At 42.0% G+C, this 144,179-nt stretch overlaps 1 protein-coding gene and 1 pseudogene across 1 annotated transcript; both read right to left on the bottom strand.

The window, feature by feature from the left end:
* Window positions 1-87,264: 87,264 nt before the first annotated feature.
* LOC118649752 lies at window positions 87,265-112,808 on the bottom strand (annotated as a pseudogene).
* A 5,094-nt stretch (window positions 112,809-117,902) lies between these two features.
* KLKB1 (kallikrein B1) lies at window positions 117,903-138,222 on the bottom strand. Its single transcript, XM_036301960.1, has 13 exons — window positions 138,101-138,222; window positions 135,868-135,974; window positions 133,474-133,633; window positions 132,563-132,672; window positions 129,707-129,866; window positions 128,779-128,888; window positions 128,465-128,627; window positions 128,253-128,365; window positions 127,920-128,088; window positions 124,904-125,079; window positions 123,845-123,940; window positions 118,955-119,094; window positions 117,903-118,351 (listed from the first exon to the last, which is right to left on the bottom strand). Exons 1-13 carry the CDS (start codon window positions 138,205-138,207, stop codon window positions 118,211-118,213), a joined length of 1,752 nt encoding a protein of 583 aa, XP_036157853.1. The 5' UTR covers window positions 138,208-138,222; the 3' UTR covers window positions 117,903-118,210.
* Between the last annotated feature and the right edge of the window lie 5,957 nt (window positions 138,223-144,179).

The following is a 144,179-nucleotide window of genomic DNA, read 5'->3' as shown; positions in this document are numbered from 1 at the left end:
CATTTTGAAACTATAAAGGGTTAAAAAAGCAAAGAAGCATTATTATTATTTTTCATTTTTAAACCATTTTTTTTCCTGTTGGACTAAAAATGTTTCGACAGTCTTTTCTGCTAAGAAATGTTTAGAGAAAATATTTCTTCAAGAGATTTTAAAATTTAAATGAACTTGTGTGATACTTTGTTCCTAAAATAAATAGGTCATTATTTTAATTATACAGGCCATTATTTACTTACTCATCACTGCTTAGTCCTTCTAAAGTTCCAGTCGAAGCTCCTTTTTGTCTTTTTGAGGATAAATAGCCTTAAAGATAGGTCATAAAATGGTGATTGTCCCACTTACAGCCATCCAGAGAGGAGCCTCTTTATAGTATGGGCAGAAGTGTCATGAAATACATAAAAGACCCCAAGCCAGAGCATAGGCCTGAGACTCAGAACCAAGTGCAATGCCTTAAAAAGATGCCAGCCATCCCTGAGCACTCAGGCAGTCTTCCACCCCCCTGTTCCTGTGTCGCATCCCTCATCCCTCCTCTATGTCCCAGCCCGTTCCCAGGCTTCATAAAAAGATGACCATGGAGACAAGAAGGAATTGGAGTGGGATGGGAAACAAAGATGGTGAGTCAGGAGATAAGAACTTGTAGAGTGGGGATCCGACCTCATTCATGGTCTCAGGAGCTGATCCTGGGAAAGAGAGTGGGGTGGGCTTCCCTTGGGGATGGATCAAGGAGCAACTGATGCCTGAAGCCCTAGGTTTTAGGGTGGCTCGTGGATTAATGTCCACAGTGAAAGGTCAGTGACAAAATAGGCACTCAATCAATCAAAAAATAGGTCCGACTTGTTGAGTGGCAGGCATTTTTCATACACATCTTAGAAATAGAGTGGTGACTCTTACGTATCTAGAGTTCATTCATTCTCACAATAACCCTATGAGATAGGTACTATTTTTATCCTCATTTTACATGTGAGATCCAGAAAGTTTAAGTAACTTGCTCAGGGTCACACAGCTAGTAAGTGATAGAGCAGGGATGGAAATCAAGCAGTGTCTGCCTTAGTCAACTGTTCTGCAGAGAAAGCAGAGAGCCCAGAACTCTTCCTGAAATTCATAGGACACTCAGGAAGGCATCATTTGATGCCTGATGAATGACCCCTAGACAGCAAAGTGGCTTCTAAGAGCACTGAGCTCTTTTGGACAATTAACCAACTATTGAGTATCCTAAGAAGTAAATACTATATGAAGTCAAATGAAGGATGCATTATTGAATGGAGCAGGGCTGCAGACTGAGTAACATAATTTTATAAATACTGTGTCCAAGTAAAGGAAAGGGTTTTATATTTAAAATGTTAACTAAGCAACTGCTTAAATAAATTAAGTAGAGCTACTATGCTACAGTAAGTTCAATTATCTTGTTACTGATCCATTGAGCCCTTTAAATGTCCCATCATTACACTTTGTTCATTTGACGGTGAATAAGACTCTGCCCCTACCCTCAGAATCTCATAATCTACTAAGGATGGTAAAATTTTAAATAAGTTACAATGCATAGAGATTTTTTTTTTTAATTAAATCTTTATTGTTCAGATTATTACATTTGTTCCTCTTTTTTTTCCCCCCATAACTCCCCTCCTCCCAGCTCCCGCCCCACCCTCGCCCTCACTCCCCACCCACTGTCCTCTTCCATAGGTGCAAGATTTTTGTCCAGTCTCTTCCCGCATCTCCCACACCCCTTTCCCCCCCAAGAATAGTCAGTCCATTCCCTTTCTATGTCCCTGATTCTATTATGATCACCAGATTATTTATTCACTTGATTCTTAGATTCACTTGTTGATAGATGCATATTTGTTGTTCATAATTTGTATCTTTACATTTTTTTTTTCTTCTTCCTCTTCTTAAAGGATACCTTTCAGCATTTCATATAATACTGGTTTGGTGGTGATGAACTCCTTTAGCTTTTCCTTATCTGTGAAGCTCTTTATCTGACCTTCCGTTCTGAATGATAGCTTTGCTGGATAAAGTAATCTTGGTTGTAGGTTCTTGGTATTCATCACTTTGAATATTTCTTGCCATTCCCTTCTGGCCTGCAAAGTTTCTGTTGAGAAATCAGCTGACAGTCATATGGGTATTCCCTTGTAGGTAACTGGGTTTCTTTCTCTTGCTGCTTTTAAGATTCTCTCTTTGTCTTTTGCTCTTGGCATTTTAATTATGATGTGTCTTGGTGTGGTCCTCTTTGGATTCCTTTTGTTTGGGGTTCTCTGCGCTTCCTGGACCTGTAGGTCTATTTCTTTCACCAGGTGGGGGAAGTTTTCTGTCATTATTTCTTTAAATAGGTTTTCAATATCTTGCTCTCTCTCATCCTCTGGCACCCCTATAATTCTGATGTTGGTGCGCTTGAAGCTGTCCCAGAGGCTCCTTACAGTATCTTCGCATTTTTGGATTCTTTTTTCATTTTGCTTTTCTGGTTGGGTGTTTTTTGCTTCTTCGCATTTCGAATCTTTGACTTGATTCTTGCGCTCCTCTGGTCTGCTGTTGGGTGTCTGTATAATATTCTTTATTTCAGTCAGTGTATGCTTAATTTCTAGTTGGTTCTTTATCACAACATCGAGGGTCTCATTAGATTTCTTGAGGATCTCATTACATTTATCGGCGGTCTCACCAGTCTTTTCGAGGGCCTTACTAAGTTTATCGGCAGCTTCTAGACAGTTCTTAAGAGACCTTAAAAGTGTGGTTCTGAACTCAATATCCTCCATTGACAGTTTTGTCCTGTTTCTTTGTCTCCGCATTTTTTATGCTTTCTTGGTTCACCCCCTAGTGGTCTTTGACCGCAGTCTTGTTGCCTTTAAGCCTTGATTGATGTCGGCAATACCGGGGTGATTTGACCTCCAGGCTAACTGGCTATGAGAGTCTGCTGTGTCTGTAGTGGGAGGGCTTCTGTGCTGGATCTCTAGGGCGGTGCTAATCTAGCGTTTGCCTGAGGCTATCCGGCAAATGGCTCTGAGCAGGGCTTGGGCGGGGCGGGTCCCCGGGGATCTACAGGGCGGGCGGAACAAGCAGTAATGGCGACTCTCAGTTCCTTCCCCAGGGGCTCTGCCTCTCAGAGCCCCAGCAATGGCTGCAAACCTCGGAGAGAAAGCTGCCTTCGAGTTCCGACCGAAGCCAGACAGTCCCGTTTCTTCCGTTTGAGTCTCGGTCCCCAGAGACTCGCCCGGATCTGGAGCTCAGAGTCTGAAACTCCCTCCCGATTGAAAACAACAACCGCGCCCTCCGCCGCCAGCCCGCTCCGCGCGCACACTCCGCACCTGAGTATTTCACTTCAGCACTGCGCCTCCTCTGAGTCTGGGTATGATATTCTCTTTCCTCCTAGTTGTAGAATTTCCACTCAGCCAGCCTTCCCGTGGTTCTGGGTGATGTCCGTTCTGTCCTTTAGTTATATCTCTGAAGTGGTTGTTTGAGGCAGCGATCTCCGGCGTTAACCTATGCCGCCATCTTGGTTTCTCCCCCTGCATAGAGATTTTAACTAAAGGCTGTGAAATACTGAAGAATGAATAGGAATTTGCCAGATGGAAACATGGGGGCCAAGTGCAGTGGGAAAAAATCTACTATCAAAATTGTCTTAGCCCCTCACCTAGCTAAATGGCCTTCCCTGTACTCACACCCTATTATGTAAATAATGACATTAAGATTTCGCCCAAAGCATCCTGACCTCAGTTTCCAATGGAAATAAGCAACCCATAGGACAACAACAAACACAAGAAAAAATTGAAGCTTTACTTTAAGAAATTCTTCCTCTATCTAGACTTTGGAATCCCATTTTAAGAGATCACTGTCCTTTGTTTGTTTATTTTTTGGAACATGATAGTATAAAATAACTCCAGAAGTAATTACCGGTGAGTCTTAGTTCACTGCCAAATTTCATTACCCATTGTATACATGCCCATCATAACTGTATGGGCAAGTCCTCCTCCTTAATTCCTGTTTCCTCCAGATGAAGCCCCAGCAGCTATCTGCTCACCATTCTATAATTTCTAACCTAGAGAGTGAGTCATGCTCTCAAGGGGGTCACATTTATATAGAAGAAGAGGCTATTACCAGAGATGACAATGGTTTAAAGAAGTAATTTGGAGACAGTCTCCAACCATTCCTTCGAAAAGCATTGATGCCATTTCCTACTGCTATGTGCTGTCAAGAAAGAAGCATAATGTTTGATCCAGAACATTAAGGCTTTTCATCTTTTTAAGGATCGTACAGATAATCAACAGTTAGGAACCATAGAAAATAGCAAGGTGAAATGTCAAAGTGTAAAGCTATGAATGGGAGCTGTTAGGGGCTAAATTGCGTCCCCTGCCCAGTCCCCAGTACCTCAGAACGTGACTGTTTGGAGGTAGGACCTTTAAAGAAGTAATTAAGTTAAAAGGAGGTCATGGGGAAGGGCATCTAATCCAATATGATTGGTGTCCTTAAGAAGAGATTCAAGCACAGACACTCAGGCGGGGAAGGCCATGTGACGACACTCCCAGAAGGTGGCCAGCCATCTGCAAGCCAAGCACAGAATCCTTGAAATGAAAGCAACCCTGTCAACACTTTGACCTTGAGCTTGCAGCCTCCAGAAGTGTGAGAAAATGAATTTCTGTCGTGTAAACCACCCAGTCTGTGTTGTTAGGGCAGTCCTAGGAAAATAACACAAGAACCCAATGAGTGCTCTGGTCAAGAAGTGATCTTTATGTTAGGAAAGAGAGCACTATGAGTCTGAGAGGTCGGGAAAAGCTCATACAGGAGGTAGGCCTTGAACTAGTCCTTGAAGAATGAGCTGGAATGGGACAGAGTTCAGAAGGGTAAGGCAGTCTAAGAAGACCCAGTTTCATGTTGCCGGGTGAGTGGGTGGGCAGAGCCTGGAGTAAGGCACACAGGAGGGTTGGAAGAAAAGACCAGCTGGAGGAATTGAAGGTTAATTGAGGCCTGCACATATTTCTTAAGAGGAAATGTTAGAAGTATGCCGACTCATAGCCAAATAGTCCTCTTTCTTTCTATGGAAGTCAGTGTATGCCACTCTCTAGAACCCAGCACAGCAATGTCAGCCTGGCTTTCTCTGGGATACAGATCACACAGGACATTTTCTCACAGATAATCAACATGGTTTACTTCCCAGCTGCTCTCAAAGTAAAGCACTTTGTCATACTACTCAGCTAGTTATTTCTGTAGCTAAAATGTCAAGAGGCGTGCCTCTGAGCCCTTTAAGAGCAGAAGTAAATTGATCGTAAATAATCTAACTTAAAAAAGAAAGACAGCTTTTAAAAAAGAACGTTCTAAAATGTCGTTTTTTTCTTGTTACACATGAAGCCTAAGAGACAGGTAAGGCATTGTAGGTTAACAGTGTTCAAATTACTAGCGCTCCCGTATCTGAGCTAGTTTCTTCACGCCTTTGTACCCATTTCGTTCCTTCCCTACTGTTTATGCATTATCAGTATGTTTGTTCCTTCTCTAACTTGTTCCTTATAAGAATTAGAGAGGAGGCGACAAGAAAAACTTCCATAAGCTGATCATTCAAATATTGTCAGGATGGCTACTAACATTATAAAGACTATACACTTCTAATCATTTTTCTTCCTTACACGTTCCAAGTCTTTTACAAATATTATTTGAATTAACTCTCATTATGATCTTTGGAGACTGGTATCATTTTTCTCTTTCATGTGCATGCTGTCAAGTTTTCAGGAAGGGCATTTCTCCTTAAAATCCAAACAACAATAAACAAAATGCCAGTCTTGTAGGCAGTAGGCAGGGCATTTTGCTGCCAGGGAGGGCACCTTCCCAAGGGAACTCCTATAGATTTTAAAGGTTGTTTATGTGGTGCAGACCCTCACCCTCTGGACCCTCCCGTCAGCACCACCACTTCTCAACATTAGTTCAGGAGCTCTTTCTGTCTCCTCAAGGTCATATTGGTGCGCGGCTCTGGCTTGTCCATTAGTGGACAGAGAGAGGCAAGAACGCTTGTTTCATTTCCTGCCGTGTGTGGTTTCCAGAGGCTGGGAGGGGAATGAGGAAGACCTGCCTCGTGGGCATGGAGTTCCTTTGAAGATGATGAAAATGTTCTGGAATTAGACAGTGGTGATAGTTGCTGAACATTGTGAATATATAGGGTGTCCCCCCAAAATGTATATACACTTTAATAGCTGATAACTCACTTAATTTTCATTCCTTTTCAGGTTTAACTGATTTGAAATATTGGGTGAAGGCAGACTAAGCTTTGAACAAAGAAAATTTATCCTAAAGGGCCACTAGACATTTTTTATGGGGACACATAAAAGATAAAGTTTACGGTACAAAACCAGCAACAGTTGACGAATTGAGGGCACACAAATACCGAACGAAATAATTCTTGATGTTTGCGATTCCATTGCTTCGTGTTATCAGCAGCGCCTGGACCAGAACGGTCATCAGTATATGGAAACAGGCACTGACAAAAAAATTATTTATTTATGTAGATTCTTTTAAATTTTGAAAATGAACTGTATGTTAATAAACACTGACTTTATAATCATTCAAAGTGTGTATATGTTTTTGGGGACACCCTGTATTTGCAAATACTGAATTAAGCACTTCGGAATGGTTAGCATAGTGAATTTTATGTTATGTGCATTTTACCTCAATAAAAATGTGTATCCCTTGAGGATTGGATAGGATTATCTCTTTTCTGTATAAGGTACTGGACACTGATATTTGCACTATGGGGGTTTGCCTTACTTTGGGCTGTAACAGTTACCGTAGACTGGGTGGCGTAGGCAAGTAACAGTTCTTTCTCACAGTTCCGGAGGCGGGAAGTGCATGCCAAGTTGCTGGCAGATGTGGCATCTGGTCAGGCCCTCTTCCTGGTTTGCAGGTGGCTGTCTTCTCAATGTGTTCTGATGTGGCCGAGTAGAGAGAAAAGGCACGCTTTCTCATGTCTTTTATAAGGGCGCCAATCTCATTCCGGAGGGCCCCACCTCATGACCTAATTACCTTCCACAGGCCCCACCTCCTCTACCATTGCATTGGGGGGGTTAGGATTTCAACCTAGGAATTTCTAGGGGAAAACAAATATTCAACCGATAGCAAGGGCTCTTAACGAAACTTTCCAAAGTGATATGTTTGAGCCTTTCTATTACTTCTATTTCCCAGAAATTTGGGCCAGTTGCTACATATACCTCACTTTCAGAAAATATACACCTTTCACCTTTGCAGAGTGGTCTGTTTCTTACAGAGTGAACGGAGGTCTGAGGTGTGAATTCTTGTTTTGTATTTTTCTCAATTCAGCCTCATCTTTCTTATGACTACTGTTAACATAGTGCATAGTCTTACATTAGGTAGTCTGCTGTGTTGTGTTTATAACCTCCCCCCCTGATTTTCTTGGTGTTTTAGGTAGAAGTTAAAAAATAATTGATTTGAGTATGCTAGCCTAGAGCCATTCTAACCCATTGTGTTAAGAAAACAGTTTATTCTAATTATAGATTTTAATCTGTGATGATTTTATTGGAATTATTTGAAGGGATGGGAAGATATGCTGATAAAGCATAAAAATGGCAATCTTTATCATATTTGGACACTAACTCTTTAAGAGGCCCACAGGTAGAAATTCTTGTGTCCTGATAAGGAATTCCAGGGTAGGACAGCCCAGAGTGATAGATAAGAATAATGGACAACTGTTGGAAAACTGAGTTATTGAGTTGGAGGAGATATTACCTGACTGGGTTGGTGACAGAATTCTTCTGAAAACAGCAACAACAACAAAAAACCACACATACACACACAACTGAATTCTAGGCAGATAAGGCTTTCTGGTGCTATTGAATGAAATGGTAGGAGGAGCAGATCTAAGCCTTTGACATAATTGTATTCAAAAGGATTACAAATTTGTGCTGTGATGGTTACATGTCCACTTGTCTAGATGGCGATGACTCCATATGTGGTCAAACATTATTCTGTTTGTATGAAGCTATTTTCAAAAAGGACTTACCATTTAAAGGGGTAGATTGAATAAGGTTGATTATCCTCCATCCTGCCCCAAGAAGAGAGGATTCTGCCAGCAGACTACCTTTGGACTTGAATAGCAGCATGATTCTTCCCTGGGTCTCCAGTTTACTGGTTTGCCCTTTAGATTTTGAACTTGCCAACCTCCACAATTGCTTGAGCCAATTTCTTTCTTTTTCTCTCCCACTGAAAAATAGCTACATTTGCCTTGGGTGTAAATACAGTGCGCTAAAATCACATCCAACTTACAGATTTAAAAATTGCCCCTCTGCACATTCAAGTCTTGCAGAATTTCAAATAATTTCTCTAACTGAACGAAGGACTGCGTCCTCATCTCACTCTCACCAAGCTCTGATGAAAATACCTTGGAAAGACCATGTGATGTAAATGCAATAGTAAGTTGTTAATGCAATTCAGCCTTGTGATTGAACTCTGTGAAATTTAAAGTTTTGAGGTTAGAGATTGTTCATGAATAACTATTTTATCCATAGTATAAAGCAACCTCTCACCCAGCCGGCATGGCTCAGTGATTGAGCGTCAACCTATGAACCAGGAGGTCACGGTTCGAATCCAGGTCAGGGCATATGCCTGGGTTGTGGGCTCAATCCCCAGTGCAGGAAGCAGTCGACCAATGATCCTCTCTCATCGTTAATGTTTCTATCTCTCTCTCCATTTCCCTCCCTCTTAGAAACCAATAAAAATATATTTAAAATAATTACAAAGCCAACCTCTCAGAAAAGGAACAGTTGCCTTCAACTTGGCAGTCTTTTGCTTGAGCCAATTTTTTAAAAATCTCTCTCTCTCTCTCTCTCTCTCTCTCTCTCTCTCTCTCTCTCTCTCTCTCTCTCTCTCCCCTTGCTCTCTCATTGTATTAGTCAGAGTCCTCCAGAGAAACAGAAACTATATATATGCGATTTTTTTAAAAAAGAAATTGGCTTGTTCAATTATGGGTGGCCCAGCACGCTGGAGACTGGAGAAGAGCTTCTATTGCAGTTCAGGTTTGAAAGCTGACTGCAGTAAAGCTGCCGAATTTCTTCTTTAGAAAATGTTAGAATTTGTCCTTACAGTCTTCAACGGGTGGGATAAGGCCCACCCACATTATGGAGGGTAATCTGCTTTACTCAAAGTTGGCTGATCTCATGAAAACACCTTCACAAAAACATCCAGACCAAATACCCAAGCACCTTGGCCCAGTCAAGTTGACACACTATTAATCATCACCTGTATCGTATAGGTTCTATGTCTCTGTAGAGCCCTGATAATAGACTAACGGACAGCTTCAATTCCTGGCATTGTTCTTGAGAGGGTGCATAACAAAGTCAATTATCAAGATGTAGTTAGTAAGTTTAGAAAGTTACAGTAGGGTTAATTAAATAACATTATAGGTCCAGAAATAAAGTATATTCTCTTTGTCTTTCAATATTTAAGGACATTGGGCATGTTGGCTTCAATTCTGACTGCATCATTAACTGTACTCACTTCATTTGCTATTTATATACCATCTAACATGTGCCAGGCACTGGGATTACAGCAGAGAACAATGCAAACTCCTGTCTTCATGGAGCTTAAATGTGAATTTCTGTTGTGGTTGTACATCTTGAAACAGATGTTTGTTCTTCTTTCTCTCAAATGTGGTATGAGTTAGACTAGTAGTCCAACCTCTTTGGAGAAAAAAAAAGAATTTCTTCAGTCTCTTAGAAAAAAAAAATCATTTTCAGCATAGCATAGGGAAATTAAAAGCTGTTAGTTGACTGGCTGACTGTATCATAACGAATTGCTTTATCGATTGGGAAATCTGTAGGTTGTGAGCAGGAGATCAAATACTTCTACTTCCTAAAGGCTAGAAAGGCTTATAGATATTTACTTTGAATATGTGGTATTATTTATCTGAGCATAGTTCAATGACAGGCCCTCCCTGCAAAATGTTAGAGACAGGGGGAGAGAGATTACTCATGGAAACAGAGATGTGCCCAAGAGGAATCCTTGTTCTCTGTGCTTAAGAGCCTAAGAATACATTTTCTCTATTAAATGAGAACTCTTCCTGTCCTCGTTTGATGTTCCTTGTTCTTTGTTTTATCTCCTTTGAAAAACAGCTATATGTAAAAGGAATAAATTGGTGGTTGGTGTTAGAGATGAAAGTTATTTTTAGGCTTGTAACTGCATTATTAATTCATTGCCACATAACCCTTTATCCCTAGATTTAGTGACTCAGAACAGCCAACTTTGGTTCATCCCATTCCTATGGGTAGAAATCTGAGAGTGGCTTAGCAGCACCCTCTGGGCCAGGGTCTCTCTTGAGGCCGCCATTGAGATGCAGGCCAGTCCTTCAGTCACCTCAAGGCCGGCCTGGGGGTAGGGAGGGTAGCTTCTAAGCTCACTCATGCAACTGCCCACGGGCCTCAGGTCCTCGCTGGCTGGTCTCCAGGGACATCCTTTCCTCATCTTGTGGGTCTCTCCTCAGAGCTGCCCACAGCATGGCAGTTGGCTCGTCCCAGAACCAGGGCTCTAAGAGGGTGTGTGTGAGAGAGAATGCCCGAGATAGAAGCCACAGGTTTTTGTAATCTAATCTCCAAGGCGACATGCCATTGCTGTTGCCACACTCTTTTCCCTGGAAACCGATCACAGGGTCTAGTCTAGACTGCGGGAGAGAAGACCACATGTGTGTGCCAACATGTGTGTGTCTGCCACGAGAAAGGGATCATTGAGAGCCCTCTTAGAAACTGCTTACCATTTTAAAAAATTTATTTTCAATGTCTAATAAGCCATTGATTCCTGCCAAGAGTTCCATTTGAAATCTCTTCCTTAGTCATCCTTCCCTTTCCATTTCACAGCCAATATCTTCGTCTCTGTCTTCATTACCACGTAAACAGATTATTTAACAGCTCTCTTCACCCTACTTGAACTCCCGCAGATGCCCCATTCATCTCTGCTCATTAATATTCTTGAAACACCGCTGCATTCCTTCACTTTCTTGTTCAAAACCTTCAAGGGCTCAGTGTCTCCTTCCGACTGTGTTCCTTATTCCTTCCAATGTGTAGCCCCCTTCTAGCAGGGCCAGGGACTTCAGTATGTTCTGTACATAACATGCCTTGTGGATGTCTGTCTTTACTTTGACCTTCCTCTCCAAATTGTACCCACTGCCCTGTCAATCAAGCCTGCCCTTGTTACTCCCGCCCTCACCGACCCTCTTGTTCTCAGGTCGTCCAGCACAAGTGGTCTGTGCAGCGTACTTGAGCGTGCACAGGTGTCTGACTGCTGTGTGAATTCTGATTTCTCTGTCTCTCCTTTTCTTCAACCAGCTGGAATCTGTGTAACTTGTTACATTTCTGTGACCCATGCATCTTACAGTGTGGTGCACATCGTAAATTCTCAGGTGCTCGTGGCTTAAGGTGAAAAGGAGAGAGCTCCTCAAGCCAACAAAGAGTTCAGAAAAAAGCTAAGAATGGGAGACCAAATAAAGGAATATATTGAGACACTTCCTAGTAAGTCTATTTCAGAAGGTAAGGAGACATAGCAGGATTATCTTTAGTAACCTCATATTTTTAAAATTATCATTCCTCCTTTTCAGTTACTCTGTTTCAATGACAGAAATGTGTGTGAGTGTGTGAGTGTGTGTGTGTGTGTGTGTGTGTGTGTGTGTAGGGATCGGGGGCAGATTTCAATAAAGGATGATTTTTTCCAATGGGGACATGTGGCCATGTCTGAAAACATTTTTGGCTTTCACAACTGGGGGTGAGGGGGGGGATGCTACAGACACCTAGGAGGCAGGTAGAGAGAGGTCAGGGACACTACAATGCACAGGACAGTCCACTGCAGTAGAGAATGATCCCACCCAAAATGTCCACAGTGTTGAGGTTGAGAAATCTGCTTTATCCTGATTATAGGAGCAGGATAGCAAAGTCATTCAGGACCTGGATTCTCAGTGCCTGAGTTCAAATCCCACCCCTGCCATTGACTAGCAGTGTGACGTCAGGAAAATAACTAACCATCTAGGTTCCTTCATGTTTAAGTGAGCAGAATAAGAGAACTGACTCATCATTAAGTGAGTTTATTGGGCGGGTCAAGTGGGTTAACACTTGTAGAGTACTTAACACAGTGCCCTGAACATAATGTGACCTGTTATAAGTGTTTGTTAAGTAAAACAGTCTTTCCAGGAGTTCCTATCACTTAAGTTGGATGCACTATCCATCCTGATGGTGGTCACTAGTTTCACGGTTGGACAGAAGCCTGAGGAAGGTTTTTCAAGCAGAGGTGAGCCTTAATTGGCTACAACAATCCCAGTGGATAAATGACAGTTCATTGCTTTATGTTTCGTACCTGTGATGATCTGAAAGTTAAAAATCATGGCTAGTTTAATTCAGCTTTAACGTGTCACTGAACAGCCCTAGTCGGTTTGGCTCAGTGAATAGAGCTTTAGCCTGCGGATTGAAGGGTCCTGAGTTTGATTCTGGTCAAGGGCACAGTAACTCTGTTGCAGGCTCCTCCCTCACCTGGGCCATGGTCAGGGTGCATGCAGGAGGCAACCAATCCATGTACTTCTTTCACACTGATGTTTCACTCTGTCTTTCCCTCTCTCTTCCACTCTCTCTAAAAATCAACGGAAAAATATCCTCAAGTGAGGGTTAAATAATAATAATAATTATCTGTATATAAAACCATAATATGCAAATAGTCCAAACCGCAGAACAACCAAACAACCAATCACTATGACGTGCACTGACCACCAGGGGGCACGCACGGAACATGGTGAGTGTTGGCCACGGTGGGATGGTGGAGCAGATGAGCGGGGGCACCAGACCAAGTTGGGGTGCCGGTCACTGTCATCCAGGCGAGCCTCTGGTGGTTACTAAAAATTCTTTGCTCCTGTATACCACGGTCCCGTCAGGCGCTCACACCTACTACCGGTGCTGGCCCTGCTCACACCCACTGCTGGTGCCAGAGCTACTGCTTGCACTGGCTGCCGGCGCCCAGCACTGATCGCCCCTCAGGGCTTCTCTACCTCCCCCTGCTCCTGAGGGGCAATCAGGGCAGCAGCCGCCGCTTGCACCCACTGCTGGCACTGGCCTTAATTGCTCCGCACTGTCGGCAGGTACGAATGGGGCTGGCACTGTCAGTGCATGGAAACAGTGGTGGTGGGAGCGGGGCTGCCAGCAGACTGGGGACCGGGAACCACTGCAGGAGGGACTGGGTGAGGGCGCGACCCACCCCTGTGCCCACAGCAGCCTTGCAGCCCACAGTTCCTTTCAAAGTGCACGAATTTGTGCACTAGGTCCCTAGTGATGATAATAATAAATAATGTGTCACTAAACATTTCAGTGTTTCTCTGAGAGAATCTAATTTTGCTAACTACAACAGGCAGTAGCCAGCTCTTTCAAATAAGAGCTGATGTGCTGGTGACTTTAAAGCCCTCATTAGATTCCATCCAGGGGGAGCCACCCACCCTCAGACTTACAGGTGGCGAGGCCCAGCACAATAAAGAGGACACAGAGGTGCCCAAACCATTAGGGTTATTAGCAGGAACTATTCAGAACAAACACACTCCTTGCTGAAAGGGTCCATGCTCTGTGGATTTTTCCAGATTTTCAATTTACAAAGTAAACTGCAATGTGTGTATGTTTAAATTACTCATCATGTGAATCTGACATCTGAATTGCAAAAACCCAGCAGTTATCTGCAAATAAGTGAATTTCCCCTACACACAACAGAAGTTTCTTGTCACAGGCTTTGCATTCTGAATTTGGGGGAGGGTTGGAATCATAAGAAAGTTAGGAAGATTGGATCTGAAAAGCAATGTAGACAACTTTAATTACCCGACAATACAGACATCTGGGGACATGTTGGTTATTCCTAATTTACCTTAAATATAACACTTCTTAAAGTAACTGCCAACTGAGAGGATAGATAAATTTCAAATAATTGATTTGGTCATTGATATCAGTTTCTCAATGTCCTGTGGAAATATTCAGAAACTCTGGGAGCAGCTGAAATCTTTATTTTTAGGGTCTGATGGTTTCATGATTATGTTAATAGGAGTCACACTGTGCTAAGAATAATCAACAATTAGGCTCTCAGATAACAAAACACATTATAAGCACAAACAACAGTTCTATATTGAAAGACTGTGATATGTACTGTTCTTAAGAAGTGACATTGATTGATTATGAAAGCTCACGTTTGAAACTTCTCAGTTCATGGTATTAATTAAAAACCCCTGGTCCCCTTCATTCCTGTCCAAGAGAAAAAAGCCTCTTTCATAGGCCGTGACTGAAGATTCTAAGAGAAGAAAATATTCTGTTTGCAGCAGTGCAGCAAAAGGAATGCTATGCATGTGATTTTCATAATATTTGCTTCAGATTTAAATGGTAGTTATTATATATTTTATTCATGCTTTTTATGTAGACAAAATAAAATTAATCCACACTAGTTCCAATGTAATTGTATAATTTCTTAGTTGCAGTGAAAGTAATGGCCCCTGTTCAAGAATGAACTCTTAGCGACATTAAACCATAAGGGAGTCTCTCTGGATAGTCTATTTTTCTAGTTAATGATTTTTCTCCATTAAAAAAACAACAACCTTAAAACTGAAAAAAATAATTCAATACTTTTTAATGGAAAACTCCTAAATTCTTATCTAATTAAAAAGGTAAACAAAGGCATACAGGTATGTGATTAAAATTTCAAAAGGAATAGGAGGGTATAAAGTAAAATATCTCTTTTACTCCCAAATGCTCAGTCCCATGCAACTGTGATAGCTATGGACACTTTATTCTGGGTTTTAATACATTTTTATCTGAATATAAGCTCTATCCTTTTTAAAGCATATTAATTAATACTATGAATATCGTTAAATGCCTTACTTGTCACTTGATCCATCTTATAGATCTTTCCCTATCAACATATATAGAACTGTTGTATTCCTCAATGAATAACTACCTTTTCCTCTAATTTTTCCATAATTTTAAACCAATACTTTACAAACAAAAATTTAGATTTTTTTCCTGATTTTTACGCCTTTTACTTTTCTAGTGAAATTTGCTTCCTTTTGATCTGTAAGAGTCCTTAGTACTTCTCCAACATTTTTCTGTCATGTGTTTAGAACGTGAGAAAGGGACTGTGCTTTAATTTGTTTGTAGGCGTTGGTGGCACGTCTGTGGCCCGTACCTCTGGCCTTCACTTGCCTCAATCTTCGTCCTTTCCCTCTGTGTCAGCATCTCAGGCCCTTCCTCACTGTCACCAATTTGCTTTGCAGCTATGAGAATTCTGGTGTTTGCTATTTCTCATTTATTAGCTTTCTGATGACATTTTGTCCTTAATTTGTTTTCCTCACTCTTCAATCTCCCTTTCAACCTAGTTTATCTTTGAATTTTGTTTGTTTGCTCCCATGTTGTTTGATTTCTAGAGTGCAAAATGTATGTTAAATATTTAATTCTCTGCTCCCTGTGTGTTTCCTCTTGAATGTGTTTCTAAACTGTTCTTTGTACATGATATTCCTTCCTACAGTGGTTTTGCATATTTACTACAGACAGTGCATGCCTGGTCCTGCTAGTGCTTTAAACCAGCAACACAGCAGGCTCTCCCGGGAGAGTTTCGAAAATCCCAGTGGCAGGGACCTTTCCAGACCTCATTCCCCAGGCCTGGTCAGCGGCTGAGCCCCCGCCCCCTATCCCGCTGGGGACCGCAGGCCGCCACAACCATGTACGAAGCCTGTTTCATTCATGGGCAGTTGGCCCAGCTTTTTTCTTGTTTTCGGTGTGGGAGCGATGTTTTTTCAAGTTCTCTACATGGATAAGCTGGAACAAGATTTTACATTTTTGGCAATCTGACTTTTAATGTAGAATTGGCTTTTTTCCATGCGTGTTACACGCTCACGGTCTCTGATGGATACTTGTTCTCAAGTTTGTTCTGTTACCTTTGTGTCTGGAGTTAGCCCTTCTGTTTTGTGTCTCTTGTTCGTGGTGATGGCATCCCTCGGTTTGGGTGATTGTTCATAACCTGGGACTCAGTTTATTTGAGAATTTCTGGTCCCTTTTGCGGTTTATCTGAGCCCTCCTGCAGCTGCACTGAGGTTCAGGTGGGCTTCTGGATTTGGTCTCCTTTCAAATAAATGTACGGTATTAAAAATATATATTATTATATTGGCTACAATACAGAATAATACTTAAAAAGCACAAGTAAAACTACTAGAGGCCTGATGCACGAAATTCATGCAAGAGTAGGTGTTCCTTCCCCTGGCTGCTGGCACCGGCTTGCCTCTGGCACCTGGGACCCGGGCTTCCCTTGCAGCCCTGGCTTCATCCAGAAGGTCGTCCAGAAGGATGTCCAGTCTAATTAGCATATTAAACTTTTATTATTATAGATTTAAATAGGACTCTTAGTCTGCTTCATCTGGGCTCCCAGCACCAACCTAGCACCATTTCTGGGAAGAGCACATGCCAGCCCAGAGGAGCACATCCCTTTCCCTAAAATTCTGCCCCCGGCTGGTCTGAGCCTCACTTCCTTTTGGCGGAGGGTGAAGCTGGCTCATCAGCACGTGTGGGGCGCAGCCCTATGGAGGGGACACCCAAACCCAAGGGACACGTCCTGCCCTCTTTCCACAGCTCTTGGCAGTGAGAGCTTTTCCTGCTTTCTTCTTCACCCTACGGAGCATACGGAGCAGTGCTTTGCCTTTCAAAAAAAGATTTTCTCTTTAAATCCTGTTTGTGCTGAAAATAAAAATTGACTTCTAAGAGTGAGCTGCCCTCCTGCCCCCTGCCGAGAGCCCTTGCTCCTCGGGGATGCTATGCACAGGCTGCCCGTGAGTCCTGAGGACGCTCTTTGTTCTGGACGCCCTGCTCTTGTTCAATCAATTCTGGGCCCCATGCTCCTTCCACTCAATCCAGCCCAAACACGTGTTCCTGCAGGGAAGCAGTGGGGAAACAGAGCTGCTCTTTCGTCTGAGGTGTGGGAAGTTTGTTTACGCTTTTGGCAAAAAACAAAACCAAACCAACACACAGTGGCTCATTTGCTTCCTTTGTCTCACACACCTCTGCTCCCAGTTGTTAAATGTCTTGAACAGTTTACTGGTTTCCCTTATATACTTATACCTATACCTATACCTATACCTATACCTATACCTATACCTATACCTTAGCTATACCTATAGCTATAGCTATACCTATAGCCATACCTATACCTATACCTACACCTATGTCTATACCTATACCTACAACTACACATACACATACATATACATATTGATTTTCAAACCATTTATTTTATTTTATTTATTATTGTTTTAAAATATATTTTTATTGATTTCAGAGAGGAAGAGAGAAGGAGAGAGAGACAGTAGGGCACACCTCCTACTGGGGATGGAGCCCGCAACCCAGACATGTGCCCTGACCAGGAATCAAACTGTGGCCAACTGGTTTGCAGGTTGATACTCAATCACTGAGCCACACCGGCTGGGCTACTTCTTTATTTTTAATTGGATTTATTGGGGTGACATTGGTTCATAAAATAATATAGGTTTCATCTACACAATTCTACAATACTTATTTGAAACCGGGGAGGATGCAAAAAGAGTGTATTTCTGAACTCTGTTCTCCTATGTTAGAGTTGAACATCAGGCAAACATCAAAGGACTCCTGATTTTTGGCTTTTTCCTAGAGTGCGGGAGCCTCTGCTTCCCTCACCCCCCATATTGCGATGGGAGGGCGGGGGGCTCCTGGCCATGTCCACTTGGCATTTGAGTCCCAGGCTACCTCGGTGCTTGCTATGCCTTGGCTATATCTTAGCAGGTTGATAGAAAGCCCAGTCCCAGGGCGGGGACCAGAGTTCTGTTCCCACCATGGGGTGCAGTGGACAAAAGGGCGACCGTGATGAGCCACCTGCAGGTCATGCTGCTCACCCACGTGTGGAGGGGCCATGGCTCCTCAAGGCTGGGTGTTACGAAATGGGACTGTTAGTGCCCGGGTAAAGCTGGCTTCCTGGTGACTTGTGTCTAGATGGCATTGCAGTCAATGAAGCAGCAGTGTGCCCAGGGGCCTTAAGGAATAACGTCGATCCATACGGAGCAGCCTGCGGTTCTCACCCAGCAACACAGAAGCGCCTTCCTAAGAGCCTCCGTAGGAAAAGAGCGAGATGCTCTGCTCGAGTGCGTGGCCACATGCTGCCACTCCTTTCCGTAGCCTCCTCCTTAGCAGGCTGTTTTCAGACAGGGTAACACTGATGTTTTAACTTCGATGCTTTCTGAGGGTGCAGGGAGCCTGCGAGCTGGTAGGGAAGCCATGGGAACCACGAGACGACAATGTTGGCATGGCTCAGCCTCCAGGCACTGGGAGAGAGAATTCTGCAGGGAGGACAAGCTTCTGAGAAAATCCACTGCCTCCCAAGTCTCTCTCCTGTCGTCTCATTTCTCTCTTCCCTGCTCCTAACACTGTCACTTCCTCCTGGCCCTGCCCCTGAGTCTTTCTGGAAATGTCTTTGCTGGCTCGATGCTTTTGGCAGTCAGCAGGTGAGATTGGTTTTTGAATCCCTGCTGTGAGTGAAGGCACTGTGGGGAGATGGAAGAGTGATAATAGGAATCGTTATAATAGCTCATGACAGAGGGTGCTGCTTTGGCTTCTACAAAATGTAGGCAAAATGTGTACAGGAGTGTATTCCTCTTTGGACCTCAGAGCCTTCCTGGGACTTGGTCGTGTATCTTGGCTCAACTTCAGCTGAGCAGGAAGATCAGTTCAGGGTGCCTATGAGGTGCTGACTGGGTCTCTGCTGTTCTCCCCTGTCTGCACCCCAAGCCCTGGGCTTCCTTTGCCAATCCCAAGGAAGTGTTAATAGAGGGGGGACGCCCTCATCTCCCCTGGTTGCTAGTGGGGGAGGGGGGTGGATTTCTTGCAACATCCTGAGGAAAAAGACTCACATATTTGTGAATATGCAATATTGCAGAAAGCTTTATTTCCATGGAATTGCCTCCCTGAGTTTTCAAAGTTCCATTTCCCTTTGGATGGTCATTGAAGAAGTGTAGCTGGGTCTTTAGCAGAGGTAAAATCAGAGTTCGTGTCCAGAATTTCCTTTTCATGTCTGCACAGCCCAACAGAGCATCAAGCTGGTTTCATTTGTGCTTCCCCGCTGCCGTCCATCAGTTTCTTGCATGTGGGATCAGCAGGTCCACATGGCTATGGTGGGAACATGGGCGAATGCAAAGAAGCCAAGAGCACGAGAGCCACAAGGGCAACAAGAGAGAGAACTCCTTTGTTTAGGAGACTGCGTATTCCCAAATGTTCATGTGCTTGCAGCAGCCACGCCCATTCAGGCCAATGATCTTTGTTCCCAGATGTGACCGACAGACAAGTACCTCCCGTATGTCACCCTAACTTCACTGGGCATGTGTCTATCCTCTCTTTGTTGTATCTCTTTCCTCAGTGTTTTGCAGGGAATAGGCAGGTGGTTCCCTGGGAAGTGCAAAGTTGCAGCTTCCTGGTGAAGCTGCCCAAACAACATGCCTGCAATGTCTGGCTTCCCCCTTTCCTATTATTAATAACTAGCTCATTACAACCGTATCAGAAGGAGCAGTGTGTCATGGACTGGGAGCAGCAGAGGAAACAACAGCTGCTCAGTGCCTTAGCCTAATCATAAGGGTGACTGCTACACCTGCCCCCTTTTCTGCTCTGCTAACATTCTTGGTTTTATTTTCAGAATCTTTTAACCTCTTGTGGAAAAAAATAATTTCTAGGCCCGAGATGTAGCCCAGGGTGCCATGTCAGCAAACAGAACTTCCATGTTTCTATAAATGCTTTGCTGGGCCAAACAGTAGATCCAACCAGCCAACCCCCAAATGCTAAGCCAACGCTAGACTCTATACTCGCTTCCTTGTTCCTTGGACTTTCTAAATAAGGTCAGATATGCAACCCCAGTCAAGCATGCTCTGTTTTCAACGTGATGCTTCTGACACTGTAAAACCAGCTCTTTCCCCGATCCCTGGGGAACTGTGCTCCATCCACTGCTCCTGAGGCACTCTGTGCCTATGACCCATTGATTGATTGCCTTGAATAAAGGGCATCAGAGCATGTTTAATCTGTACTTTTCTAGGCTCTCATAAAAGAAAATCTTAATTTGCATAACTATTGTGAGAAAACCCAGACTTGATGGCTGAATATGAAAATGTGGCCTATTCCATTAAAATTTGAATGTGCAAAGAAAGAGTGCTAGCAGAAGTGTACATATAAAAAGGCTTCCTACCAAATCATTAGCTTTACTTTTGTGGACTCAATTTCACAGGAAAGGAAAACAACAACATTTTGTATGATATAACACCCATAATCCTGCATGTAAGCAGCAAAATAGGTTATTGGTAACCTACATCTCCAGCTCCATAACTGACAGTCCACTTTCAAAACAGTATTCAACTAAAAGAAAAAGCAATCAGAAAAGCTGGTCTGGATGTGACTCTTCCAAGGTTTAAATTAAAGTTTGGCAAATAAAAGTAATTCAATATGACTAAGTTTTCAGCAACTAATATTTTTGCCTTCTTAAACAAGTTATAAAATGCTTGTTCAATTTTGTTTCTATAGTCTCAAGAAAAATTTAAGTTGAACCTTATGACTCAGTTTTTTAAATATATGTATAGATATATTTGAGCTTTAAGCCCAGAATTCTTTGGTGTGAAAAGGAACTATTTGTGCATAGGATTTTGTCTACTTGGAATTGTAACTGTATTGTTTTAGAGTTATTTATAGTTCCTTAGCTAGTGAGGGGTGCATACTCTCAACTCTGAAAGTATACAGGGCTTGACAAAGACCTTCTTCCCTACCAAACTTTAGTTAGGCTCCCCTAAGTCCCCTCCTCAACTACTAGTAGACCTTGGCCTTGAGCTTGGAAGCATTGTCCATCTCTGTGGAAACCAGTTTAGTAGGAATCCTGTTAAGTCAGTTTAGAGAGAATCCCCAACCCTTGACATCTGATCAAATTCCTCGTCCCTAACTCTTAATATCTGATGATCTGGTCACCATGACCTGCTAATGGATCCTGTTCTGTTGGTTTAGCAAGAATCCCCCTATTCTTAGTAATTTTCCGCCCACTGGAATGCTCACCCTGCTCTTTGATTATGAATTTCCACTTGTATTCAGAATTGAGCTCAGTCAGTTTTTTAAAAAATTTGTATTGATTTCAGTCATAGAAGAAGGGAGAGAGAGATAGAAACATCAATGATGAGAAAGAATCATTGATCGGCTGCCTTCTGCACGCTTCCACTGGGGACCAAGCCCAAAATCTGGGCATGTGCCCTGAGCGGAAATCAAAAGATGACCTCCTGGGTCATAGGTCAATGTTCAACCACTGAGCTCCACTGGCATGGCTGAGCTAAGTTCTTTATATTAGGATCTCTTTTCCTATTGCAATAAATAAATTCTAAATAAAGTCTGTCTTTATTGCTTTAGCTAGTATCCAGATCTGGTTCTCTTTGACAGGCAAGAATGGTAAGTGGGTTTTATCTTGAGTGTCAAGTCTCACTTGGTGGTGGTGGCTGCCTGGAGTGCTATGTTGAGAAAGATCCTGAGGCTATACCCAAACTCAGCAGGAAAGAGAGCTGTGATCTACTAGTGATGCCTGCCAGGGATGCAGGTAGCATCTTCTCTGAAAACAGTGCAGGGCTTGATTCACCCCAGTGCCTTTCTTAAGAAAATAGCTAAAGATCAAGAGACCTGAGGATGGAAGTGTTAGTTGTAGAGTAAAGAAATTACAGAACTGGCCTAGGTACATGTTTTTCTTTTCTGTTCACATCATTAAAAGGGAAGTGTCTTTGGCCTTGAAAGGCAAAAGGAGACCAGGCTAGCACCCTGCATCAAGTGCTCAGGTGAGCCTAGCTTAGGCCTTAAGCTAAAGGGCAAAAATAACCTTAAAGATTCCCAACTTGGTTCAACTCTACTCACTCTTAGAATTAGATGTGGTTATTATGTAGCTATTATTGCCATTGGCGGTTGTTGGATTCCAGGAACTCAGAAGTACTACAGGCTTACAGTGCAATGCTATCCTTCTTCCCCTAGGTTTTTCTGACCAAGAGAGTACATCCATAGAAAAATTAGTAGGATGAGAATTTAAGTATAATTCACTGATATTTGAGCCAACACCTAATAATTGTCAAACCTCTCTAATAAAAGTCTGGATTAGAATACCCAGCATGGAGCTCAAGCAATCTTGAGAAAGAAGAACAAAGTTGGAGACATCATGCTCCCTGATTTCAAACTATCTTACAAAGCTAATGGGGTGAGTTGGAGCCATGTAGTATTTAACATGTTTTACGGAGAAACATTTTCAAATTGTTTTGTATGGCTAAATTTAAAAAGTCTAGATATAAAATAAAGTGCACAATTGAAATAAATGTCTTCTTGCCGATCTTGCCATTAAACATTATTGGGTGATCTGAAATAGTTTTGCAATTATTTTACTTCACTTTGCACATTTAAGCAGAAACACAAATATTGTTTTAAGAGCATTTTTCAAATGTAGAAAAGGTATAGCACATACTGATCAGTAAAGAGCAACACCTACTCCTAACAGATTCCCTAGCACTGTCTCATTGATCACATGTGTGTAGAAGACACTAGAGCAGAAAAGGAAAGGCCACCTTTGAGAGTCCTACTTCAGCTTTACTTATAAGAGACTAAGCTTGGCTTTCCAAAACATTTCACTTTTCCACCTAATGGGCTGAGAAGGAAACATGATATTCATGAGAAAGACCAGCTTTAGTGGTAGTGAAAGAGCCTCAACCTGGAAGCCGAGGTTAGGGCTGCTCACCATTAGCCATCTATGTAACTGCTATAAATCCACTCACCTCTGCAATCTCAGATTCTTAATTTATAAAATTACAAGGTTTAAAGTCCTGTTTAATTCTATCATTTCGGGGTGGATTTGGACTTCGTTATAGGTGAGGAGTTATACTCCCTCTGCTGGTGGATGAGAGTAAAACAGTAATAGAAAGCACACCAACACACACACAGACACATGCAAAACAATTACACTGCCAGGGGTGGGCAAACTTTCTGACTCGAGGGCCACAATGGGTTCTTAAACTGACCGGAGGGCCGGAGCAAAAGCATGGATGGAGTGTTTGTGTGAACTAATATAAATTCAGAGTAAACATCATTACATAAAAGGGTACGGTCTTTTTTTTTTTTAGTTTTATTCATTTCAAACGGGCCGGATCCGGCCCGCGGGCCGTAGTTTGCCCACGGCTGAACTAGACCACCGACTTACACTATACACAAGAATAAACTAAAAATGGATAAAAGATTAAATTTAACGCGTGAAACCATAAAAATCCTATAAGAAGCCATAGGCAGCAAAATCTCTCATAACAATATGTTTACAGATACATCTCCTAGGGCAAAGGAAACTGAGGAGAAAATAATCAAATGGGACTACATCAAAATAAAAAGCTTCTGCACAGCCAAAGAAACCATCAACAAAACAGAAAGGGAGCCCACCGTATGGGAGAACATATTTGGCAAAGATACATCTGATAAGGGGTTAATATCCAAAATATATAAGGAAACTCATACAACAAAAGGAAGACAAACAATACGATAAAAAATGGGCAAAGGACCTAAATAGACACTTCTCCAAAGTGGACACACAGATGGCCAAGAGACATGAAAAAATGCTCAAAGTCACTGATCATCAGAAAGATGCAAATTAAAACGACAATGAGGTAACATCTCACACCTGTCAGAATGGCTACTATCTACAAATCAACAAACGACAAGTGCTGGCGAGGCTGTGGAGAAAAGGGAACCTTAGTGCACTGCTGGTGGGAATGCAGACTGGTGCAGCCACTGTGGAGAACAGCATGGAGTTTCCTCAAAAAAATTAAGTATGGAACTGCCATTTGACCCAGTGATCCCACTTCTAGGAATATATCCTAAGAAACCCGAAGCACCAGTCAGAAAGAAAGTGTGCACCCCTCTGTTCATAGCAGCACAGTTTACAGTAGCTAAGATGTGGAAACAGCCCAACTGCCCCTCAGTAGCCAAGCGGATAAAAAAAGCTGTGGCACATTTATACCGTGGAATACTACGCAGCAGTAAATCGAAGGATCTCTTACCCTTTGAGACAGCACTGAGGGACCTGCAGAGTATTGTGATGAAGGGAGGTATCCAGATACATAGAAGCATGGAAAAGACTGAGGAATCTGAGAGGGAAGGTGTGGGAAGGTGGGTGGGAGGGAAGAGATCAACCAAAGAACTTGTATGCATATATGTATAACCCATGGACACAGACAATAGGCTGGTCAAGGCCTGGGGTGGCGGGGGGGGCGGGGGGGGGTGGCAGGGGCAGGCTGGAGGGAGTCAATGGGGGGAAAGAAGGGAACATAGGTAATACTTTCAACAATAAAGATTTTAAAAAAATGAATGGAAAGTAGCTTTGTTAAATTCAGTGTTATTTTGTGCAAAAAAAGAAGAACCTCTCAAAAAGGCCTAGTGGAATAAGTCACAAAAATAAAAACATTGATAATACATGCAATTTAGGTATATTTAGTGTGATGTCAGAAATATTAGCGTGTTTAATTAGAAGTAGTATTGAATTATTGACTTGGCATTCTTTGGAATCTGTATTTTATTCCGAGTTCTCCTGCTAGCTAGCTAGCTGTGTGACCGTAGACAATGAAACTCTTGATTCCAGTTTAGGTTTTATTGTTGTTTGGTTTTTGTTAGAATGGGAACAGGTTGGACCTAGTTCTTACTTCAAGACCCCCAAATCTTCTCATCACCTGGGTCTCTCTCTGATCAGGCTCTTTAGCTTAGTTAGTATTCAAGAAGCTGCAACTCATTTGTTCTTAAGACCTAATCAGAGTGGCCAAGTTCTAAAGTCAATGTCAATGAGTTATTTATTATTTTTCTAGTGATACAGAGCTGGCTTCACATTGGAAATTTAAAAAATTGTTTCTGGCAGGTTAGGCTGAGCAGCTTGCCCAGTGGTTTCTGTATTTTATAAAATGGGGAGGCAAACAGTATAAGGCTTTTTTTTCCCCAAGAGCAGACAAAAATATTTGTAGAAAATATTTATGTATTTTAATATAATATTATGTAATACTTTTTTGTCCAAGGAAAGATTAATGGTCTTTTTTCTTTCCTCATCCTCCAGGGAAGATAGTCACTTCTCTTCAAAACAAATTTGTTGTGGGTTGTGATTGTTGGGAGGTTCTCCTGTACTAGACAGTTTGATTCTTCCTCCTACAGAAATCACCTCCTTGTCAAAAACTGTCTGACTGCTGGATCCATCAGTAACATGCTCCCAAGACCAGGGGATGAGTCCCTGGAGCCTCTTACTTTTAAGATTTGGAATTCATGCCCCGAATAAGGCTTTGAGAGACCCCAGGCTGGTATCTTGCACGTTGCTTTGAGCCCCTTGAGCTCCTGGAACCGTGAGGTTGGTTTTGAGCTTCTTGTCAGATTATCCACCCAGTAATCTATCAAATAAATGGTCATTTTTAATTGAGCAAATTGAGGAATGCCAAAGATGGGCATTATTTTAACTATATACCAGCCATACACCCAAACTACATTTTCATAGAACAAACAACGGGAGCTGAATTTATTTCTGGAAAAAATCTCTCTTTGTGGCATAATTAAAGATAGAGAGTGTATAGTGCATAAGTTATGGGCTGTTTGCTTTCATGTAAATGGATGCTGGGCATTTAAACCTACTTGAACACAAGTCTTCCTTCCTGGTTGTACCATCAATTTATTTGACATTTCTTCATCACAAGAATTCCAAGAGAACAGTAGCTTTGCCTGGAGTCGAAATGACCATGACTTACAAAATGATGGTTTTAAAAATTATTAAATTGTAAATGTCATCTTAGTGGTTTGAATATGACTGGTAATTTGGGACCAATATGTATACTTATCTTTCTAAAATTTATAAAAGGGTCTAATAAGTTCCCCTCTGGCTTTATCTGCAAAGGTCCTGTGAACTTATTAAACTTACTTCTTTACCAAGTTAACTTTTTTTTTTTTTTTGCCTATTAATCCCATTGCTTCATGTTTCACAAGTAATGTTGGATTAAGAGCACTACTCATATGACTATCTAGAATATGAATTCAAAGAGTTCACAGCAGGACAGAGAATCACATGTGCGTTATTATGATGGCATATGATGTAGATAAATGTAATTAGAACTAGATAAACACATAAGAAAATAATCAGAGAAAATTACATGTCACGGTCATTCTATTAGATTCAAGGCCATTTTTACCTATTAAATTGTCTGAAATTGAAGTAGAAGATCCTCACAGACTGTCTGATTAATTTGGGGGTTATGGGGAGGAGTCAAGCAGTTAAAAGGACTCAAGAAAAACATCTTCCTCTGAAATGGAGAAAAGGAGGATAAAGGAGTATGATGTTTAAGTTCTGTTACCTGATTTTACCTTTTGTACAATAATACACAACCTAGTTGTCCTCAAAGTTTAATGTGCATAAAAGTAAACTAGGAAGCTTTTGTAATGCAAATGTCAGGGTCCTATTTTCAAGCATTTTGATTCAGTATGCATGGGTAGGATCCAGGAATCTCAACTCTCAAAAAGGACACCCCACTTCTCATGCAAGCAATTGTAGGGCTACTTAGAGAAGCACTGACTATAATGATAATTGCCCATTATTATACTCTCCCATTTTTTCAGAAAGCATTGTTATACAAAATTGATATTTGGCTGTATTGAAATATGACTGAGCTAATTTTGTGAGTAAATGTTGAGAAAAGTTTACACTCTTATATACATATTTTCATTTAATAATTTTTGCTAAATTACCATGGGAGCATTTCCTCATCTATACTTATAAAAGGGTAATATGCTAATTAGACCAGGAGACCTTATGGGAGACCTTCTGGACATCCTTCTGGACAAAGCCATGGTGGCAGGGCCGAGGCAGAGGCGGTTAGGGGCAATCAGGCCAGCGGGGTGGTGGGTGGGGGGGAGCAGTTGGGGGTGATCAGGCCAGCATACATAATGGTTAGGGGTGATCAGGCAGGCAGGCAGGTGAGCAGTTAGGAGCCAACAGTCCTGGATTGAGAGAGGGATGTCTGACTGCTGGTTTGGATTGGGCCTAAACCGGCAGTCAGACATCCCCTGAGGGGTCCCAGGGTGCAGGCCGGGCTGAGGGACCCCCCCTCCCTCCATGCATCTAGTCTATACTAATAAAAGGGTAACATGCTAATTAGACCAGGAGAACTTCTGGGAGACCTTCTGGACATCCTTCCAGACAAAGCCATGGTGGCAGGGCCGAAGCAGAGGTGGTTAGGGGTGATCAGGCCAGCAGGGGAGGGCAGTTGGGGGTGATCAGGCCAGCAGGGGAGGGCAGTTGGGGGTGATCAGGCCAGCAGGGAAGGGCAGTTGTGGGTGAGCAGGCTGGGGGGGGGGCGCATTTGGGGGTGAGCAGGCTGGCGGGGGGTCAGTTGGAAGTGATCAGGCCAGTGGGGGGGCATTTGGGGGCAATCAGGCTGGCAGGGGTGCAGTTGGGGGTGAGCAGGCCAGCTTGCAGAGTGGTTAGGGGTGATCAGGCAGGTAGGCAGGTGAGCAGTTATGAGTCAGCGGTCCTGGATTGAGAGAGGGATGTCTGACTGCCGGTTTAGGCCCAATCTCTGGATCAGACATCACCTGAGGGGTCCCAGATTGGAGAGGGTGCAGGCCAGGCTGAGGGACCCTCCCCATGCACGAATTTTGTACACCGGGCCTCTAGTTTGTATATAATTATGAGTGTTCTGTAAATGCTTCATACCATTTTAGGGTGGCATATTGGGTTTCAAACATAACATTAATTATGGTTAATAATTAATTGTTTGTTTTCTACTGCTTCTAAGTGGGCCTTTTTTTGCTTTCAGGGAATACTTTAACAATAGCCAGCCATCGATACTGGAAAAGATAACCAGTAGACCACTGGAAAATTTAAAATTATTTAGGGCAGTATGATTAGCATGCCAAAGAACTTTGCCATTACGTGTGTGATTCATTCTTGACTGCTGAGATCTATGCCACATTCTGATGTGTAATGTGTATCCTAATATATAAAAAGCCAGGGGCTGTCACAACCAAAACAACTGGACAGACGACTGAACAGCAGGCTGCGTGGGGTGACCAGGCCGGCAGGGGGTGGGGCAGTGAGGTATGACCAAATGACTGAACAGCAGGCTGTGTGGGGTGACCAGGCCGGCAGGGGGGGGGGGGGGCAGTGAGGGGTGACCAAGCCAGCGGGGTGGGGGGCAGTTGGGAGTGACCAGGCCGGGGGTGGGGGCAGTTCAGGGCAACCAGGCTGACTGGGGGGCAGTGAGGGGAGACCAAATGACCAATCAGCAGGCTGCGTGGGGTGACCAGGACGGCAAGGGGGTAGTTGGGGGCGATCAGGCAGGCAGGCAGGTGAGCGGTTAGCAGCCAGAGGTCCAGGATTGTGAGAGGAATGTTCGACTGACTGCCGGCTTGGGCCTGATCCCAGGGATCCTAAACCGGCAGTAGGACATTCCCCGTGGGGTCCCGGATTAGAGAGAATGCAGGCTGGGCTGAGGGGGACCCTCCCTGGCCCACCCATGCACAAATTTCAGGCACCAGGCCTCTAGTTTAAAATAACTTCTTGTCTTGGGTTTAATTTAGGATTGCCCCGGGTGCCGATGCAATAACTTCAATTCCCTAACTGGAGATACGAGAAAGTTACCATTGTTTCAAAGATGTTTTACACAACCTTTGAGCAGTGTGAAGCAGACACTCGGGGAGTTTTCTGTGTGTCTGTCTTACCAAGATCTAGTGCCCTTCCAGCACGTCATGTTTGACAGCACTGGTCACACAGCACTCTGCCGTGGTCAGCTCCTATTGGTCAGGCTCCAGGGCTGTGGTTTTGCCTTTCTTAGAAATCCCAAACAGTGAAGTTGGACATTACTGATCAGAGTCAGTGAAAGCCCACCTGTGTTGGAAACTGTCATTTGCCTCTGCCTTCACCCTACCCATGGGGTGCAAACCAACTGAACACACACAACACCCAGGCATTAAACTCCATTGAGGGGGTGGCACAGAGGAAAACCAACCCATGTCTTTGCCCATTCACATGTCTTCCCTGATGCATGTGGAGGTATAGCTTCTTCTTGACCATGACTTCCCTGGGTGGGGCCCTGGATGAATTCTCAGACACGGCGTAGGGGCGTGGTTAGACTGGGAGGGACAAAGCTGGATCTCCAGGCAGAAACACACAGACTGCAATGTGACCTGGCCCAGGATACAGCAGGCATCTCTGTTTTCATAGTTCTGCTCTCACACATTTCCCTTCAGACCAAATAGATTACAGTTAACTAGAACTGTGAATGTCACTTAATTCAGTACGTGGGTAACTAGGCATTGGTTTATTACTTCAGAGCTTTATGCATTGGAAGCCTGGTTGGTTCTGATTTAGTGCTCAAGAAAGCACTAAATCTGATTTTTTAAATTCACATTTCTTGAGAAAGGTAAACATCTTTTTATTTACATAGTTTTATTCTGAGGAGGGAAAATTATGACACTTTTGTTTAGAAAATTTCCCATGCATTCTCTTGAACAGATTGTAACATGACATTTCACCTGGGAAATGTTGAAACCCATTGCTGTCTCGGCCCCATTTTCTTGTAGAGTTTGTCTCCTAGTGAAGTTAGTTGGATCTGACTTCTTTTCCTCAATCTCTCCAGTGGTTCATAGAGAAAGGCTTTCAGGACACTCTTTTCTGTCTATTCAAGTAGTGCCATTTCTACCATTTAAGAGTTTTTCATTGACAGGGGGAGTGAAACGCACAGGAGAGAAGGGAAGAAAATGAATGGCCTGCTAGCACCCGCTTTTATGCCTGCATCTGCCAAGCCCAGGATTCTGAAAAGAGAGGTGTCCATCTAGGGCTGCAGCCAATTCTAGCCTAACACTCAATTGTGTCAGACAAAGAAGCTTCTCAGAGACTCAGACCGCAGGTGCTTCAGAAGCTGAAGAGGTCCCAGTCCAGTGCCTTCAACCTTTTATCAGACCCAGTGAAGCATGAAAACCTCATTCTAGTTTTGCAAAATGCATCAACCCATCTAGACCTATTCGCAGAACTTCATGTTGGTTTAATCAAAAGGCAGGGTGCTACCTCAAAAGCAAAGCTCCACAAATAAGACCAACTATAAAGTTACTATAACTTTATCTAACATGTGCTTCATTTAAATGTGAAAGATGATTACTGTCCAAACACCCTGCTATTATAAAAATATTTCAAGGGGGGAAAATGAGAGATATCTGTAATACTATCAACAATAAAGAATATATTTAAAAATAAAAAATATATTAAATAAAAATACAACTTAAAAATATTTCATGTCAGAAAAAATAATTTTCTGAAATTCCTATATTAAAATGATTATGTAACTATTTGAAAAGGTTATCTCCTATAAACTTCTATGTCTACACTCATAATGTTAATTTTATGTAATGTTTCTAATGTTTAGCTAATTTTAGGACTTTTCTCTGTGTGCCTAAGTTGCAATGTTTAGGATGTCCAAGAGGTAGAATGGAAGAAATATTGGAAAAAATCCAGATAGTACCAATTTTTCTATTGGGTCCTCTTGTGGTCCGTCCATTGGTTCCTTCTGCTTTTCATTTTCATTAAAGCTTTTGTCTACATGTGAGCATTTGACTAAGGAAACATCTAGATAATTCAATCTCCTCAGGCCAAAACCAGAACAAAACAAAAACTTACAAACTTAGGCCATGTAGAAACTCTTATTTTCTATATAAATATATAAACTTAGCTATAGTTCAGGAGAAAATTAAATTAGTTTTCCAGGATATTAAACTAAAAAGCATGAGTAAATAGATTTTTAAAGAAATTCCCATTGACATTCCATAATGAGTTTAAGAAAGTGTTGGATAATTCTGGAAAATGATCTGACCTTCTACTCAAGCAGTGATTTAGCAGAGTAAATGGCAATTCATGAAGGTACTATCTTAAGTAAAGAAGAATAAATTCCATCTTCAAGGAACCACCAATAACTCTCAAATTATTACAGAACACACAAAATGAGAGGGATTTACATTTTAAAACATGAATCATTTTTTGTAGCATAAAGAATAAAATATCTTGGAAAGAAGTGGGTGGAACTAAGATTGAGGTATCTTTAAGAATCAAGTCCTCACCTGATCCCTCCATCTCATCCCCAGTCCATTCATTATAGACCCTCCAGTCAAAGTTAACTTATCTCTTTATCTATCCATCCTCCATCCATCCATCCATCCATCCATCCATCCATCCAAAGCCCCTTCTGCAGGCCAAGTCTTAAACAAGCAGCTCTGAATCTCTTCCATCTCGAACGCTCCCTCCACCCAACTCAAAGTACCATCTGTTTCAGGAAGCTCTTGATTACCTATTTAGAGTTAATTATTCCCTTCTCTGGCTTCCAAGTACAGTATTGTTTTCATATTTATATAAAGATAGGTAATATTGTGTTGCCCTCTTCTACATGTAGGTCTTCCCACCACACTATGACCTACTCAGGGCTATCATCCATCTTTGTAACATCAGAAATTAGCACATTTTCTGGACTAGAACAATATCTAAATGTATATTAAATGAAGAGGTACATAGCTTTGCAACTGGGATACTGAGAATGCATGAATTGTATGTAATCAAAATTCAGCTTTGTTGTTATTTCTTTATTCTTCTCATCTGTTAAACTTCATCCACAAATTACAATTCCTCTGCCACTGGACGAAAATTCATGGCAGACCTTCTGAATTCTCTATTCTAAAGCAATACAAGGTCTCAGGTTAGTAATTCGCAGTTCCAAAGGTTCTAGCTCTTTTATCTGGCGCCAAGGGCAGATAAAAGAAAACTTTAATATTTGAAGAAAATTATAAAGTATCCTCTTGTGTGTTTTTTTAAAATCATAGTACAAGGAAAATTTTTCCCTAAACCATTTGGGAGCAAATTGCTGACTTAATGCACCATCTCCCTGATATTTCAGTCCATATTTCCTACTAAAACAATATTCTCCTGTGAATAATCATTTAGCAATCTTGCCTTCACTCTTTCACTCTGCCTATGCTCTTCAGACACACATACACACACACACACACACACACACACACACTTGCGTAGTATATAAATATATACATACTAGAGGCCTGATGCATGAAATTCCTGTGAGAGCAGGCCTTCCTTCCCCCAGCTGCCAGCACTGGCTTCTCTCTGCCACCCTGGACCTTGGCTTCCCTCGTAGAGGGAGGCCCTACCCACCGGCCACAGCTTGCCGGGTCGTGGGCCTGCGCCTCCCTCTGCAGGGCAATCATGGGGTGATGGATGGGCCCCTGAACAATCACATCACACCTGCCTTGGCTGGCCTGGCACCAGTGGATGTCATAGGATGGTCCCGGATGGTCATCCAGATGGTCGTCCGGATAGTCGTTCTGCCATTTGGCCATTTGGTCTATTTGCATATCATGCTTTTATTATATAGGATATGTATATTATATACTTCTTTTCCATACATGTTTATAAATACACACACACATGCACATATATACTGCTTATTTTCATATGTTTAGGACTTCATCTCACATTCGGTCATAAGTGCCTTCAGAGAAGCAATTCTATAGAATGTTTAGGAAGGATTAGGAAGAAACAACCAAGCTGCCAGTGAAAATAACACCATTTTTAATTTATTCACATTAAAATGACCCAAGGCCATTTGGGATTGGTAGACAGTGGATTTAAAGTTCTAACAGAATAAAGAGAACAGTGGAGCTTATAGGATTCTCATGAGTATAGGCTTTGTTTATAGACAAGGGAAATCATTCAAATTAGCCTATTTCTAAACCCATGTTTCCAATTGCTGGCTTATCTAATAGACAGTGCTAACCCATTTGAGTAGTTATCCTTTATTTACCTTTTTCTAAGTTACACTGACAACATAAAAAAGTCAAGGCTTCTAGAAAGAGTTTATCATTAGGGTGATTTTAGAAGAATTATTAAGCTCTAAATTGGGCAGGAGTAGTAGAGTGGGGGGCAGGGTGTCTGTATCACACACCAGATAGAGGAAATTACAACACACACAGGGAGGAGAGGCATAAACAGCATGTTGGAAGTGTAAGTGGGTAGGAGTGATGGTGTGCATGTGGCCAGGGTCAGAGGGCTAGGCGCACTGAAATAGATCAAGGCCTGGCTGAGAAGATGGTGAGGCTATGCTAAGGAGTTTGAATACCATTCTGAAGACAATCCAGGAAGAATTTAAGCAGGGGAATAACAGAGGAGAATTGAGTTTGAAAAATATAATATTACTAGAGGCCAGGTGCATGAAATTCATGCAGGGGGGGGGGCGTGTCTCTCATCCAGGCCTGCCCCTAACTGCTCTCCCCTCCTTGTCTGATCCCCCTAACTGCCTATCTGCTCTCCTCTCCTGGCCTGATCCCCCTAACTGCCCATCTGCTCTCCCTTCCTCTCCTCGCCTTCAGACCACAGCGCAAGAGTGCTGAGGGCTCTCCGCTGGGAGGCGGGGGGAGAGGGGGGCCACCTGGACACCCCCCTCTGGGCCGGGCAGCACAGTGGGCCTGCGTGTGCCTCCATTGGGGGGGTGTCGTCCCCATCCTGATGTGCCCCTCCAGGCCGGGCGGCATGGCAGGCCTGCGCATGCCTCCACTGGCTGCCTCATGTCCTGGTGGCACAAGTCCCCACCCCTGTCCCCGCCCACCAGCTCCTGTGTGCACGCAGCCTGTTGAACAGTCGTGACTGGGACAGCATTAGGACCAATTAGCATATTACTTCTTTATATATATAGATACCATGTAAATCAAAAAGAAAGTGAAAAGAGCTTATTAAATTGGCAATTCATAAGTAAATGTTCTGAAGCTATGCTTCCAATAACTAGCACAAAGTCAAAATGGGGAATTGTGCAATGTTTTCCTCCTTCCCTTAAACCTCTGGGGCACATGAAATAAAATATTTGAACCAGAGGAGAAACTAAGATGGCGGCATAGATAAACACCAGGAAATTTCTGCTTCCCACAACAATCGATAAATGCATCAGAAACACAAGGTGGACATCATCCAGAGCTACAGGAGGGCTGGCTGAGTGTAAATTCTACAACTAGAAGGAGAGAAAAGCACACTGCGAGCGGGAGGAGCTGCGGAGGTGGCGTGCAGAGGTACGGGGGCTCACGCGTGCGGAAAGGGTCTGGCACCTGAGGACGCGGCTGTCTTTTTGAATCCGGAGGGAGACACAAGCTCCCGACGGCTCTGAAATCCGGTTCCGGGAAGTCTCTGGGGACCCAGGGCTCATACGGGGAGATACTGGACTGTCTGGCAGCGGGCGAGCTTGAGAGCGGCTTTCCCTCAGAGGTGCTTGCAGCCATTGCCGGGACACTGAGACTCGTGACTCCTTAGGGCAGGGCTGAGGCTCCGCCATAGCTGCTTTCTCAGCCCTTTGATTCCTTGAGACCCCGCCCCACCCAGGCTGCAGCAGAGGCTTTTGCATATGAATGCCCCGGCCATTTGCAACCTGTAATTACCTAACCGCAGCCCGGCCAGATAGACTCAGAGCTTCCAAGAGAAGGCCCAGGCCCCACAGCGGCTTGCATTGCTACACAGCTGAGCATCATCAGGGCAGCTGATTCTCGCTGCCAATTGCCCTGGAGGTCAATTCCTCCCAGTGATCCTACAACAACCAAGGCATAGCTACAACAAGACTGTGCACAAAGCCCACGAGGGGGTGCACCAAGAGTGTCCACCTCAGGTAACTGGGGAGGCTGAGCTACTGGGCCCTACAGGACACCTAGCACACAAAGCCACTCTATCAACACAGGGAAGCAACCAAAATGCGGAGACAAAGAAACAGGTCACAAATGGCAGAAATGGAGGAAAGCAAACGATTGGATATAGAGTTTAAGGCCACGGTTATAAGATTTTTCAAGAATTTTATGGAAACCGCCGATAAATTTAATGAATCCCTCAATAAGTATAGGGAGACCATGGAGGACATGAAAAAGGACCAACTAGAAATTAAGCATACACTGACTGAAATAAAGAATAATTTACAGAGATCCAGCAGCAGAAAAGAGGATCCCAAGAATCAAGTCAAAGATTTGAAATACAAAGAAACAAAAAATACCCAACTGAAAAAGAAAAAAGAAAAGAGATTCCAAAAATATGAAGATAGTGTAAGGAACCTCTGGGACAACTTCAAGCGTACCAACATCAGAATTATAGGGGTACCAGAAGGAGAGAGAGGGCAAGATATTGAAAACCTTTTTGAAGAAATAATGACAGAAAACTTCCCCTACCTGGTGAAAGAAATGGACTTACAAGTCCAGGAAGCGCAGAGAACCCCAAACAAAAGGAATCCAAGGAGGACCACACCAAGACACATCATAATTAAAATGCCAAGAGCAAAAGATAAAGAGAGAATCTTAAAAGCAGCAAGAGAAAGACAGTCAGTTACCTACAAGGGAGTACCCATACGACTGTCAGCTGATTTCTCAACAGAAACCATGCAGGCCAGAAGAGAGTGGCAAGAAATATTCAAAGTGATGAATAGCAAGAACCTGCAACCAAGATTACTTTATCCAGCAAAGCTATCATTCAGAATAGAAGGTCAGATAAAGAGCTTCACGGATAAGAAAAAGCTAAAGGAGTTCATCACCACCAAACCAGCATTATATGAAATGCTGAAAGGTATTCTTTAAGAAGAGGAAGAAGAAAAAGGAACTCTTACCATTTGCCACAGCATGGATGGAACTTGAGAGCGGATAAATACCACAGGATCTCACTCATTTGTGGAATATAATGAACAACATAAGCTGATGAACAAGGACTGATCCAGAGACGGAGAGGCATTGATTGGACTGTCGGGACTTGGAGGGAAGGTAGGGGAGGGTGGGGGTAAGGGGGAAAGATCAACCAAAGGACTTATATGCAAGCATATAGGCCTAACCAATGGACATGGACAACGGGGGGGTGAGGGCATGAGCGGGGGTGGGGGGCGTGGGGGGTAGAGGGTAACGTGGGGACAAGGACACATATGTAATATCTTAATCAATAAAAATATATTAAAAAAAAATATTTGAACCATATTATTTTCCATTAGTGTTAGGAAAAATAGGTAAGAAAATGATACAAAAGAAAATGCAATAAAAGAGCAAAAGTTATCTTTGCAATTAGGTTTTGTTTATAATATCTTGGTTCCTGTTATTGCGAAAGCCCATCTGTTGGGGATAACCACTCAATTTAAGTAAAAGCAGAGTCTTGGGAGAGAGATCAAATCAGTTACCGAGAACGGCTCTTAAGGAAATTGTGTTTTTTCGCAATGCAGGATGTTTGGACATGTGCAGTGTTGAATCATTATGTAATTGTCAGAAGGAGAAACTTTTTTATAGGTAATATCTTGGTAGAGTTGTGAGAAGTTGGACTCCAGAAAGTAAAAATTGCAAAACAAACAAACAAACACATGAAAACTAGAATAAAGGGAAAGATACAAAATACCGGCATGAGGAATGGATGCATGAAAGAACTGCATGTCATTCATTCAAATGCTTATCGATCACCCCAAGTGGGCGTATATTGGCTTTGTTTCTCTGGAGATCCCTGACTAATACATTGGCTGAGAGGAGAGAACACATTTGGAAGCCACAGAGGGCAGAGGGGCAGAGCAGTGGCCAGTGTTTCAAGAGCAAGAAAATAGTTTAATCACTTGTCACCAACTTTTTCTTTACTTCAGTAAAGTCTTTTCTTATCTATCTTCTTTCCTAATAGCTTTATTTAATTCAGATAGAAGTATTTATCTCATTTCATTAACAGTTTTTTAAAAGAAGCGACCCTGAATTTTTTCTTGTCAACACCAGTGTCCAAAGCTTTTTTAACATTTAAAAATTCTTTTTATTGAGTCCCTAGTGTAATAAGAAATATAGCTAAAAAATTTTTTTCACAACTATTTCTGATACTGAGTAATGCTATTTTGTAAAATTCTCAAGCACATGATAGGATTTTTCTCTCTCCACTTTTTAAAATTAAACTTACTGGAACAACATTGATTCATGAAATTATCTAGGTTTAAGTGTATAATTCTACAACACATCATCTGTATATTATAAAGCTTTTTGTGCATTTCAATCAGTAAGAATATTTGAGCCTGTACTTTTGATATATTCATATTTATTTACTTGTAAAGTTTTTACAGTACTACTCTACTAATGCACTATTCATTATATAAAACCTGCAAAAATAAATATTTTAAAAGTGTGAGATGAAGGTGAAATTGTATTTAAAATATTAGAGTTATTAAATGATAGCTAACACTTTCTACTTTCACAAAAATATTATTAATAATTTAGAGAAGCACAATATGGTAGAAAATGCCTCATTATTTTTTAAAATCTTGCATTAGTAGTCTGTGCACAGCAATTCAAAGAATTGGACCTAAGTTCAGTTTATTTGCTGAAATCATTACTTGGCTTTCAGAGCCGAGAGAGATATTTTATAGAGCTCTAATGGGAAGCAATCAAACTTGGCCTCTTTACGGAATCCTGACATTCATTTTTTTAATTTCATCCAGTAATTGGAAAAAAGATTTTTGTTGAACAACTTAGAGAAACTTTCCCTGATGTTTATCGATTGTCCTTGCAGACTATTAGGAAGGTGGTGCATTTTTGCATTTCTGAAAATCCACTTCAGGTTTTTATTTGAAAGCTTTTTAAAACAAGCTTATAAATAATGATTTTGATTTTTAAGACAGCAGATATAAGAGTTACAATAGGTAGCATACATTGTAGTCAACGTTCAAAATCACATCACAATAAAACAAAACTCCACTTTTAAAATATCCTCTAGGTAGCACATGCTTTCAGGAAAGAATGAAATATCACCTACTGGAGTGAAATTCTGATACATCCTACATGAGTCTGTATGAATCATGAAAACATTATGCTCAGCGAAGTAAGCCAGACACAAAAGAACAAATACTGGATGACTCCACTTATGTGACATGTTTGAAACAGTCACAGTCATGAAGACAGAAAGTAGAATGGGGCTTCCCAGGGACTGGGGGGAAGGGAGATTGGGGAGTTATTATCGCTATATATCTATCTATCTCTCTCTCTATATATAAAAAAATAGAGAAATATGCTAATTAACCAGGATGCCATCACAGGTCAACTGGACAGGAGGAGGTTGCATGCACAGCGTGGGGGCGGGGCGGCAGGGGCCTCCGGGCCTGCGCTAGGGGAGGGCCTGATCAGCAGCAGCCCTGGCTGCTTCAAGGGCCAGAGAGGGAGGCAGGGCCAGACTGGAGGGTGGGCGGTGCCGCGCGATTTCAAATCACATGCTGGGCTCCTAGTTATTATATAATTAAGACATATGTACTCCTCTATATGCATGCTGTAATATAATTTATAAATTAAACTGCCTGCGTATGTTCTATTTTCTTCTTTATAGGATATAGTACATATCATTGAAATCATACAATGCCATAATAAGTTGTGATTCTCGATTTTTAAAAATTATATCAGCATTTTCTCTTACAGTCATGTTAGTAACAGTCTCTGGATTAAAACCATCTAGCTCTTGAATCCTGTAGCTATAACGTGCTGCTCCTAATTGTCTTTTAAAAAAGAAGTAAGTAGAAAAACTCGTTGTGGGCAATGGAGGAGTTGAAAGCACACTTGAGAAAACAGACGTGACCTGAAGGAAGCGGTGAATGTAAACAGTGAGAAGCAATGCTCCCGGAACAGTGCTCATCACACTCATTCTTCCCTGTACAAAGCGGACAGGGCACCTTAGCAATAGTGTCATTTAGAAAGTCAAGGTCTGACACGGTTTGATTTTTTTTCTAATGAAAAACTTGCTTCCAGGAGCACAATACACCAATAAGAGTTAGATATTTTGAAAATACAGTCTCTCACAACTGGCTTTCTTTCTAAGTCTTATCTGACTAGCAATTCGATAGCGTGAAGCTCCTGTCTAATTTATTTGGTGTTTAAAGGAACTGATTGCATCCTTAAGATTACCAACTCACTAATTAGCGTTATTAGATTTTGTTTTCTACTTATGCAAATGAAACATGACCTTAAATGAAAATAAATGCAAAAAATACAATAAGGACAAATGAGATAGGACTTAACGGAAATTAACGTGATCATAATAATATACCCCAAGGAACAGGAGACACCTTTCTATTTAGATTTTTAAAAACAATTATCAAGCCACGTGTAAGTATTTTTCCCAATAACACACACACACACACACACACACACACACACACACACACACACACCATTTTTCCAAAAAAGTGAACTGGTGGCAATAATGTTGATGCTTTTAATTTGCAGCTAAGCATGACAGCTGAAATGGGGGGAGCTTCTGAAGCCGCCTCGGGTCCTCATCAGTCCACCTGCCCGGATACCGCACAGGTGGCGGTGGCAGCTGTATTGTTCTGGGTCACGTTTGTGCTGTGGCTGCCGCTGCTGCTGATTTTGCTAGTGAGGAGGCTCAGGCTCACCTTTCTTCTGCAGCATCTCTTCTGAGCTAGGGCCTTGCACCCAGTGCTTTGACCTACCCCCAAGGCTACAGTTCTTCTAGGTTCATCTCCAAGGTGTGCACATACTGCTGACACGGTGGATGGGGTGGGTTCTACAACAGCCATGACCATGCTGTCCTTCTGGAAGCCTGGGCACCCCCACCATGCCATTCTCATACTTGTTCTTCCACTGGGGGTAGAGACTCTCCCAGAGCCATGCAGGTCTTCCTTATAATTTACTTTTTGTGGCTCCCCTCCTAGCCCTCCTTTATAAGACTTGCCTGAATATCTGAACCCCAATCTTGCACCTACCATGAAATTTATCCAGAAAGCTTTTGGGTCCATCATTAGATTTAAGCAAACGCCAGGACAGGAGCAGTCAGATAATCCTAGTAAGACATATCTGAACGCCAGCTTCTGCCAACAAAGAATTCCTGCTGTTCCAGTAGTTTGTGTATTTGTAAATTAGAATAGCCAACCACCTAATTTGGGGTCACGAGAGAAAGTTTACAAACTGCAGTATTCTAAAAGTGATCAAGAGTCACGTAACATAAAAATGTCACAGCCAGGAATGCATTAGACGTGCATCTTTTTCTGTAGACCGAAGGAGTATTTGAGTGGAACCATTATTTTCATAAAGATGAAGTGACACTTCACTGATTAGTTTCATCAACTACTCTGTTACAAACAATGAGGACAATGGCAGGTGAATACACTAAACTCATTCTTTCTCTATTAAAGCACATTCTTGCACTCTCTGACATGATAAAAATAACAGAATGAATTTATAAATGTACTTATTACTGCCCTTAAGATAAATTTTAAACATTCTTATTCTAGTTTATAAAAATCTGGTCCAGCTTATCTCTCTGGCTTGATTTTATTCCTCTTGTGATGAGTGATAAAGCCACACGGACTTCTCTCAGCATCTTAAGCATTCCATGATTTTGCTCAATTCCCAGCCTTTGCCCAGAATTTTCTTATCCACCACCATCTTCACCTGGCAAAGCCTTGTCCCTTCTTTAAGACTTAGGTTAGACGTCACATCAATCAAAGCCTCCCACCCACCCCCACCCAGCGACTGCAACCAGATTAAGTCTCCCTTTACAGGCTCCTCAGACCAGCAGTTAACTGGACCACTGCCATTGCCCAGCACTTAACACCATCTTTGGCACATGGCTAAGTGCTCAATTAATAATTATTGAGCTGCAATAAACATTTCTGTAGCATAATATCAATATGGTTCCCTAAGCTTAAAATGAAAAACATATTTATTACCCAATTCAATTATACAACACAAATAATCTTGGATTCCAAATGTTTCCTTCAATCAAAAAATTTGATGGTTGAAAAAAAATATGCCTGTGATGATTTATGTGTCAACATGTTAGTATCCAGTTATTTGGTCAAACGCTAGTCTAGATGTTGCCATACAGGTATTTTGTAAATGTGATTAACTTTTATACACAGTGGACATTAAGTAAAAGAGATTCTCCTCAATACTGTAGGTGAGCCACTTTCAACCAGTTGAAGACCCTCAGAGCAAAACTGAGGTTTTGGAGAAGGAATTCTGCAAGCTTCCCATAGAAATCCTGCCTGAGCTTGCAGTCTGCTGGCCTGCCTCAAGGGTTTCAGATTCAGGACTTCAAGGTCAGCGGTTACCCGAGTGTCTGGTGTTCCAGCTTGCCTAATCACATAGACATAAATAAATGAATGGATACATGCTAAATCCAGGTGAAAACTTATTTATAATTCTTTTTAAATAATTCCATTAGCTTAACATATATCAATATGAATCTATGCTATATATTTTCCTGAGATACCATAGAAAGTAAAAGAGTAGAGGACACACACACACACACACACACACACATATGTATGTATTTATGATCTTTTAGGGTAATACATAACATTGATCAAAGTATAATATGTTAGTTAACTCAGAGTAGCTTCCAAACCTGGAAATATTTTTTGAGTTATAACCCTTTGCATATATTATACAATAAATTTTAAAGCTTTCCTGCACTGTTTTAATATAATTTTATTTGCCATCTTTCTTCTTAATATGTAGGAATTTGTGCACACCTGACAAAAATTATAGTCTTCATTCACTTGAATAAATTTTGGCTGACTTACCACCCTAGAAAACTGATAAAAACAACTTCATTAGCATAGAGTATATAGAATTTCTTAACACTGTTATTAATATTTTCTTTGAAGCTTTTAAAGTTCAGTGGTTCTAAGGGAAATGATACCATATTTCAATCTGAAGGCTCAGTTTTCTGAGATTATGAAAATAATCTGACAACCACAGAATGAAATCTGCTTTGTTCATACAACATAGCAGAGGTCGGGGGTGTCCGGACGGCCCTGAGTCAATTATTTTGTGCAAAGTAAAGCCGGAGAATTTCCAAATTGCTGCTATGGTTGTGGATTTTTAAACTGTTATTAGGAAAAATAGTATTTTTAATAATCATTATTTAAATAACCCTTTACAACTTATGTGAAATGTGACTTAATGACATAATGATCTGCACGCCCTCATCACCCAGCTTCAAAAGTCATCAGCTCACAGGCAGCCTGTTTTCACCCACACTCCCTCACGCACCCCGCACCTTGAGACTAACAACAGTTAATGTTGAAGAGAATGTGGAGGAACTACACTCATACTTGGCTGGGATGTCAATGGTACAACCATTTTCTAAAAATATTTGGTATTATGTACTAAAACTGAATATAAATTTCACACGAAATGATTTTCTTCCTTGTTACATGCCCAACAGAAATGCATAAATATGCACTGATGTACGAGAATATGCGCAGTGGCATTAAATTCAGTTTAATTTGAAAACGAGTTTAATAGCCATCAGCAGTAGAATAGATCAATAAATGTTTGTATATTTATAAAATGAAACACCAATACAACTTGAAAATGAGCTCACCACTGCATGAAGAAATAAACACACCCACACAAAACCCCACAAAAAACAGTGAGATGAGACTGAAAATTTAGTTGATGGTCAGATGGTGCAGGGACTTGGCAGTTGTGATGAGGAGGCAGGGTTTTTGATTTATCTGATGACAAAGATCATGAAAGATTGTACAAAGTAATCTGATACAATTTTCATGTTTTTAAAAGGTGACTCTGGCTGCTGTGTGGAGACTGGTTTGAGTTGTGAATCAAGGGTGGAATCCAGAAGACTTATTAAGATGTTAAAATCATCTAATCAGGGACGCGTGCCTTGAACTAGAAGGTAGAAATGTCTCTGAAAGATTATTGAAAATGACTAGGAATGCACTGTCCTTGTAGCCTGAAATAAATTCCAGGATTTGCTTCTTGATATATCCAACTGAGATTGATAGGATTGTCTGTATATATAAAAGCCTAAGTGACTGTTATGACCGAATGACCAAAATGAACAGAATGACTGGTCGACCAGTCGGTAAGATGCACACCGATCACTAGGGGTCAGATGCTCAATGCAGGAGCTGCCCCCTGGTGGTCAGTGCGTCCCACAGCCAATCTCCCGCAGCCCCTCCCCACTGTCCAGCCAGACCCCCAGATAGGCCCCGATTGGGGGGCTGGCCAGCCAACCTCCTGGGTTCCCTCCCCCTGGCCAGGGCTGGCTCCTGATAGGCCTCAATCGCTGGCCAGCCGAGTGACTCCACCTGTGCACGAATTCATGCACCAGGCCTCTAGTAATTATATAAAAAGGTACCACATGTTATAGTCATCCAAAAACAACTGCAAAGGCATCTTGTTTTCTCACCCAACTCTCAAAGGCCATGCTTTCCGCACAGAGTGGAACTTTCCTTCACCTTGCTTTTTTTTTTTAAACTCATGAATCACTAGACTTTCATCTATCACCCATGGAAGTTCCAAAGATACCACACTTAGTTACAAGTTACAGAGGCCTTCTATTTATTTTGGTGTTTACTTTGTTCTCTCACAGACACAGTGGTAGTTGGCACCATGCTGTCATGTGTCTGCTTATCTGAATGGTGATGTAAGTTATTAGCTGGTGCAGTTTAGTATAAAAGTCAGGTCATGGTAAATGAGAATAGACCTAATAAGTATTATATCCTTTCATTAACAACTCACACATTCTCTCTTTTCAAAAACTACCTCTCCTACATCTCCTAATGAAATCTAGCAATGCAGAAAGACTGTCCATGGACTCAGAATATCAATGAAAATATGAGGCGAGCGCCTGGGAAGCCCACTGGGCATGCTTATGTTATTAGAGAATCTTCCAGGTGTTGATTGATTGTGTTGAGGGTAATGCAAATGAAGAATAGCATGGTGGGTTTTGTTTTGTTTTGTTTTGTTTTGTTTTGTTTTGTTTTGTTGTTTGCTCCTTTACCTCTGAATCCAATGAGATGTGCTGAAGTGAATACCTACATATACCTGGGGCACTTTTCAGGAAATGACAGTAGACCTATTACCTTCCCAAAGAACTCAGATCAGAAGCTTACACAGAGTCACTGACTCATGTTGCTGGTTCTTGCAGTAAACTTTGTGTTCTCAACACAAAGAGAATATTTTAGCCACAATACATACAGGTGGTAAATATGAATATAAGGCTATATAAACAATTCCCCAAACCAGTAATAAGATTTAAAAAAACTAAATGGAAAAATGTCAGGAGAGTCAAATGATGCTGGAACCACTGGGCATCCATGTAGAACAAATGAGTCTAGACACAGACCCCACACCCTTCACAAAAATTAACTCACAATGGAGCATAGACCTAACTATAAAACACACAACTATGAAGCTCCTTCAAGATAACATAGGAGAAAGCCTAGATGACCTTGGGTTTGGCAATGGTTTTTTGGTACAACACCAAAGGCATGATTCATGAAAGAAAAGTTGACAAGCTGGACTTCTTTAAATAAAAAAAAAAGTTCTGCTCTGTGAAAGACACCGTCAGAGAATTAGAAGACAAGCCAAGGACTGGGAGAAAATATTTGCAAAAGGCACATGTGATAAAGGACTGTTATCCAAAATATACACAGAAACTCTTAAAACTCAACAGTAAGAAAACAAACAACTTGGTTAAAAAATGGGACAAAGACTCTCACTGATATCTTGCCAGGAGCCGGTCCATGCTTACTGTTTCAAGGGACCTGGCATATATGGCATACTGTTCTTAATATGTTTGCTCACCTTCTTGGCACTATGTGTTTTAACCAAGGTCTCCTCTCTGAGAAAGGTTGTTTCCCCAGGTAGGGATTTTCCCCTGAAGTTAGGGAGGGAATAAAACCCCTCAACTAAGTGCCAGGCGGGTAATTAATCAGTATAAATACAGATGTAACAAGACAGCAAGACACAGAACTTAGAACACAGAACTTAGAAGACAGAACCTACACAGAACCTAGAGACAGAAGAACTTCACTGGAGAGAACATGGAAAAAGATCCTGGACTGAACCTGACTACAGAAATTGGCAAGAGAACCTGACTAGAACCTGGTGACTGAACCTGGCTGGAGAACCTGGACAGAGCCTGGCTGGAGAACCTAGTGAGGGAATATGGCTACAGAACCTGGCTGGAGAACCTGGAGAACCTAGCAAGAGAACATGGACACGGAACCTGGCTGGAGATCCTGAACAGAACTTTGCTGGAGGTCCTGAACAGAACTTGGCTGGAGATCCTGGCTGGACATCCTGGCTAGGCTGCTGATCAACTGAACGCTGTCTCCGTGTCCTTCCTTCTTCGCCGACTCCGTCTATGCCTTTGGGAACCCCTGGAACAGGATTCCCCTAGGTAAGCCCCCCCCATTGAGAACCCCACACTCAGGACGGATAGGACTCCACCAGGGTGCTACAGACCTCCCTATAGAGGATAAGTAGGGTAAGAAGGTGGATAGTACAGAACTTAGATTGAGAAGATGTGCCATACTGAGTCCAAAGAAAGAAGACTCTGTATTGATCTTTAGATTAAGAAGATGTGCCATACTGAGTCTAAAGAAATAAGACTCTGCATTGATCTTTTAACACATATGCTTGCTAGCAGAGGAATTAAGGTTACTCCCAGTCAGAGAGAACGTTTTATACAAGAAGTACGTCCATGCTTTTCTGAGGAAGGAAAGGTAAATGTAAAGGCATGGGAGGAGGTAGGCCCAAGGAGCCTTATCCTTAACCCCACTGCAGCCTTTCCACCCCAGGAAAGTACAGGATTGGCAAGCTCTCCCTGGGGTGATAGATCAGGACTCAGGTAATAGCAGAAAGTGCCAATCCTACTCTTAAAATGGATACAAGAGAGCATTTTGCGTTTTTCCTTTTTTTTTAAAATATATTTTTATTGATTAAGATATTACATATGTGTCCTTGTCCCCACGTTACCCTCTACCCCCCCCCCCCGCTCATGCCTTCACCCCCCCCCCCCCCGTTGTCCGTGTCCATTGGTTAGGCCTATATGCCTGCATGTAAGTCCTTTGGTTGATCTTTCCCCCTTTCCCCTACCCTCCCCTACCCTCCCTCCAAAGCCCGACAGTCCAATCAATGCCTCTCCGTCTCTGGATCAGTCCTTGTTCATCAGTTTATGTTGTTCATTATATTCCACAAATGAGTGAGATCCTGTGGTATTTATCCGCTCTCAAGTTCCATCCATGCTGTGGCAAATGGTAAGAGTTCCTTTTTCTTCTTCCTCTTCTTAAAGAATACCTTTCAGCATTTCATATAATGCTGGTTTGGTGGTGATGAACTCCTTTAGCTTTTTCTTATCTGTGAAGCTCTTTCTCTGACCTTCTATTCTGAATGATAGCTTTGCTGGATAAAGTAATCTTGGTTGCAGGTTCATGCTATTCGTCGCTTTGAATATTTCTTGCCACTCCCTTCTGGCCTGCATGGTTTCTGTTGAGCAATCAGCTGACAGTTGTATGGGAACTCCCTTGTAGGTAACTGACTGTCTTTGCCTTGCTGCTCTTAGGATTCTCTCTTTGTCTTTTGCTCTTGGCATTTTAATTATGATGTGTCTTGGTGTGGTCCTCTTTGGATTCCTTTTGTTTGGGGTTCTCTGCGCTTCCTGGACTTGGAAGTCTATTTCTTTCACCAGGTGGGGGAAGTTTTCTGTCATTATTTCTTCAAATAGGTTTTCAATATCTTGCCCCCTCTCTTCTTCTGGTACCCCTATAATTCTGATGTTGGTACGCTTGAAGTTGTCCCAGAGGCTCCTTACACTATCTTCATATTTTTGGAATCTCTTTTCTTTTTTCTTTTTCAGTTGGGTATTTTTTGTTTCTTTGTATTTCAAATCTTTGACTTGATTTTTGGGATCCTCTTGTCTGCTGTTGGATCTCCGTAGATTATTCTTTATTTCAGTCAGTGTATGCTTAATTTCTAGTTGGTCCTTTTTCATGTCCTCCATGGTCTCACTATACTTATTGAGGGACTCATTAAATTTATCGGCGATTTCCATAAAATTCTTGAAAAACCTTATAAACGTGGCCTTGAACTCTATATCCAGTCGTTTGCTTTCCTCCATTTCTGCCATTTGTGACCTGTTTCTTTGTCTCCGCATTTTGGCTGCTTCCCTGTGTTGATAGAGTGGCTTTGTGTGCTAGGTGTCCTGTAGGGCCCAGTGGCTCAGCCTCCCCAGTTACCTGAGGTGGACACTCTTGGTGCACCCCCTCGTGGGCTTTGTGCACAGTCTTGTTGTAGCTATGCCTTGGTTGTTGTAGGATCACTGGGAGGAATTGACCTCCAGGGCAATTGGCAGCGAGAATCAGCTGTGTCTGCAGTGGGAGAACTTCTGTGCTGGAGACACCCTTCTGGGGCAAGACTTGCTTCAGTGGGGCTTTGGTGCTCACTGAGACTGCACCCTGAGTGTGTCCCTTATGGATCTGAGGAGTTGTGATCTGGATGGTTCCCCTCTGACCACTGGGTACAGTGGCTCTTGGATCTAAGGAGGTGCTAATTTAGCCTCTGCCTGAGGTTACACAGCAGGAGCTACGATTCCCCTTCCTTTTTTTTGGAGTTTGGAAGTGCCCTGATGATGCTCAGCTGTGTAGCAATGCAAGCCGCTGTGGGGCCTTGGGCCTTCTCTTGGAAGCTCTGGGTCTATCTGGCCCGGCTGCGGTTAGGTAATTACAGGTTGCAAATGGCCGGGGCATTCATATGCAAAAGCCTCTGCCGCAGCCTGGGTGGGGCGGGGTCTCAAGAAATCAAAGAGCGGAGAAAGCAGCTATGGCGGAGCCTCAGCCCTGCCCTAAGGAGTCCCGAGTCCCAGTGTCCCGGCAATGGCTGCAAGCACCTCTGAGGGAAAGCCGCTCTCAAGCTCGCCCGCTGCCAGACAGTCCAGTATCTCCCCGTATGAGTCCTGGGTCCCCAGAGACTTCCCGGAACCGGATTTCAGAGCCATCGGGAGCTTGTGTCTCCCTCCGGATTCAAAAAGACAGCCGCGTCCTCAGGTGCCAGACCCTTTCCGCACGCGTGAGCCCCCGTACCTCTGCACTCCACCTCCGCAGCTCCTCCCGCTCGCAGTGTGCTTTTCTTTCCTTCTAGTTGTAGAATTTACACTCAGCCAGCCCTCCTGTAGTTCTGGATGATGTCCACCTTGTGTTTTTGATGCATTTATCGATTGTTGTGGGAAGCAGCAATTTCCCGGTGTTTATCTATGCCGCCATCTTAGTTTCTCCGCGTTTTTCCTTTTAATGCCTGCTTTTAAAAAATAAAAAAGGGGGAATTTGCCAGGAGCCGGTCCATGCTTGCTGTTTCAAGGGACCTGGCATATATGGCATACTGTTCATAATATGTTTGCTCACCTTCTTGGCACTATGTGTTTTAACCAAGGTCTCCTCTCTGAGAAAGGTTGTTTCCCCAGGTAGGGATTTTCCCCTGAAGTTAGGGAGGGAATAAAACCCCTCAACTAAGTGCCAGGCGGGTAATTAATCACTTTAACTATGAACAATCATGCTTAAGCTACATAATCTTTACTCCCTGGAATGGAGATAAGAAACGCCCTAACCTTTGTAATAGAGATTTATAGTATTGAATCAACTGGTATAAATACAGATGTAACAAGACAGCAAGACACAGAACTTAGAACACAGAACTTAGAACACAGAACTTAGAAGACAGAACTTAGAAGACAGAACCTACACAGAACCTAGAGACAGAATCTAGGGAGAGAACCTGGCTGAAGAACCTAAAGACAGAGCCTGGCTACAGAACCTGGATAGAACATGGCAAGAGAACCTGACTAGAACCTGGTGACTGAACCTGGCTGGAGAACCTGGACAGAACCTGGCTGGAAAACCTAGCGATAGAACATGGCTACAGAACCTGGCTGGAGAACCTGGAGAACCTGGCTGGAGAACCTAGCAAGAGAACATGGACACAGAACCTGGCTGGAGATCCGAAGCAGAACTTCGCTAGAGATCCAGACCAGAACTTGGCTGGAGATCCTGGCTAGAGATCCTGGCTAGGCTGCTGATCAACTGAACGCTGTCTCCGTGTCATTCCTTCTTCGCCGACTCCGTCCACACCTTTGGGGACCCCTGGACCTGCTGGGGCAGGACCCCGGCAATATCTCACACAAAAATACAGAGGGCAAATAAGCATCCGAAAAGATGCTCCACATTTCTGTCACTAGAGAAACACATAGTAGCTGAATGCTCCTGAGCCAGTCACCTAATTATTCCATGCTTCAGTCTCCCACCTGTAAAACGGGCAGGATTACAGTACTTGCCTCAGGGGGTGGTTTGATGGTTAAAGACGTTCATACCTGGGAAGCTTTTCTGCACAGTGCTTGGCTCATAGTAAGTTCTCAAATAATATCCTCTCTCAGGCCTTATCGATTACCATGCTTAGCCTCAGATCTTCCAGTCTAGCAATTCAGTGTTCTTAAAAAAAAAAAAAAAAAATATATATATATATATATATATATATATATATATATATATATATATTTGATAGATTTTTTTACAGAGAGGAAGGGAGAGGGATAGAGAGTTAGAAACATCGATGAGAGAGAAACATCGATCAGCTGCCTCCTGCACACTCCCTACTGGGGATGTGCCTGCAACCAAGGTACATGCCCTTGACTGGAATCAAACCTGGGACCTTTCAGTCCACAGGCTGACACTCTATCCACTGAGCCAAACCGGTTAGGGCAATTCAGTGTTCTTTGAAGTGTCCAACTTTCCTTGCTTACATCCAAGCTATTTCGTGGACATGGAATACTTTGGATCTCCAACACCGAACCCCATGTTGAATGTTGAAAAATTAAACCCATTTATTAAAGAACACACGAATATAAAAACAAACGACTGATGTATCATTCAGGGTTCAACCAGAGAAGCAGAGCCAGTAGGAGACATATACTAAGAGTTTTATTACAAGGAACTGGTTTCTGTGGTTGTAGGGCTTGTTAAGCAAGTCTAAACCCCCTAGGGTAGGACGTCACAAGGCAAGCTGGAATGCTCAGGCATGGGCCAAAGCTGCTGTCCACAGATGGAATTTCTTCTTAAAAGAAGGCTCCACAATCTTTAAGGCCCTTCAACTGATTAAACCTGGCCCACCCCACTTATCTAGGACAGTGGTCGGCAAACTGCGGCTCTCGAGCCACATGCGGCTCTTTGGCCCTTTGAGTGTGGCTCTTCCTAAGCCTTAGGAGTACCCTAATTAAGTTAATAACAATGTACTTACCTATATAGCTTAAGTTTAAAAAATTTGGCTCTCAAAAGAAATTTCAGTCATTGTACTGTTGATATTTGGCTCTGTTGACTTAAAGTCAATGGATTATAAATGTCAATCATATCTACAAAACACCTTCACAGCCACACCTAAATCACTGATTGAATAACTGGGGACTGGCCATCCCAAAATGGTAGGTAAATTCTGCTTATGTGAGGCATACACCAATGAGATGTAACTCGACAGAGTATAGAAGAAGGTCTTACAGAGGGCTAATGTTTCTTGGGGAGATTTCTACAGAGTGTAGTAGCCCCATCTCTAAGAAATCTCAATTTGTTGGCTGTGTTGACCTAATGCAGCTGAATTGTAAGTCTTTAAGGGTGGGGCTATAACCCTTATTTCATGTTTTTAAAAATTCTCTTTTGAGTTTGTTTGTATTTTTTTTAAACAATATCTCCGTTTATAAAAGGTACTTAATGAAATTGCATGGAAAATTGAAAACCCGAAAGAGGATTTATTTATTTGCCATGTCTAATGTGATTCATCACTCCATGTCTGCATAAAATTTAAACATTGCATGAATCTTTGTGGGATTAAATCCTACTGAGAAAATGAGGCAATGTAGGGAATGTGTGAACATAATGAAAATTTCAAGCACAAGATTAACATATTTATTTCACTTGGAAGAGGCAATATTCTATTTTCCAGCACAAATGATTACTAGTAAATGGAAGCATTTTGCTTCTTCTTGCTGCCTTTGACTGAAGTGTAATTCACACCATACAGTCACCAGACAGAGCTTTAGTTTCATAAAAATGGAATAATTCAGATTGAACTATTGTCAAAGAATGCTAAATAGATGGCAGGCATTTTCACTAGCAGGGTGTGAACGAAATCTTCAAATAAACAGGGCAGGCCCACTTCCCGTGAGATACATTGTACATTTCGTCTATGTTTTATCTTCTTTGAAAAAAAATATGTTTTTATTGATTTCAGAGAGGCAGGGGGAGAGAGGGAGAGATAGAAACATCAATAGTGAGAGAGAATTATTGATCAGCTGCCTCCTCTATGCCCCCTACCGGGCATCCAGCCCAAAACTTGGGCATGTGCTCTGACCGGGAATCAAATCAGGACCTCCTGGTTCATAGGTCGATGCTCAGCCACTGAGCCACACCAGCCAGGCAATGCCTTAATTATCTTGACTCAAGCAGTGGAGAGAGGAAAGGTGCTCTTCCTTCATCGTTTAATGTTTAAAGAGATCAGGGCTCACTGCTTGCTGGTGGAACCTGCAGTCTGAGAACCCATGGTGCAGACATGCCTTTGACCAGCTATGTGGTCTGTGGAGCAGCTGGTCTCAGACTGGAGCATGTGGTGAAAAGCAGCTGGGAGCATTCGAAAATTTTTGCTGGGCCCACCAGTGATCGGGGTCCCACGGGCATGGAATGGGAGCCAGGTCATTGTGAGATGCTGAGTTGAGGCTACAGAGAAGAGCTCCCTCCCTTGTCATTGATGTCACTTACATCTGTGATCTGGATCTGCCCTGACTCTCCACCAAAATATTCTTGGTAGCTGTGTCTCCAGTCCTTGGGGCCACCCTGGGGCTCTCCTCCTTGCCTGAAAGTTAATTTGACCCTAAACTGTGATAAGCAAAATGGAACATTTAATTTCAGACCGATCTTAGGAAGAAGGGAGCGAATGGGCTAAAAAATGTCATAAGACATAGAGGAGTGGGAAAACCAGAATTTACTTGCCTTCCCCCAGGAGCTACCCAAAATGGTTCAGAAGACTTCAAGGTCAACTCTTACCTGAGTTCCCGGTGTTCCAGCTTGCCTAATCACACACTATAAATATGTTCATCCCTAGCTCTATCAAATCTAACCAAATGCACTCTCCTGATGGAATGGCCTGATAAAAGGAACTGTACATGATGCAAAAGCTGTTTTAATCCATGGGCTCTTATGGTGATGCTGAGGAGGATTCTTGATTTGCTGAGGATAGAACCTTCCCGTTTCATGAGGCTGTTCCAGGATGGAGCTGAGAGACCGGGGGATGGCTGAGGCTGGGCCAGGACTGATAGTCCCTTCACACAGCAGGTGGTGGTTATTGGTGCTGGCTGCCTGCATCAACCCCAGTGTCCTACCAGCGCCCCCCTGTAGGCCTGGGGATGCTGGAGGGACTGCTCTCTCCAGCTCCATGGAATGTCACTGCTCGAGTCCATATCATTCACTCACAATCATCACCACTTCAATTTTATGCTTCTATCAAGAAGTATAAAGTAACAAAAATGCGTAAGATAAGTGATGCAATCCTAACACATTTTAGAAAAATACCGACTTGGTCCTGGCCTTACTATAAGAAGTCAGGCCCTACCTGGTTTGGCTCAGTGGATAGAACGTCAGCCTGTGTACTGAAGGGTCCCGGGTTCGATTCTGGTCTAGGGCACGTGCCTGGGTTGTGGGCTCGATCCCCAGTGAGGGGCATGCAGGAGGCAGCCGATCAATGATTCTCTCTCATTATTTATGTTTCTCTCTCCCTTCCTCTCTGAAATCAATAATAATAAAAAAGGTCAGCATTTCTTAGGAACCCCCAGTTTTTAAAAATTGGGGTTGAAAAGGTTTGCAATATCTTCCTGTTCTGATATCACTATTGGTGAGCCCAAGGTACCATCCCCAGGACAGCACAAACATTTCTCTCCTGGGGTCTCAGCCTGCCAGCTGCCCCAGCAAACATTTTTAAAGAAATTCTGCACCATGTGGGTTCACACCAATGCATCTTTTGGCATGCCTGGCTAGGGGGTGTGTGTGAGTAAAAATGTTTTGGAAGGAAAGGGTCAAATAATAGAGCAGTCAGTGACAAACCAACTGAAGAAGTCCATAGGGTTCAGGTCTTCTTCTGGATGAAGCCGAAGAACGGGGAGCCCTTCTCCTGTTTCCTGCGGATGGAGTCTGCAGCGAGGGCAAAACACCCATCAGCACATCCACTAACACCTGAGTGACAGGAGTGCCCATTCTCCTCACTCCCAAAGGCACGTGGGCTGTGAAACACAGGGTGCAGAATTCATTTAGAATTTAGGTCAAGTTCGGACTGTATGGGAGTGGTACTTCAAAATAAACCAAGACCATGCCTACTGGTACATTTCTGTAAATAGATACCACGTGGGGCCTCCTGGCGGGGGGGGGGGGGGGGGCCTCCGGTACCCACGGGAGTCAAAAAGGCAGTTAATATCCTGGAACATTCCGGTTAAAATAGTACATTCTTCACCTTAGCAAGGAACCTGTCTATATGTAAATGTTTGAAGAAGCAGTTTAAATCTCTGAGCAATTCAAATCCCTCTGAGGTTAAGGGCACACACGAGTCCGTCTATTTCATGTTTTAATTATTGCAGCCACGCAAGGACACAGCAGCAGGCGAGTACTGGCTACAGGGGCAGTGCCCTGGGAGAGGTGAGTCACTGTCTGAGGCAAAAGCCTGAAGGCCTAAAGCCCCCCGCCGTGAGTGGGAAGCATTTCTGGGACAATCAATGCTTTTCCTCTGCCATCACCTGGTTTGTGAATGGCTTCATCAGCGCTCCCTGGTAACAACATTAAATATGTTGTGTCAGGAGCGGCCCTTACAGAGGCCGCCTGGAGGAGAGCCAGGCCCCCGACTGAGCCTGTGATGAGCCTCCAGTAGCTGGTTGAATGGGGATCAATGACTTGCAGGTTACCAGGCAGAATAAGGACTAGAAGCAGGACAACTGTGTACAAAAACTGGAGCAAGAAAGGAGGACCCAGGGCGAGCAGCCCAAGGCAGGGCAGCGGCGGGAGCTGCGGAGCTGGGCGCCAGACCCGCCCTGCCAGGCACTGCCCAGACAAGGCCCAAAGCATCGTGGGTGCCGGCTGCCTGAGGCCCGGGCTCTGGGACACGACCCACATACTGATCAATCTCGCACAGGCCCATGTAACCTATACTATCTTTTCAATATCATGTTTTGGGGGTGATGCCAGCTTTTTAAAAATTTCCTCCTTTTACTTAAAGTAGAAGAACTAATTAATATAGGATGAAACCCGCAAAAGTAGTTTATTGGTAGAAAAGGGACCCTCTCATCCCCCACTCACCCACATACATACAAATCCAGATAGGAAGCCAGGCTTATTTACAATGAAGGAATGCATGGAAACTCAGGTCCTTCGTAGTTTTCACATGAAAATATAAAACTAGCCCTACCCGCTTTGGCTCAGTGGATAGAGCGTCAGCCTGTGGGCTTAAGGTCCCAGGTTCGATTCCGGTCAAGGGCATGTACCTAGGTTGTGGGCATATCCCCAGTAGGAGGTGTGCAGGACGCAGCTGATAGATGTTTCTCATCGATGTTTCTAACTCTCTATCCCTCTCTGTAAAAAATCAATAAAATATATTAACAAATAAATATATATATATGTATATATATACTAAAAAATATGCTGCACAGTGCCTCTGTTCACAGCACTATTGAGGGGGAAAAAACAGCATTTATTTAGGGACAGATACACCACAAGGTTGAGCATCAGTGAAAGAACTGTACTAGACTATATCCCGGCCAGTGGACAGAGCTGAGGAATTGTTTCGGGGGAGGTCCCATCTCGTAGCTACCCACAGGGAGGTGGTTCTAAGACGTCCTCCGAGGACTCTCAGAACCTCTGCAGACCTAAGGCTGACCCTCAGGGCCGCAAGTCTGCTCTCAGCAGCAGCCTAGGAAAATGTTCAGATGCTAGCGTCCTCCCCGCCTCCTATGCCAGGCATATGTGTGTGTTGCATGTAACACGTATACAGATGAAATGTGATGCTGCACAGTGGTGCAGGGGAGTGTACCTGACGCCAGAAAGCACGACCAGGGAGGGAGGGAACCCGGAGCACAGAGAGGAGGCGAGGATGCTGGAGAAGAAGGTGAGATGCCTGGGCACCGGGCAGAGAGGCCAGAACCGACCAGGCTCCAGAGGCTCTAAGAAGGATTTGGGTCTTCATCCTGAAAGCACTGAGGAGCCTTTAAAGTACTTCAAGCAAGGTCATTCCATATTGAGGTTTTCTTTATGAAAAGACCACAGCGGTGAGTAAATCCGTTGACCAACTAAAGGCTTTCCTGCCTACAAATGCAGCCTAGAGAACCGGTCGCCCTGTGGGGCTGGCGCCCCCTAGCGCACAGCTTGAGGAGCTGTACACAGTGCAGGAAACACAGGGAAAGGTTGAAGGCCAGAGAACATGACTTCTAATAACGGTTTGTTTTCATCCTTCCAACAGCGATAGCTGCTTAGCAGGCGCCCAGTCCCAGAGCTACTCCCACCCTGGTTCTGTTTCCTGAGACAGAAGCTGAGCCGCACCCCCAGCGGGGTAGAGGGCTCATTAACCCAGATTACGGAAAGGAGCTTTTTGTTACAAAAGGCAAAGCATGCCAAGAGCTGAGGGAGACTGTGCTCCATGCGCCTGCACCTGGGAAGCCACCGTGCCTCTCAGTGAACTTGTTTGGATTTTGCTTGTTAGTTGCCAAGGCACAAAGCCCCTTTGTTTATGTTCATGTCAACAATAGCTTGGAAAGTTCCTCCTCTGGCAGCAGCCAGAGTTATGCCTGCCCGGCTGGGGGAAATTCCATTCTTCATGCAGCCCTTTTACAAGTATTCATGGCTGTGAGTAGAACATTTGGGAATCAGAAGGAGCCAGACAGTACTCTGGTGGAATTTATATAGCAAAGCACCCCCTAATTCACTCCTGTGTGGGTCTCCAAGTCCTGATTAAGTACGGCTGTGACAATGGACCAGGTTGCTCTGTCTTTCCTCTCCGCCACCATCACCTGTACTCATTGAACATGCTGTACGCTTAAATCTATTTATTATTTTCGTTCTGAACACCAATATGAAGAGCATCAAACTGCCCCTCTGTTTAGGTAGTAGGCACACTACACTGAGAATCACACAAACCTCGGTTCTACCCGTTGTAATAAAAACAGTTAAAGACACTGCATATGGATACAAACAAACAAAGTTGATATATACACTTTATTTACATTATAGATATAATTTAATTTTAAATTGTTAAGAGTATGACAAGAACAATGCTGTGTTTACAAATCCATTGAACTTCCCTCTTGGGCACCCTGAAGATTAGATTTCCTTACAGGTATGTGGGAGCCATTTACCTAGTTTCCAGTCAATGGAATGAGGACAGAAAAAATCTATAACAATAAAAACTCAATATGCTAATCAGGCCAGATGTCTTTCTGGACGTCCTTCCGGATGAAGCTGGAGCTGCAGCCACAGGATCGAGGAAGCTGCTACAGCTTTGAGGGATCCAGGCAGCCACCGTGACTGCGAAGGCCTACTCTTGCACGAATTTTGTGCATTGGGCCTCTAGTGTATTATAATTCAAGACTTGGACACGAACACCCCTATGGAAGATTTCATGCTCCCCCTTTCCCTTCACATAGCGAACATGGAGGTGATATAGAGAGGGTCATGCAAAACGGAAAAGGCCTAGATTCCTGAGTCACCGCATGGAGGAGAGGGGCACATGAGGGCTGCCATTCAGGGTTGGCAACATTGCACTTTGTATGAGTGAGAGATGAAGTTCTGTTGTGCTGAGATTTTAGAGGTGCCACAGAGGATAGCCTGTCCCAGTACAAGATATTGACATTGTTAGATCAAATCTAAACCTCACTAAAAGAAAAACAATTTGTTACAGTCTATGGCAGTGCGGGGGTACTGCTTTGATTATGAGTTACAAATATCCAGGATAAAAAGCTTTTATACAACCAAGATGTCCTTCTGTGGTACATCCAAACAGCACTGAAAATAAATGAGCTGTGAAGCCATGAAAGACATGGCAAAAACTTAAAGGGATATTATTGAGAGACAGAAGCTAACCTGAAAAGGCTACCTACTATATGACTTCAACCATATGACATACTGGAAAAAGCAAAACTATGGAGACAGTAAAAATATTAGTGGTTGCCAGGGGTTAGGGGCAAAGCAGGGAGGAGGGATGAGTGGACAGAGCAGAGGATTTGAGGGGCATTGAAACTATTCTGTATGATACTATAATGATGAACACATGTCATTATATATTTGTCCAAATCCAGAACATGTACAGCACCAAGAGTGAACCCTAATGTAAACTGTGGACTTTGGAAGATAATGATGTGTCAGTTTAGGTTAATCAGTTGTAACAAATGTACCACCCTGATGGGAGATGTTGCTAATGGGGTGGGGCTGTGTATGTGTGGGGCAGAGAGTATAGGGGAAATCTCTGTACCTCCCCTTCAGCTTTTCTGTGAACCTAAAATTACTCTAAAAGTAAAGTCTTAATTTAAAAAATGTTTTTGTAAGAAATAACACACTAAGAAGATGTTTATATGAGCAATCGTGTTTAGCTAGTTTCAATACAAGGCTATCTAGCAGATACTGCCAATTATGCATTTGTAACTCCTGCTAAAATGCTATTTAATTGACTACAATTAAAGCTTACATGACTAGGATCAAAACAGAACCCATTGAGAAGCATGAAGAATCTGGAGGGTGAGTTAGTTATTAATGAAAGATTATTATTTCTGCTTAGAAGCACTTTTATCTCAGTTAAATATCTAGAACTCCTTTAGCTGAAATAATGGTAAATGTTATTAATGACATTTAATGTTATAGTAGTATTAAAACACAGTTGCTGTATTTTTCTTACAAACTGACAAAAATGGATAAGGATATTGAGACACATTTCTGTTTCCCATTTAATTGTACTCCTGTACTCACACCAGCATGCCAAATCCTATAGAATAAAGAGGCAAAATGCAAATTAACCCTCACGCCCTCACAAGATGGCTGCCTACAAACAGGCAGGCAGGGGAGTTATTCAGGGATGACCAAATGACTGAACAGCAGGCTGCATGGGGCAACCAGGCCAGTAGGGGGAGTAGTTGAGGATGACCAGGTAAGCGGGGGGAGGGGCGGGGGGGGGTCAGTTAGGGGCAACCAGGCTGGTGGGGGGCGGGGGGGAGCAGTTAGGAGCAACCAAGTTGGCAGAGGGATAGTTAGGGGCGACCAGGCAGGCAGGCAGGTGAGTGATTAGGAGCCAGTGGTCCAGGATTGTGAGAGGGATGTCAGACTGCTGGTTTAAACCAGGCTGGGCTGAGGGGACCCACCCACCCCCATGCATGAATTTTGTGCACTGGGCCTCTAATATAAGATAAGATTAAACACAGCTGTGTATTACTGAGTTGGGTGCTATACTGATATTTATTAATCAAATTTTACTCATACAGAAATAGGTAATAAAATAATAATGTTTTATGCCATTTGTCCAGATGATTTTGGAGTGGAAGATAAGATTTTTTTGAAAAGTAAATTGTAAGCTCCTTTACTGAAGTTGCTGTTTATACTTCTTTGCATGTCCTCATATAAAATGCATGCAAGGCAGGCCAGGAGGAGACAAGGAGGAGACAGGAGCGAAGGAAGGTGCCTGGGAAACACAACCTAATGCAATCCCTGCCCCCAACTATAGCATCCCAGTGATTCACTGTACAAAAGGCAAGCTTAGCCCTGGTTGAAGCTATTTTTGATATCTAAGGGTGTCCAGCTGTTAAATAGGGCAGGGATACAAAAGAAAGGCATTGTGTCAACTCATAGTCAAAAACAAGTGGGCATCAGGCATCATTTTGACTATTTAATTCATGGCAAAAACACAGCCAATGGACTAGGGGTTGGGGAGGAAGGAGGAGGTAATGTATGAGTGGGAAGAGTGAAAAGGAAGTAGGGTCTGGCCTCTGGGAAGGAAGCTTCAGGCAGATAACCAGAGATTTGGGGTGGGGTTCAAGTTAAGGTTGGCAGGAGAGGTCTGGAAATCTTAATCAGGGGGAACTGAGGCATAATATCACTGAGATGAACTGCCCAAGTGAACTTCTATTATTATCAATAAACATAAAAGGAATAACAGCTGACAAATATTGGATACTTCGTGGGTGCTGGTATATTATACATCATCTCATTGGAATGTAATGCTTACAGCAGCCCAATGATATTGTTACCAGTGTCTCCATTTTTAGAGATTAGGAAAGTGAAATATGGAAAGACTTACTAGTATCAATGGGGCAAAGTCATACAGTTAGTAACAAGCAGAGGTGGAATTACAGTGCAGGCTTTCTAACTCCCCGCACCCAAGGAGCTTGGCTGGTACCAAGCACCATAGGGGTCAAGGTCTCAGAAAAACTCTGTCCTACATAGGACCCAATAAAGAACTAGATTGTGTGAATCAACTGCTGGAGGAGTCAGAGCCTTTAAGGGATATTCTCTTTCACCCCCCACCTAACCACAGGGACTTCCATCCAGTTGGTGAATGGTCATTGTTCACTTGTGGGTTGCTTTTGCATCCAAGTTAGAGAGACTCGGGATAGAACAGCAACAATGGAACCGTCTCCTCTGCTAACCCAGGATGGAGGTCTAGCTGCCTGGGAGAAAAATGTTCTTCACAGAGGCAAGATGCCACATGCATCTTCTCATAAATCATGAACCTTTGAGATCTGCTAGACTGGTCATCTGTACAATTTGGAACAGTTGGCCCAATATGTCAGTTGACACAATTTAATAAATGTATGTATAACTTGAGTTAGACACACAGTGGCTACCCAAATGAATTAATTGTGTCTTTTTAGCGTTCTCTCTTCCCATGTGTCTGGCATGTAGTAAGCGCTCAATAAAAGTAGGCTGCCCTTATGTGTGTTACTATCCTATCTAATAAAAGACAAAAAGGGTAATTAACCGTACCACCTCTATGCTTCCCATTGGCTAATCAGGGTGATATGCAAACTAACCGCCAACAAAGATGGTGGCTGGCAGCCATGCAGCTGAAGCGAGCTCATATGAGGCTTGCTTGCTCCAGTGATGGAGGAAGCCAAGGTTCCCTGTCTGCCGCGGCCTGGCTCTGAGCTCTGAAAGCAACAGAGTTTCAATTATAGAAGCTAAACAAACCCCAGATACCTGCTTTCAGCAGACCATGGCCTCAGAGCTGGAGCCCGTTCTCAGTTCCAGTGACAGCAACAATGTTTCAATTATAGAAGGTAAATAAGTCCCAGAATAAAAAAGAAAAAAGAAAAAGAGGAGAGGCTGGGAGCTTCAGTCGTTGGCCAGCCTGAAAATGGCCCTCAGCCCCTCACCCATACTGGCCAGGCACCCCAGTGGGGACACCCACCCTAAAGGAGGTGTGGCCAGCCTGAAAACAGCCATTATCCCTTCACCCAGGCTGGCCAGGCACCCAAGCAGTACCCCCACCCTGATACGGGATACCCTTTAAGGCAAACCAGCCAGCCCCCACCTGTGCACCAGGCCTCTATCCTATATAGTAAAAGGGTAATATGAAAACTGACCCTAACAGCACAAAGACTGGGAATGACTGGTCACTATGACACACATTGACCACCAGGCAGATGCTCAATGCTGGAGCTGCCCTCTGGTGGTCAGTGCGCTCCCACATGGGAGAGCTCTGCTCAGCCACAAGCCAGGCTGATGGCTGCCAGTACAGCGGTGGTGGTGGGAGCCTCTCCCACCTCCTCAGCAGCACTAAGGACGTCTGGCTACAGCTTAGGTCTGCTCCCCGCTGGCAAGTGGACATCCCCTGAGGGCTGCCAGGCTGTCAGAGGGATGTCTGATTGCCATCTTAGGCTCAATCCCCCACAGAGCAGGCCTAAGCCAGCAGGTGGTTATCCCCCAAGGGGTCCCAGACTGGGAGAGGGCACAGGCCGGGCTGAGGGACCTCCCCCCCTCACCAAGTGCACAAATTTTTGTGCACCGGGCCTCTAGTTATGTATAAAATAATCAATGTTACAGCTACAAAGGTCTTAGATTGAGAACCCTCTGTTGAAATACTTCTGTATTTCTAGTGGCCATTAACCAGGACATCATTAGAGATTTTGAGAAAGATTAGCTAATGAGCGGCTCAATTCATTAATGTGCTTTCTCTTCCCTTAATGGCAGATCTTCCTACTCTCTAAGGCACTATTTAAACTATTAAAATAATGAATGAGATCGTTACTGTTGTCAGAAAAGTCCAAGTCTGAGCAGATATCTTTACCAGTAAATGTAAAGTACTTGTTCCAGGAGAATGTTTGACATGCTTAGTGACTAAACAGAGTGGACACAGACAATAGTGCAGTGAAGGCCTGTGGTGGGGTGGCTGGGTGGAGGGGGGCAAAGGGAGGAGGAAATGAGGGACATCTGTAATATCTTCAACAATAAAAATGAATTTAAGAGGGGGGGGCGGGGCAGGAAACAGCTGAGCAGAGGACTCCTAGGTCCAAACAACAGTAATAGTATATTACCCTAATGTTACACTTTTCCAGTCAAACACATAATTCCTTTGTGTGAAGATAACTTGAGGTTGAATTTCTGTTTGATTTTTAAGTCAAAATGAACACAAAGTCTAATTGTCCATCAGACTCGCAAGAAGCACATGTCCTCCCCAGCACAGACTGTTGCGGATGGTTAGGAAAAGTGTGTCTGATAAAGGTACCAGCATGCACAGCACCGGTCTCTAGGAGGTGCAGACCCCTGAGATCCAGCTTCCTGCATCCCCACCTCAGCCAGGATGTTGGTTTCTGAGAGAGGACTGTGTGGGGCCAGGTTAGCACAAAGCTGCCACTGAGTTCAGGATCTCTCAGCTTGTTTACCTTCCATATCATGTAGTTCTTTCTGGTTCCCAACATTCATTCTTCAACGCCGCTGCAGCCCACAAGTGGCAGGCTTATTGACAGTCAGCGATCTGTTCTAGGCAGACCAGGAATGTCTCGCTAAAAGCATTTCTGGGTGAGTCATTGCTACATGGCAACTCCTGAGTGACCTTGATGTCACAGTTCACATTTGCTAGGGGTTCTGCTCAGGGCCAAGTTGGCTGTTGGTGTGCATAGGAGGGAGAAATGGTTTGCACACCTGTGCTAACTCTTTCCTTGCTAAGAACAAAGGGAAGACAGACAGAGTGTAAACCGACAGCCAGCTGTTACCAGAACATCAAGGGCTCTCAAGGGTCAATGGCTCAAGTTACTGCTGTCTTAACCTGAACACAACAGAGTATTAAAATCACCATTGCTTGATATCACAATGAATCAAAAACAAGGTAAATTTTTAAAAAGTCTTCATGATAGTTACTTAAGAGAAAAGGTTACATTTTCCAGTGTGATTATCTTTGCTGGGGTCCAATCCCAGCAGGTCCAGGGGTCCCCAAAGGTGTGGACGGAGTCGGCGAAGAAGGAATGACACAGAGACAGCGTTCAGTTGATCAGCAGACTAGCCAGGATCTCTAGCCAGGATCTCCAGCCAAGTTCTGGTCTGTATCTCCAGCAAAGTTCTGGTTTTTATTGTCTTGTTACATCCATATTTATACCAGTTGATTTTAATCCTATCAATTTCTATTGCAAAGGTTAGGGCGTTTCTTATCTCCATTCCAGGGAGTAAAGATTATGTAGCTTAAGCGTGATTGTTCGTAGTTAAAGTGATTAACTACCCGCCTGGCACTTAGTTAAGGAGTTTTATCCCCTCCCTGACTTCAGGGAAAAATCCCTACCTGGGGAAACAACCTTTCTCGGAGAGGTGACCTTGGTTAAAACACACAGCGCTAAGAGGAGCAAACATATTAAGAACAGTATGCTATATATGCCAGGTCCCTTGAAACATATGCTGTGCAGATGTTTCTTTCCTGCAGCGACTGTGTCAAGCAGCAAGGATGGACCGGCTTCCGGCATATCTTTTAACTCAACTTTATTCCTTGAGAGAAAAACAATTTCTATAAAATATAGCCTGTTGTGAATATTTGTCATATTGGAATGTTTACCTAAAGAGAGCATACTTTAGACATGAGTATCAGAAAGGACAGTTGATTAACCACATTTCTCATATAACGTACTCATTTTATAGCAATTTTCTATTATTGTACTGATTTATTGGGTAAAAGGTAATACTATTATTTTTTTTAATATATTTTATTGATTTTTTACAGAGAGGAAGGGAGAGAGACAGAGAGTCAGAAACATCGATGAGAGAGAAACATCGATCAGCCGCCTCCTGCACATCCCCCACTGGGGATGTGCCTGCAATCCAGGTACATGCCCTCGACTGGAATCGAACCTGGGACCCTTCAGTCCGCAGGCCGACGCTCTATCTACCGAGCCAAACCGGTTTCGGCGGTAATACTATTATTAAATAGTGCTATGATCTTAAAAATGACACAAGCTTACAAATATTGGTTATGATAGATAAAAATCTCATAACCAAAACAATGTTCAATTTTTATAGTCATAAAAACACACATTGGGAATAAGAAAAATGGGTATGGCTTTCCATATTTGTATTTTGCTTATTTTTTAAAAAAATATATATTTTATTGATTTTTCACAGAGAGGAAGGGAGAGGGATAGAGTGTTAGAAACATCGATCAGCTGCCTCTTGCATACCCCCGAATGGGGATGTGCCCGCAACCAAGGTACATGTCCTTGGCTGGAATCGAATCTGGGACCCTTCAGCCCGCAGGGCGACGCTCTAGCCACTGAGCCAAACCGGTCAGGGCTGTATTTTGCTTATTTTAATGTGCTTTGGCCCAAGTTGTTTATGCATCAGAGACAGGATGGCCATGGACCTTTTGACTTCTCCAGTTTTATTTCTTAGAGGAGGGGGAAAACTGACAACCAAGCCAGTGCACAGGGAAGGAGGGGGCTAATGAGTTTTGCAAATGCTCAGCCACATCCTTACAATGGACACATTGCTAAATTTACTGTACCCTGTTCATACATTCTATTAGTAAATCAGGGGAATATGTGAGTGCTTTTGAACCTGTTTTCAGATGGGATGCTGGAGAAATACAAAGAAAGAACTATATGTCCTATGTTTAGTCTTTCAATATTTTAAAAGACTTTTGATGTGTTTGTTACTGGGCCGAACAAAAATGATCATCAAGTCCCTTCTACATGAGACCCACGTCTTCTGGGGAGTTAGGACTCTAAGAAGGTAAGTATAAGCCATGAAATCAATCCTACACTATATTATGTGTAAATGTAGAAGACAGAGAAACTAATGCACCATTGTGCCCAGAGGAAATTTTAATGGAAGTGGTAAGATTTGTGCTGGGTTAAGAATGATGATTAGAAGTTTCCCAAGCATAAATGGAAGGGTAGGGAATAGCATTCTCTGTAGAAGAAAGAGCAAGAGCAATGGCATATGTGTTTCTGAAGTGCCAGGTAGCCTTACTCCTCTGTGAAGAGAAAGTATGAAAAAGAAAAGTCTGGAAAGGGTTTCAGGAATTTCCAATCTGGGTGCCCTGTTAGCCCACTTGTTTAAATCTTTCGCACTGTTCAGGAGAATATGCTGGGGAGACAATGAAGTTTTCATAAGATGATGAGCTGCTGGAAAATGCACACACATATTTCTTAGTTTGGGGTTATCACAATCAAGGGGGTATAATGAAATGCTAACTAGGAAATACCTGAAGATTAATTTTTAAGAAGGAACCAATTTGAATGTCTAATTACCTACATAGATGAGTCACACAATTATGACTTTTTGCATGTGTCTGACTTCAACTTTTTAGAAAATACTTATGAGAATTATTAGTAGCAAAAATTAAAAGTAGTGGCTATAATGAACTAAAAATAGGAAGATTCCTCTTGCTAAAATGACCCTTAAGATTTAGTGAGACCCATCTGTTAACCGAGCCACTTACCAAGCTCCTGGGAGCCTGATACCCTTCTGAGTAGTGTTTTAGACCACGAGAATTTTCTGCCTATAGTTTTCTCTCTCTCTCTCTCTCTCTCTCTCTCTCTCTCTCTCTCTCTCTATATATATATATATATATATATATATATATATATATATATACTGATTTTAGAGAGGAAAGGAGAGGGAGAGAGAGATAAAAACATCAGTGATGAGAAAGAATTATTGATAAGCTACATCCTGCTTGCCCCATACTGGGGATCGAGCCTGCAACCTGGGCATATGTCCTGACCAGGAATTGAACCATGACCTCCTGGTTCATAGGTCAATGCTCAACCACTGAACCACACCAGCTTGGACTGCCTACACCACTCTTGGTAGATCTATATGCCATAATCAATATCTATGCATTTGATCGCAATAAATGTGAGCTTTTGGCAAACTTTGTGACCTCACTGTTTTTGAGACCACTAAACTAACCTACAATAGCGTTAAAAGTTTAAGTAGAAGCTGAGGTTAGTGAGCTCACTGTGTTCACATGCATCTCCCAAACTGGTGGGCATTGAAAGCCCAGAAATAAAAGGCCGGAGACACAAAGTTCCCAGGAACCCATGGAAGACAGCCCAGGTGAGCTGCCACTGTGGCTCTCAAAGGCTTTCAGTGCTCTCTGATCAGAAAGGCTGCCTTCATTTAAAGACTCAGTGACAGAATGGACACTATTTAGTTAGTTAGTTAATCCTCACCTGAGGATATTTTTCCCCATTGCTTTTTTTAAAATATATTTTTATTGATTCCAGAGAGGAAGGGAGAGGGAGAGAGAGAGAGAAACATCAATGATGAGAGGGAATCATTGATTGGCTGTCTCCTGCACACCCCCTATTGGGGATCGAGCCCGCAACCTAGGCATATAACCTTGACCAGAATCGAACCTGGGACCCTTGAGTCTGCAGACTGACGCTCCATCCACTGAGCCAAACCAGCTAGGGCTCCCCATTGTTTTTTAAAGAGAGTGGAAGGGAGAGAGGAAAAGAGAGACATCAGTGTGAGAGACACATCAATTGGTTGCCTCCCACATGCACTGGGACCGGGGCCAGGGATCGAACATGCATCCAGGTATGTGCCCTTTACTGGGAATCAAACCTGAGACCCTTTGGTACCTGAGCCAATGCTCTAACCACTGAAAAACACAGGTTGGAGCTGGTCTGAATCTTAACTGTATCATTATTGATATCCTGGTTATAATATAGTTTTGAAAGGGTATTACCATTGGAAGAAACTGATAGAGTACATAGGATCTCTGGATTATTTCTTAAAATTGCATGTGAAGCCTGGCTGGCAGGGCTCAGTGGTTGAGCATCAACCTATTAATCAGGAGGCCATGGTTCAATTCCCAGTCAGGGCACATGCCTGAGTTGTGGGCTCTATCCCCAGGGTGGGGCATGCAGGAGGCAGCCAATCAATGAATCTCATCACTGATGTTTCTGTCTCTCTCTCTCTCCCTCTCCCTTCCTCTCTGAAGTCAATAGAAATGTATTTTTTACAAAAACAAACAAACAAACAAAACAACCCTGCATGTTAATCTACCATTATGTCAAAATAAAAAGGTTGATTAAAAGAAACAAACAAACAAAAAGTAAAATTGGGCTGAACATTTTTTCTTTTACCGTATTCATTTAAAGATCTTCCAGAATCAGATTGAGTAGTGATGGGAAGTAAGCAATGAGAAATGGGTCTCTTTGGACTTCATTGGAAAATATTAAAAACAATTATTGACCTACTCTTCATTGCTTGATCATAATTTATCATGACTTATTTGCCTCTGCAAGTTAAAGATGGCACTTTTTGACTAATTTTTATGAGCCAATTTGCTATGATAAATACTTTTTAATTTATCTCAATGAAACCTACAACAGCCTTGTGAGGGTAGGTAATTATGCTTAGTTTGCAAAGAAGAAATGATTCATTTAGAGTAAATTGATTGTCAACTAAAAGCCAAGAAATCATGGGTCAGAACGGGAACCCTTGCTTCTCTCACTACGATTCCTGTACTCATGGCGGCACATCACGGCGTTCCCTCTGCCTGACCTCTTCCTGTTGTGTTCCTCCTGGAAAACTCTGCACATTCTTTTGCCATCTGACTCAAATATAATTCCATCTGTTGAGTCTTTCTTGACTGTCAGGCAGAACTGATGACTTACAGTTATTTTCCCAGATATTTTGTATCTCCCTCTTTCAATGTACTTTTTACACACCTGCAACTGCTTCTGTGTCTCTCCCAGGAGGCTCTGAGATCTTATGGGGCAGGTACCTGGTCTCTTTTATTGTGTTCCCAATATCCAGCCTCATGTACCCTTAGTAAAATCACAATAAGTGTTGGTTACTTGAAAGAATAAATGGTGAAAGCTCTCACAGTTAGACAGGGTAGAATCCAGACTGTAGGTGCATGAAGTATAAAATCAGGAAGAATGCGTGCTCGAGTGCTAATTAAGCTGCATTGTCCAGAGGAGCTCACTCTTGAACGAGGCTGTTGAGTAATTTTCAGCCATGTTTCTGGCATTTAAAATGAGATGCAATCAAACATCTGCTTGTCAAGTCCACGCATTCCTGTGGGTGATGCTCTTAAAAATATTCATTGGTTGCTCCAACATATTTGTTGTATTCAATATAAGGTTATATATATATATAAACATAAACCAAGTTACAAATGAGTAGATAGGATCATGTTATATCTGCATTATATCTCAATGAAACGTACAACAGTCTTGTGAGGATATTGGTTAATAAAGTATTAACCAAAATTATGCATAAAGGGGACAAGTTGTACTCTTTATTCTCACCCCCTTTGATGAATTCAGGACCCCAAACCTTTGCCAGCCTAGGTGGTTGGCATAGTGATGGAGAAGGCACAGTTCTTAATTTCATGGGTGGTGGGCGACAGGAACTCTTAGAAACAAAGTTGGAGAGCCACGTCAAGGGCTCAGGTCCACATATGCAGAGGAGAGCAGATGACTTGGAATGTTGGAGCATGATCACAAATGATTACATAGCTGGTCATTCCAGGGTCATGCCTGTCACATGCAGACACCACGAGAACCCAATAACCAGTTACAAAGTTTCAGCAAAAGTGAATAAACATTAGGAATCACATGACTTTGCATGGTGCCTACATGTGGTAGGTCTTCCCCAAAGGCGTTGTTGTTGGGTTGAAATATTCCTATTTCACCACTCTCTGTTGATAGGTGTGTGGAAAACCAGAGATGGTGGTCATAGTATCAAAAAAAGGCTGAATCACTGCCTACCTCACCTAAGCACACTCTCTAAGTAATAAGAATGCTGAGAAGCCACCTTCTATGGAGCTCAGCACCCCTAAACTACTTTTTTTTTGTAGAAACTTGAGGTTGTTAATGATACTAAGTGACTTTCCTGAAGGCCAACCTTGAAACATTAATTTTTGGCAGAATGTCAGACTAGCTATTGTAAGGGAAGCTTTCACTGGAAAATACCTACATCTTGCATAAAGCATCTTTCAGAGCCATACGTACTAAGTGTTGATTACATAAAAGCAAAGTTTCTCTGCAATTCTGGAGCCAGTACAACAATCCAGAGCCCCAGTGCCTTAGGAACGGTGAGTAGTATCCCAGGGCCGCACTCTCTCCAGAAGGAGTGCACGCGCTTCCAGGTCAGAATGTTCCCTGGCTCCCAGCAGAAGAAAACGCATTTCCTCTCTAGACAAAAACATTTTAATCACTCGGGCTCTTCAAACATTAAAGTAAAGCAAATTTTTTTTTTTTTTTGCCATTAAATGTATCATCATGATTCTTTGCACAGAGAAATCAGTGGGCTCAGATGGTTTTACAAGTAAAATGTTCTGCAAAAGCCAAATGCTCAGAAATGTGAGCATTTGTTTAAAAATAGTATGAAGATATGTTTTAAAATGGTGTGGAGAAAACAAATAAACAAAAACTGAATTGAAAGACAATAATAAGAAAAAAAAGCAATGAAGAGAGTCTATGTTCACGGATAGAAAAACTCAGTATCATGAAGCTCCAAGTAGTATAGTCAATAGTATTCACTCTCCCAGTTAATCTAGATTTTATCCAAATCCAGTCAAAATCATACAGGTTCAATTTAAAAATAAATAAATAAAAATGAAAAGAGGTAATATCACAGTGATTGAAAATTGCTTAGGGTGTAGGTGCTATTATTATGTTGGTAAATGAACAACATTGCCCCCATGTTAGGGAAAAATTGTGGGTTGCAGTATTGTATTCATAGAAGGAACAGAACATGGAGTGACTTCTGCACAGCATGGCTGCTGCAAATGCTCTCCCATGGACGGTGAAGATTATGGAGCTTCAAGAAGACACTTCAAAAAGAAAGAACAACCGTACCTTTGTTCTAATATAAGTATGGAGTCTTTAGGATTTCTACAATGTTACCACAGTTGGAAATAAATATGGCAGCGCATATAATAAACACCCTGAACTGCATTTTAGATCCATAATTTAAACTCAGCTCTATCACTAATTAGCTTTGTGATCATGGGAAACCACTCCATCTCTTGAACTTCGTATCCCACATCTGTAAAACGTAGTTGAATTTATGAGCACTGACGTTTTCCCCAACTCTGACACTGCACAATTCCAAGGCTATGGAGAAATGTTGTTGACGATGAGCTGAACTATGCAGTAAGAATGGAAGATATTGCCAGCAATGTCTTTTATGTTTGGCTCTCACAGTTTCCTACGTGGTTTTACATGCATCGTCTGCTTTCATAAGTTCTTAAAATTTCACTCTTTATCGGGATACTAGACAGCATGCTATCTGGCCAACCTTTCAAAGATGTGTTGTTGTTGTTTTCAAAATCAGTACTAAAGGTACAGTCTATACTTAAATATTCAAATGACCTTAAACTATTTTACAAGGGAACCCAATTCCATTTTGAGAGTTTCGGATTAGTAGAAATTTCCTCAGAAGAATTCTGTCTAAAAATGATGTGAACAACCAGCCAGAGGCACTCAGCTGCATGCTCCCTGCAAATGATTTCATCTGATCCTCAAGCCAGCCTAACACATAGGCAGCATCACTGCCAACTTTCACACGTCACTGCTCCAGGTCCCTCTGGCGTCTGGATCCAGAGCTCAGCTTTACACTAAACAAGCTCTACCTGGTAGGACTTATTTCCAAACCAGTGCACACTGACTCATGCCCTTTGGCCAACATCTCCCCATATCCCCCGCCCCCTGGCAACCACCATACACTCCATTTCTACCAGTTTGGCCTTTTCAGACTCTACATACAAGTGAGACCATTCAGTAATTGTCTTTCCTCTGACTCATTTCATGGATGTTTTCAGGTTTCATCCATGTTGTCAAAATGATAGGATTTCCTGCTTTTATGGCTACATAATATTTATTAGTAAATTCCACATTTTCCTTTATCTATTCATCCATTGTTGGACACTTAGGTGGTTTCCATGTCTTGACTATTGTAAATAATGCTGCAATGAACATGGGTGTGCAGATATATCTTCAAGATAGTAGCTATACCAAGTCCCATTCCCAACAGTGCACAGGGTTCCCTTTTTTTCACATTCTCACCAACAGTTAATTGCTGATCTTTTTAATAAAAGCCATTCTAGAAAGTGTGAGGGGATATCTCATTGTGATTTTGATTTGCATTTCCCTGCGGATGAGTGATGTTGAGCACCTTTTCTTGTACCTGATAGCCATCTGCATTTCTTCTTTGGAAAAATTTATCTGTTCAGGTTTCTTACCCATTTTTAAATAAAATTATTTGGCTTTTTTGCTATCAAGTTGTGTGATGTTCTTGTATATTTTAGATACTAACCTATTATCAGATCTATAGTTTACAAGTATTTTCTCCCATTCCATACATTGCCTTTTCATTTGTTGATCATTTCATTTGCTCTACAGAAGTTTTGTGGTCCCATTTGTTTATTTTTGCATTTGTTGCTTATGCTGTAGTTTTATATGCAAAAAATCATTGCCAAGACCAATATCAAGGAGCATTTTCCCTATGTTTTCTTCTAGGAGTTTAATAGTTTCAAAAATCTGACATTTAAGCCTTTAATCCATTTCAAGTTAACTTTTATGAGTGGTGTAAGATAAAGGTCAAATTTCATTTTTTTTGCATGTGAATGTCCAGTTGTCCCAACACTTTAAGCTCCTTACACACTGGACTGAAAACCAGAAGTCCAGTATACAATTCCTAAAATAAAAATAGTTTCTCAATGAAATAATCAGTCATCTCTTTAAAAGAAATAGGTTTTCTTCAAAGTATGATTAGTTAAACTTCATACCTTATATACATATTATATTTTTTAATTTGCATTCTGTTGTTTAAGCCACCCAGTCTAAAGTATTTTGTTATGGTAATCTGAGATAATCTATACTAATAATAGAGGAATATGCAATTGTCTGGGATGCTGTCACAGTAACAGTAACGACCAAACAGCAGTTTGCTTGGGTTGACATGGCCAGCAGGGGGATTAGTGAGGGATGACCAAACCACTAAATAGCAGGCTGTGTGGGGTGACCAGGCCGGCAGGGAGGGGAAAGTTGGGGGCAACTGGGCTGGCAAGGGAGGGCAGTTGGGGGTAATTGGGCCAGCAAGTGAGCAGTTAGGGAGCAATCAGGGCAGCAGGCAGAAGTGGTTAGGGGCAATCAGGCAAGCAGTCAGGTGAGCCATTAGGAGCCAGCAGTCCCAGATTGTGAGAGGGATCGGGCCTAAACCAGCAGCCAAATATCCCCCAAGGGGTCCCATATTGGAGAGGGTGCAGGCCAGGCTGAGGGACACCCCCCCCCCCGTGCACGAATTTTGTGCACCGGGCCTCTTGTATTATATACAATTATATACATATACATATATACATATATAAATATGCATATGATAGACCTGGCTATAATAAGTGCACTTCATCACATGCTACTTCCAGGTCAAAAAGAGTTTCAATTTGCAGAACCCAGTTCATTACATTGTAAATACCTTCAGTCAACGATGTCTAGTGCACATAGATAACACATAGATAAGATGGCATAATGTTCATAAGCCTCTAGGGCCGTGCTGTTCAATATGGCAGCCCCGTCACACATGGGGCTCCTTCAAATTAAAGTTCAGGCTCACATAATTAAAACTCAGCTCCTGAGGTGCATCAGTCACATTTCAAGTGCTCAGGAGCCGCAGGAGGCCGATGGCTACTCCACCGGACGTTTCAGCTACACACCGTGCAGAGCTATTTCCATCACTGCCGAGAGTTCTACTGGACATTCTCGCCCCAGAGGGAATAAAACAATATTGTCCGAGATATATAAAGGGCCTAGAGCAGGTGCCAATGTCTAGTTTATGGAGTGCCAAATATATTGCTAGGAGCCATGAAATCAAAGGCCATCTAAATGTACCGCAAAGGTGATTTCATCTTACAAGGCTGCTTTCCTGCTATTTAGCTTCCTGGGGGCTGCCCGAGGGAACTTCTGATCGTAAACACCCATTCTTCTTCCTTGGGATATGTACATACCTGCTTCAATATATAAAACAAGTGGAGTCAATAAAATTCTAGGGATGTTGCTTTCCCCTGGCTCTCAGAGCTGTGGAAGACAGAAGCTAAAATAAGGCTAACTAGAAATATTTATATTGTTACACACCTATCACTGGACTCTGCAAAACAGCCAAGTGCTCACTGTTCTGGTGTGATTGCAATAATACCCGAGGCTGCAGACTTTTGTATGCATGTTTGTACGCGATACTCAGCAAACCTTACGGGAAGCCAAACACTGTGGAAGTGGGACTAGGTAGAGCAGGGTGCAATCCCTGCCCGCAAGAAGTTCAGAAGTAAAGTGGGGGGTTACAGGGGCAGGGGGGTTGAGGGGATGAGGAGATGTTGGTCAAAGGCATAAGCTTGCAGTTAGAAGATGAATAAGTTCTGGAGATCTAATACACAGCATCATAATTGCAGTTAACAATGCTGTATTATACTCTGTATTCATTCAATCAAGACATGGTTGTTAGAAACCAGCTCTATTTTAGACGCAAGTAGGACTTCTATTCTGATAAGATGATAGAGAGAAAATAGACAAAAACACATAGGATATGTTTTATTGTGATGAGGTCATTAAAAAGGGTCATGTGTTAGTAAGAGCTGATGACAGGGTCTGCTAGTAAGTTACTGTAGATGGGAAAGCCTTCTCTACAGATGTGGCATTTAAAGAGAGAGAAAGAGAGAGAGAGAGAGAGAGAGACAGAGAGACAGAGAGACAGAGAGACAGAGAGATCCACTCCATTGAAGGGACAAGAATGGCACTTCCAGGAAGAGGAAAAAATATGCCTAAGAAAAGCAAGCTTATAGAAGATACAGATAACGGAGGTGAGGTCAGAGAGGCACACAGGCACCAGGTAACTGAGGCAGTGAACATCTTGGAGTAAGGAGTCTGATTTTCAATAAAAATCACAGACTTTGAAGGATTTAATCTAGAAGTCCCTAATCTACTTTCTATACTGAAAACTGTTACTTATTTGAAATGAATTGAAACAAAGCAAAAAAGAGAAGGCAAAGAGACCTGTGAGGAGACTGACATGAGTGCCGGTTGGCGGTGATTGACTGCAGAGAAGATGGGTGGACATATGGAGGGTGATTGAAGTTGGATGCAAAGCCTTTGCCGATCAATTCAATGTGAAAAGAATTCCAGGGTTCCTGAGTCCAGGCACCCTGTCAGATTCCAGTTTATTTAGCCGAAAGTACAGAAAATATCAGAAGTGGGGTGGCCACACAGATGGTGATGTAGGATCGCACAGTCCAGATGTCTGAGTCCCCAAGAAGGTAAATCTGCAGTTATGTTTCATTTTACTAAATATCTGCCATATTTTTCTTACATGAAGGGAAGGAAGATGCTTTGTTTGAGAGAGGTGAGTTTTTCTCTGGCGCTGTACACTTATGAATATGGTCAATGAGGAGACATCAAAGCCAAATCTGTCTGGCGTTCCTCGTCCTGTTTTCCCAGAGATGAGCAAAATCAGCTCTCCACTCCCCTGGGCGCATGAACAGTGCGATAGGTGTGTGTGTGGTGGGAGCAATGTCCGACTGTGTGGTGGACTTTCACTCTGTCGCAGTGGCAACTTCTGGGGGCTCAGCCCGTCCCCATCCAATCCTGCACAGAGTGCAGCTTCACACAATCATAAGGAGATTGGTAGTCTCGCGGCGCATTGGGGTAAATTTACTGACACAGATGCTCATCTTGAATAATCTCAGTTTGCATTTACGGCAGATTTTAGCAACAATAAGACAAGTGATTTAACATATGCATTTGTACTTTTAATCATCTTACGTAATAAAGAAGTGATCTCCATCGAGAGCAGTGGTTCTCAACCTTCCTAATGCTGGAACCCTTTAATACAGCTCCTCATGTTGTGGTGACCCCCAATTTCATTGTTACAAACTGAACATAATTAAAGCATAGTGATTCATCACAAACACAATATGTAATTATATATGTGTTTTCCGATGGCCTTAGGCAACCCCTGTGAAAGGGTCATTCGAACCCCAAAGGGGTCGGGACCCACAGGTTGAGAACCACTGCTCTAGAGGAAGGTCTGAAAGCCATTTCAATTGCCTCCATGTCGCTGCTGTGCTAACAGATTAGCACACACTGTGTGGCTTGAAACAACACAGATTTATCATCTTGCAGTTCTGGGGGTAAGAAGTATAAATTCCATCTCGTTGAAATAAGGTCAAGGTGCTGGCTGGGCTGTGATCCTCTAGGAGGCTCTGAGGGGAAACCCCTTTCCTTGTCTGGTCGGGCTTCCAGAGGCCACAGGCATTCCTTGGCCGGGAGCCCCTCCCTGCATCACATCAACCTCTTGCATCTGTGGTCACATCTATTGCTGACTCTGACCTTCATGTCTCCCTCTTCTAATGGCCCTAGTGGTAACATTGGGCCCAGTGGGACCATGCAGGATAGTCTCCCCATTACAAAATGCTTCACTTAATCACCCGCAAAGTCCCTTTGCTACTTAAGGTCACCTAGTCACAGGTTCTGAGGAGGCAGACAGGGACGTTTTTTGGGGTAGCGCCGATCAGCCTACCATCAGCCTACCCACTTCACATCCTAGTGTCTGCAAGATGAGGAACTCCCTGAGGGCAGCAGATGCCCCCTGGAAGCTGAAGACTTAAAAAATAGCTTATAAGAGCAGTTAAAAATTAATAAATAAGAAAATTAAAAAGATGGTATCAATTTGTGCAATCTCATTCCTGTCATCAATGTAATTTTGGCAGCCTTGGGTGCTATACGTTTTAGTGTGGTCTTCTTACCTCTTAAAAATATCCATGGGGGCAATATTACTTTAAAACTCAGAAAAAAAATAAAATGATTGAGAAGGTAGCAGATAATGATTATCTGTGATGCCCTCATGCATAGAGTATCAGATGTGAACACTAATGAAAATAGACATCTAGCTGACAGCCTGGGGCTTTGACGTTTCACTGTGAAGTATGTTGGTGCTAAAAATAAAATTCGCAATAAACAAAAGTTCCTTCTGGTATTTAAATGATCTTTCGATTAATTCGGGAGCTCCTTCAGGCAGTAGAGCACCTTTTTATTCTGAGAGTGTATAGTAGCTGGAGAATTAAGAATATTAAAGTGAGGGTGTTTAAAAACCTCATTGGAAATACAACACACAATTTATTATGTTGCCCATATGACAATTTACTTTTAAAACATTTTTGTATTCATTGGTTCTTTTATTCAGTTATTCATGCAAAAATATGTGTGGAGTCTCTCCTCTGTGTCTGCCTGGCAGATATTGTGCCTGATGGGCCATTGTGTGAATGTTGCCTTTTGCTCTGAGTGTGACATTGAGCCACCAAAGCAAAAGAGCAAAGAGCAATATAATCCTATATAATAAAAGGCCAGTGACCATAATGGCGTAACAACCAGAACGATGGATCGACCAGTCGCTATGAGGTGCATTGACCACATTTTAGTCTCTTACCCCAGCCGCAGGCTCCAATCGCTGAACGGCCAACAGGGAACCATGGGGGAACTGGGGTGGGTGACGGTGGGGCAGGACTGGGGACTGGCGAGTGGGAGGAAGATGGCCTTGATCACAGGCTAGGCCTAGGGACCCTACCTGTGCATGATTTCATGTGCTGGGCCTCTAGTTAGACTTATATGTCAGTAGGACCACTTGGACTGCTGGGTTGAAACTAGATGAAGGGAGGGAAGGATGCAAGCCAGGGCACTAGTATAAACAGTGTCATATATGTGTGCTACCCTAAACCGTAACCGAAGAGTGACTAGTTGGCATTCGATGTGCCCTATTCCAGAATCAGTGATCCAGATGTGGCTACTCAATATTTCAAAGGATGCTGTCAAAACCTACAGTGATGTCCAGGTTGGCTGGGGGTTAGCTGGAAACGTTGGCACAGGCCTCACCATCTGTGCAGGGACGTAGTATGAAATATCTGTAAGTCCCACCCTTGGGTCTGCTGTATTAAGTTTAAGATCTAGAGTTCAAGCCCTACTGACCCTGGATTTTTCTTTCTTTTTTCTTAATCCTCATCTGAGGATATTTTTCCATTGATTTTTAGGGAGAGTGGAAGAGAGGGAAAAACAGAGAGAAACATCGATGTGAGAGAAACAGGGCCCGAGCTGGGGAAGGCCATGAAACCGAGGCACATGCCCTTGACCAAAATCCAATCCAGGACCCTTCGCTCTACAGACCGATGCTCTATCCACTGAGCCAAACTGGCTAGGGCTGATCCTAGATTTTTCTACCAAACACCACCCAGGGCTCACTGGTCCTTCCCTCAGAATTTTGTGTCTCTCAGTAAACCTTTCATGTCATATGTAAGGCAGGATGCCTGAGGGCTGAGGGCAGGACATCCAGGAGCTATAAGAATAGCTTGTGTGACTGTTTTTGTACCTGCTTGCTATCAATATTGGCGTGCTGGGCAGAACTGGGTCTCAGACTTGCTTTCTTTGTCACATACCATCTTACAGGCAGCTAGTGGGGACAGGGGATGTACAGTGGCCAACCTTCCTATCACCATGGAAGACTATTTACCAAAAGAACCTGACCTTTACTGAGAGGTCAAATCGACTCAGCTCCCACTCACATCTATTAATGTGATCTATCTCATTTTTAAGTCAGATTTGGATTCTATGTGCTGTGTTCCACGTTATAATGTTTCTGTTTATATTCAAATACGGCATTGCTCTGAAGTTTCCCATTTAAACTGCCTTTATTAGGTTCTAGAAATATAAAAGTGACTGGAAAGAATTGAGTCAAGGTATGGGCAGTGCATTGGGATCATGGGTGATTTTTATTCTAATCTCTGTATCTTGATGTATTTTACAAATTTTCTTCAAGATACTTATTGTATTCATATTCATTAAATACCATTAAACATTCTTAAACATTTAAAAGACTTAAATAATGACATTTGATCATTTGAACACAAACCTAGCGGAAAATTTTCATTAGTTAAAAAGAGAAGCTTTTCAGCATCTAAGCACATAATAAAATATTTAACAGAAATTTTATGCCTTGATTCATTGAAAGAAAGATAACTACTTTTTTAGACCTACAACATCAACAAAGAAATTTTTTTGAAAATTGACATTTATTTTAAAATGCATGAATCAGGTATATCTAGATCCCTCTTCCCGCCTTTTTTGGGAATGAAACTAGTTATTTCACCAACGCAATGTATGTGTTTGAAAGGGATATGACTTTCCCTTTGTTTTGCAAAGAAATATATGAAATACAACATTTTCAATAAGTTCTCCTTCATTTAACAATTTTCATTTATATAATTACGACTTATATTTTAAGTTTCTTTCCTATCTCGTACCTTCAGTCATAAAACACGGCAGTTATAGGCCTCAGAATCAATTATAATACTTATTTTTGGATGAGCTGGATAATGGTTAATACAGTTAATCTCATTAGTTTGTCTCTGGGAGTTTTGAGTATTTTTGATAATTTGCATCTCGAGTTCTCTGCAGTAAGTTTAAAAGGGACTCTTGAACTGAAATTCATTCCCCCAAATACTTCCGTGTACAACTTTGCTCTGGATTCTAAAAGAGACCTTGCTGTCTTCTTAGATAAACAGCTCAATGGCTTAATGTGAATAAAATATGACTTTCTAAGGCTTCATTCCCCACCCTCCCACCCTCTCATCCCTCCACCCCCGCGAAATATGTGGCACTCAAAAAAAAAAAAAAATGCCCATCAGGCACTGCTGTCAATCATCTTCCAAATTCACTTTCTGAAGGTTTTGTTTGCTTGTTGTTGTTGTTTTTTTCTTGGTTTTTAATTTTTTTAAAAATTGTTTATTCCGTAGAATGTGATTTTATTTTATTTTATTTTTTTAATATATTTTATTGATTTTTTACAGAGAGGAAGGGAGAGAGATAGAGAGTTAGAAACATCGATGAGAGAGAATCATCGATCAGCCGCCTCCTGCACATCTCCCACTGGGGATGTGCCCGCAACCCAGGTACATGCCCTCGACCAGAATCGAACCTGGGACCTCTCAGTCCGCAGGCCGACGCTCTATCCACTGAGCCAAACCGGTTTCGTGGTGGGACTGGGGAGGCGATTCCGGCCGGTCTGGCATTGTCCAGGCAGGCAGGGCAGAGTCTCTAAGTGCTTCCTGGGGGCCAGGTGAGGAAGCATAGCATCTGCTCCTTTCAGACACCCCCAGATACCTAAGTAGGCCTGGTTAGCAGGGTTGAATCATAATTTGGTTATAAGGTGCTCAAGCTGAGACTGGGCTCCAGTAGGTTGTGACAACATGAGGGCTAAAAAACGGAAGAAAGCATAAGGACTGGGAGGGGAATTAAGACAAATTAAGGCTTCAAGTAATTTCTCCATTTCTCTAAACTCTGAGCAGTCTGGAGTTGATATTCAATTCATAGCGTAGCTGCGCCCTCTCGTGGCCATACCTGGAAGCTAAGACGATTGTACATCGCCCTTCCACCAGTTTTATTTCATTTCTCGCCCCACCAGTCCCTAGCCGACTGGCCAACTTAGACGCTATGCACAGTCAGGGCATATTCGTATCTTTGGGCCTTTCTCTTGTCCACATGAAGGGACAAACCAAAGTTTTACTTTTAAAGAGCCTTCTACGTCGTAGTCACAAAATAGCACAAGTTTGGGCCCCACTGAGTCTGGTTTTGCTCCTGTGGGTCTGTGGTTGGAGAGCGCTGAAGCTGTCCCTGCAGGCGAGGGCTGGGGAGTCACAGCTCATAGAGGAACCTCTGGAGGCACCTGCCCCTGGCGACTGGGAGTGATGTGTCCATATCCGTGTGTGTGTGTGTGTGTGTGTGTGTGTGTGTGTGTGTGTGTGTGTAGAGTGGGAGTGTATTTTTCTTCTTCTTTTTTTCTTCCATAATCAAAGGCATTTGCTTGTTGGTTTGTTTTAAATACTGCAACGTGATCTTAGCAATATTCTGAGTAATCAAGAGAGAAGGTTCAGTTCACACATCCAGCAGGGCAGGTGTGCAGGGCAGGTGTGGGGGCGGGGAGTGACCGGAAGGCTGGGGGGTGAGGGTGGTGAAAAGGTAGGGAGGGCTGCAACACTTAGAGGAAACCACAAAGACATGGCCAGCAGGAGTCCCGATCCACGTGACTCAGCAAGATGGCAAGTGACAAGGATGGGTTAGAGGCATGCAGGTAAGCAGTCCACTGCAGTCCTCCGCAGTCCTCAGGGTGTCTGGGGAGGTCACCTTGGTACACAGCCCCCACTGCGAACCCACTGTTGGGGCCTCTCAATAGCTAGTCACTACAGGGAAGTGACATCCCAAAGCTGGGGGACTAGATCGATATTTACAACAATCATATTTGAAAAGTCAAACAAAATCAAATTGAAGCTGCCGGCGACCAATTCCAGCATGTCATAATTTCAAGAGTTTCATCAAAAGGTTGATGAGACTTGGGGACTCAACAGGGTTGAGTCACACATGTAGTCACCTGTTGAGAATGGCTAAAGGCATTTCCCCAAACCTGAATAGGATAGTACATTCAACTGTTTGCTGCTGCCAGACAGTTAAAGGGCATCTTAATCTACATGTTATTGCCTCCTACTGGACAAACACTTAAACAGCCGTAGGCTGTACCAAGCCCTGATCCTTTGAAGTGTATATCTCCACCTTGCCTCAGGACAAGTTGTGTTAATAAAAAGCATGGGGTCCTGGAGATCAGAGAACCTAAGGCCTTAGACTTAAGAACTTAGATCTTAGCTCCTTTAGCAAAGCTCCTCTGACCCCCAATGCCTTTCAAAATCATAACTCTTCTCAGGACTCTTCATTAGTCTCTGGATTCCTATTGAATCTATGCACAGCCTTCTCCAGATTCCTGAACCCTTGTTGATGCTGGGACAAGAACCCCGGCAGAAGCAGTCGAGTTGATTTCATATTTTCGGATATTACCTGCCCTGGAAATGTGCTTAATCACATTATAAATTAAGTGCATGCTGTCCAGATGCTGTGGTTTGAAATGTAGGCTAAAAGTGACATCTAGTGGAAGGTGGAGAATTGAGTTGAAAATGTTGACACACTGATTTTTCCTTCTTCCTCCTGTAAAAACAATGACACTGCGTTACATTACGATGGGAGTGATCACACCTTATCTTACGGCGTGACAAGGGGTATGTGGCGCAGCACGGAGCAAAGCACACAGCCCAGTGTGCAGCACGCAGCAGGCACGCCATCGGAGCTAGACATTGTCACCTTCTCACTTGTGTTCCTTGTCTTATTCCATGTTGTTGTTTTTCCTTATTGCGCATCTCGCCTTTATTAGACCGATCTGAAAAAGATTTAGTAGTTATGCTCAGAATGCTTACTGGGCCCACGTGGCAGGGCCACGCCACGGGAACAGTGAGAGACACCCCAGCACGTGATCAAGAGGCTTTTCAATCCCACGAGACAATATGGCTGTGGAGGGCTTCTAACAGGGCAGGATGACTCCTACAGTCAAGGAACTCATCCCACCTTGGTGACTGGAGCAGTTGACTGTCTGCAGCCACAGGTACAGGGTGAAGCTCAGGGTGCAAGATCCTCTCTCAGATTCATGTTGCAAGAACCCACATGGGCTTGGAGGAGTTTTCTAGAAATACACAAATATATCCTCGACCAAAAGTTAATAAAGGGACCCTTCCATAAACCAGACTCGGGTTCTTTCTATTTTACCAGACCATTTTCCTTTGGCTTATTCTGACACTAGTGTAATTCCATGAATGTCTTGCCATCCGCATTATAAGTGAAAAAATTTAAAGTGAAAAATTTTAAAGTAACTAAGGCTTGATGTAATTTACTTACAAGAGATTTCTTCACTATCCCTTCTTTTTGTTTTTTAAGTTGGGATTTTAGAGGCCCTTGAGGCAGATGTAACATGCAAGCAGGACATTCCTTAATAATCTGTTTGCCTGCTGAACAATATTTTGGCAGACTAATGTAAAAGCTGATGAGATTCTGTGGCCTGTTTTAATAAAGCAACTAATTAATCAGCACATGCATTTCCTTTTGTTAAAGGACCAGGACCGTTTAAATGAGATAAATAGATTCTGGTCACTGAGCCATTTTAATCGAGCAGTCTCAATTCTATTTACCAGGCCAGCAGTATAGGCAGGTTAGAAATAATATTAAGAGGCTTGTGGAATTCCTGCGATGCAGCCATGATGGCTTCTAATTCAAGTCTTTGCACGGAAGTATGACTGGTCTGTATTCATTGCATGATAGGCAGCTTTACCATTAGATGAACCATCAGTAAAAAAATAGTTAATGCTCCAGGAATAGGTTCCTCCCTAGTATTTTTTGGTATAATAATAGGGGTGTAATATAAAACTTGTTTTTAGTACGTGACAGCTAAGTATCCCTGAATATCCACTTAATCCAATTTTCCAATTTAAATCAGTCTGAAATAAGGTTTATTTTCTGACTTTATTTGTCCTTGGGTGTGGACAGTAAATGACACTAATTGGATTTCTGCTATTAGTCTTTTTGAATATATTAACAAGCTTTGTTTAAGGAGGCAAAATGCAAATTATTTATTTTTAAGTGTCCTTGGTTTAAGTAAGATAGGATTTACCAGGTGTTCCCAAACCACTTGGCATTTATATTTTTTAGATGGTTGCAAACTGCTGTTACATGCAAGCCATGAAATTAGAAAATGATTCTGTAGATCCTTGCATACACTTAATAAAAGCTTTGTTAGGATTTCTAAGTATTTTGAATAAATTTTCCATTTCTCCCATAGGGATTTTTAGATAAGGTCTTAACTAATTAATGTTCTCTAATAATTTCTAAAAGTCATTTAAAGTTTTAAGGCAATTTTTTTGTATTTCCACCTTTTGAGGCCTAATACATTGACTTTTAATTACAGTTCCTAGATATTTAAAGACCATTTCCCTCTGTATCTTTTCCCAGAGCAATCGCTAAGCCACATTTAAGGAGTTTCTTTTACTTTCTTTTAAACAGAACAACAAACTTGGTTGCCTTTCAGAAAAACCAGTAGGAGAGAGGTACACTGGTCAATACTACAATGCATACATTTCAAGTAACTCTTTTTTTACTTATGGTGTCTCATTAATGATGAGATTTAATGCTTGACTAATAACTTTTAGTTTACTTTGTAAATAGTAGCGGAAGAGATTTTAAAATTTCTTCTTTTTATTAAGCTTAAATTTACTTTTAAACAGCGTTCTTTTTGGCTAGTGCTCATTTGCATATGTATGCAAATTTTACTTTGGACTTTGTTAGAACCAATTGCTCATAAAATATTGGCTTCTCATATAAGTGAGTTTATATGAGACCTTGATTATACTGTAAAAAGCCAATTTATCAAGTAATTAAAGTATGCATCTTTATTGAAAAAGTAAAGTAAGCAAACTTATACATTTGACCTATGAAGTACAGATGCCACCCCACCCCCCAGCCTATCTGAAGAGCAGTCTGTCTGAGGCATTATGTATGTAACCTTGTTCTGCCCTCCCTTTTTGTATTAACCATTTACTCTGTCCTTGGCAGGAGATAAGGGTAGTGGTCTAGCCTTTGTTTAAACTTCCTTGAGATTGTATGACCCTTTTATAACTTTTACAAATAGTTAACTTTAGAATTAATTTCTCTCTTTCAAAACTTCTTTTTCCTTCTCATTATATACATAACCTTTATAAATTTCATACTTTCAAATTAGTCTTCAAACCTTCTTTTTATGTCCTTCAAAAATGCATTTCTACTCTAATATTCTTTTTTTCTGTTATTAACTTGTATATACCTTCAGCAATTTGTATAGACCTTTTCCTTTAAAATGTATGTCCTGCCCTCTATTATTAAAACTATACAATATTTAAACCTTAATTTTACAATGATAATTAAAAGTAAAGAGCCAGCATTTCTTAAATTGACATTTATCAATACACTTTTTATAATTATTCTAAAAGATATCAATTAAATTTAAATTGGTTTTTATATTAAAAATTTGGTTCAGACCATAGAGTTAATTCTCCTTTTTTTAAAAAAAATCAGGCCAACAAAATATTATATTCTAGGTTGAAATTTTATTACACGTGGTACACATAAAGACTACAATATATTTTGAACTACTAATTTTTCGAGAGAAAATATAAGAATTATTTTTCTGAAAGATGAATTTCTACACTTTATGTATTTTGTTATCATAACCATATAATTTCTCCCAACTTAATTTGAACTTTTAAACTCTTAGAAGCCTCAAATTTTAGGTGGCAAGTTAAATACTTAGCATTTCTTAGATTAGTAATACATTTATATTTTTAAGGATATATTTCAAATAAAATACAAGGCTTATTTAATTAATAGATTTGAATCTATCCTCTAGAGTTTTTACATGAGGCAAACTCAGGTTAATATTTCAGTACTTTGTCATTTTAAAATACCTAATATTTAATAATTTTTTATTATTTAATTCAGCAATGTTCTAAAGTTTTAAGCTACCAAAGAACTTGGAAAACTATATATGAGGCTGGCGAATATCCCTGCCTGTCACACGGAAAGCTGATGAAAAGGCAGGGGAGGAGGGAGAAGGCTCATAGCCGCTTGAATGTAAAGCTGCCACATTCTTCCTTAGAGATAACAGGTAAGGTTATGGCTCCAGCTTCTCTGGGACTGGCCCTTTCCTCTATCACAGAGTACAGCCAGTCTCCTCTTGAGTGACTGGACTTTCATTATTATTCTATTTATAATTATTACCAAAAAGCTTTATTACAAATTCTTCATTTTAGTTACATTTATTTATTTATGTTTTAATAATTTTGAGATTGTAAAGCCAATTATTATTATCCAAGGCATTTTCTTAGGCAAATTCTGTAACAGAGAACTTACTGACTTTCAGTAGCTTTAATGTTAAAGTATTATTTTATTTTATAAAACCAGGAGTGCCCCTGGGGACCTGTGAGGCAACCCTGAAATGCAGTCCATTATTATTCAAGAACTACCCATTATTATGGAAACACTAATCTTATTGCCCAACCACAGTCTGTATATTTTCCTTGTGTCATTTTTGCCATCTTTTAAAGAAAAACAGCCTTGGGTTTATTCTATATAATAAATCCGTGAAGAGATGGGGCTCAGCCCAAGAGGCCACCCAAAATCAGGCAGGCGCTCCTTCTCTTAAGCTAGCCTTTTTCTCTTCATGGGTACAGAAATCCCAGATGCCTCCCAAAATTGTGAGAAGTGTCTCATCTATTCAAATTTCAAATGACAGACTGGGAAATAAAAACATGGCAAAAATAAGACTTTTAATAACACTTCGGGAGTGGGTGTCCATTTTACAGGATCACCAAAGGACCTAGTAATTAATGGGCTGGGGCCTTTTTCAGTTACTTCCCTTTGTCTAGGGAATTTTCTTAGAACCTGTGTTATTGGCATGTGTACTGCTCATACTCTTTCTCCCCACCCCACATCCTGTTTGCTTTGGGGAAATTCAGTAATGGCCTTTCCATCTACTGTTTCTTTTCTATTAAATTAAGTTAAATTAAAGGCATGCTTAATAGACTAACAATAAACAAATTAAATCAAACAACAAAGACAGATAAAACAACAATTAACAGATAAGCGCCCATAACACATAGACAAGACTTAATAAATCAGAGTTCTTTTCATGGATCTTTCTCTCCATAGCATCGCCTGACATCTAAAGTTATTTTTGCTAAAATCTGCCTGTCCCAAGGCATCATATGGTAATTTTCAGACAAAGAATTAAAGAGTCCTTTTGTAAAATGACTGTTAGCCCCATTTCCTCTAGCTGTTGAGCCTTTCCACACTAGAGGCAGAGGATCCGGGGCCTTAGATATTACAGACTTTTGATCACCAATACGAATTGGGCATAATGCAGTTCAAACAAGAGCCCACATAGTTAAAGATGACAAGTGCACTCATTTTCCTTGAGCCTGATTTAAGAGATACCTTTTGACATTTTAATATCTTTATCCTTGAGCATACAAGCTAAAAATTTACAATGATGTTTTTGCCTTTTACTCTAATTTTTCCCCATTATAGCCTGGCTGAAATAAAAGATGTTTCCACCCACTTTACCATTCGTGACTCTGAAGTTGGCACTGGCACAGGCTTTGTGCACAGTGAATTTCTCTACCTTTTTGGCGAACCTCCCACCTTTCCGGTGAATTGCCTTGTTTCTTTGTTTTTCACTCTGGCGAATCTTCTTCTCCAAATGCCCCACGTTGGGCACCAGAATGCTGCAAACTTTTGCAGCAAGGATTCAGGATCTGGAAAAAGGGCCTTGAACAAATGGATGCACTAGACAAGAAATATGAATTTAGAAGGCATGGGGGGCCAGGTGGAAAACCTTTGTCTCTAGTGGAGAGACTCTCTGACTCCTGGGTCCCATTTGCTTTGATTCACTTGAATACATATTTTCCCCTCAGGAATGCAAACAGGCATATCAAAGGTAAAGTTTGGTAAACAGTAAATGGATTATCAGGTTAGGGGATTGCCTTGAGCCATTTGGCCAACAGTAGGGCAATATTATGCTGATTTTCAGTCCTGCTGAATATCGCATTGATATGCTAACTACTTGTTGGTTTTAGCCTCCAGCACCTCTCTCTCTCTCTCTCTCTCTCTCTCTCTCTCTCTCTCTCTCTCACACACACACACACACACAGAGGCATGTTCCTAATTAAAGAATTCCTCTGCATCCGGCCAGCATAGCTCAGTGGTTGAGCATCGACCTATGAACCAGGAGGTCATGGTTTGATTCCTGGTCAGGGCACATGCCCAGGTTTCAGGCTTGATCCCCAGTGTGGGAGATGCAGGGCAGCCAATCAATGATTCTCTCTCATTATTGATGTTTCTATCTCTCTATCACTCTCCTTTACTCTCTGAAATCATTAAAAATATATTTTAAAAAAGAGAGAATTGCTCTGAAGAGTTAATCTTTAACTTGTTGAATGGCCCTGGAAAAGCAGGAATGTTTACCCAAAAATGTTCACTCATGCATGCACACAACATGAGGGGGTGATGGGAGAGCCGGCTGGAGTCCACAGGCTACCACCTCTTCCTGGCCCCGTTCCCTCCCTAGGGAAACTGGGTGGCCTCAAAGACATGCCATGGAAAGGCTTGCTGAAGGAAAACCATTGTTACAATCATGACCACTGTTAACTGCTACTTGAGCATCAATCCAGTGGGTAAATTCTCTAAATGAACTTGTGGATGCTGCTGACTGGAATACTGAAAATTCTCTCACACAGGACAGGGAAAGGCAAGTTCTGCCCCTGGCTGATGCAGGATGAGGAAAAACAAGTGACCAAGTGACATCAGAGGACAATGTGGAAGCCAGAGGATGGAAAGAGAAGTGGGTCTGGACAAGACCATATTTGTCCCCTAAGGTACCACTTCCAAGGGACATGCTGCCTCTAACCCTTTCTCACACAGAAATTCTGGAGTCACATTCATAGCCATGAGAAGTTTGTGTCTACCCAAACAAATTCAGAAAAAAATTGAAATAACAAGAAGTCCTGACTATTCTGAAAACATGCCATTGAGTCAAGTTCTTTCTTTACTGTGTTCCCATATATAGAGTATGTGTTCCCATATATAGAGTATTGATTCTTGCACATTGGGGTGACTGTCCTTGTCTCCATTTTCTCTGGTTCCCATTTTTGGTTGAGCATATCTCTTTCTGACAGTTTCTCTTCACTTTTCTGCATCACCTTTTGGCCACTTGATTCTCCCCTAGTCCTTCTGGCCATATTTTAATCTTCAAAAATAGCATCTGAGGGTGTTTCTTTGGCTCATCAACAGAATGATCCAAAAGCAAGAGGCTGTGTGATTGTCATGGATGGGGATTTTGAAAATGGCTTTTTTCTTTGGGTGTCTTCTTACAAATACCAAGCCCATTCAATTCGTTACTGTCTCGGTGTTGTAACCTGTGGAGGACAATGGGGGCACAGTGCCTCCTCCAGCGAAATCAAGGCTGTCTCCCAGGGAGTGATCTGCTTGGCCCCTGCAGGGAGCCAAATACCATCTGGGGACTCTGGGGCTGCTGAGTTTTCTCCAAAATCCAGTCCACATACTTGACCACATTGGTGTAGATGCCTGGTTGCTCCTTTTCAGCACAGCCATCACCCCAACTTGTGATGCCCACCAGATACCAGGCCCTCGTTGTGTTTACAGGACAGGGGGTCCCCGGTTCTCCTTAGGACAAGGGGAGAAGAGGAAAGGGATACAGATCAGCTCAGGTGATTCTCATTAGAAACGTATTTGGCTCAGAGTGATCTCACCTCAAATTCTTCCATGGCCCTGTAATAAACTCCAGTGCAAAGCCAATAAATACACCTGGTTCCCTGCTCATTGGCAAGAGACTGATTTTTTCAAAAATTAATTTATTTTGTATTAACATTGGTCAACAAGATCACATAGGTTTTAGGTGTGTGTTTCTATGTTACAAGATCAATGCATTGCACTGTGTGCCCACCACCCAAAGTCAAATCATCTTCTGTCACCATATATTAGGTCCCCTCCATCCCCCACACCCAGCCCCCTTCCCTCTGGCAACCACCACATTGCTGTGTGAGGTCAAGAGATTCAGTTCTCTTAGCTCGCCCCCATCCAAGGAACAGCAGCCTCCTGATCACCACACCCTCTGTCTGAGGAATAGCAGGTGTACGTGAAGCCTCACCCCCCTCCCCCAGCCAGAGGAGCCACCACAGCAGTGAACAGCACCCACCACAGGAGCTGCTGCCAACTGAGGAGCAGCTGATACTACAACTGCCCAAGAAGCAACCGCAGCCTGAGGAGCCACCGCCACCCAGGGAGCAGCCACTGAATGACTCAATATCTAGATATGTCAGTGAGATCAAACATGGGTAGACAAAGAAACCCCCAAAGGAAAGAAAAGGAAGACTCGCCAGAAAAGCAGCTAAGTGAAACCGAGGCATGCAGCATGACAGAAAAAGAATTCAGATTCAGGGTCCTAGAGAACATAAACCGGATGGAGGAAAAAATCAACAACTTATGCAAGAAGCAAGAAGAAACAGATGAAAAAATAAACTACCCATGCAAGAAGCAAGAAGAAACAGATGAAAAAATCAATAACTTATGCAAGAAGCAAGAAGAAACAGATGAAAAAATCAATAAATTATGTAAGAACCAAGAAGAAATGAAGAGTGATATAACTGCAATAAAAAACACCATTGAAAGTTTCAACAGTAGACTAGGAGAAGTGGAGGACCGAATTAGCGAATTAGAAGACAGGGAAACAAAACGCACCCAAACTGAACAGCAACTGGAGAAAAAAATTAAAAGACAGGAGGAGAGCCTAAGGGAGCTATGGGACAACATGAAACGAAAAAATCATATGAATAATAGGGGTGCCAGAACAACAGAAAGTGGAACAAGACTTAGAAAACCTATTTGAAGAAATAATATCAGAAAACTTCTCTGAAGTGGGGAAGAAAAAAGTCACACAAACACAGAGACTCCCAAACAAGGTGAACCCGCAAAGACTACACCAAGACACATCATAATTATGATGGCAAATGTTCAGGACAAAGAGAGAATCTTAAAGGCTGCAAGAGACAGACCGAAAGTTACATACAAGGAATCTCCCATTAGATTATCAAATGATTTCTCAACAGAAACACATCAGGCCAGAAAAGAATGGATGGAAATTTACAAAGTGATGCAAAGCAAAGGACTGAATCCAAGAATACTCTATCCAGCAAGGCTATCATTCAAAATTGAAGGGGAAATAAGAAGCTTCACAGACAAAAAAAAGGCTAAGGGAGTTTATCACCACCAAGCCAGCAATGCAAGAAATGCTAAAGGGACTGGTGTAAAAAGAAGAAATAAAAAGCTCAGAAAGAAAACAGCCACACAAGAATAGAAATGGCTACAAACAAGTACCTTTCAATAATAACTTTAAACGTAAACGGACTAAATGCTCCAACCAAAGACATCGAGTGGCTCAATGGATACAAAAACATGACCCATACATTTTTTTGTCTACAAGAGACCCACCTCAGAAGAAGGGACTCACACAGACTGAAAGTGAAGGGATGGAAAAATATCTTTCAGGCAAATGGAAATGAAAAAAAAAACTGGGGTGCCAATACTTATATTGGACAAAGTAGACCTCAAAGTGAAGACCATAACAAGAGATAAGGGAGGCCACTTCATAATACTAAAGGGATCAATACAACAAGAAGATATAACTCTGGTAAACATATATGCACCCAATGCAGGAGCACCCAAATACATAAAATAACTCCTGGAAGATATCAAGGGACAGATCGACAACAATACAATCATAGTAGGGGACTTTAATACACCACTGACATCACTGGATAAATCCTCTAGACAAAAAATTGGCAAATAAACAGCAATCCTAAATGACTCACTAGATCAGATGGACTTAATTGACATCTTCAGAACACTTCACCACAAAGCCAGGAAATATAAGTTCTTCTCAAGTGCTCATGGAACATATTCAAAAATAGACCACATATTGGGTCACAAACAAAGTCTCCCAAAATTCAAGAAGACTGAAATTATACCACGCATCTTCTCAGACCACAAGGGCATAATATAAGAAATAAACTACAATAAAAACAACTCAAAATACTCAAACACTTGGAAGCTGAATAGAATGTTATTAAATATTGATTGGGTTACCAATGAGATCAAAGAAGAAATTAAAAACATCCTGGAAACTAATGACAATGAAAACACAACAATCCAAAACCTATGGGACACAATGAAAGCAGTCCTGAGAGGGAAGTTTATAGCTCTACAGGCCTATCTCAACAAACAAGGAAAAATGGTAGTAAATCATCTAAACCTACATCTCAAAGAATTAGAAAGAGAGCAACAAGAAAAGCCCAGAGTGAGCAGAAATAAATGACATAGAGTTCAAAAAAACAATACATAAAATCAATGAAACCAAGAGCTGACTCTTTCAAAGGATAAACAAGATTGATGAACCTCTAGCCAGGCTCACCAAGAAGCAAACAGAGAGGACCCAAATAAACAAAGTCAGAAATGATAGAGGTGAAATAGCAACAGACCCCACAGAAATACAAATTATTGTTAAAATATACTATGGACAACTCTACTCCAACAAACTAGACAACCTGGAGGGAATGGACATATTCCTAGAAAAATACAGCATTCCAAAACTCAATGAGGAAGAATCTAAAAATCTCAACAGACCAATAACTATGGAAGAAATTGAAGCAGTCATCAAAAAGCTTCCAGCAAACAAAAGCCCAGGACCAGACAGCTTCACTAGGGAGTTTTACCAAACATTCAAGGAAGAACTAAAACCTATCCTCCTCAGACTACAACAAAAAATTCAAGAGGAAGGAACACTTCCAAGCTCATTCTATGAAGCCAGCATCACCCTAATACCAAAACCAGACAAAGACAACACAATGAAAGAGAATACAGGCCAATATCCCTCATGAACATAGATGCCAAAATCCTCAACAAAATCTTAGCAAATTGGATCCAGCAGTACATCAGAAAGATCATACACCATGACCAAGTAGGATTTATCCCAGGGATGCAAGGATGGTACAATATTCGCAAATCAATAAACGTGATACATCACATAAACAAATTGAAAGAAAAAAACCACATGGTCATATCAATTGATGCAGAAAAAGCATTTGACAAAATCCAACACCCATTTTTGATAAAAACTCTCAGCAAGGTGGGAATAGAAGGATCATACCTCAACATAATAAAAGCCATATATGATAAGCCCACAGCCAACATCATACTCAATGAACAAAAACTAACACCATTTCCCCCAAGAACAGGAACAAGACAGGGATGCCCACTCTCACCACTCCTGTTCGACATAGTACTGGAAGTATTAGCCATTGCAATTAGACAAGAAGAAGAAATAAAAGGCATCCAAATTGGAAAAGAAGAAGTAAAACTGTCCTTATTCGCAGATGACATGATATTATACATAAGAAACTCTAAAGACTCCATCAAAAAACTATTAGACTTAATAAATGAATTCAGCAATGTAGCAGGAAGCAAAATTAATGCCAAGAAATCTATGGCATTTCTATACGCTAATAGTGAAGTTACAGAAAGAGAGACTAAGAAAACAATCCCATTTACCATCACACCAAAAAAATTAAGCTACGTAGGAATAAACTTAACTAAAGAGGTAAAAGACCTCTACTCAGAAAACTACAGGATGTTGAAAAAAGAGATAGAGGAAGACATAAACAGATGGAAGAACATACCATATTCTTGGATTGGTAGAATCAACATCATTAAAATGTCCATACTGCCCAAAGCAATCTATAAATTCAACGCACTTCCCATTAAAATACCAACAGCATATATCACAGACCTTGAACAAACTCTCCAAAAATTCATCTGGAATAAAAAAAGACCCCAAATAGCTGCAGCGATCCTGAGAAAGAACAAAGTAGGTGGGATCTAAATACCATAGATCAAGCTGTATTACAAAGCCACTGTTCTCAAAACTGCCTGGTACTGGCACAAGACTAGACATATAGATCAATGGAATAGAATAGAGAGCCCAGAAATCGACCCAAACCAATATGCTCAATTAATATTTGACAAAGGAGGCAAGAACACACAATGGAGTCAAGATAGTCTCTTCAAGAAATGGTGTTGGGAAAATTGGACAGATACATGCAAGAAAATGAAACTAGACCACCAACTTACACCATTCACGAAAATAAACTCAAAATGGATAAAGGACTTAAATATATGACGGGAAACCATAAAAATACTAGAAGAATCCAAAGGCAACAAAATCTCAGACATATGCCGAAGCAATTTCTTCACTGATACAGCTCCTAGGGCATTGGAAACTAAAGAGAAAATAAACAAATGGGACTACATCAAAATAAAAAGCTTCTGCACAGCAAAAGAAACCATCAACAAAAACAACAAGAAAGCCCACTGCATGGGAGAACATATTTGCCAATGTTATCACTGATAAGGGTTTAATCTCCAACATTTATAGGGAACTCATACAACTCAACAAAAGGAAGATAAACAATCTAATAAAAAAATGGGCAAAGGACCTAAATAGACACCTTTCAAAAGAGGACATTCAGAAAGCCAAGAGACATATGAAAACATGCTCAAAGTCACTAATCATCTGAGAGATGCAAATCAAAACAACAATGAGGTACCATCTCACACCTGTCAGAATGGCCATCATCAACAAATCAACAAAGGACAAGTGCTGGAGAGGATGTGAAGAAAAAGGAATACTCGTGCACTGCTGGTGGGAATGCAGACTGGTGCAGCCACTATGGAGTTACAGAAAGAGAGACTAAGAAAACAATCCCATTTACCATCACACCAAAAAAATTAACATACTATGAAGACAGTATGGAGTTTCCTCAAAAAACTAAATTGGAACTCCCATTTGACCTGTGATCCCACTTCTAGGAATATATCCCAAGAAACCAGAAACACCAATCAGAAAGGATATATGCACCCATATGTTCATAGCAGCACAATTCACCATAGCTAAGACCTGGAAACAGCCTAAATGCCCATCAGTAGATGAATGGATTAGAAAACTGTGGTACATCTACACGATGGAATACTATGCTGCTATAAAAAAGAAGGAACTCTTACCATTTGCAACAGCATGGATGGAACTGGAGAGCATTATGCTAAGTGAAATAAGCCAGTCAATGAAAGAAAAATACCACGTGATCTCACTCATTTATGGATAATAAAGACCATTATAAACTTATAAACAAAAATAGATACAGAGGCAGAGCAGCCTTGAACAGACTGTCAAACTACAGTGGGAAGACTGGGGAGGGTTGGGGGTAGGAGGGGGTGGGGGGTAAGAGATCAACCAAAGGACTTGTATGCATGCATATAAGCATAACCAATGGACATAAGACACTGGGGGGTAGGGGAGGCCAGGGGATTGTCAAGGGCGGGGAAAAAAAGGAGACATATGTAATACTCTGTGTAATACTTTAAGCAATAAAACAAAATAAATAAATAAATAAATAAATAAATAAATAAATAAATAGATAGATAAATAAAAAGAGATTCAGTTCTATCTCCAACATGTGGGTGAAATCTCAGAGGCTAAGCAGGTGGGTCCTGGTTAGTACCCAGATGTGTTCAGTGCCCTAGTTTGAATATACTCAGTTGGTTGAGAACGCTGCTACTTTACAGGTGTCCTTCCCTCCGTCTTTATAGCCCACACAGATCATCTTATTGGTTATCTTACGTCCTTGGTATCTTGCCTGGCAATCTTCATGCATCATCAGGGGTTTTGGTTTTCTGGAGAGTATACTGTATTTTGCTGTGAAAAATTTAGTTTGTTGCCATAACTGGTTTGGCTCAGTGGATAGAGTGTCGGCCTGTGGACTGAAGGGTCCCAGGTTCGATTCCGGTCAAGGGCATGTACTGTGGTTGTAGGCACATCCCCAGTGGGGGGTGTGCAGGAGGCAGCTGATCGATGTTTCTCTCTCATCAATGTTTCTGACTCTCTGTTCCTCTCCCTTCCTCTCTGTAAAAAATCACTAAGATACATTTTTTAAAAAATGTAGTTTGTTAATGGAATAATCATATATATAATATCAGTATAAATAGGTATTTAAAATATAAGTAAATGTATTTAAAGTCAAAATTTTACCTGCATAAAAACCAAGAAAGAAAAAAATCCTGGGCTTGTCTCATAGGACTTTTATAATTACAGTGTAAGGGAGACATTATTATCACTATTGTACTATTTTGTTAACATTAGTAAGTTAAGAAATTACTTAAGGATCTAACTGAAATAACTTGCCACAGAAAATAATTGGATAACAGGCTAGAACATTTACAGAAAAGAGCTAGGTTTCACATTGAACTTAATTAAAAATAATTTGTCTCTAAAACAAATGTCGTATTTAAAATTCCCAGTCAAACAGATGTTGTATCCTCCTCACTTGGGGGGGTTTTGTCTTTCCCTCTTTTTCACCATGCTTTCTGTAGTACATACTGTTATTATTTTACTTGCATTTTAGCTGGAAGACGTGATATAGCAGAAAAGATTATGATTAAATTGTGGTTTTTACCTGTAAAATGGGGCATGGAGAGAAACATCTTTTTTTTTTTTTTTTTTTTTTTTTTTTTTTTTTTTTTTACCTCTTATTTCTCTGTGTCCCCATCCAGTCCCCCAGAAATCAGTATATATTACATCTCTATCTGCTTTGGAAGGTAGGCATATGGGTCATTGAAAAACTAAATTTTAAAACATAAAATTTAGTTATGTTTATAGATGAAAAAGATACCTTCTTTCCCAGGAGGCTTTGCCTTCTGTTTGCATTATTTAGTATCTTCTTTATTTAATCCATTCATTTTCACTCATTGTCATACTCTTCCACCCCTCATGTTTGCACAGTCCAGGATGAAGGAAGAGAGACAAGTCATGGCCTCCCCCACCATCCAGCACGCCAACTGGACTGTGCCCTGGAAGTTGCTTTATTGCTCTGACCTGCAATCCTTCTGTTCCTAAAAGGAAGCTATAAACCATCCTTGATATCCCAATGTTATTAAAATTATGCCATTTTGTGCATCTGAAGAAGCCTGCAGAAAGCATATCATTTTACCCAAACCCCTGAATAAGATTCAATAATTGGGAATGAGTGTCAGCCTGCAGTCTTAACAGGAGGAAAGACTAGCTTTGCAAACACTAAGTAAGATTTACACTGCTCTCTCCCAATAAAAATTAAAATTAGTACCTGGGAAAACAAAACAAAATGAAAAAAAAATCAAAGCATAAAACTAGTCAGATGAAAAGCTTTCCTTATTGTTGAGTATTCAACAATATGTGGGCAGTTAAATTACATTTTATTAGCATAAAGTTGCATTGCATTCTCCCAACATGATAATCTAACTCAAAAAATTCATGTTTGGATATTTCTACACAATTTTAAATATATGTAAGAGTTCATGTTTACATTCTGATTTGATATGCTGGTCAACATAATCTTTGGAGAAATATGTAACTTCCAGGTTGCCACTAGAACTATAAATAGGAAAAAAGTACTTTAACTTTTCTCACAAGGTAACTTCTCTTGAACAATGAGTTAAGTTTCTCCTTTGATATATTTAGACTATACAAGTCTACGTGGCTTTCTTCTACTTACAATAACTTCATAAAACAATGCTTAAAAAACCCCACTTACACTTCTGCACAATTTAGTTAGGCTCTATTTTACAAAAAAATAGAGTGTCATTATACTTTGTGTTAAGAACTCATTTTTTTTGGTTGATTTTTCTTTGTTAAATGGCATTTAAATATATAAAATAAATATCAAAAATATAAGTCTTCGTTTTACTATGGTTGCAAATATCAAAAAGTTTCTGTATGTGACACGGCACCAGAGTTAAGTTAGGGTTTTTCAGAATGCTGACACGCCGAGCTCAAAAGGTTCGCCATCGCTGATCTAGAGGGCCCTGGGTGGCAATTACTTATTTTAAACATGAAAAGTGGATGAATTCTCTTTTTATCCTTACACACACACACACACACACACACACACACACACACACACACACACCACAAAGCGTTCTGAGTTTTAGTCTCAATCCTGCTATTGACTAGCTGTGACCCTGAGAAATTCACCCCATTTCCCATATGTAAAAGGTAAAGAAAATGATTGTCCTCAAATGTATCTTTGAGCTATCATGTGAGTATAATCTGTATATTTATAAAACAAACAAATCATGTTTGTAAACAACTCAGAGGATCCTGAAATGCAAAGAGGATAGTGGCCAACTGAAGGTCCCTGGGATACACATACGCTCTCAACAGAGCTTTTTACATTTGGCCAATACTGACAGTGACCTAAGTAGGGAACCCAATCTGAGGATGCATGAGAAACTCTTCTTCTGTATCTGGGAACACACACACACACACACACACACACACACACACACACACACACACACAGTGAGCCAGAGGGAAGGGGAGAGAGAGAGAGAGAGAAGGGGGGGAGGAGAGAAAGAGAGAGAGAGTGTTTTCTTTGAGTTTAGTTCTGACTCAGTGCCCAGGGCCATACACAGAGATGATGAGCTCTTATGAGAAATAATAAAAACTTCTCTGGGGAAGTGTGTATATTTAAATGGGAAAGTGGGATAGTACACAAACAACTTTGTTTCTACATCTATTCTGATGCTGGTAGACCATGAGTGGCTCTTCCTTTTCGCTTTTTTCCCCACTAAAGATAGAAAATTAAGTTAGCAAGTAGAATAGTTTACATTTTTAAAAAACGTGCTGAAATATTAGTGGTAGATTTCATATATGTGTGAGCATGGTGAACCAGTGAACACAGTAACAGTACTGACTCCTCGAAACAATGAGCAGCTATTAATATCCACTGGGGCCCAGTGATGGAGCCTCCACACAGGTGTCTCTGGGTGGGTGCGGAGATGTGCAGAGTTACCTGCCAGGGCCACTCACCATGAGTAGACTCGGTTCCTCCAGAAATGCTGACCTTGATTTTGGTTGTGCATTCTACAACAGAAGGATTGCAATGAGTAGCTTCCTAAATCTTCATTTTCTAGCAGTAGTTATGGTCCTTCAGGCACAAAGGGAAGAAACTTTCCCTCTAGCCAGTCATTTACCATGACACTGAAGAAATGTTATCATCAAGTTGGCAAAGTAAAACATGCACATAAAAAAATGAATAAGTCACCTGGTCATTATAAGCCCCTAAGGAATCCATCATCTGCTACTACGAGGCAATCTTATCCTCCCTCAAATGATATCCCCAATTGTTGTTGTTTTTTAAAATATATTTTTATTGATTTCACTAGAGGCCCAGTGCATGAAAATTCATGCACTCGGGGGGAAGAGGGAGTCCCTCAACCCAGCCTGCTCCCTCTCACAATCTGGGACCCCTTGGGTAGGGTCCCTAGGCCTAGCCTGAGATCAGGGCCTATCGGGACTTTCCTTCCCTGGGCTGCAGGCAGCTGGCCCCAACCTCACTGTTGCCACTGCTTGCCATCTGTGTAATGCTGCTTCCCCCCTGCTACCGGTGGCCTCCCTTTGCAGGCAACAGGCATGGGGTACGATGGCTTGGCTAGCCTGGGCCTCCCTCTTTCTTTGCTTGGGGGCGTGGTCAGCCTGGAAAGGGGCTGTCTGCCTACGTGATCTCCCTAACTGCTGGCCTGCCTACTGATCACCCCTAACTGCTGTCTGCCTGCCTGATCACCCCTAACCACTCTTTCTGCCTGCCCCTAAACACTTGCTTGGGGGCAGGGCGAGATGTCATCTGCATACCTGATTGCCCTTAAATGCTGGCCTGCCTACCTGATTGCCTGTAACCACTTGCCTGCCTACCTGATCACCCCTAACCACTGGTCTGCCTACCTGATCACCCCTAACCACTCTGCCTGACTGCCTGATTGCTCCTAACTGCTTGTTTGGGGGAGGGGCTAGCCCGGGAGTGGCTGTGGTGGTTCTGGTCTCTGGTCATTCCAGTCGTTATGCTTATGGTGGCTGGCCTTTTATTATATAGGATAGAGGAAAGGAGAGGGAGAGAGAGATAGAAACATCAGCAATGAGAGAGAATCATTGACTGAATGCCTCCTACATCCACCTTACTGTGGATGGAGCCCACATCCCAATCAAACCCTGGCCTTCTGGTTCATAGATCAATGCTCATGAACCACTGAGCCATGCCAAGTGGGCCCTGGTTGTTCTTTTAAATTAATCAGTTGTTTGTCACGTGTCCCTCCCAGATCAATAACATCACCTGGGAATTTGTTAGAAATGCAATTTCTTGAGCTCCAACCCAGACCCAGTGATCAGAATTTCTAGTGGTGGAACCCAGTAATCTGACTTTTAATCAGCTCTGCCAAAGTTTGAGAACTACTGCTATAATAAAAAGTTGAGCAGCCCCCACTCAGTGTGTCCAGTTCTCCCCCATTCTCTCCCCCTTGGGCTGACCTTTGGTCCATCACTCCTATTCCAAACTGGGATGCTTTTCTGTTTGTGAGCTGCTTCTGCCCTTTGGCCTTGTTGACAGTTTGGGGATCTCTGATGCAACTCTTGATACCTTTCAGGGACTTTGATTCAGAGTTATCCCCTGTATTTCTTTCCTGTCTTGGATGCCTCAAGCAGGAGAGTCCATTCTATTTCTACGTCCTGAGATGCCAAACACCAGACCCTCCCCTCCTGGTTGGAGGCTTGGGCAAATCTGCTCCAATAACCTACATAGAATGGGAGTGAGGACCTCATAAACAACATTTTTCTAGAGCAGTGCTTTTTGTCTCAGTGGGTATATGGGTCACCTGGTTGTTGTTTTTTAAATGCAGATCTCGATTCTGTGTCTAGCATTATATTTTGTGTTAAGAAATACTTCCTTGGATGGCAATTTTTCTGTATCTTCAGAAAATTTAGTTGTATTATAGATCAATGACACTACAAGACATAATAAATATCTCGATTAGACATTTCCGTTCATATTAGGATACTATTTCATCTAATAGAGTGCAGCAAAATCTAATTATCTTGTGCCACTTCATTCAGAAGGTCCATTAAAAAGACATAAAGTCTTATTTTCCCTTATCTTACATTTTCTGCTTTAGCTATCAATTACACCTGATACATTCTGTAACCTTTACAGAATAGAGTTCATATTGTCAACAGAGAAGAACATAATGAAGGAAGGAGGGTGCAGAATGGATTCTACAATTTAAGGCATAAGTGCTGGTTCCTATTTTATAAACTATGTCGACTTCACTAACAACAAAATTTGCTATGTCCCTTTTAATGCTTGGCTAAACTAAGATAACAGACCTATAAATACTCCTTCTTGTCTTTGGTAAACTTATTGTGAGGAAAACAGGGGATGTATGAGATATAACTGCCTTGACTGACTGTAAAGAAGAAGGAGCCATCCAAAGATTCCCATCAGAGCCCCTGAACATTACATAATAAAAGCCTTAAATCATGTGATTTTATGTAAATCAATAAATCCTAAAGGTATAATAGGGTACGATGGTATTTTAAGGAGTGTGTGTGTTACACTTTTTCCTGTTGGCGATTTTATCTTTTAGGTTAGCAATTTTTAATTAATGTGCTGCAAGAACTTTTAAAACATGCAAGAGCTGACTATTTAGTCAGAGGTACTGATCTCTTTTTCCTTAGATTATAAAAAAAAATGATAACAGTCAACACAACAACACCCGTTGTGAATGAATCAAAATTGTACCTATTTTTTGTCAAATCAGCAAAAAAAAAAATTTTTTTTTTTTTTTGGTGTGGGGCAGAATTTTAGTAATTTTTTTATGTGTGCCATGAGATGGAAAAGGCTGACAATCACTGGCTTAGATAATTCTGTTTGCCTACAAACCATTTCTTGCTACTATTCTCAGAATTGGCCACTGGGCTGGAAACACTGCTGATCAGATTTTTACTCTAATTTTTATGTTATAAGTCTTGTTTAATCTAGACAATTCTTTTATTTCCACTCCCTATGACAAATTAATGTTTTTCCAGTAATTTTTGTGAGTATTCATAAGTATGCAGAACCTGAAATAATGAAAGCCCCTGAAAGGGAGCTACTTGAGCATTTCTTGAATAGATTCCTAATTTTTCAAACATGTGATGATTGTTTATGTTTCAATTAAAGATCAAGGAATGGCCAATGGAAAGAAAATGAATAATTTGATTAACCAAGATGCTGGCTGATATTTCAATTAAAAAGGATAATAAGAAAGATAATTGGCATCAATAACAAAAAATCAGACATGAAAGTGTTGGCCTATTACGAGTCTCACTATGAAATACCAGTTGCATAAATGCAGCAAATTAAAACACATATCCAATTACTACTAGGCAATGTATCCAATTACTACTAGGCAATGCAAGTTAGTCAAGGCCCATTGTTTACGGTTCAAACATGGTCAGCATGGGTGATAGAAGTGAAAATAACAGGTCATTGTAAATTGGTGTTTTTCTTACTAATTTTAATCCCCCTGCGACTATTATTGACTCTCTTTGTCATGATATAGTAAGTATAGAATAGCTCCTTCAGGTGTATTTTTTTCAAGTGATGTGAAACTCACCATTACCAATCTTACATAACCTTAATGTATATCCAGAGATGCCCCCTGTCCTATGAAGTATTTTAGTTGGAGATCCATTTGAAGAAACTTTTTTTTTTTTTTTTTTGATATCTCACTGTGATTTTATTTTATTTTATTTTATTTTTATTTTATTTTTTTTTATTGCTTAAAGTATTACAAAGGGTATTACATATGTGTCCATTTTATCCCCCCGCCCTAGACAGTCCCCTAGCCTCCCCTATCCCCCAATGTCTTATGTCCACTGGTTATGCTTCTATGCAAGCATACAAGTCCTTTAGTTGATCTTGAAGAAACTTTTAAGTAACATTTACCCCTGCAGGTTGGACACAAAATGGTATAAATGTGATGCTCCTCTAGAAGAGATGGGATGGAGCAATGATGGTACCTGCTTGTGTCCTACTTCCCTCCATGGTCAGATTCTTGAAGTGGAAAATAGGTAAAAAAAATTTGGCAGCAGATGGTGTCGGTACACATTCTCTGGCAGGCTCTATGTCCTTTTACATCAATAACATCCAGTTCTTCTCCCAAGAAATCAGTGTCATGGTAAAACGGAGTGTGGCAGAACACTGGACAGCAAATCACACATCAGAGACACACAACCTTAGCTCCCATCAGTCTCCTCAGAAAAAAGTGATCTCACCCAGAAGAAAGTGTTTTCATTGTTTACCTGGGATGCTGTGCCTGCAGCTTTGTGGACTGAAACCAGAAATAGCTCTGTTCTCCTGTACTTGGTAACCCGCTTTTAGATATTTTGAGGAGACAAAGATTTCTAATGGTCAAAAAGGGAAATGTATATGAATCATGTAAAACATATTAAAGAAAAATAACATTTTCACAGCACATAGGTAAGTCAATTCATGTTGACATTTAGTCGAGAGCATTTCCTGTTTTGAAAGTACTCTTCATCGATCACTGAGTCAGACCCCAGGAGCCATAGGTTGGAGATGAGTTTCCAAAACAGAACCACCTGCCTCCATAAAAAATGTTTGAGCTTGTTCTCTTGTCAGTGTTCCTCTTTCTTCCTTCTCTCTTTCCTTTCCTTCAATGCTCCCAGCCTATCTCAAAGATGCAAGAATTTTCATGCTACCTAGAAACCTGCCGCCCTGAGCTGCTGACAGCTTAGACAGGGAAGAGTGGAACCCACCGCCGGCTTCACATCTAAGCAGCACCTTCCTGAAAGGAGTAACTTTTCCTAATTAGCACAAAATCACAGTCCAGAGCAGTGCTGTCCAATAGCATTTTCTTCATTGATGCCACCCAATACAATAGTCACTAACCACCTATGACTATTGACCGCTGAAAATGTGGCTGGTACAGCTAAGAAAATGAATACGTACTTAGTTTTATTTCATCTTAATTAATTTAAATGTAAACAGCCAAGTCTTGGCTTGTAGCACCCATAATTCTCTGACACCCTGTTTTGAGGGTCAAATGTGTTATTTCTCTCATAGGTATTGATTGGGAATTTTATAAATAAAATTTTAAAAGAACCAGTGATTACACAAAACAACACACTGCAAAGGTATCTTTCTAAATTTTGAAAACTTATTATGTTCCAAGACTTGCTCTTTGAACCTCCTTTCTTCTCTACCAGCTGTTTGCTTGTGTCACCCAAATGCAGATCTAGAGTGTAAACGTATCTTCTTAATCTCAGAATTCCCTTTCTAATTCCAATTCAACATTTCTCATTGAGCATCTAATAGATATCTCTCCTCTCTTTAAATCAGATCCTGGAAACATCTTCCACATCTCAGTCATTGGCATCTCCATCCTTTCAATTCTGTGGGCCCAAATCTTGAAGCTATCACTGACATTTTCTTTGACAATATACCCCAATCTGATTACTTCCCTATCATTTCCACTCTGGTCCCAATAGGGAGGGGTTTTTGTTTGTTTGTTTGTTTGTTTTTATCTATTTAGTTCCTTAGTGTCAAGAACAGTGCCTGGTATATAGTAGGCACCAAATAAATTGTATTAAGTTTGTTAAGTCAGTGAAAGTCACAGATATATTTTCATGTGATAGAACAAGCACTTCTGAAATTACAGCCTCACTCGATGGAAAACCAACTTGCTTGATGGACCAGGAACTCTAGGGCTTCCCTTAGCTGGAGTGCTCTGGGGAGCACTCTCCCCCAAAATGAGCAGCCGAGTCAAACGAATGTTAAGGGCCCTGAGAATTCTAATGTAGATAATACACACATTCCAGATTTTGAAACAGATTTCATCTTAAGGTTATTTTTTTTTTTAGTGACTCTTGTCAATGAGGGGCAAGACCTCAGCAAGGGTTCCTTTAAGGATCAAAGAAATTTCCCACACTTCATTATGACTTCCCATGTTAATATCCCTCAGTACGGGGAATGTTCTCAACCCTCCCTACACCCCCATCCCCACTCCCATTGATATAGGCCATCATTTCCACCTCTCTCCACTTGGGATTTGACATTTCACTGATATTTCCAGGTCTTTTTGCTCCAGGCTCAAAGATCTTAAACCAGGCACTGGACTAAGCTGCCTCTGAGTGGCCATCCTTATATTCTTCTTTCCATTCAGAACTAGGCAGCTCTCCCTTTGCCAAAGATAGAGACCTCCCTAAGCTAAAGAAAACCAAGGATCCTTGGTAGTACTGGGTTTGTGGGCAGTAGCTAGGGAACAGAAAGGGAGAGGGGTGAGGAATTCTGTGCAAGTTTTATCTACCTTTCCAGATATTTTGACTGGATTTGTAGTTGCTCAGAATTTTTAATGGTGCATTTTAATCAGTTGTTTTTAAAAGGTAACACATGAGTCTTACTCATAACTCCTTACCTTTCAGATTCCGTTGGTGATTCTTGAGAAAAGAAGGTAAGAAACAAACAACTGGGTTGGTGAGTACAAATGCTGAGACAGCCGAAGGCATCGGGAGCCATGACACTGTCGACGTTACTGTCTGCAAAGCTGTACTGGGGAAAATGTCCCGAATACAAGCTGTATAGCAGAAGAAACCATATTTAGGGAATCAATTCACCAGTAGAATCTGTAAAATCTCAGTCATAGTATTTGTAAATTCCATATAAAATAGTTTGCTGGGATATGAGGAAGAAATGAATAGGTGAAACACAGAAGAGTTTTAGGGCAGTAAAATGCTCTGTATGACACTATAATGAAGGAGGCATGTCCTTATACACTTGTTCAAGCCCACCGAATGTACAGCCCCAAGAACGAATCATAATGTAAACTATGGACTTTGCGAGATTATGATATGTCAATGCAGGTTGATCAATTGTAACAAATGCACTGCTCTGGTGGGAGACTTTGATAATGGGGAATCTGTGGGTATGTGCAGGTAGAGAGTATATGGGAAACCTCTACACCTTCCCCTCAATTTTGCTGTGAACCTAAGATCACTCTAAAGAAATAACTTCTTAATAATAATTTTTTAAAGTTCATTTATCTCAAAATATTTCAAAATTTTTTAAATTAGGAACACCAAAGTGATTATTTTAAGCTTAAATTCAAATATAAACTCTAATTATATAGGACATAATAAAATTTTTCACATGAAGAAGACATGTCATTGGTCCATTTCATCGGTGAACATAAAATGGGTGCCCATCAGAGCTACTATTTTTTAGTTTTACTGCTTAAAGTATTACAAAGGGTATTACATATGTCTCCTTTCCCCCCCCCCCCCACCCTTGACAACCCCCTGCAACTGTTATTTAATGGTTCAGTCACCTTGTTAAGGAAATCATAGTTTACCCAGGTGAGAAAGTGCATAAGATTTCAGTGAAAGTCCAGACACCACTTCACTGACATTCATTATTCTGGTTGGTGTCCCTGTTTGGGTATTCTTCAAAAGACAAATGTTACTGAAAATAAAAATGGAAAATATTTTATTCTTCCAAATGCAAGTAAGAAAACCATCAGATGATGAGGCGTTCCCACTTGGAGACTGCCTGAGCCCTTCAGCTAAGGAATTACTCTGAAAAACATTGTTCTGCAGGCTGGACAGCTGGGTGGCGTCCCCAGTCTGCCAAGACCCGGTGGTTCTGTGAATTTTGCCAACGTGATTTTTCATCAGTAAAATGACAATGTGAGAGAGGGGTGAGACTATAATGGGGATGTAGGAATTAATGACGTCTCTTTTTTGTAATGCCTAGCAACTCCCAATTTCCTTGCTTATTCACACTGTGTTAAGTCTTGGATGTAAAATATGTAAGAAGATGTAGTTTCAGGTAAGCTAAAGACAAAAACACTTAAATATTAAACATGAACACTTAATGATTAATTTGGGAGGGGTTGTTTTGTTTTGTCATTGTTTTTGAAATAAATCTTTGATACTTTGTTTGGTTTCCACTATTCTGCTTTTTGTGAATGGAGAGAGCAGAAAGTTAAAATCCAAATGCTAGTCATTTGAACTTATTTCCCCATTTCCATTGGATTTTATATAGTTATAGTTGATTATACAAATCTAGAACATCTCAACTTATTTCTAACTATAAAAGTCATATTTCTCCTACCTTTTTAAAAAAAAGAGAATACAGAATAATCATTAGAGATCAAATTATTTTACATTCTAATGTAATAGATTTATCCCTAAACTATTTCAAAATCCAGTAAGAGGCGGGTTAACACATTCCACATGGGCTTTGGGTATTTTGTCTTTGGTAGGAAACTGTTATTTGGAGAACTACAAGCAGTTTTGCTTTTTTTTTAAATATATTTTTTATTGATTAAGATATTACATATGTGTCCTATCCCCACGTTACCCCCTACCCCCCCACCCCCCGGCTCATGCCCTCACCCCCCCCCCCCCCGTTGTTCGTGTCCATTGGTTAGGCCTATATGCTTGCATATAAGTCCTTTGGTTGATCTTTCCCCCTTACCCCCACCCTCCCCTACCTTCCCTCCAAGGCCTGACAGTCCAATCAATGCCTCTCCGTCTCTGGATCAGTCCTTGTTCATCAGTTTATGTTGTTCATTATATTCCACAAATGAGTGAGATCATGTGGTATTTATCCGCTCTCCAGTTCCATCCATGCTGTGGCAAATGGTAAGAGTTCCTTTTTCTTCTTCCTCTTCTTAAAGAATACCTTTCAGCATTTCATATAATGCTGGTTTGGTGGTGATGAACTCCTTTAGCTTTTTCTTATCTGTGAAGCTCTTTATCTGACCTTCTATTCTGAATGATAGCTTTGCTGGATAAAGTAATCTTGGTTGTAGGTTCTTGCTATTCATCACTTTGAATATTTCTTGCCACTCTCTTCTGGCCTGCATGGTTTCTGTTGAGAAATCAGCTGACAGTCATATGGGTACTCCCTTGTAGGTAACTGACTGTCTTTCTCTTGCTGCTTTTAAGATTCTCTCTTTGTCTTTTGCTCTTTGCATTTTAATTATGATGTGTCTTGGTGTGGTCCTCTTTGGGTTCCTTTTGTTTGGGGTTCTCTGCACTTCCTGGACTTGTAAGTCTATTTCTTTCACCAGGTAGGAGAAGTTTTCTGTCATTATTTCTTCAAATAGTTTTTCAATATCTTGCCCTCTCTCTTCTTCTGGTACCCCTATAATTCTGATGTTGGTACACTTGAAGTTGTCCCAGAGGCTCCTTACACTATCTTCATATTTTTGGAATCTTTTTTTCTTTTTTCTTTTTTGGTTGGGTATTTTTTGTTTCTTGTATTTCAAATCTTTGACTTGATTCTTGGGATCCTCTTGTCTGCTGTTGTATCTCTGTATATTATTCTTTATTTCAGTCAGTGTGTGCTTAATTTCTAGTTGGTCTTTTTTCATATCCTCCAGGGTCTCACTAAATTTATCAGCGGTTTCCATAAAATTCTTGAAAAACCTTATAAACTGCCGGGAGCCGGTCCATGCTTGCTGTTTCAGGGGACCTGGCATATATGGCATACTGTTCTTAATATGTTTGCTCACCTTCTTGGCACTATGTGTTTTAACCAAGGTCTCTGAGAAAGGTTGTTTCCCCAGGTAGGGATTTTCCCCTGAAGTCAGGGAGGGAATAAAACCTCTTAACTAGTGCCAGGTGGGTAATTAATCACTTTAACTATGAACAATCATGCTTAAGCTACATAATCTTTACTCCCTGGAATGGAGATAAGAATCGCCCTAACCTCTGTAATAGAGATTGATAGGATTGAATCAACTGGTATAAATACAGATGTAATAAGACAGCAAGACACAGAACTTAGAATACGGAACCAAGGAAGACAGAACCTACAGTCAGAACTTAGAATACAGAACTTAGAATACGGAACCAAGAGAGACAGAACCTAGGCACAGAACCTACACAGAACTAGAGACAGAAGAACTTCGCTGGAGAGAACATGGCAAAAGATCCTGGACTGAACCTGACTACAGAAATTGGCAAGAGAACCTGACTAGAACCTGGTAACTGAACCTGGCTGGAGAACCTGGACAGAACCTGGCTGGAGAACCTAGCGAGGGAACATGGCTACAGAACCTGGCTGGAGAACCTGGAGAACCTAGCAAGAGAATATGGACACAGAACCTGGCTGGAGATCCTAAGCAGAACCTCTCTGGAGAGCCAGACCAGAACTTGGCTGAAGATCCTGGCTAGAGATCCTGGATAGGCTGCTGATCAACTGAACGCTGTCTCCGTGTCCTTCCTTCTTCGCCGACTCCGTCTACGCCTTTGGGAACCCCTGGACCTGCTGGGGTTGGACCCCGGCAATAAACGTGGTTTTGAACTCTATATCCAGTCATTTGCTTTCCTCCATTTCTGTCATTTGTGACCTGTTTATTTGTCTTCGCATTTTTTATGCTTCCCTGTGTTGGTAGAGTGGTTTTGTGTGCTAGGTGTCCTATAGGGCCCAGTGGCTCAGCCTCCCCAGTTACCTGAGGTGGACACCCTTGTGGGCTTTGTGCACAGTATTATTGTAGTTATGCCTTGATTGTTGTAGGATCACTGGGAGGAATTGACCTCTAGGCCAATTGGCAGTGAGAATCAGCTGTGTCTGCAGTGGGAGAACTTCTGTGCTGAAGACACCCTTCTGGGGCAAGACTTGCTTCAGTGGGGTTTTGGTGCTCACTGAGTCTGTGCCCTGAGTGTGTCCGTTATGGATCTGAGGAGTTGTAATCCGGATGGTCCCCCTCTAACAACTGGGTACACTGGCTCTTGGATCTAAGGAGGTGCTAATTTAGCCTCTGCATGAGGTTACCCAGCAGGAGCTATGAAGAGAACTGCAGATTTCCCTTCCTTTTTTGGAGTTTGGAGGTGCCCAGATGAGGCCCAGCTGTGAAGCAATGCAAGCTGCTGTGGGGCCTTGGGCCTTCTCTTGGAAGTTCTGGGTCTGTCTGTCTCAGCTGCAATTTGTTAGGTAATTTTCAGGTTGCAAAGGGCCAGGGCATTCATATGCAAAAGCCTCTGCTGCAGCCTGGGTGGGGCGGGGTATCAGGGAATCAAAGGGCGGAGCAAGCAGCTATGGCTGGTCCTCGGCCCTGCCCTATGGGGCCGCGCGGGTCTCAGTGTCCCGATAATTTAATTGCTGCAAGCACCTCTGAGGGAAAGCCGCCCTGGAGTTCCGAGTTCTGCCCGCTGCCAGACAGTCCAGTTTCTCCCCGTATGAGTCCTGGGTCCCCAGAGACTTCCCAGAACTGGAGTTCAGAGCAGTCAGGAGCTTGTGACTCCCTCCCGATTCAAAAAGACAGCTGCGTCCTCAGGTACCAGCCCCTTTCCGCGCGCGCGAGCCTCCGTACCTTTGCACTTTACTTCCGCAGCTCCTGACCCTCAGTGTGCTTTTCTCTTTCCTTCTAGTTGTAGAATTTCCACTCAGCCAGCCTTCCTGTAGTTCTGGGTGATGTCTGTTTTGTCTTTTTGTTGCATTTTTGAAGTTGTTGTAGGAGGCAGCAATTTCGGTGTTTACCTATGCCGCCATCTTAGTTTCTCCTGCTTTGTTTTAAATATGGGGTCAGACTATAGCATCCTTTAGGCTGGGAATGGAATAGTCAGGCCAATTTTAACTGTTTCAAAATTTCCAGTTTAAAAAGGTGGGACTTTGCATGAAGAAAACTATAAATATTTATTAAAGAAATGTTTCATGGGTTAAAAAGAAATGTTGGCATCAAATGAATGAAACTAATTTTAAGGAATGCCCCTTTTGCTCCCCGTCAGATAATGTCATGTCCATGGGCTCACTCACTGGTGGTCTGGGCTTGGAAACTGCCATTGCCTAGGTGACAAAGTGACAGCGGACGTCATCTGTGCATCTGCCCTGGCTCTCCTCTGCATCCTTGGTGACAGAGCTATCGTAGTTCACGCCCTCCATGTCCAGGCCCTTATCAACTTCTGTGTCACAGGCTGAAAATAAAAGCAGAAAATATGCTTATCGTTCACACTCTGGGGCCACTTGGAGACTTTTTCCTGTAGCAACTGTCCCTCCTGACTTACCCTTGCAACTCGCTCACCCACTTTCCTCAGACGTTCTTTTTATTTTCATCTACTTCATTCCTACTCTCGTGTGGAAACAGAGAGTACTGTCCTTCTTATAGGGACACAATATTACACTTGTAAATTCTTTCTGCGATTTGCTGACCCGGCCTTGCTTGTTTCCTTAACACCAGTGATCGGTTGATTGGCTAATTAAACTATTCAAGTATCTACATCACTATTAAGACAAGTGACATCTCAACACTTGCTGCCTTTGGTTTGAATTCATATGTTTAATAAGGACTTTCCTATAACATTTTATGCTGCGAAGGAGGGGGAAATGAATGGTGAGTACTGATGTCATGAGATAGGTCCTATGAGATACATTTTGGTAAGCTGCGGTGGGGCTAAGGGGCATACATGCCTGCATGCTAACTGACTCGACAGAGAAAGAACTTCATTAGGAGACTTTATTTCCATATGTCATGGTTTTCTTTTATAGCCATAAGATCATATGACCATACATATACATCACAATAACTAGTATATATATATATAGGTATGTATTTATTTATTTAAAAACTTGCATGTTTTGTGTCTTTTTTTACTTTAGACAGGGAGGAAAGGAGAGAGAGAGAGAAATATCGATGTGACAGAGGCACATTGATTGGTTGCCTCCCATATGTGCCCTGACCACGAATCAAACCCACAACCTTTTGGTGTAGGGTCGACACTCCAACCAACTGAGCCAGCAGGCCAGGGCAATAGCTAGTATTTATTCATTCTAGTAAGGCATCTTACCACGTATGTGGTGTGGGCATTGCTTGAAAGAATGTCCAGAAATGGCTACTGTCTTGTCTACCCTTGGCAGCGTTTCTGTAACGCTGTCTTTCAGGACACAAGTAAACCTGTTTTATTAAAAAATAACAACATTACTGGGTGGATATTTCTATTTTAAAATAATGCATCTCAGGGTTTTTTCCTTTATTTCCATCACCATTTATTCCCCTCTACACTCTCTTCCACTTCCATCCCCTACACCCCACAATCACCACACTATAATGTCAGCATACAGAAAGTCAAAGAGAAGGAAGTAAACTACTGTATCTCATGCCAAAAGAAATACTTTTTTAGCAAGACTGTGAGTTTGGTTGTTTTCAGCCCAACATCCCCTCATTTAAAAAATCACATGTAATAATACTGCTTCTTAACAGGAAAGGGTGTGGGCAACCTATGGCCTGCAGGTTCTCGCAGCCGGCTGCCTGTTTTTGTATAGCTCACGAGCTAAGAATGCTTTCCATATTTTAATGGCTACATTTTAAACGATTATATATATACACACTTATATAATATTGGTGACTTTGTCTCTGGACCTATAAAGCCTAAAATATTTATTTTCTGCCTTGTCAAGAAAAAGATTGCCCACTCTTGTTGTAGAGTCCAGAACAGTGAATTTTGTATCTTCAGGGTGCTATGGAATTATCTGGGAATGCAGCACTAACACACAAAAATGTTGATCACTTAATTTGGCAGTAAAGCTTTATTATTAAATTCTCAAGGTCCCCCTCACCAGTTTGGCCCAGTGGACAGAGTGTCGGCCTGCAGACCGAAGGGTTTCAGGCTTGATTCCTGTCCAGGGCACATACCTTCGTTGCAGGCTCGATCCCCAGACTGATTGGGGTGCATTGGGAGGCAACCAGAACATGTGTCTCTCTCATATCGATGTTTCTCTCTCTGTCTATCACTGTCTCTAAAAATCAATGGAAAAAATACCCTTGGGTGAAGATTAGCAAAACCACCAAAATTTTCTAGTTCAACGTGGAAACAAAAATGGTGGGTTGAATGTTCTAAAATTTTACTATAGAGACAAAACTACCAATACAATTTGTGAATCTTGATAAAATTTTGATTAATAATAGCTATACATTACCTTTGGGGGACAATTCAGATGATATAAAAGGATCTTTTTAAATTTTTTAATGTATTTTGTGTAGGATGATATATGCTGAAATAGTTGAGGGTGAAGCATTATGTTTTCAAACTATTTCATATTGTTAAACACATGTTCAATACCCTATATAATAAAGAGGTAATATGCAAATTGACCATTACTCCAACACACAAGATGGCTGCCCCCATGTGGACACAAGATGGCCGGCAGGAGAGGGCAGTTGTGGGGGAATCCTGTAGGAGAGGGCAGTTGAGGGGACCAGGCCTGCAGGGGAGGGCAGTTGGGGGGGACCAGGCTGGCAAGGGAGGGCAGTTGGGGGTGACCAGGCTGTCAGGGGAGGACAGTTAGGGGCAATCAGGCCTGCAGGGGAGGACAGTTAGGGGTGACCAGGCTGTCAGGGGAGGGCAGTTAGGGGTGACCAGGCTGTCAGGGGAGGACAGTTAAGGGGCAATCAGGCTGGCAAGGGAGCAGTTAGGCATCCATCTGGCTGGCTGGGGAGTGGTTAGGGGGCAATCAGGCAGGCAGGCAGGCGAGAAGTTGGGAGCCAGCAGTCCTGGATTGTGAGAGGGATGCCCAGTTTGGAGAGGGTGTTGGCTGGGTTGAGGGACACACACCCCCACCACCCGTGCACGAATTTCATGCACTGGCCTCTAGTAGATAAATAAAATATAATGTCAAAAAGTATTGGTGGTGACAGGGGATCACTACATTCTTTCATCACCTTATAAAATTTATTTTTTTCTAATAAAATTATTAGAAATGATTAACAGGCATAAATGCTGGAAGCTAAGTCCAGCAGGGTATAATAAAATGCAAGAAGTCCTCAAAAGGTTGATGGGCTTCTATATTCAGTAGGGCTGAATCATGTTATTGCCTGCTAGAATAGCTGAAAAGCATTTCCCTAAACCAGAAAATCTACATGTTATTACCTGCAGCTGGCCAAACAGTGAACAGCTGTAGGCATTTCCCCAAACCTAAAGATTTGCATCTATTATTGCCTGCCGCCTGACAGGTGAGGGCAGTTCCCCCCAACCTGACGATGCCTTCTGTATACCAAACCTTAACCTTTGATATGTATATCTGCTTTGCCTTAGGGAAATTTGTGTTAATAAAAAAGCGAGGGGTCCAGAGAGAGAGAGAGAGAACTTGGTTACTGAAGCTAAGCCCTCTTCTGACTCCCCCAAAATGCCTTCCAAATTCATATTTCATGTCTAGTCTCTTCATTAAATTACGTGTAGCCCTTCTCCAGATTCCTGAACCCTTCTAGATGCTGAGAAACACCTGGCACATAAAGGTAAAGAGAAATAGGAAGTGTACCATTAATATTGAGGACACAAGGGGGCTTGGACAGTCCATCCTGAGAGTTATGACAATTTCTCCTGATCTGCCTAAACACCATATCATTATTATTATTTTTCCGTTGATTTTATGGAAAGTGGAAGAAAGAGGGAAAGACAAAGGGAAACATCGATGTGAGAGAAGCACATCAATTGATTGCCTCTGCATGAGACCAGACCAAGGCCCGGGTAGGGAAGGAGCCTGCAACTAAGGTACGTGCCCTAGATCAGAATCAAACCTGAGACCCTTTGGTATGTAGGCTGACACTCTATCCACTGAGCCAAACTGGCTAGGACCTGAACACCATATTATTATGTCATATTTCTTATTTCATTTGAAGGAAAATATATTTTTTGATTAACATTAAATTTCATTAAATGGCAGGTGGAGTTTTATTAGCAGGTAATTCTGTAAAATCTAGTTTCTCTATGTAGAAAGGCAAACACCTACCACCTGGTAGGATCTTTAGCTGATGACTCAGCCATAAATGTGAAGAGCAAGCACCTTGGGTGAAGGGTGCCGATGACTTGGCAGTGCTCGGCGCTTGGTGTAGAAACAGTAGCAATGTCACCTCCTTGAAAGCAGGTCTTTGAACAGCTCAGCCACGCATTCTGTGATGCAATCACGGCAGGTGTTATTTGGGATTTTAGGCCCATGTCTAATTAGGCAATCATCTACAGAGGCAAGCAAAGGAGACGGACTTAACTAAATAGGCCTGAACTTGGAAATCAGGGCAATCAACACCTTTATGTTAGTTTCGTGGATGAACAGCCTCAGATAGAAAAGAAAACCACAATATAACACCTTTGCCTCAACGGATCTGTGTTTATGAGTGATAGTCTCAGAGACGTGGGTGCTTTGTGGGGACTTGAATCACTTCTCAGATCTTTACTAGCAAAGATGCTCTTTAGGATCCCATCCAAGTCTAAAAGGGCCTCCTGCTTTTCCCTTTGCTCCTTGCTTCTCTCTGTCCAAACTCCATGTTTATTTGAAACAAAGGCCCCCGCAAGATCATTAGCGTTCCATGGTGATTCTGATATAAATCTGTCGATATAATTCCCAGAAAGCCCCTGTATGTTCAGAGTTTCTCTGATTATCCTCTGGGCCATTTTGCTGTTTGTGACATGAGACAGACAGTTATTATGGGTGTCATCAAAGCAGTGGACAAGAAGGCAGCTAGAACTGTCAGTCACCACATCTGCTCAGAAAGCCCAGAAGGTTAAATTAATATTATCCCCAATTCTTGCCACCCCCATCTTAATCAGGGATGGAAGAATGGGCTCAGAACCATTTTTACCTATTGGACATTTAGGTTTAATCTTCAGAAGGAAAGGAGAATGTTTTGTGGACCATTTGGTGGTGGTGGTGGTGGTTCTGTGTGTGTGTGTGTGTGTGTGTGTGTGTGTGTGTGTGTGTGTGTGTGAGAGAGAGAGAGAGAGAGAGAGAGAGAGAGAGAGAGAGAGAGAGAGAAAGAGTTTTAAGTTACTAGTTTTTAAAATCAGTACTTCTTCATGGTAATAACTTGACCAAAAATCTGTCACAGAATTTTGAGACCCATTTAAAACAAAGTTTAATGAGGGAATAAAGAATGAAAGATGACCTAAGATTAGAATTACAGATGGCTCTTTCAGAACTCTTACACAAAGAAAAACATGGTGTGTGTGTGGGGCGGGGGCGGGGGGGGGGGGGGAGGCGGGGGAGAACAAACTGAAGGTGACAGTAAGGGACTAGTTAGTAAAGGTAAATTTGAAGCTTAGCCCCATATAAACTCATTTGAGACTTTTAGAGAAGAAATAAGCCAGCATTTTTGTTGTTGTTATTCTCTTTGAACAGAAAGTTAAGAGGTATTTAAACTTGGAAGAGGTCGTTATGTAAAATGCTAAGGAACTATTGTGACATTCTATCTGGCAGGCAGTTATTCAGATATCTTTATTTGATCTGTTGCTAAGATTTTATCACCTATCTGGGTTTAAAGAGTCCTTAGTTGCTTTCTTGAGTTTCCAATTTAAAAGTAAATAAATTCCAGCTACACAAAAAGCACATAATGCTCTGCTTTTTACGAAGCTCACATAGAATGGCTAATTTACGCCAGGGTAGATTTTCATGGAAAACTGATATGTGAAATTATGTAAGTTCCTTATATTCTTGTATTATTTAACCATGAAACCCCATCTTATCCAAAAGCCCCAATGAAATGGCTATAATGATAACTCCCCAACCCTATTGAGAGAAGCAGAAAGACTCGAATGAGAGAAATACTTCCTTGAGAAACTGAATAACATTTTCCTAAATTTGGTTTAGCTACTTAGTGAAATCTCTAAAACCATTGAAATAATATAAAGATTCCAAAACTATTTTTCTCTGTTTAAATAAAGTGGATGAGTCTTAATTGCATAGGAATTCTCTGAGATTAAGTAGACCTTCCTCTCAAACTGACAGTAAGTATTCTAAAAACTTTTTTCAACCAATACCATTGCAGTTTAGAATCCTCATGTTGACTGCTGTTATGTAAAGATAAATGTTCCACCCCACCAGTGAAATAAAATGTTGTTGAAGCCCAATGAAAATGGCAAATTGCTAGACAAAATCTCAGGAAGAATCCAGAATTTAGTCTACAGAGACGCAAGTGAAAGTCAGAAGTTATGGTCCCTGGTGACCCAAAGTCCTCTGCCTGGGGCAGGGGCACCACATAGGGATTCTGCTGCCAGAGACTCCTCTGTCCCAGCACAGAGAGAGCTCCTTCTCTCTCATCAAGTCTTACTGTGAACAAAGGCACAGCCTCCCATGTCCTACAACCCCTTTCTTGCTGTCTCTGAACTACCCCCTTTTCCTTATAAGGTTTTAATACTGACCTTAGAGCAGGGTTTCTCAACCGTGGCATTGCTGATATTTGGGCCAGATAATTCTTTGTTGTGAGGCCCTGTTTGTGCCTGCTGGGATGCTTAGCAACAACAGGCCTTTACCCACTAGATGCTGGTAGCACCCCCTCACCCAGGTGAGCCGACCAAAAATGGCTCTAGTCAAATGTCCCCTGGGTAAGGTTGGGGGCCAACACTGTCTCTGGTTGAGAACCACTGCTTTAGTTGATAAGGAAAATGACTAATGGTGGTGACAAATGCCCCTGCCATCTTTGTCCTTCTCACAGTCTGAGGACACATGGCATGGGCCATCACCTGGGATACGCATGCCAACCTTGGTCCAGGTTCTGGACTTGCCATGCCCTCGAGCTAATACTTGTATTTCTTGGAGCCTCTGTTTTAGAATAAAGATGTATTCATTCATTAGACAAGTACTCAATGCCCATGGACATGTAATATGAAAGGGAGCCTCCTTCAAAGTTGTTCACAGTTTAGTGAGGAGCTAGAGATCAACAGTAATTAAAATAGGAGCTTTAAGTTCCAACTAGAGCAGGGGTGGGCAAACTTTTTGACTCGAGGGCCACAATGGGTTCTTAAACTGGACCGGAGGGCCGGAACAAAAGCATGGATGGAGTGTTTGTGTGAACTAATATAAATTCAAAGTAAACATCATTACATAAAAGGGTACGGTCTTTTTTTTTTTTTTTTTTTTAGTTTTATTCATTTCAAAAGGGCCGGATTCGGCCCGCGGGCTGTAGTTTGCCCACGGCTGAACTAGAGGTTTCCCACACCTTGGTGAAAAGGGAGACAGACCTTGGATTCCTTGTTTGTCCTCCTACCAGATGTGCACCTGTGAAGTTCATTACCCAACTCCATGTTCTGTTGCCTTCTTGCTACTGGTGGCCCTGCCCTGATGGAGGCTAAGACCAGCAGGTCATAATTATGCAAGAGGTCCTCAGAAGGCTGAGGGACCATGGTCTTTTCGCAAGAACTAAAGGCTATGCACTGATTGTTCTGTCAAGACAATGAATGGCTCTAGGCAATCCCCTAACCTGATAATCTTTTGCTGTTTACCAAGCCTTACCTTTGATATGCGTGTTTGCTTTGCTAAAGGGCAAAATGTGTAAATAAAAAGCCGTGGGTCCAGATATTTGGAAAACCACTCCACTAGAGAGTAGGAATTGTGTCTGGTCCCCCCTCCCCCAATGCCTTCTAAATTTGTATTTCTTGTCTAGTATATCCATTTATGTCACAGCCCTTTCTCCAAATTCCTGAACCCTTGTTGCAAAAAGACTGCAGCACTGCCTGTGACCTATTCCTTCTCTGTGCTCAGTCTCCCTCATGAGAGTGGAAGCCATGGCAGTCTCTCGCCTTCTTAGCCTCTAACCCACTTCTCAGTCCCAAAGGCTCTGACTGTGGGAAGGGCTCCTCTGTTCACCCCTGTACACGAAGGTGTTGTTAGTAATAAAGAGATCGGTCCAGTACTACTGGCTTCCACTGGCAACGTTAAACCCATCCTTCATACCCTAGGGGAGGTCACATTTCAAAACTCTCCTCTCAATTCTGCCCAAACAAGGTCCTGCCCTGACCTACAAAAGCCCAGCGGTGACCCTGCCAGCACTGTCCAAAGGCCCCATAGGATTATCAATACCAAAGGGCCGCAGATAAAAGACTTTTATTGCCAACCATTTTCTTCCGTTTCAACATAAAGCAGCATCCACATGGAACCAAGACCAATATCTTTATTAAATGCCCAAGTAAAAGATGAGGTTGTGTTTATTTGTAATCATTTCCTGGAACCCAGCCAAATTTGATGAAATCTGGATATTTTTCCCTCCAGAGGAAATTTAAGTCTTCAGTGGCCTATTGTGTGGTTTGTGAAGAACCCAGACCTTGTGGGGGTTTTTCAGCCCGCCCCCCTTCCTCCATCTTTAGCCCTTCCTACCACTGAGAGTCTCTGAGTGCGGAAGGAAAAACTTGATCTCTCTTAGCAACTTTTCTATTTTTCCACTTAACCTACACAATATTTTATAAATGGTCACTTATGTGTGAACATACGTCAGCTTAATGTAGCACACCTGGTATCTATATGGTCATCACGGGCAACTTGGAAATTTGTGTTACATTTCCAAGAGAGGAAGAGAGAGGGAGGAAGAGACAGAAACATCAATGATGAGAGAATCATTGCTTGGCTGCTTCTTGAATGCCCTACAGTGGGGATAGAGTCTCCAACCCGGGCATGTGCCCTGACTGGGAATCAAACTGTGACCTCCTGGTTCATAGGTGGACACTCAACCACTGAGCCACACTGGCTGGACACGTTACATAGATTTACGTTATCCATTCCAGGGCTATGTGCTACTACCATGAGCTCTATGAGAATTTTTGTACCTAATAATACTTCCAAATTGCTATCATGAATCCCGATATCCCCTGAACCCACAGCCAAGCAGATTCCTTGCCCTCCACGAAAGCAGCGATAAGCCCGGGGCAGGAGCTGCAACCAGACACCTGCAGCCCCACAGGTCGCCCCGGCACAGCCAACCTGGAGCCTGTGTCCACGCTCGGGTCATCAAAGCAAGAGGTCAAAATGAAAAGATGCATCACCATTCTCCCAAGTTCAAATATCTCACCTCTTTCTTAGAAAAACGGATGTTACACAGGTTTCTTCCCTTGCACTTGTCCAAAACCCCAAGCTTACTGGTGCTTCACCCCCAGTAAGGCGGGCAGTGGTAGGGTTAATGACCCCGTGGGTGATGCACATAAAATTGTTATCTCTGAGATATACTGAGTTCCAGACAAGCAGGGAGATTAGAATGGCACCAGGCATTGTGCTAGAATCTGAACTGTTTTCTTTGGTTCTGTTTCACAATTGGAGAAAAAACACTCTTTAATCACACTCTTTCCCCATTTTATTTCACACCAAACAATCGTGGAGACATTCAGTGTTATCTCCATTATTAGAGTGGGATTAGCAAATACTGGAACCATGCCTCTGTGAGCCATCAGCTTTAGCCCCATTGTTTGCTATGTCTCTTTTTATCCCCTTGGCAGGGACGCGAGGTAGATACCACTCTCACGGTTCTGCAGGTCAGAGCCCCAAGGCTCAGTGTTTGAGTGAAACCCACGTTGCAAAACTTACACTTCAGACTGGGCTCCTCCCCACCTCTGAGGAGCTTCCTCACGCCGGTGACTTCATCACAGACTGTCCATCACTTCCCCGTGTTTTTTCTAAAATCCAGTCCACATACTCGCAACTTTGGTGTAGACACCTGGTTGTTTTCTGCGGCCACAGCCTTCACCCCAACTGGTGATGCCCACCAAATGCCACATTCCATGGTGTTTACAAACTAAAGGGCCACCTGAATCTCCCTGTGTCACAGTGGGCAGAAAAAGAAAATGAGAGAAGGTTATGACAGATGTGCCTTTAACATTCTGTAGTCATACCACACACACCACACAAGTCTGATTTCTTATAGATCTTCGGGCATCTCATATGGCTCATTAGCTGTTGAACATGGCGAAAATTATGCAATTCAATAATGTATTTCCAATGAAGAAATGTTGACATCTTCATTCCACTGTCAAATAAGCCTAATATTCAGGCAATCAGTGATTATCTCTCATAATTGATGCTTCTATCCCTCTCTCCCTCTCCCTTCCTCTTTCTGAAAGCAATAAAAACATTTTAAAAAATAAGCTTAATATTCTTACATTTTAGTACAATTATTGTACGTACAATTGTTCTCCTTTAAATATAGCATATTCCTGCACAGATTGTAACATATGTTATATAAGTTATATAACATATGTTATATAAATTATATATTATATATATAATTTTAGAGGTTATGTATGAAATTATAAGATCATTTAACTCTGATTTTTAAAAAATGTAATGACATATTCTATTAGAAAATATATTTTGAATGGATTTTCTCAAGTTTGTATTATTATTATGACAGAAGGCATTACCTTACAAACATCTTTTCCCCCTTCTTTATGGCCAGCACAGATCATCTGTTTGGTTATTGCATAATCTCTATATCTTTTCTGGCATTCTTCATTTGTAACCAAAGGAATATTTGCCTTTTGAAGGATCTTTTGGACTTCACCTATGAAGTAACCAATATATAACTTCAGAAGGAGGAAATACAATAAATGTGAAAGTAAGAATGAAGTCTTAAAGCAAATCAATCAGAATGATGAACTTTGCATTAAGGCCATTCCTTTGGATAGACATACTAAGGGTGAGAAGGGAGAGTTACAGCACACACACACACACACACACACACACACACACACACACACACAGAAAGACCCTTTATTGGCCTCTGATGCTGTGTTAGAACAACTCCAGATGCAAGACTAACCAGAGATTTTGCTTCCATATTCTCTGCCATTCTCTCATCCAATAGAAGTTTCTCAGAAATTCCCTCCTCTTGCCTACAATCCAAAACACTGAAGCTCTTACCTTGTAGTTTTGTTTTATATATTAAAAATGATAATCTTTAAATATATGACTAAAAAAATTAACCAAATCTCTGGCAATAGAGGAGCATTTTGTTCTTCAAGTAAAAGCAAGTCAGCATTTTCCATGAAGAACAGTTTATTTACAAACTCATGGCCCAGTGCACAAAATTCGTGCCCATTAAAAGGGGATTAATTAGAGGAAATATTTTAATATTGCTATTTGCCCCTTCTCTATAATAAAAGCGTCAGAGATGAAAGAAAATTAATAAAATGTATATGAAAATCTTCCTCCTGTCAGAGTCTGGGGGGCGCCATGGGAACCAAAGTCAAGTCAAGTCCCTGCCCACCCTTGGCGCTTCAAAATCACATGAGACCCAGACCCAGCTGGCCCCACCCCCATTGGGTGAGATCCATTCCTGGCTGGTCCCACTCTTGTCAAGCCCTGCTGGGTGGGAGGTGCAACCTCAGGTCCCCCAGCACACCCTCAGGTCTCTCAGCCTGATGCTAGGGTGAGGGGCATGGCCTGAGGTCCCTCAGCCCTACACCAGGGCGGGCGGTGCAGTCTAAGGTTCCCCAGCCCAGCACCAGGGCAGGGGTGCACCTTGAGGTCCCCTGGCCCAGCACCAGGGCGGGGGGCATGGCCTGAGGACCCCCAGTCTGGGCCGGGGGAGGTGTTGGCACATCTTGAGGTCCCCCATCAAGCCCCGCCATGTGGGGGGTGCAGCCTCAGGTCCCCCTTCAAGCCCCGCTGGGTGAAGGGCACAGCCTCAGGGCCCTTGTCAAGCCCCGCTGGGTGGAGGGAGCAGCCTGAGGTCACCCAGGGGTTGGGGGCAAGCCATGAGGTCCCCTGTCAAGCCTCCCAGGGCAGGGGGCACAGCCTCAAGTCCACTGCCCTGGCTCAGCACCTCACAGCCTCCCAGTTCCTGCTGATTGGTCATTAAGACTCGTTATAGGAACTCGGCCTCTGCTGTGGGTGCAGCCATCTTGTGTTACAGAAACCCAGCCTCCACTGTGGGCACCACCGTCTTTGTGATTGCATGGCAGTCAATTTGTATATCCCCTCTTTATTAGATAGGATATTTTCTACCAGTGTCCAGTTAAAGTTACTTTTAAATCTTCCTATCTTGACTAGTCAAAAATCTGAAAAATTTGAATTAGTTGGATGAAGGACTAAATTAGGAAAGATGGAGAGAGCTTAGCAAGCTACCTCTTTTTGCAAAAAGTGATTATATATAGTGTTCCTTATTACATCTATCAGGAACATCATTTTGGAAGGAAAGAATGACTGGTTTCCTGAAATTTTTAAGAGCAATTGAAATGCCCCAAGTATTCATAAGCAGGTGTTCTTAACCTAGGGACCACAGAAAGAATTCACATTGTCCATAAACTTGGATAGGGGAAAAATACATTCTTCTTTCCACTAACCTCTAACTGAAGTCTAACACTCCCTTCAATTATGAGTGTAGGCAACTCTCTCAGGAGTATTAGCCGTACCTCTGCCTTTCCCATCACTCCAATCGCAAAAATGTTCCAGTCACATTGCACTTGTGACAGATAACTGAAATGATCATTTGTGCTCATCACAATTTCAAATTGTGGTAGTTATTAGAACAACTCGCTATTTAATATATTAATAAAGAAACACATGTGTGACTATGTTACATCTTTTAAAAAGTACTTTTGATAACTGTCGTGCAATTTCATTGGTTGCGTTTGTAATCCTATATGTTTTTATCTAAGCATTTAAAAACATCATTCTGGAAGTGGTCCATAGGCTTTATCAAGATTGCAGGAGAGATGCATAAAAAAAAAAATAGATTAAAAGCCTGCCATTCAGAGAGATGGTGTGCCTGCCTAGATTCCTGGTCATGAATATTAAGAGAAAACAGTGTCATTGGGAGATAGGAACATTATTAATACTACTAACAGGATGGGCTTCAGTGGGATTGTTAGTCCTTTGTGGGACCAATCCTTTATGTGAAGTCAAACAAATGGTCTTCATTATAGAGCAGTGGTTCTCAACCTTCCTAATGCCGCGACCCTTTAATACAGTTCCTCATGCTGTGGTGACCCCCAACCATAAAATTATTTTCGGTGCTACTTCATAACTGTAATTTTGCTACTGTTATGAATCTTAATATAAATATCTGATATGTAGGATGTATTTTCATTGTTACAAATTGAACATAATTAAAGCATAGTGATTAATCACAAAAACAATATCCTATCTAAAAAAAGAGAAACATGGTAATTAGCCGTACCTCTGCTACCCTACCCATTGGCTAACCAGGGCAATATGCAAATTAACTGCCAGCCAAGATGGCGGCCAGCAGCCAGGCAGCTTGAAGTGAACATGAGGCTTGCTTGCTTCAGTGACGGAGGACTCCAACGTTCCCCGCCTGCCTTGCCAGCCTCTGAGCTTGCAGTTTGAAACATTGTTACAAATATAGAAGCTAAACAAAACCCCAGAAACCTGCTTTGAGCCAGCCAGGATCTCAGAGCTGGAGTTGAAACAGTGTTTCGATTATAGAACTCAAACAAACCAGATACCTGCTTTCAGCGGCCGAGGCCTGAGAGCTAGAGCCAAGCCTCAGAGCTAAAGCTGGCCCAGAATAAAAAGAAAAAGAAAAAAAGGCCGAAACCGGCTTGGCTCAGTGGATAGAGCGTCAGCCTGTGGACTGAAAGGTCCCAGGTTCGATTCCAGTCAAGGGCATGTAACTGGGTTGCGGGCATATCCTCAGTGGGAGATGTGTAGGAGGCAGCTGATCGATGTTTCTCTCTCATCGATGTTTCTACCCTCTATCTCTCTCCCTTCCTCTCTGTAAAAAATCAATAAAATATATTTAAAAAAAGAAAAAAAAAAAGAAAAAAAGGAGCGGTTGGGAGCTTCAGTCACCTGCCAGCCTGAAAACAGCCCTCAGCCCCTCACCCAGACTAGCCAGGCACCCCAGTGGGGACCCCCACCCTGAAGGGGGTGTGACCAGCTGCAAACAGCCATCATCCCCTCATCCAGGCTGGCCAGGCACCCCAGTGGGGACCCCCACCCTGATCCAGGACACCCTTCAGGGCAAACCAGCCAGCCCCCACCCGTGCACCAGGCCTCTATCCTATATAGTAAAAGGGTAATATGCCTCCCAGTACCGGGATCAGCAGAGCCGAGAGGCCTCCCGGCACCGGGATCAGCGTGACAGGGGGCAGCGCCCAAACCCCCTGATCACCGTGTGGCTCTGTGTGTGACATGGGGCGGGGCCACAACCTCCCTATCGGCCCTGCTCTGTTCCTGACAGGGGAAGGCACCCGAATCCCCTGATCAGCCCTGCTCTGTGCCTGATAGGGGGGAGCTCCCCAACCCCCTGATCGCCCTGCAGCTCTGTGTGTGACAGGATGTGGCGCCCCAACCCCCTGATCAGCCCTGCTCTGTGTGTGACAGGGTGCGGGGCCCCAACCCCCCCCCCGCCCCCCCCACAGGCCCTGCTCTTGTGTGACGGGGTAGAGCCATAACCTCCCCATCGGCCCTGCCCTGAGTGTGACAGGGTGCAGCGTCCCAACACCCTGATCAGCCCTGGTCTGTGTGTGACAGGGGGTGGTGCCCCAACTCCCCTATTGGCCCTACTCTGTGAGTGACAGGGGGGAGCTCCTCAGCCCCCTGATTGACCCTGCTCTGTGCGTGACAGGGTACGGAGCCCCAACCCCCCTGATGGGCCCTGCTCTGTGAGTGACAGGGGGTGGCGCCGCAACCTCCCCATCGACCCTGCCTTGAGTGTGACAGGGGGCGGTGCCCCAACCCCCCAATCGGCCCTACCCTGAGCATGACTGAGGGTGGCATCGCAACCTCCCCATCCGCCCTGCTCTGTGCATGACAGGGGGTGGGGCCCCCAACTCCCCAATCAGCCCTGCTCTGAGCCCTAGCAGGGGCTGCACCTAGGGATTGGGCCTGCCCTCTGCCACCCGGGAGCAGGCCTAAGCCAGCAGGTCGTTATCTCCCAAGGGGTCCCAGACTGTGAGAGGGCACGGGCCGGGCTGAGGGACCCCCCTTCCCCCCGAGTGCACAAATTTTTGTGCACCGGGCCTCTAGTGTAATTATATATGTGTTTTCCGATGGTCTTAGACGACCCCTGTGAAAGGGTCGTTCGACCCCCAAAGAGGTTGCGACCCACAGGTTGAGAACCACTGTTATAGAGTAAGGTGCTCAAAAGTTTATCTGATTAATTCTTCCAGGTCCAGGCAAAAATACATCTTCTCAAGAGCCACTGAACAAATACTTGAGAATCAATCAATTGGAAAGACCATGAGTTTGGATATAATTTTAGGGGCAGATGGAACTGATACATGCCCTGTGCTTTAACATATGAGACTTGCTTTAGGAACAATATTTAAAATGTCACACTGTACCTCGTTCTTTTGTGTAGCCCCATCCTGTTATCCAACAGTTGGTATAAATTGTATTTGTATCATGTTTGGCAGGGAGGCATATTGGCTTTTGTAATTCTGAAAAGTAATTTTAAAATTAGAGTTTAGTTAAAGTTATAGATACTTTAAAAGTACACTCTTTCCCCCATATTCTCTTACTATGGAGTAGCACTAAGAATAACCCTTTTTCGTCCTGCTCAATTTCTAAGGTCAATGATTCAAGAAAATTTCTCACCATCAAAGTCATTCTCACAGGACGTTTTCCTTATTAAATTTTCTGTATTAAATGAAGAACCTCAGAATTCAAATTTACAGTCAAAAGCATTTAGAAGTTCTGCCTCTTATTCTGTATATGATACTTTTAATGGGAATAGAGTGTCTAACACTGTTTCAGGCACCAAGTTAAATGCTTTAACTTATGAGCTGATTTAATTATTCTAACAGTACCATGGGGTAATTATCATGCCCATTTCATAAATGAGAAAACTGAGGTGCTAAGAAGTAAAAGCAACTTGCTCAAGGTCGCGGAATTGTTCATGGACACAGCACACCTTCAGCAACTGTGAGGCATTGCTTGTACCTGAAAGGCAGCACCTCCCACAACCGTGGACTGACTTCCCAGAGCTGCCTCCTCCAGCAGTTTCTCCTCTGCTCAAGATACACCTGGAAATTTATTAATTCCCCACTTGCCCCCACAGACTCAATAAGCCTCAGCCCAGAGCAATGCTAATTCTTCTCCCCTCATCAAAGGAAGCCATGCTTCCCAGATGGCAAAGACACTTCTATGTCTATTATTTCCATAATGTCTGAGCAGTTGTATCCCTACCTGTGGGAACTAATGAACATTTCTTGCTCCTCCATAGAGGAGACTTTTATGTCAAGCCACAGGTCTTATCTGCCCTGGCAAGCTTCACCTTTTCCCCAACTCCACCAACCAGAAAATGAAGATAGTCTCTGGAGATTCTGCCCTCTCACTCAAATCGATGTGAAAACGTAAGCCAATGCCATGCAACTGGATGTCTCCTTGAGTGCACTACGTACCAGTATAATTCAAAGGGGCCTCGAGCTTTATCAAGGCAATATCATTAGTATTTTCTGAGATGCTATAGTTGTGGTGAACAATAATCTCTTTTATCTGTGAGAAAGGTGTTTCATATGTAATCTCTTTCAAATCTAAAATGCCTGCATAAATGCGCCAAATATCCGCAAAGGTGAGCCTAGGGGAGAAAAATAAACATCTGTTTGAAACTAGAAAGGCTGGTATTGGCTACTGGTCTTTTTTCCTTCCCTTTACCTTTAACAGAAACAAAACAAAACAAAAAACTAGGAAGAGAATGCTACATGTGACGTGTTTCTACTTACCCAACCCCCCCACCCCAACCCCCACCCCCCGGCGATTTATCATGGCCCACAAAGCAAGCAATCCTGGATCTTTGAAGATTTAGTTAATAACACTGAAAGCACACATTTCTGTAATGATTTCATGTTGGCGTGAGTGGAAGTTACTGTCCCATTCTGGGAGAAACTGGTCGGGAGACACGACAGGAGTTGATCATGGAAAGCCTTGGTCAGCTCACAGTCCTGAGAGCAACTGCTCAGGGCCACTCAGAGCTGCCGGGCAGTCAGGCTGAGTTTCACAAGCCCCTGTAAGAGGGCAAATGAAGCAGGACTTCAGTGCCATTCACAATCTATCTATTTTATTTTGGGAAGTATGAACATTTAAATCAATTCTTTAAATCTGAACATATACAAAGTAAACCTAAAATTATTAAAGCAGTCTTATTTTGTGTAAAGATATGGAAATTTTTATTATGAGTGGTGCAAGACATGCACAAAAACTCTGGCTCTTATAAATAGACACAACACTGAGCCTTCAAGAATGAAAATTCTTAGCATAAACTGGTGCAGCCACTTTGAAAAACACTCTGAGGTTCCACAAGAAAATAGAAATGGAACCGTATGGTCCAGCAATCCCACTTCTGGGTATGTATCAGAAGGAAACAAAATCGCCATCTCTCAGAGACATCTGCACCTCTGTGTTCACTGCAGCATTATTTTCAACAGCCAAGACATGGCAACAACCTAAGTGTCCATCCACAGATGAGTGGATAAAGAACATGTGATGTATACAACGAATTATTCAGCCTTTAAAAAGAAGGGCATCCTGCCATTTGCGACCACATGGCTGAAACTTGAGGGCATCACACTAAGTGATATAAATCATACAGAGAAAGACAAATACTGTGTGATCTCACTTATATGTGGAATCTAAAATCCTTAACTCAGAGAGACAGAGCAGATTGGTGGTTGCCTGAGGGGTGTAGGGAGGGGTAGGTCAAAGGGTACAAACTTTCAGTTATAGGACAAATAAAATCTGGGAATGTAATGTACAGCAAGGTGACTATACTGTATTGGTTAACAGCACTGTATTATATACTTGAAAATTACTAAGAATAAATCTTAAAAGGTCTCTTCACTCACAAAAAATTGTAACTATGTGAGGTGATAATGTGTTATATATATAAATCATGATACTGTACACCTTAAATTTACACAATGTGACTTGTCAATTATGTCTCAATAAAGCTGGAAAAAAAAAAGGATGAAAATTCTTGGTCCCAAATTGGGTTAATTTAGTAAAAAGGGGAACAACTACTTCTGTTTACAGAATCTTTCCAGCCAGGCCAGCAGCCTTCCCCTAGCAACGCCCTGGGAGTAGAGCCCTACCAGAGACTCATGCTGCTGTGGGGGCTGGGGGAGCTTGGCTCTGTTCAATGTTGCCTCTGCCTGTTATATTTCAGCAGCAGTATCCTGAACCCTGGTTCACAGTAACTTTTTTTAAAATTTTTTTGAATATGTTTTTATTGATTAGAGAGAGAGAGAGAGAGAGAGTAAGAGGGAAAGAGATAGAAACATCCATAAAAAACATCAATCGGCCCTAGCTGGTTTGACTCAGTGGATAGAGTGTTGGCCTATGGACTAAAGGGACCCAGTTTTAATTCCAGGCAAGGGCACATGCCCGGGGCTGTGGACCTGATCCCCAGTAGGGGGCGTGCAGGAAGTAGCCAATCAATGATTCTGTCTTCATTAATGGTTCTCTCTCTCTCCCTCTCTGAAATCAATAAAAATATATTTTTTTACAAAAAGAAACATGAATCGGCTACCTCTTGCATGCCCCCTACAAGGGGTCAAACCCACATGTGCCCTGACCAGGAATCATTCAGTGACGGATTGGTGCATGGGCAACGCTCAACCAACTGAACCCACCAGCCGGGCTCACAGTAATTTTATAATGGGGAAGGGAGGTGGGGTGTGGAATTCTATGAAAACAATCATACTTTTTGAAAGATATCAAGAGCCTTTTATGTTAGGGCTACTAGTATCTCTTTTGCTCATTCACATGCTTTGTCCTTTGTACACTTTTTTATTCAGAGCTTATATTTGAGTAACTTTATGTTCTAGGTATAGTACTAAGCATTTCAAGTGTGTCACTCAATCCTTTCAGTAACTTATGAGTTAGACACTATTGTCACTCATATTTTACAGGTAGAAAAAAGAAAGTAAGAGAGAATTACAATTCCCCAAGGTCAGTCATACCACTGCTAATTGGAAGAGCTGGGAGTCAAGCCCTGTTCTAACAACAAAGTCTAAGTGTTTTAAAACTTTAAAATCCTGTCAAGTCTACTATTTGCCTGATAATGTAGAAATAGCATATCAGAATATATTTCTTAAAATAGGGTAACAAACTATTGCGTTTTTGTTTTTCTACTTACTATTAATATTATTTAGTACATCTGTGAATCCATGGGCCTGAAAAAACCGTCTTTGAAGAAGACTGCAAACATACCTCACTTTGGTCTCATGGTTCAGACTGGTCAGTGCTCAGCTCCTACTGCTTGTTCAACATTTCTAATATCTTCTCTGCTTTAAAATATTTTTTATTAAATAAGAATGATCTTCCATTCGGAAACTGACATGATGATTGAGAAATCAATTAGAGACTCTTCGAAACAGAAAAGCAAGATAGGACCCTGGATAACAAGAAGCCAAAACTTACCCATCAAAGCAATGGGCAGCAGTGAGGACCCACCGGTCTCCAATGATGGATCCTCCACACACGTGGCTCTGGGCTGCCAACTTCACGTGAAGGCTGACCTGCCAGGGCCACTCTCCCCAAGAGGAATTGGTTCCTCCCACGATGCGTCCACTGGGTTTTGTCGTGCACACTGGAAAGAGGGTGTTGAAGTTAAAGGCTGGAATCAGAGGTGAGTGGGAGTCCTCCTCAGCCCAGAGAGGAAGATACAGAATTCCATTACATGAAGGCTCTGCACCGCTATGAGGACAATGCAGACGGCCCTTCACAGCTCGATGGGAAAATGGGTGCACTCACCAGAGCTATCCCCACTTCGGCACAACCTCAAAGAATAGCCAGAGCTCGCTTGCATCCCGTATGTGATTCTAGTCGGAGAACCATCCAAAGATAACCGTAAGGAACACTTACACCTGCATGAAATGATCAGAACAAAGGGTAAGCCCACACAGATGGGGACATTTCATGCAATTGTCTTGCCGACTATCTTGGAAAAATAAACTCTCACTAACTTGTCTCCTTGACAGTCTTCTGGGAGTAAAGAGTATGTGAAAAACTGACAGCGCACCATCTTCGTACAGGTCTCCTGGCAACCCTTGGCTCCTTTAACGAGGGACACACTCAATTCTTCCCCTCCAAAATCAACTCCTGCATAAATTTTTGAATGGCAGGGCTCTGTGGTGAATATAAACATAAGAAGATATAAAATGCAAAAAGCAATAAACCACATTTACACAAGTTTCAGGTACACTGAGGATTGTTTCATCACTGTTACTTGAAGATAATAAAATCGGTCACATTATATGTAAGATGACTGAAACATTACCAGGCAAAGTTTTTTTGCAGGTTAGAAGGCTATATCCAGACACGGTGTCTTCCTGAGGAGTCGGGGAACTTGGTGTCCCACTTTTGGAAGTCTTAAGTAAACACACATTTCTATTAAAAAAAAAAAAAAAAGCAAGGGAAAGAAAATCACACCCAATTAAAAAAACAGCACCCTGCCAATTTTATTCTTCTAAGAGAGTCTCTTCAAACTAATTCAGACTGCAGGACTGGTTGAAAAAAAGAGAGAACAAAGAACACATTCTGGGGATTTATGCTGCTGACACTATTATATAACTAGATACTTTTTTATTTTTTAAAAAAAGAGAAACATCGATGTGAGAGCAGAACATCGATTGGCTGCCTCCCGCACGCCCCCCACTGGGGATTGAGCCCACAACCCAGCACGTGCCCTGACTGGGAATTGAACCCGCAATCATTAGTGCCCTGGACGCACAATGCCCAACCAAGTGAGCCATACTGGTCAGGCCTAGATACTGTTCTCTTAGCTTCCTATTGTATACAAAGAAAAGGGTGGGTTAGCTGAGGGTAAACAGGTCAACCAGAACCTTGGTCAGGATAAGCAGGGCTCTGGTTTCTGAAACAGAGGAGTTAGAATGAGGTGCCTGAAGAATATGCTCCCGGTGAGTGATACAAAACATTAAGCTGATACAAAACAATAAGATCAGTAAGAAAGGGATCCCATCTTTCTTTTTCCGTGGCTGGTCCCTGGACTCCATGGTATGATGAGTGAGAGGAGGTGGGTACAGAAGTCTGCTAATCTCCTAACTAATTTGCACCTGGCAGAAAAGTATCTACTTCAGTGCTGGGTGTCCAGCATGCTGAGGGCAATGAACCAAACTTTTAAAAACTCAAACTATAAAATAAAAGCGATGACTGGGCAGCAGCAAACGCTACACATTCCAACTCACCTTTGCGATTCTACATTCCAGGCATCGGTATAGAAAGTGAAGAAGAGGCAGTTGGGGTGATAGGTGCAAATGGTTCGACAGACAAAAGCATCTGGAGTGATGACTCTGGCAACGTCCACATCCGAAAATGCCGTATGTTGGAACATGTTCATGTGGCAGCCTGTGAACTCACAGAGGGAAGGTGCTACTCAGGAAATGACGCAACGCTAAATGTACATGTACTTGGTCATCACAACTAAGGAAATTATGGCTATTCACAGCACTAAACATCTTAAGTAAAAAAATGTCAACGTCTCCCCAACCTTGTTTGCCATTTGGAAGAAGGGAAAATTGGTCCAACTCTCATACAAGACAGATTCCTATGTCAGAGAATAAAATAGCTCTACCTATGCCCCTAGCTCTAGTCTAACCAATGCAAAATATGTAGGGTACTCAGCATTGGTTCGCATTTTCTTTATATTACCTTGACCCTGAATTCCAGGCCTTAGGAACATACAGTCTTGTGTTATATTGTCTTGAGTATTGTGCAGAAGATTTTAATAAAAACAGATTAAGAAAAATACCAGTCCCTGCCAGTGTGGCCTAGTGGTTGATGTCAACTCATGAACCAGGAGGTCAAGGTTCCATTCTCTATGAGGGCACATGCCCAGGTTGTGGGTTCAATCTCCAGTAGGGGGCGTGCAGGAAGCAGCTGATCAATGATTGTCTCTCATCATTAATGTTTCTCTCTCTCTTTCCCTCTTCCTTCCTCTCTGAAATCAATAAAAACACATTTAAAAAGAAGAAAGAAAAGTATCAGTTAGCTAACAAAAATGCCATGTGCCCAATGAAATTAGAACAGAAGAAAATCCACTTTCATTATTCTTATTTAATCTTATTTTGAATTACATGTTGTGTTTATATTATTGTACTCAGTTTGATAGCACATAAATTCTATTAAACTTATAGAAGTTAAATAACAATGATAGCAATTATTGGAGAGAAAAAACATTTAATTTAAATGCACTAAATTAGATCAGGAGAGAGTACCCTTCATAACATAATTATCTTCAAAGAGGCAGGCTCGGAAATTCGACCTCAACTATTGAAATCTTTAATAGACTCTCGAAGCTGGGAGAGAACTTATGGATCATCCATGCTATAATTACATCCTTTCAAAGGTATCCCCAACAAATTGTCTAAGTTTTACTTAGACATTTACATTGATAAGGAGCTCACTACCTAATGACAAACGCCATTTCTTTCTGAACCACTCTTAGTATTAGAAACTTTTCTTATTTTCTTCATGACATCATTTACCTAGATCTCTCTTACAAAACCACACAAATTAAACTAATCCCTTTCCCAATGGCAATCATCAAAACACAGGGGGAAAAAAGACAGTCATCTGGCTCTTTTTCAGGTGAGATATCTTTAGCTTACTCCTTTAACCAGTTTTTAAATTGCCCATCACTTCTACATATTTTACCCTCCTGGTTATCCTCTTTTGAAGTGGCAATTAAATTTTCAGTCACACCCTGAATGGAGAATGACTGCTATTGGATTCAGTGCTTCTTCGGGGATGATGAAAATGTTCTGGGACTGCACAGTGGTCAGTGTTGAACAATTTTGTGAATACAGTGAAAACCACTGAATCATAGATCTTAACAGGGTTAAATTTATATTATGTAAATTATATATCAAATTCTAAAAACTATGAAAAATATATACTATATTAAAATATTACTCTTGAAGAAACAGAAAAAGATATTCCTATTAAAAATTAAAAATCAGTACCATTTGAACCAATAGATCTGGTACACATCAGGGGAGAGGGGAGGGTGGTTCTGGAGAAGAGAAGGAACAAATAAGAAGAGAAATGCGCCCTGACCGGTTTGGCTCAGTGGATAGAGCGTTGGCCTGAGGACTGAAGGGTCCTGGGTTCGATTCCGGTCAAGGGGATGTACCTAGGTTGCAGGCACATCCCCAGTAGGGGGTGTGCAGGAGGCAGCTAATCGATGTTTCTCTCTCATCGATGTTTCTAACTCTCTATCCCTCTCCCTTCCTCTCTGTGAAAAATCAATAAAATATATTTTTTAAAAAAGAAGAGAAATGCATTGTTGCTGACTTCCCAATCTTTCATGGAGGGGTCCTAGCCCAGCACCCACCACAAGGCTTGGCACAGAGTTGTCACTGGATACTTTGTAGCATTGGCTATCAATGATTTGATTTCAATCACAACTTATCATTTCCACCATGATAGGCTAAATAAGGTAGAATGTCATGGCAATTTCCTGAATAATTCAAATTGAAATTACTTGTATATCTGAAACCACAGGGTTTCATGGATTCCTTATGCTAGAGTCACTTGAATAGACAATGGACACCACCAAGAAATGACCCTCTAGCTTTCTCTGAGTATCATGGCACTAGCCTCCCATTGTTGCTGTAACAGATGATTATCAGCTTAGTGGTTTAGAACAACACATCTATTATCTCACAGTTCTGGAGAGGAGAAGTCTGAAATGGGTCTTACAGAGCTAAAATCAGCATGTTGTCAGGGCTTCCCTAGCCTTTTCCTTTTAGAGGCCACTGCACTCCTTGGCTCATGGACCCTTCCTCCATCTTCAAATCTCTCTTTCTCTCTCTCTGACTGATCCTTCTGCCTCCCTATTTCTCTTATAAGGAAGCTTGTCACTTCTCTGTGCCCATCCACATAATCCAGATTCATTTCCAATGTGTAAGTCCTGAACTTAGTCACATCTACAAAGCCCCTTTTGCCCTATCAGGTCACATAATCATAGGTTGTGAATTCATTTGGAGAGCTCTTATTCTGCCTACTACAATTACTTAGTGAAAGAGTAGCCATGGGATTACCAATTTCTGAGAGTGCACAGGACTTCAGGGAGAATCCAGATGCCACGTTTTTCAGCACCTTTATACTGGTCGGTGTTCCAGTTGAACTGTGCTTTAATAGGCAGCTGTTCCTGAAGGTGGAGAAATAGGTTACTTTGCTTCCTACACTGCAAGGTCCACACAGCCATCCATTTCATGTTGAAATGCTCCATGGTTTGTGAAAAATAAACAAAACAATCTAAACAATGACTGATAATGAAATAGACATCCTCCTCCTCTGCAGAGGAAAGGTTAAGGTGAGAATGGGGTGAGAGACCTTATTCTATAAGACATTTTCTACTGAACCTTCATTCCACAAGCACGGCTATCTGTGAACCAAATGAAAATTACTCTCTTCAGGGAAAAATGACACCAAAAGTAAGTGTATAAGGAGAGTGCTTAGGTCTAAAAGCCCTGTTTAGTTTTCAGTTGGAAAATAAAAAAGGTTAAGAAGCATGCAATCCTATATAATAAAAAGCTAATATGCAAACCAACTGAACGGTGGAACAACCGGTCACTATGACGTGCACTGACCACGAGGGGGCAGACGCTCAATGCAGGAGCTGCTCCCTGGTGGTCAGTGTGCTCCCATAGTGGGAGCACCATTCAACCAGAAGCCTTGAGCCGGGCTCACAGCTGGCGAGTGCAGCGGCAGTGGGGGGAGCCTCTCCCACCTCCATGGCATCACTAAGGGTGTCCGATTGCCAGCCCGCTCCCCAGGGGAGTGAGTCTAAGCCAGTGGTCAGACATCCCCTGAGGGCTCCCTAACTGCAAGAGGACACAGGCCGGGTTGAAGGACCTCCTCTCCCCCGAGTGCAGGAATTTCATGCACTGGGCCTCTAGTTCAATCATAAAATCACTCTGGTAAAGAACAAACACTGAATTTTGCTCACCGGTACTCCACATTGTGAAATGTTTCCTTGGCGTAGGTGAAAAATTTGCAGTGAATGTTATTGGTGCACCTTTTTTGGCATTCTTCAACACTTTCAACTTTAGACACATTAAAATTGACTCCTCTCATATCAATTCCTTCATAAATGTCTCTGTGGCAAGCTGTACAAATAAGATGCATAGAGAAAATTCAGTTTCCCTTCTAGAAGCAGATCATCAAATTGGACAGTGTAATTTTCAAGGGTGATATTCTGGTTGTGGCAACTGCCCTATTCATTAGGGGATTTTGAATTTTTATTACATCATTAAAAGATCAAACTGCTTGAAATGAACACATTCCAATATGTGTTAGAGTACTGGCATGGAAAGGGGTTACTTTCCTTCTAAAACTGCAAGGTGTATGCAGCAATACAGGTAATACTTCCCTGAAATGGTCAATGAGCCGTGGGAGATGAGGCAGTAGCAGTGAGGCCCTGCTACTGTGTGCTAGGCAGTTGCCTCAGGAAAGCCTTGACCTCTTGCATTGAGTGAAGGAGCATCTTATCTCTTTGCCTATCCCTTGGTTTTCAAATACTCCTGTCTGGTTGCAAATTGCATCTGTTAGCCCTGTGATTGACATCTATATGTCACATCATTATCATAAAATGTGGAGAGTTCTTTACAAGCATAGTGAAACCATTTCCCTCCTTGCTTTTAATTTTCTTAAATTCCACTTAACCACCCTTCCAATTAAAATGTATCTTATATAAAACAAAAGATAGATAATTTTTTTTTACAGACAGTGAACCAAATTTATGAGTTAGGTTCTGTTTTTCCTTAAAGAAAAAATATCTATTATATGTATTGTTCCACTCCTAAGAGGTAAGGTTGAAAAAGTCCTAAAACTGGATTTAATGGTGGAACTGACAGAAAATACACAAAGGATTAGAAAAACAATATATTGAGGTGGGCAGAACCGTGGACTATTCACGGTGCTTCACACACACAGGAGTTTGCAGATTGTAGAAATAGAATACCTTATCAATTCTGCTGCACATGAGAAAAGAAACAGGCTAAGGCTTGGGATGGGATACTTCCAGACCAAAACTTTTCTTTATGGTTAGTTTAAAGCTATAAACCTACTTCTAAATGTTTTAAACTAAAATTGGTCCTGAGTTTAGAGTCTTCATTTGCCGGTAATCATTTTTCACTTTAATTTTTTTAAAAGTTATTTGGGGAGAGTTAAAAGGGAACATTAAATCAAGCTTTGTGAGTAGACTAATGGTGGGGGTGGAGGGGGGGGGCAATAAGGAGACTTGAAAAGGCACAATATTATTTTTCTTTAAATTTCACTATGATACCATAATTAAAAATAATGCTTACTTGCATAATTTACACTGAATTATATTAAGATATAAATGTGAGCTTATAAATTAGGAAATGTACTCCTCCTATTGGCTGAGTCAGGCCACCATGTTTATAGGTAAGGGCTGCTTACTTTACAAACAGCAGGCACAAAATGTTGTGTGCTGAGGGAGTGATGTTAGTGGGGGAGGAAAGTTTGTAAACATCTGAAATTTGAAACTATCAGGTTAACTATAGATAGGAAACATAGAATAGCAAAGGTGAAGGATCCGACATGATTACTTTTAGTTTCTGCCAACCTATCAGTTAAGAGAATCTTTTCAGTACTTTTTTGTTTTCTGATCGGTCATGTGAGAGTTATAGGTCATTTGAATTAAATTTATGAGGATAGGGTTGGGAATTGTTTCCCAAGACATTAGTAGCAATAAGCATCGGCACTGAAGTTTCCTGGCCTCCTGGTCCTCACGTTTCTTCTAAGCAGTGTTATTTTTAGCAAGAATGTCAGAACCCAGCCCTTCAGGGTGAGGGGTTAGCAGGGCTTCTTAACCTCCACAGTGTTGATATTTGGGGTACAGTCTCTTTGCTAGAGGTCTTCCTTGTGCCTGTGGAATGTTTAGCGGTATCTCTGATATCTACTCACTGGATGCTAATAGCATCATCCCCAAGTTGTAACAACTGAAAAAAAAGTCTCCAAACACTGTCAAATGCCCGCTGGAAAAATGACAACATCGCCCTCGGCGAGAATCAGGAAGAACCAGTGGGGTGACCCCCCTCTGTGTTCTCTTTAAATCCGGAATCAAGGGAAGACCGCTATCTGGATGTGTGTTTCCTTTCTGCAACTCTTACCCTGGAGTGCTAGCCTCATAAATAATAGAGGCTCGCTGAGCATGTGTGGGCTAAAGACAAGAAGATACGTCCAGAGCACGGCCCCTCTCTGTCACCTTTCTCAGCGCTCCCTTCCACATACCTGCGGGAATATGGACTTGGAGCGGAAGCTACTCTTAGGGAGACTCATTATTCATGCAAACTGAGCTGAGGAATCCACACCTTACCGCTTATTCGATGACCACATTGCTTTAAGGAATGTCCAGAAATTGCACTTCTCCGTGGCACTCTTGGCAGAGCTCCTGTAACACTGTCTTTCAAGAAGCAACCAAACCTGTTTTCAAAAGCAGCGTCACTTAGGCAGTAGAGTAATAAACACACATTGAGGAAATGTCTAGCATTTTTGTACACTAATAAGTAGAGTCGGCAATAAGAAAAACAGGGCAGCTTCCCTGACACTTGCTGGGAAGAACATTCTTAGAGGCAATACAATAATATTTAATGGTATTTGTTAATACCTAACTTCAGCCTTGTTTTCCTTTACATTCACATTTTTAAGTAAAGAAAGTCAATCATATTAAAGAGTTAACAGCTGTTCCTGAGGTCCTAAACTTTTGGGGAATTATGTTCCTATCTAGTAATTATTTTTATGTATGCTTTCATTTACTTAAGAAATTATTTCCTCCTCATCTGTGTGGCTCAGGAGGTCACAGACGGATTCCAGGTAAGGACACATAACCCAGTTACAGGTTTGATCCCCAGTTGGGGGTGTGCAGGAGGCAGCCAATCAATGATTCTCATCATTAGTGTTTCTATCCCTCTCTCCTGTGGGAAGAGCTCAGGAGATTTATCTCAGTGCAGTGGCGGATGCAATGGCGTGAGCGCACTCCGCCTATACAAGCTTCCTCGGCACACCAGGAAGTGGCAGCGCCCGCCTGAGTAAGCCCCCTAGAGCCCCTACATAGTACCCTAACTTTCCTACCATTGGTTGCCCTAAGGATGTTGTAAACTTCTGATTGGTCCAGAAAGTTATATATATCCCTGTACTTAAACAATAAAGTTCAGACTGCGTCTTGAACCTGTCTCCAGAGTCGGGCATGCTTCGATAGGACTCCATCGGCCTCACCCCCGCTGGACCCCCTGCCTCACTCTCCCTCTCTCTTTCTATCTCTGAAATAAATTAAACAAAAAAGAAATTATAGCCCTAGCCAGTTTGGCTCAGTGGATAGAGTGTAGGCCTGTGGACCAAAGGGTCCCGGGTTCAATTCTAGTCAAGGGCACGTACCTTGGTTGCATACCCGGGCCCTGGTGGGAGCACGTATAGGAGGCAACCAATCAATGTGTTTCTCTCACATCGATATTTCTCCCTGTCTTTCTCTATCTCTTCCAGTCTCTCTAAAAAAAAAAAAATCAAAGGAAAAATAACCTTGGGTGAGAATTAACAACAACAAAAAAAGAAATTATGTCAGTCATGAGAGTTGAATCTACATATGGTGTTTATCTTACTTATTAACTCCTTCTAGTCCACACCTGATGAAAGACTTTTTTCCATCTTTAATGTCAATCTTAATGGTAATTTCATTATTCAGAAGGATTATAGAACCTACCTCAACTTTTTACAGTATTTAAAAAGTTAATGCCTCTCACATCAAATCTGGATTTTTCTGTACAAGTTTAACACTTAGAATCAAAGGATGATTGTCTAATTGCTATTTTTTTTTAATTCAAATAGAGTGAAGATTTAAAAAGTATTATAAATGTGGAAATGGGGATGATGAAGATACATTCATTCTGGACATTGATCAAAATTAAAGAAAAATACAATGAAACTATGGCTGTATTTAGGCAACTTTATGACCTATTAACATTTTTAATGTTATTAGGTCATATTTTTTCAGTGCTCTTGCTTTTCCAAATTACCAGTTAAAAATATATATTCACTCCCCATACGTACCCTAGATGACCCAACTGTCTTACTATAGGCACCATTCAGACTTGGCCCCTCCCAAGGTCACAAGTTCTGGATCTTATTCAATTATATTCTCAACAAATGCTTGCTTTCCATTCTATTTTCTTAGGACTGTGCTCTCTACAGTTGTGACCATGAGTCCTCGTGCAGGTGAAATGTACACCTGTTATTAAATCCTTTCTTGAGACAATCGCTTCACCTGACGATTCACAAGCATTTTCCTTATAAACCTTTGATAGAAAACAACTAGCTTCTACTACTTTAAGTGAATGCAGCACTTGTTTAAAATGAAGATTTCCAGGCCACTGCAACTTTCATTCAGTAGGTCTGGGATTCAGCCTAAGAAATTCCTTTTGTAAGATCCACTCTAGGTGATTCCTTGAACCCCATTTGAGAAGCATACCCCTGTGAGATGCTGCACCACTTTGCACACAACTGCTTCCATTTTGAAAAATGACTGGCTTCCCCAATAGGGAAATATCACCTCTTACCTTTTATCTGTGCTATTAGTTATACTTGCAGGGAGAAAACTGAATGACAAACACCTGGGGTGGAAGGTGCACATGACCTGGCAGTGATGGGTACTCAGGGTGTACATGGCGGTCACATCCCTGCCTCTGAAGAAGACATTCTCATATTGTTGAGGTAGGCATCCTGTGATATTATCATTGAAAAAACACGTTAATTTGGAACCAATGCAAATAATGCTTTTAATAGAAATGTATCTGTGTCCTGATGCTTTTTAATTCCCCAATGGAATTCCCAAAGATCTGTGCAACATGACCTTAAGTATAAAGGCAGAATAAAACATATTAAAGCCACTATTTGAACAAGGTATGATGCAAAGGCATTTTATGAGTACTTCTTTATGAAAAAAACATGGGGGGTGATTTTTTGTTAAATCATATAATAATTTGCACATAACTTATTGCCAAGAAAACTCACTCCTGTTGCCTGACATGCTATGAAAATACCATGTCTTAAAAATAATGATGTATGGTCTCTTTTTAAAACACTTTCTTAACAAACATCCCCCTAGATTCTCACAAGAGTTCTGTAAGGGAAGCTGGAGACAGGCTTGATCAGATGCATCTGACTTTTTCTTTTTTTAAGAAAGCTGTTAAGTAACTGGTTTCAGGGCAGCACCGACTTATCCATGATCCACAGGGCTAATGAGTGTCTGGCCTTTCGAACTTCCCATCTTGTTCCCTTTTATTGTCCAATATTAAATGTTCTTCCTCATCTCAGTTTAATCGAGCAAATTAACCGTTATTGGGCATTTATTACTTTAGGCATGAGGGCAAGGCAGTGCTGGCTCAGTTTCTACAAGCTCTGTTTTTAGATAATTTAAGCAAGTGCATGTATATGCCAAGCTGAAAATATATTTGGAGGTGTTTGCTGTTTGGAATTGTTCATAGTTCTAAAGTGCCCTGCATCCCACATATTATTGTTGTTATCTTTACTCTTATACTCTTGGGTTTACCTGGAAAGACCCACTTCAAAGTCTGCTTAATAAGCTTTTCCAACCCCAGTAGTGCGTTCCCTCTGGCTGGTCAACTGTTCGTTAACTACAGGATATTCCCGTAACAACCTTGTCCATGGCTTAGGGCAGCAGTCATGCTTCAATTTTAATCATGTCTATTTTTGTATTGTCTTTCAGGGAATGGACAGCTTAGACACATGCATTTCATTGACACTCAAGTTTAAATTTCCTCTGCACTGTCCAACCCCTCTGAGGATTCTAGCCCTGGGCTCTATTATGACACCCAACCTAACAAAATTGCTTCTCTCCCTCTCAGAGGTGTGGCTAAGATGACTTGCCTTTGGGTAAGGTTTATATTTAGGAAGAGCAGAGAGCTCTTTAGGCGGAGCTTCTGGGAATACAAGTGCCAAGTATGCAGGAGTGGCCTGCTTCTTAGGCGACTGGTGCTTTCGGCTGATTCATAATTACTAAGCTACCACCTTCCCCATCTCAATGCTCAGAAAGGGTGCACACAATGAGTGGTGTTAGCTGAGAGCCCCCATTCTGGGCCTGAGCCTTTGTCAACTGCCAGGTGACTCGGCCGCGGGTAAGGGCAGCTAAAAATACACTAACTTTGGAAAGAAGCAGAAAGAAAGTTCTAGTGAGTGTTCTTGTTTATCCTCATAAGTTGGTGATGATGATGACAACTTGATGAGAGGCTTTTTGTATTGTATTTTAGAGCATCTGTAAAACAATGTTACACAAGTTATGTTATAACATAAAGTTATGTTATATCACACTGGATTCAGGCAGACCTGGGCATGGGGCTCAGCTGACCCTATCATAATACCATTTGTTGGCAGATGATTGTTCTGTTTTGGTGTCGCCTTTGCTCCACATAATGGCAAGACTGTGTCAGAGCCCAGGCCTCTCTGTACTCCCATAGCTCAAGTCCAGTTAGAAGGGAAAAGCAATCAGTATTATCTCTAGAAGTGCAAACAATAGTGTTGTTGCCAGGCGGTGGCCCTGAGCAGGTCCCCTCAGGCAGCAGGCTGTGTGCACTTACCGGGTCAGGCCTGCCTGGGTCACAGCCACAACCGCATGGACCCTAACTGGGAGGCCGCAGTCTCCCAGAGATGAGAGAGGCGAGGAGGTGCCAGGAGAGGAACAACTGATGAATATGCCAGCCAGCCTAAGTGGCGAAATGATCCCTCCCATGTGCTGGGGAGAAAGTCAGCGTAGGAATAGCCTTTCTGGAAGTGAATTTCACAATGTAGAGCATGAAACCTTCCAAAACACCCACACCTTTCTACCTTATTTCTAAAAGGTTATTCTACCAAAATAACTGAATATGTGTGCAGAAACCTGCATACAAAAATAACATGAATGGGGGAATGCTAAGCTTCAAATAATATGACATACCAACTCATACGAGAAGATAGCTATAAATAGGAAATGTGAGTAATAAAAATATCTATGATTAGTAACATCTTTGTTAAATGTGTAAGTAGACATGTGTAGAAAAATAAATGAAAGATTCAACAAAACACCTTTAAAAATAGCCATTTCTGAATGATGAGATTATAGACAATATGTAGTTTCTCATTTTTTCCTTACTTGCACCTTCATTTTCCTAGCATGAATATATATATAATTTTTTTCCAAAAGGAGAAAATTGTGGTGGCCATGGTCCAGGGCATCTGTGGCTTCTAATCCCCAGCATCCAGTGGATTTGTACGTGGTGCTGATTATGACTCAGAACAATGAAGAGTGAGGGGACAGATGGAGGGGAGTTGCGGTTTAGAAAATAAAAGCTTCTTCCTGAAGAAATTATCTCTTTTTAGAAACACAACCTTTACCCAGGAGGGTTTATTTCAGCCATACATCTGAGAAATAAGTAAACAGCACTGTGGTGGCCTCATCCTAAGTCAACATAGACTCCAAATCCACCCCTAAGGGCGGCACAGACAAAACGCCGCTCTGGCAGGATTCATGGGAAACAGTGTCCATACTCATCCTAATTCCCTGAAAATTTCATGGACTAGAGAGAGAGAAATAAGGTCAAAACCACTGGTTTGTTGAAACTAGAGCTACTCAAATGGATGGCTTACTGAATTGAATTTAAATCAGGAACTTCGAATTTTGAAATGGTTTGCAGGTTGCCTATAAGAATCAAAGTATGTACTGTGTACCTATTAGGATACTCAGATTGGACACAGGCACTTTAAAATGCCGGGCACTCTGGAACATTCAGACAGAGTTGATTTTTAACTAATGTTGATAGAAGGCTGATTGTTTTCGAGCTGCTTTGCAGGGAGTCCTTTCCAAACAGAAGTTTCTGCCAACACATACCCAGAGGCACTCCCACTCCTGGGCTCCTTGCCCTGAGGTGCCTGGGAAATACTGAGCATTCAAAGGACGTGTCCTGACTTATTAGGGCCTGGCTCCTTCCCCAAAGCTCTCTGTTCAGTAGCTTTTTCCAGTGGTGCCCGGTCCTTCCTAACTTCCCTCCCACACCCTTAACTGGACGTCTTGTAGATAATCCACTCACCACAGGAGACTGTAGCAAACAAGCAAATGAAATAAGCTGCTTGCCTGGAGGGAACCATCCTAAAAGAGAAAGCAGCACATGTGTGACTCTGCTGGGTGAGGGCTATTGAACATGAGCTTTAATCTGAGGTGACAGAGAGTTTCCTTTCAATGTGTGGATGGTGGATCTCAGCACACAATTACCATATAGAGAACATGGGTTTCCTACACATTTTGTGCCCCAGACTCGACACAAGATGCAAATTGAGACATCCAGAGGAATAATTGTGTTCATTGCTCATTTGTCACCGGTGTTGTTCATAATTATGGAAAGGAAGCTGGTAGAAGGGAACTAAACAGTTGTGAACCCTTTTGAGTTGAGCACAAATAAAGTTCTTGTACATAATGGCAATAATATCATTCCAGATTCCCCAAGTAAAGCTCTCAAAATATTGAAGCGCATGTTAATTTTTAAATCAGTCAATATTCTTAGAGTTTAAAATAGCTAACACTTAAGTATTTTCACATATAAGAATACCAGTTTCTTCAACACTTTTAAAATAAGCAAGTAATTAAATCAAACTAGTGGCTTCTTCATAACATAAAAACTAGACTTAATTTTTTTAAAAACCTGCTTCATTTGGAAGCAATGGGAATAATAGAAAGTCTCTACCTGAAGGCACAGCTGCTTCTGAGCTTCTGGGCCGAGGGTCTCCAGCCTCTGACGAAGGGCCACCTGTCGGCAGCCTCCCTGCTGGGCTCTGCAGGCCGTGTTCACTTGCCTTCGCTATTGACTTTAGCTTTCTGCCAATGGTTTCAGAGTTTTGTCCTGTCAACATGGTCCATGAACATGCCATTCCTGTGTCCAGCTACTGAATATATTAACCGTTTCATGTTGGGGCCATACAATTCGTACTCAGGTTTCCTTTTTGAAAAATGTTCGTCACATTCCCCATTCTTTGGAGTCAAATGAAGCTTAAATCTCATCTAACGGGACTTTCTCCATTGTAATTGCCTAGCTGCACAACTGAATAACAGGTGGGTGTGGATAGCTGAACCTGAAAGGGTCTTCTGGCAAATGGTACCTCTGCCACGAGCAAAGAATCTAATAACACTGAAATTTAAGTATGAAAGGGAGTTGGTTGATGTCTAGGTCCTGCTCCCTCCTAATTCAGAAAATAAGATGTAACACGGCTGACAAGCTACAATTCCCACAACAAATCTGACCCAGTACTTCTTTTTGCAAATAAAGTCTTACTGGCACACAGCCATGTACTTTCAGTCATATATTATGGAGGCTTACTTTCACCCTATAACTACAGTGACAGAGACAGTAAGGCCCACAAAGCTGAAAAGATTTGTTATCTGGCCCTGCCTAGGTGGCTCAGTTGGCTGGAGCGTCCTCCTGTAAACCAAAATGTCGCAGGTTCAAATCCCAGTCAGGACACATACCTGGGTTGTGGTTTCACTGGTCAGGGCACATACAGGTGGCAAATGATCAATGTTTCTCTCTCACTTCTCTGTCTCTCTCTCTCTCTTTCTCCCTCTCCCTCAATCTCTAAAATCAATAAATATCCTTGGGTGAGAATTTTTTAAAAAAAGGAGGTTGGAAACCGTTTAGCACTCGTGGCATAGAGTTTGGACTTCTCTGTCAGGATACCTTGACTGCATAAAAACATACTGGTTTCTGAGGAGCCCATTTCTGCTCAGAAAGTTCTATCTTCCTTTAACTTTTTAAATTAAATCTTTATTGTTCAGATTATTACAGTTGTTCCTCTTTTTCCCCCCAAAGCTCTCCTCCACCCAGTTCCCACCCCACCCTCTGCCCTTACCCGCCCCACTGTCCTCATCCATAGTTGTATGATTTTTTGTCCAGTCTCTTCCAGCACACCCACACCCCTTTCCTCCCCAAGAATTGTCAGTCCACTCCCTTTCTATGTCCCTGATTCTATTATGTTCACCAGTTTATTCTGTTCATCAGATTATTTATTCACTTGATTTTTAGATTCACTTGTTGATAGATGCATGTTTGTTGTTCATAATTTGTATCTTTACCATTTTCTTCTTCTTCCTCTTCTTAAAGGATACCTTTTAGCATTTCATATAATACTGGTTTGGTGATGATGAACTCCTTTAGCTTTTCCTTATCTGTGAAGCTCTTTATCTGACCTTCAATTCTGAATGATAGCATTGCTGGGTAAAGTAATCTTGGTTGTAGGTTCTTGGCATTCATCACTTTGAATATTTCTTGCCACTCCCTTCTGGCCTGCATAGTTTCTGTTGAGAAATCAGCTGACAGTCATATGGGTACTCCCTTGTAGTTAACCGACTTTCTTTCTCTTGCTGCTTTTAAGATTATCTCTTTGTCTTTTGCTCTTGGCATTTTAATTATGATGTGTCTTGGTGTGGTCCTCTTTGGATTCCTTTTGTTTGGGGTTCTCTGCACTTCCAGGACTTGTAAGTCTATTTCTTTCACCAGGTAGGAGAAGTTTTCTGTCATTATTTCTTCAAATAGGTTTGCAATATCTTGCTCTCTCTCTTATTCTGGCACCCCCATAATTTGGATGTTGGTACGTTTG

This window comes from Myotis myotis, unplaced genomic scaffold, assembly GCF_014108235.1.
Source record: "Myotis myotis isolate mMyoMyo1 unplaced genomic scaffold, mMyoMyo1.p scaffold_m19_p_3, whole genome shotgun sequence".
Lineage (NCBI taxonomy): Eukaryota > Metazoa > Chordata > Mammalia > Chiroptera > Vespertilionidae > Myotis > Myotis myotis.
This window is presented reverse-complemented; position numbering and strand designations above follow the sequence as displayed.

Coding starts and splice junctions, on each gene's coding strand:
- KLKB1 (XM_036301960.1), bottom strand. CDS start 138,207: ATGTACACCCTGAGTACCCATCACTGCCAGGTCATGTGCACCTTCCAC. Junction 133,634..135,867: donor ATGTGGTCATCGAATAAGCG/GTAAGGTGTGGA, acceptor TTATTTGTACAG/CTTGCCACAGAGACATTTAT. Junction 128,089..128,252: donor CCGAAGTGGGGATAGCTCTG/GTGAGTGCACCC, acceptor CCCTCTTTCCAG/TGTGCACGACAAAACCCAGT.